The sequence below is a fragment of the Scatophagus argus genome, chromosome 20, assembly GCF_020382885.2.
Source record: "Scatophagus argus isolate fScaArg1 chromosome 20, fScaArg1.pri, whole genome shotgun sequence".
In the NCBI taxonomy this organism is placed as follows: domain Eukaryota; kingdom Metazoa; phylum Chordata; class Actinopteri; family Scatophagidae; genus Scatophagus; species Scatophagus argus.
In genome coordinates, this window is record NC_058512.1 from 2,447,501 (window position 1) to 2,559,625 (window position 112,125).

A 112,125-nucleotide genomic window follows, 5' to 3' on the forward strand; every position below is an offset into this window, starting at 1 on the left:
TAACGGAAGAAACAAGACTCATGGAAGAAATCCATCCAAAATCTGCTGAAAATTAGACGAGAAGCAGCAGAAATGACGGAGAGAGAAAGAGAGAGCAGCTCTGGTCAAGAAGCCAGAGTTTGTAAATGACTGTCGGATTTGCTGGATCACAGCAATCAGAATGACACCTGACACCTGACACCTGGCAAAGATGGCAACGGCAGTAGCCTCAAAACGCTCAAACTCCGTGTTAACTCGGGCTCAGGTGAAGGGTCGACAAGTTGTGGACTGACAAAAGCCCAGCGCTCGGCCGATATTCTTTGGGCTCGTCTGTCTCTGTTATGACAGCTTCTGTCAGATGAAGCTTCTCCTCCACGTGTTGCTCTTTCAGGGCAACCGAGTCGGGCAACAGCCGCCATCGGCTGCTGCAACAGAGTGAGAGCAGCGACCCCAGCGCCTTTCTGAAAAGTTCATCTGCACAAGAAGAGGCAAGTTAACATACAAGACTGAAATCATACAGAAAAAAATATTATACTGAGCTAAAAATGGTATAAACTTTCACCAAAAGACTAAGAGCAAAAATAAATCAGGTGCTAAGATACAACACTGCTGCAGAGCGTGTCACCTTCCCAGTTTTCAGCAGAACATACAGAACCACCCTGAACGCTGCGTTCAGACAGCATCAGTACGTCCAAGTCCACACCCTGACAACACTCAGTGAAAAGAACGGGCAAACTCTGCAACTGATGAATTCAATTTCAATTCATTTCCTAATTGGGGCCAGGTAGAGATAGAAATGATCCCAACTGCTAATATGTATTCACACACACACACACACACACACACACACACACACCCATCTTCCTCTCAGCATGGCCCGTGCAAAGCTTCCCAGACTAAATTACAAATGTTTCAGTGGATTGGAGTTGCAGGACATAATGAAGCAGTGCGGCACGCTGAGAGGTAATTACCCAGCAGCACTCCTGCCGTTCTGCAGCCCTGCGAGGTGAGAGAGAAGATGAATAGCCAAAGTACAAAACCACTGACCCCTCAAAAGTTTCATTTACCATCTCCCCCTTCCATCTCCCTCCCCCTGGTTTTGGGGAGCTTGGAAGAGGTAATCATCTAGGGACAGTTTTGGTAGGTTGATGAATGGTGTGTGTGGCTTTGGTGCTCGTATACACACACACACGCACACACACCTATTTATCTGCTCGGGCCTGAACCCAGCCGAGCAGGGCTAGAGATGCGGAGCATGCTGAGCCTTATTGAGTCACCAGGGCTAGTTGAGTGGAGAGACAGGAGGAGGAGGAGGAGGAGGAGGAGGAGGGATGGAAAGAGGACAGACTGCCTGGCTGGGAGACGTGGAGCCGATCAATTTTCCCCTCCAGCCTATCAGTCATGTCCTCTCACTCTGTCCGTTTCTGCTGATGACACACTTTCTCTGCCCATCGGCCCATTTCCAGGCCAACAGCGCAAAAAAGAAAGTCTAGGTGTGTGTGTGTGTGTTTGCCTCGAACGTGTGTGTGTGTGTCAGTCAGGAGAGAGGGAGAGCACACACCTGGGGGTCGTCCGGGGGGGGGGGGTCTCTGTCAAAGTTTCCTCTCCCTCCCCAGGAGTGGGAGTGAGGACTGAGGAGCGAGGAGGGGAAAGCAGAGCAGAGGCCCCTCAGGTGAGGCCGACTCAGCCTCCTCTCGCTCCCTGGCGTGCCAGCGGAGGTGGCAGGATCCAAAGCCTTGTCAATGCATAATGCATTAGAGGCCTCCTTCCACTGACAGCCCCCTCCGCCGCCTTCCACTCCAGCAGCCTGCCCGCTAATCAGAAACGACACATCCGAATGTCCAGACGCACACACGTGCGCACCCAAACACACACACACAGGCAGAAATTTACTAATCAAAAAGTGTATTTCCTAGAGGCCGACTCCCAAGAGAAATCCAGCTGGAAGAAATTGGAATAATTTATTAGCTTACAAGTTTTCGTTGACAGTTAGCCCGAGGCTATTTATCTCAGTAATAGGGAACGTCTCCAATGTGGCAAAATTGACCAAATCAAACAGCTTTGATCAGAAAATGAATCTGGCAAGGCTGTCTGTCTCTGGGTGTCCCATGAGACGAGCGGGGAAACAAACAAAACTGAGAGACAGAGAACAAGATGGAGACAGAGAGAGAGAGATTATTTAACCACAAGAGTGAAGGATACACTCACATTGCAAGTGGAATCTCTCGCTGTAAATTATTATTAATTCAACAAACAGGAGGTGAGGGTGGAGGGACGAGATATGTAAAATGGAGGATACTGCTGGATAAATAATGTGACAACGGCAGAACATCAAGGCAATTTGTCGAGTTTACGGTCTCTCTTCATCGAGTTTGAGGCGGCAAAAATTGTCCTGCTTTTTCATATTACAGCAACAGGATGGCTAATTCACTTTGTCAGCTACAAAAACGGCAAAACGGAAAAGACAAAGACAGAAAAAGTCCCATCGAACACTGTACACGGCGCTGCCAATGAAGCCGGATGTGGAGCCAACACTCTGTGCTCTCGTGTCCTCTGCAACAGCATCTCCAAACTCCTGCAGGGATCCGTAGACACCTCGAAGCCAAATCTGTTTCCACTCACGCACAGTACATCTCTGTCTCTCCGTCTCAGCGACAAAGACACTGAGGCGAGCTGTAAAACATGCTTTTGACATGATCCCCAGGCATGCCTCTCACTGTGAGGGACACATTCATTTGTCGGGCAGACTGACAGACAGTTCAAAGGGTCGTCAGGCTGACACCGAGAGGGGACAGTAAACACACCACAACCGTCTCAATTAGCAGCCGAGCCTTTGATTCACGGCCGTCACGCAGACGTGCCGGAGATAGGTCTCATTATGTTAAACGCATGTCAATCAAACGAGCCCCAGGGCCACAACATGGCGGAGGAGGTGGTGCTGGTCGTGGTTGCACAGAGAGATTGCCTGATGAATTACATATTTGCAGTGTTTGGAAAAGATCTGAAAAGTTTCACTCAAGCAGAGAAGAAAACTCAACTCGGAGTCGGTGCTTTGACCTCGCAGCTCAATGGAAGAAGTTTGCAGAATAACAACAAAGTCTTTCCATAAGTGGAGCGCCGCGTGGTGAAGAAACAATGATTGGATCACAGTGGGAAATTTCTCCAAAGACTGGCATTAGCATTGACCCCCATCCTCCCTACACCCCGCCCTCCTCCACCTGTTCTGCTCCGCACCTCCTCCCTCTCCTCGTCCTCTCCAATCTATCCGCCTAATGAATTTTTACCTGGCACAGACTGTTTTAAACTCCATTTGGACTTGTGCCTACAATTACCTCCTCGGAGTCTCCAAAGTAACTGCGCGCAGCCTAATTAGTATGCATTATCAATTAACAAACTTAATAGCTGGCAGATTGATTGGATCCTCTGTAGAAGGGGACGTGGTGGAGGTGGGCAGAGCTGAAGCGAAACACAAAATGAAAAATCATCTTCCTCCTGCACTCAGATTCGTGGAGATGTTCGTGTGCGCTTCCAGATGTGAGCGCTACGTTTTGTACAACGCTGGCACGTTTTTTTATGTGTTTGTCACACACATACGAGTGTAAATACACAGACTATCCATGGTGAAAATATTTAAATCCAAGTCATTTAATGAGTAATACTGCAGTATATAAAAGGTACTGCATTTTTTTTTTAAATAAAAATATTGTTAAGTAAAAGTTTTTAAAGTAAACTGACACCTGCTAGTTTTTTTATATTCTCACACTGTAGGATTGTTAAAACTGATGTGGACTTTACTGTTTTACGTAAACCACTGGGTAGTTTAATCTGAAACAGGGCTGCCCAAAGTGGGGCCCGCGGGCCAAAGTTGGCCCACCGTAAGGGTCAATTCGGCCCCCGGATGTTAGCAGAAAAAATAGTTTAAAAAACTGTTATTGCTACGTAAAAAACAGCTCTTTGAATATGTAGGAGGCCTAATTATTTTTCCTAATCTGAGCGCAGCCGAGTGACACTTTGAACAGGAAGTAAAGCAACTCATGCAAAATAAAATACAAAGATTTGTTTGCTTTTGGCCCTCCAAGACAAAACGTTTGGGTCTGTAAAATCTTAATGTGTAAACAAGTTTTCCTATCTGTCACACGTGTCCTTTCACACCATAAAGTCCAGGCCCTGCCCTGTAAATGTGAGGCAGGGCAGCAGCGAGCGCTTCCTGTAATTCAGAATTAGGAGCCTCATGAAGAAGAAAGGCGGCTGATGGTGAAAAATGGAAACCAGGACGTCCTCCCCGCGGGGCGTTAAGTGGCAGCCGTGGGAGGCGTGTTAGGCAAAAAGAACCCAATTTGTCAGGGAGATGAAAATGATAGTTTAAAGCAAGCATTCATTTTCTGGACACTGACGTCGCCATTAAAACCGCGCTGTCTGACATAAAAGTCGCTGAATGGATGGGAACGCGTGCATTTTTCACTCCTCTCCTAATTGACGCCACCTGTTTGCCATGAAACCCTCTCAGAGTCATCAGAGAAGAAGAAAACAGATCAGCCGCTGTGCCTGGAAGCCGAGAGATCCGAGCAGAACTTCTGTGTTCAAAAGTCCTCACTAAATCTTATTATCTGGACGCCGTGTGGTGATGTTATCCTGTTTGTCAGTGTTAAAGTCTGCAGCTACTTGGCAACACTCTCACAGCCTCACACTGTTTAACTGCGGCGTGCGTTATGAGGGGAAAATAATCCACCTTAATGTCGCTCTTTATCCACGGCACTAGTGCTCGAAAAACACTCATAAACGCATTACCAAAACATGTTTGACAGAGTCGTTTTAGATGCAAATTGGCCAATACGTCCTGAGCTTTAAGTGCTCCGTCCATGACGCTAAAAATTAATGCTGCATTGATTCTCCGCATGCGCGTTGCAGTGAATCCCAACAATCTCACCTGACTCCAGCAGTTTGATTAAAGAAACTCGCTTATTTACATAAATATCAATAAGAAGACATTATGACAATTACCCGCCCTATTGGCCACAAACTTTATACGCTTGAAAATATACTTTATTTTCATTAGGAGGCATGAAATGCAGTCATTAGTGCATTAATTAGGGCCACTATAAACAATTATCTGGCTTAGTTTTTCAGTTATCCTGTAATGGGTCATTGTTGCGATGGAATCAACACCACAGTGAGACTAATTTCTACACAAAGCCACTTAGGACGGCACAAAGGGCAGCCACTCCTGCAGCAAGACAATGAACAAATAGAATAATGTTTGGTCTTTTATGGGAGGGTTTTCTGTGGCAGAAATGGTGTCTCAGCACATCAGCAGTTGGGTCCAGAGGATAAAACAAAAAACAATCCATTACCCGCTGCAAACACCGCTTGTCCAGATAGTTCATAGTGCGGTAATACAGCGGCGGGAATGTGCTGTAAATGCAGGGAAGCAGCGAAATTGAGGAGTCACATGCAATGAGCGTCACCTCAGGTGTGTGTGTGTGTGTGTGTGTGTGTGTGGGGGGGGGTCCTCAGAGGGGTGGGGGGCTGGGAGGACAGATCCGAACAGCACCTCCTAGAAGACTGCAGCAACTTTGAGGCAATAAGAGCAAACTTATTTTTCATGAAAATACTGCAGTAAATGTTTAAGAGGATCGGGGCCAAAGTGCACAGACAGACGGCAGCACGACGAGGCCGAGATCGATCAGGGTGAGCAATCTGGCTGCCGATTAACTGCTTAGTTGAATTGATATCTGAGCTGAGACGACCGATCATTTTAGTCGATCACAGTTAATCAGTTCCCGAGCAAAACCTCCACCAAAACAGCCTCTGGTTTGGGCCTCTCAAACGTGACGATTTGCTGCTTTTCTTTGAGACATGTTAGTAAAGTGAATAATTTTTGTGTTTTAGACTGTTGGTCAGAGAGCGTGAAGACGTCCCTTTGCAACCTGGGAAACTGACGTGCTTTGTTTCAGTATATTTAACAGAACAAATGATTTCTTTGAGGAAATAAACCTGCAGATTAATTTACAATGAAAAGTCACCACGCTTTACTTCATTTTTGGCTGGTTTTAACTTTTATGCCCCACAGAATGGAACAAGACCTCTAACTGGAGTAAAAGAAGCAATACAACAGTGTAAAAACACTCTGTTAAGAGTGAAAGCATCTAAATCTTTATGTAATTTACAGGTCCAGAAGTCCAGCAAAAAAAAAAAATCAAAGGTAAAAGCATTTAGGCAGTAGAAAGACTCTTACTGTCTGTTATATTAATGGAATATTATTAATTTTTCATCTTGGAGTTTATGTCAAATTAGCTGGTAATGCAAAGTATTTCACAGGCCCTTCATGGGTTTTGTATTTAAGAATTTCAATCCGTAGTAGATTAAAAATCAATATTTCCCTTTGAAGAGTAGCTACTTGACTTTATATACTCAGATACCTTCCATCATTGATTAAAACAAGCATGTTTATTTGTCATGAAGCTTTAAAAAGTGCAAACAAAGAGGACCAGCCAGCCCACTGGTCCCAGTTCAGCTCTTTAACTGGTGTCCAATCGACGGGATGACTTGGTGCATTTAAAGACCAAAAATAAATATTGGAAATCGTAGAATCTGGGTTTTACTTTGAACTAAATCATGAAGGAATGTGTCAAGAGTCAAAGAGAAAGAGAGAGAAGGAGAGGGAGGGAGTGAAGGAGGGCCAGAGAGAGAGAGAGAGAGAGACAGAGAGAGAGCATGCGCGTTGAGCACGTGGTTCCTTCATCGTCAGTTTTTTTTCCCCTTCTTGCACTGATGTATATTTCGTTGTCCGCGGGCTTAATTTTGATTTATAGTCCGTCCATAAATTAGAAAAATATGTTTTAGAATTCCATCCCGCGGAAAAAGCGGGCCGTGATGTCAGGGGATTGGGTGATATTTAAGATGTCAGAAATACATATTGGATTAGTGCGCTTTGTTCCCCCGCAACAGCAGGTGTTTAATCATAGCTGATGGCTGGAGCGAAATGCGTTAGGACAGGCCAGGCACCAAAAAACTGGAGCTGCGTTCCCATTGCGATAAATCATACGGGCCCAGTGTTGTTACACCCTCCCCTCACTCTCTCCCCCTGTTCTCCCCCCTCCCTCACACACACACACACTCTCTCAGGTATGTTTACCAGCCTAGATCAGGTGCTGGCCACGCGCCCCTCACACCTTTTTACACCTGCGGGTTACATCGGTTGATCAGCGGTGTAATTGAAGCAGTAGTCCATAATCTGAGCCTGCATGGTGCGACGGCAGTAAAGCAATTACGCTCTGATATTCATTTAATTCTCACTGCTTTACATACATTTTCTCCTCCTCCTCCCTCTCCTCCTCATGGCCGTGAACGCAGCAGCAGGTCTGCCCAGATGAGCAGCTGAGAACAAACCAAACCCCACTTTGTTTCTAAGGAATCTAAATTGCATAAATTAATACAATCCATCACGCGGGACCCTGAAGACAAAACATTAACTCATTCTGGAAGTCTGATCGATTTCTTTGTTGGTATTATTGGCTGTTTTGCCGCTGATGATCATGTACAGGAGCATCGTTTTTGTTTTTATGACTCCATCTTTAAACCCATCATCATCATCATCATCACCAGGTTTGGGTCCAGCAGCGGCTGTTTTCCTCGGGATCAGATGAGAGGAGGAGGAGGAGGAGGAGGAGGAGAGGGAGACGTTTAGGAGAGCAAACATTTTCAAGGTCACCCGGTGAACTGGAACCAGCGAGAGGAGATGCATGGAGAAAAGAGTGCGTTTTGACACCAGCGCGCCGTTTGATTAAAAGGCAAAGTAATGGGTTTAAACACACGCAGCGAGAATATCGCCAGACTCTGTTGGCTTTTTTCCCCCCGCAAATTACTTAACGGTGCAGTGATGGAAATAAGGTTGTAATGTTTGGTAATGGAAAAGAAAGCCCATATATTCTTTTTTTCTGCTCTTCTTGTTTCCTGACGTACACAAAATAAATTGCCTGAGCTGATAACCACTGCGCATGAGATTTCTTTGTAGCCTATCGGCTATCCGGTGTGGGAATCGGGACATTTTCCCTCCTTTTATCGTTTTCTGCTGTTTCATTTCACATTCGTTACTCTGAACAATAACGATCAAAACGACGAGACATCAATCTTGTGATGTAACATCGCCTATAGTGAGACGAAAGGCCGGCGTGCACTTGGAAGAGGAAAAACGCGGCGGAGGAGAAGAAGGAAGGTGACGCTTGCAGTTGAGTTGGAGCCTCGTGGTTCCACCTGCAGAGCCCGCAGAGCAGAACAAAAGCAAAGCGCGCTGGAAGATGATTTAATGCAGGCTGCGTGGAGGGAAAACAAGCGCATTAGCTCCCAGAGAAAAGTGCTAATCATGCGTGCTCGCCAGCTGGGAATCCAACCTGCACGGCTCGCTGAGTACAGACCTTATCGAACATGGAAATTCAATCACCAAAGTGCGTTAAAAAGGAGGAGAATAAAGGGATGGAGGCCTCGGAGGCCGCCGCGGAGCCTGTCAGCGACGGCCGCTCTGTTTATCCAGGAAGCACCTCCTCAACGAGTCTCTTAATTCGTCTCTAATTCCGCGTGTCAGGGCCGCGTGTCCCCGCTGTCCCGCCCAGTGGCCCTTCAGTAGCCCCGTTTTCCAACTCTCCCAGCGTTACTCAGCTCAATGACACACGGCAAATTGCGTTTAATAAATTAGCTTAATGGATTCGACGATCGGTTAGCGGGCGCAGTGTTTCCTCTGGTTAAGCAAAACATTTATATCCCACAATGTCTCCCCTCTTCCTCTTCCTCTCCCCCTCTGGCATCGCGCACGTCCCCGCAGGAGCGCGAAGGCGTGCGTGAAGCGGCCCTCGAGCCAGTTATTTCATCGTGTTGATTCTCAATAAATAAATGAATGAAAGAACAAAATCATCCCTAACGGTGCTGTCTTATTTGAGCTCGTGTCCGGAAGTAAAAGCTGTCAACCTCCGCGCCTTACAACGTGCGCGTAGAGGTGATCCCAAACGCACCCCAGCCGATAAATCCCCATCATCATCATCATCATCATCACCGTCACCGTGAGCATCGTCTTCCTCTCATGTGCAGCCACGCTGACTGCACGCGGTTAAATGTCACGACGTCCCTTCCCTCCGCCTCCATCACCACAATCCTTTATGGCCTCTGCATGTTTGGTTGCGCAAAACAATCTCATCGGACGTTATTGATGTTACAGATGTTATAGTAATCAAATTATCGGCGTGTGAAGGGCCCCTCTGTCACCGCGCCGCGTGATGAATTATGGGAAAGGTCACAGCCCACCGCGGATCTGTGCAGACTCGGTGAGGTAACGCTCAGGTGAGCGCCTTCAGGGCCGGCCGGTGCCTCCCTCTCTCTCTCTCTCTCTCTCTCTCTCTCACACACACACACACACACACACACACACACGTTACTGGTTCAGGTTAAGGGCCTCGTGCACCTCCCGGGAGGAGTGTGGAGGTGAGAGGGTCATGAGCCTTTGGTGCTGAGAGAAAAGTGAGAAACGACTCCAACGTGTCTGGTGATGGTGACTGTGGTTGTCACAAACCACATGAAAAAGAAAAAAAAGCTGTGGGTTCATCCACCGCTGGAAATAGTCCCCCGACAAACAGGATGGCTAAAAGCTACAGACCCCGGCTGTTTTTATGGTTTCTTTTAAAGAATAAAAGCTGCTTGTGAACGCTGACATGTTGAGTGGGATCAGCTTCAGGGTTGGAGAGCAACAGAGCAGGAAGTCGGGAAGCTACAGGATTTTAATGGGACCTGCTGACATGGAACATCGCCAGCTTTGGTTCCTCTAAATCAGAATCCGTCAGCTGACAGATTTCTATCATCTAACTAGCATCTGAAGCTAAACAGTAATTTGAGATTCGTGTATTTTCTTAGTTTGTTCAGACTTTGGTTTCAGATTTCGACTCTGAGCACAAATACTCACTAGAGCACTAAATGTGGATTAATCCGCCTCTGAAAATAGTCCCCCAACAAATTGCTAAAACTACAGGGAACAGCTTAACACTGAATCAAAGTTTTGGTCTTTTTATGGAATTTGTTGACAATAAAAAGTGGAATCAGCAGATCATATCAACACTGACTCTCTGATGTCATTCTTTTTGATTTTTAGCTACTTCTGTTTTGCGTCTTTCCTCTGGGTGTCGCCTAAAAACGGGCCTCGTACGAACTCCACGGGGTCACTGCTGAAGACGATGAGGTGAAAGCTAACCGCCCGGTAATCGAGTCATTGGTCAAGCAAAATCATTTGCTCAGTCGAGCTTCTAAAACGTGAGGATGTTTATATTTGATATTTGATGGCTGATTAATTAGAAAAAAAATCAACAGACTGAAGGAAAACGTCGGAGAGGATGTGATGGTGATTAAACCGGACAGCAGACCACGTTTGGTCTGAGAAGCCGATCACGTGAAGTGTAACCCACTTTGGTTAAATGCTTCATTCACAGCCAGGTGCTGTCATACTTTTACTCCAGGACTGTACTTCACTTGAGTAATTTATCTAGTAGATTACTGGTTACTTTGCAGATTGTGATGAATAATACAAAACATAATAAACAAATAAATTGTGGTGAAATATGATCAATACTGATGAGACGTCGCTGATCCTTCACAACTCAGCAGCATATAAAGCAGTTAGCATCAGCCTCAACATGAACGTGATAATCCAACGCAACGCGGCTGTACTTCAGTCTACAAACAGCTATTCTGAATAACAAGTTAGTTTTGTACTTCTTGAAAGCAGTGCTTTTACTTGAACACAGTATTTCTACGCTGTGGCGCTGCTACTTTTACTGGAATCTGAGATCTGAGCTCTTCCTCTAACTTGTACTTAAACAAGCTGTGAAGTTATAATCCTGATGTTTCGACTGCTGCACGCTGTGCAGGGCCAGAAACCTTTGGAGCCACGGGATTAGCTGGGATTGGATGCTGGATTCGGAGCGGCTGCCCCTCACCTGGTCGGACTGATGGTCAGGTGTGGCAGGTTTACTCTCGCTGAAAATCCTCCTTCTGTTTCTCTCAGTCAGTCTTTCTTTATGTTTTGTCTTCAGAGGGAAAACCTGAACATAAACACATCTTAGCCAAGTGGATTCTCGGTGCTCATTGTGATGGTTACTAACGATTATGAAGTAATGATCACATCAAGTCCTTCCTAAGTGATATTTTGGGATATTTACATTTATTTCTTAATGTTTTTATTACACTTTCTATGCATTTTTTAACCTTTAATTATTATTGGGATTAAGACACTTGGTGTTTCTTCTCCTGTTTGTCCCTGCAGAGACAAATAACAGCCAGCAGTGGTTAGAACAGAAGACACGTTGTCCATTTTAAGAGAAAAGGTCCTTGAAAACCCCCTCAGACTGACATGGACACACGCATCGTCTGGAAACTCACAGATTACAGTTGACCTCCACTTGCACCAATGAAAGAAAATCAATTATTTTCAGAAATCTATATTAATCTATTCCTCTGGATCTGCCCCCTCAAACATGTGATGCTGCCGATTTAAAAGCCTGTTAATCCCTGATGTATCCATTTAAATTAAACTAATAATCTGCTGCTGCTGAAATTTCCTCTCAAATCCCATAAATTCAGCAGCAGCAGATTTCCTCGGTCTTAAAAGAAGGCAAACTGGCTGGTTTGGAGGGAAGCTGCGCTGTCACATTAATCCAGACTCAATTATGTGTCAGAGCTGCTGCTGTTCTCAGGTTGATGATAGCCTTGGGCCGCGCGCGGCGGAGAGGGCCCTAATCAGGAGAGTAAACTCCTCTATATTTCAATTTGGGAGGGCGCTCTTCCGCTCCGGGGGGCTGTGGCACCGGTGATAAATAAAACGCCCATTTACTCCCCCGCGTCCGCCCGCCACACACATCCAGGCTGCACTCGCCACCGGGCCCGTAATCATAGCCCGCATTTGGACGGTGAACATAAATCACACAATTGGAAACGCCATGATTAGAGATGCCAAAGTCCAACAAATGCAGCGTGTAACCTTGTCAGGCCCGGCGGGCTGATACCAAATCATCTTCAATGAGGAATCAAACTAAATGGAACCATCGACACTCATGCAAACATTCAGCCCCGCGCGAACTTCACATCCACGCGATCACGCCCAGATCACATGTTAACCTAACAAGATTACAGCCTCCTCTCGCCTAATCCCTCGGCATTATGACACATCTGTTCTTAACAAAGGTGACAAAGGTGGCCGCACAAGTGGGCCAGGCCTTCAAAATCCTTTCAAATGTTAACCAGCATGTTCCTGAAGCCGGCTAAAGTGTTAATAGGCTGATTGAGTCCATTTATCTAATCCCCCGGTCTCACGGCTGCCCTCAAGCCCTCCAAACCGCCAGTGGATTTGGGTGAAGTGCTGCACACGATCTCTATTCAAATATTTCCATATGACAACTGCTCACAGGACACTCCAATTAAAGGACAGTCACTTTCTATTTAAGTTGCCTCAAAGGGTCGCCGCTGTGTGCGTGGTGCAAACAAAAGGATCTTTGCAAAGCATTTAACTCCCCAAAAGTGACTCGGGTCGAGCCAGGGGCCGGGTCCGGGCCCGCCCCCCTCAGGGGGATTAGATGGTGGATCTGCGAGCAGAATTAAGGTTGCAACACTGAATTTCTCTCTGTTTCTTTTCTCTGTCTCCGCTAAAGAGGGGAGGACTGCGTGTGCGTGTTCAGCACCGTGGAAATGAGATGCGCATTTAAAACCTGAGAGCGGGGTCCACGCGCTGCCAGGAAACCTGCCCACCAACCCGCCCCGCCCCGCACCGCCAGGCGGGCCGGCCTGGGGGTTAATGAAGCAGCCTTCAGAGCAGCGGGAGGAGGAGAGGCCAGGTTTGATGCTCTCTACATCTGTGATTTCTACCAAATTCATCCACCGCCGCGCGCAGGGGAGGATTTTTAAACAGCAAATTAGCATTCAGATGAGGTGCGTCACGGCGCTGCGCCGCGGAGCGGAGCGGAGCTCGAGATGATCCACTTGTGACACGTCAGGGGAAAATACTGACGACACGGGATCTGAAGTCTGCCCAACAAACCGTCCCAATCAGGACGAAGTTATTTACAATTAACGGTTGAACTAATTTCCTCGTTGTGTTGAAGTTGTTGTGCGGGACTTTTACTTAAGTAAACCACTGAAGGTATTCAACATAAACAGAAAAACATGTTTTGTTTTTCTAAGTAAAGAGCTAAACCATTAATGGATTATCAGAAGGAAAGCTGATGAAGCGATTGATCGATTGATCGATTGATCCGCTGCTCGTCTGGTCTCTTTACGGTCAGTGAGATGTTGAGGTGGAAGCTGCAGATTTGCTGTTGAGTCTGTCGTTTCGTCTCCGACATCAGCTCGAATCCTGACCGAGCTGAGTCGAGGCCTGCAGCTCACCATCGTTACGTCATCATCATAGTCCCGCGATTGTGTGTAAGTAATCAACTGATCATTTAGTCTACAAAACAACAAACAACTGTAAAACATCAGGCTGCCAGGGCCCAAAGCGACGTCTTCAAAGCAAACTATTGATCAAAATGGTTGGAAGCTAACTGTCTTTCCATCAGCCGATCAACTAACTGATTAATCGCTGCAGCCAGATGCCAAACGGATCATCTTAGGTTCACTAAAAGAGACGTTTCTTCAGCGTTTACACAGCGTTTCTTCTCAAACCTGAAAAACACAGCAGGTGACCTGACAGCAAGGTCAGTCAATCCTTCATATCTCACAACAAAAATATTATTTTCACTGTCGATTAACCTGTTGGTGACTTCATAAACACTTGATAAATCTCATAATACACATATAATACATATATTATTATCCCAATCTCAGAATGCAGCATTTGTTGATGTGATATTTTCAAAGGTCTCAATCTGTCTGACCAACAGAAACATTCAGCTTACTGTGACATCAGAAAAGTAGAAAATATTTCCCGAATCATTTCCTGTTAATTACTTAATCGCTTCGAGTTTGTTTAAGAATTTGTGCTTGCAAACTGCAGGCTTTCCGACCACCTGCAGCCCAACATGACGTCTCCAAAATGTCTCCTTGTGTCTGTCCACCAGGCCACAGATTTTCAGCTGACTGTCACAGAAGATAAAGAACAGCAGCTACACGTCACATTTGAGAAGCTGGAAGCTCAAGTTGTTGTTTGAAGAATAACTGAAGCGATTGACCGACTATCAAAATGTCTGCCTTCCAATTTTCTCTCAATCAACTAACCGATTCATCGAGCTTCCATCAGCAAAAGTGTGGAGAGAAACGTTCAACCTGAAGTCAAAAGGCAGACGTTCCAACCTCATGAGATGATTTTTAATCAAAACTTTGTGAAGCTCAAATGTCTCATTTTGTCCAACCAACAGGCCAAAAGTCCAGTTTACTTTCCCGTGAGACAAACCGAGAAGGTAAACTCATCAAATGTTTCGGCGACCGGAAGAGTTTGAGCGTTGCTAACGGCTGCAGGAACGTGATGAGCGACAGCACACACGACAGATCCTGAACAAACGAAAGGCAGATTTCTCCAAATTCCTTGAAGGAACAATGCGTTCATTGAAAAGACACAAACACATGGAGGCACTTCTCTGATTTCCAGACTGCACTCCGGCTTTTATGCTCATTGAGAGGACGCAGGCTGATGCAGATGCAGGCGGAGAAGGCCTGGCACTTTATTGTGCGCTCGCCGTCGCTCACAGGTCTTCATTAGGAGCGTCTAGAGACTTTGGCGAGCGGCTTTTGTGTGCGTGAATCACTGCGGTTTATGTGTCTTTTGCACCACTAATATGCCACTATGTCAGACGGAGTGCGTTTTAGTGCAAGGCTTTATGGGGGCAAATTGGTGGCGAATAGGACAGCGGAGCACTTTAACAGCACTCACCTTCTCCTCACCCCTTTTAACTTATTAACTTATATTAACTCATTTTAACCTGTCAACAGCTTCTGCATGTGGGTCACAAATAAATCACAACAGTGTGGCTGCGGAAGAGTGTGTGCAGCCCGGGTGCACGGTGTGTTTACCTCTGTGTGCATGCACAAGCTTTTTAGTCACTACTAATGAAGCCATTTTGACTGCGCGATCACTTTTTAATGCACTTGAGTGTTTTTTAAAGTGCAATCAAAAGCTAATTAAAGGCTGGTGGGAGGTTTGAGCGTAAATGCTCTTTCTCCCTGTTTGTCTTTTGTGTGTGCTTTCACCACGGGACAAACATAAGCATGAGTCAATTGTTAAATGCACCTGCGAGACGGCCCTCTGCGAACTGTGTCTCTTTTTAAAAGGACACAAAAATGGATGGCAAACAATGTAATGAAAGCACGGCCTTTCAGAGAATCTGCAGTGATTAGTTTTCCCTTTGCTGTCTGAGTGACGCCGTGAAGTGGATCAGCACATAAAGCCTGGAGGCTGCAGCGTGCTGTCAGCATTTCTGTTTCCAGAAATTCACATTAAACAACACCGTGGCTGGAATGTTTGGAGCTATAAAAGGCTAATTCATGTTTAAAACACTTATCGAGCGCTCTGTTGCTTTATAAGTCAGAGCACGAAATGCAGGTGCGTTCAGTCAGCTGACAGGAAGCTCTCCGTCCTCGGCTCCTCCGGACTGCGGGTTGATAAATGTGGGACACCAAAAAGGAAAGTGAAAAATCAAATCAGCAGAGTCAAATGTGTGTGTGAGTGTGTGTGTCTAATGAGCGGCTGATTGAACATTTCAGAGGGGAAACATGTAGTCATTAGTCTCCATGCTCCAAAGAAGCATTTAAAAGAAACTTCAGCTGAAGGTAAAATAAAATAAAAAAAACCTAATTATAATATACAGGAGACACAGGAATAGCTGTGAAGCATCAATTTAAGCATAATCACCACAATTACTGTTCCCACGAGTCTGCTGGAGTATCTGTGTGGACGTCGCACCTTTTCCTCACACGTCTGCGTCTTGGGTTATTTCTTTCTTCCTTTATTTCTTAATCTAAAGTGTGCTCATCTCGTTAAGAGAACATAATTTTGTGTTGCCGGAGGATTAACTGTGTCAGCGGCTTGTGAAGTGATCAGCTACACAATCTATAATCTATTTACTGCGCCTTTAATGAGAAGTGTTGGAGGGAAATCAGCCTGCGTGCAAGAGGCGTATGTGTTTTAAAGAGCCAGTTCACCCAAAATTACAAAAATACTTATTCTTCTACTCATCTCCTGGGGTCTAACTTTATTGGATTTAGATTTGAACTTAGTCTTAAAGGTACAGTCCACCCCAAAATCAAAAACATATTTTTCCTCTCACTCACAGTGCTTTCTAGATAGTTTCAGATACTGGCTGTTGGGATGCCTCTATCCAGAGGTCATGACCTGGTTACTTAATTCACGGACCTCATAGTGAGCAGTTTCATGTAGGAACTATTTTCTTTCCTTATCACAACACAGAAGGAAGCTTACGTATTGATTTACACCTTCTCCGCTGCACTTCACTGCTTTCTGGTTTGATGCTAAACTACTTTTTGTCACCTCAGTACTCCGTGCAAAGACAGTGAAGTTGAATGTAAATTATAATAATGTCAGAAATGATAACAACAACAACAGTCTTCATGAACAAAGATCTGGGCAGTTTCTTGATTTCTGGGTTGACTGACACAGGACTCAAGTGAGAAAATATGTGTTGGTTTGGTGTGTACTTTAGGTGAACTGACCCTTTAATGTTTCATAGTGAAGAAAACACTTAATCAAATCAGCCAGGATAAAAAAATCTCTTGGCGTCTGTTGATGGTTCTTTATCATGTTTTATTACACACTATACTTATAAATGTTTTTAGTTTTCTCTGTTTATCAACTCTGCTGCTCGCAGGCTCGTCTCACCTCACGTCGATCTGGTTGGTTAGTACGAGATCACGGGACGAAGACGCCCCCCCTCGGTTTCTCCATCACGCAGAGCCGCTCAGAGCTCGTTTCTTTGTCTGGTTGTGCGACTGTAAACAGTCGATGCAAACAGCTGATGCGGTCAGCCGTTTCATCAGGAGAAAATCTAATCTCCGTGTTATGACAGGAACTAAAACTCACTAATAAAAGAGGAGAACGGCGTGGACTGACATTACTGTCTCTGCCTGTGGCTTCCTGTCAGACCGACGAGGGGCTGATCAGAGACACGACGGTTAATGAGAAGCTGCTCTCAGTGAGTAAGGTCAGACAGGCGTTTCCTCGGCTGGGATCCTCTGCTTTAACCATCCCCTCCATCCACCCTCAAACACACAGCGAGGTATAAGACTGGCTGAACAGGCCCGTCACGTCACTGTGCTGCAGCCCAGAGAGGGAGACAAATCAAGCTGTCACTGCTCAGAAATGCTGAGGGGGGAGGGAGGCAGCCCCCTGGTCTCTCATTCCCTCCCCAGAGACCATTATAGCAGGTGACAACACCTGGAGACGGATCTCACACACACAATCCGGTGCATCTCTAAGCAGGAGGATGAAAAACTCTTCCCTAAAATGTGAGTCTATTTTCACTCTGTCCCTAAACTATCACGCAGCCCCTGAAGTCCCAAAAGACATAACATAAAAAAAGAAACAGTCAGGTTGCAGTTTCCATCCACGTCTGCCCTGATAACACCTGCGGCGGCTGACAGAGAACTCTGTCGCATGGTGCAACGACAACCACCTGAGGCTCAGAATCCCAAACTGATGAGCTGGTGGTGGACTGCAAAGCTTCCAACATGGATGCTGATGCAGAGAAGCTGCAGATTCTACAACGTGGAGGCTTCAGGTTAAACCCGGCAGCACAGAAAATAAGTACAATCAGCTTGAAGGTGGACGCCTGAGATTGTGGTCACCAGTTCAGTACGTGACCCCATGTGAGAGCCGGTTCCAATCTGCCCCTCAGTTCCTGAGTTCTGCTGCGGAATAATGGACAGGAAACATCACCATGTCACAGTGAAGCTGACCTTTGACCTTTGGGATAGAAAATGTTGTCACTTCATCGTTTTATCCTGTTAGACACTCATGTGAACTTGTCATAATTCGCATATGAATTATGGACTCCAAAGATGGTTTCTGTCATTTTAAGGTTCTTCCTATCACGCTGATGTTTATGCAAGTGTTCATTTTCTGACAAGTTTGGTTTTTTATTTAGTTACTTCATACTATAAAATGAGGGTGAAACATCATGATTGACAGCTGAGAGCTGCTCCTGATTGGCTCAGATGTGTTTAAGGGGAGGGAAATCAACACCGTGGCTCCACCTCCCGATCACTACTGCACAGAATCTGGCTCCAGATGACATCACCAGAACAAGATATTTTGGCTTCACTTCTGTGCAGTGGGAGGAAGTGGAGACGCAACCACAGAATAATTCAGTCTTTTCGATGTCGTTGCTCTGCCGAGGAGATCGCAGCGGTAAAAAGAGGATGGAAAGGAGCTTCCATTATTAACATTTACATTACGGTGATTGACAGCTACTGTGTGTTCAAATGCAATATATTATAGGTTTATTAGTCTCTAAGTCGTTAAATGAACTGTTTCTGCAACTGGAAATAATAAGAGAAGTGAAAGAATCGAGGAGGTTGTTTATTCAAACATGTCCACTACTAGCTGCTCTTTTCCTCTGTTTATGCTTACATTTAATTAAAATCATGAGAATGTGGGACATTGAAAAGTGTTCTCAGATTGAGCGTGGGAGTAATGTGGGTGCTGGGCTGTCGACAGCTTCACCGTCGTCCTCTGGTTTGTTACAGGGCTCCTGATGGTGGACAGATTGACAGGGACACGTCTAATATTTCTGCTTTAATTTTACACAGGATGTTGATATATTTCTATGGGCACAACATAAACTGGTGGAGTCCACTTGAAAATTTTCTATAATCTTGAATCCAGAGGCTCAATCTTAAATAATCGTCTGATTTTAAACTTGGGAAATTGATGCTCAAGTGGGAAACCGCTACAGGATATTAAGGTTAGTGAAAACACAGAATATGCAGGCTACAATCAGGCTCTAAGTTACTGTGTCACTGTGAGCCTGTTAGCATTTAGCTCAAAGTCCCACAGAGCTGCCAGCAGGACTGCAGACTCTTGTTTAAAATCAAACAACAAAGGAAGGATTTATAACTCAAACTTATAACTTCTTTCTTATTGGCTCATTCTAATGTGACAGCTTTAGTTTCTGCACGACCTGCATGACCCAGTCAGCTCATCCCTTTGACAGAAGCACGAATATTAATGCCTCAAAATGGTGAAGCAATGAGGGCACGTGTTACATTTTCTTGTTCGTTTTTGTGAAATGTGTCTGAAAACCTTCTATGAGGCTGTGCATTTGTATGATATGTATGATGTGTGTGTGTGTCTGGCAGGCCTGACGCAGCCCGTGTGTGTGTAATGGGAACAGCTGGCTGAGGGAATGAGTACAGAGGGAGAGGTGATGGATGCGAGTGGAGCTCCTGTGACAGATGAGCTAACAGGTGTTCACCACAGCCCTCAGAGAGACGCTATTTATGATCCGGAAAAGACAGCCAGACGCAAAGCACACGCCGCCAGCGGCGGCCTGCTCAGGGCTAAAACACATCACGTACGTCCGCACAACTTCAGTCAACACAGCAGAGCTGTCTTGAGGCGGCGGCGGCTGGGCTTTGCTTTGCTAAAAGCAGCTTTACTCAACAGTCGAGCTGAGGCCCTTTCATCCATCAGCGTCCTCGTGCATCACAGGATATTAACATTACACTTCACGGTTTACAGCTAAGAACCAATCCTGTGCTATCGCTTTGTTGTGCTCTCATTACCGGTTCTTTCACTAACTCTTATCACGTTAATGCAGGTTATGGTTGTTCCTGCAGGAAGTGCAGCTTTAGTCCCACTGTGTGCCTCACATATGCTGCATTACACTGAAAAATTTCCTGCTGTTCTGCATCCAGACTCTTCTGATGAGATGAAAAAGATTTTTACTTCTAAATGGTGTTAATATTTAAAGTAAACTGAGCAATACTTCTTTTTGTAATCCTCTGTAGTACATTGTTCAAAGTACACAAAGTCGTATGTAATTTCCACACAGTGAAAAGAGACTTTGTTTCATGCAGCAGACAGAATATATTTCTGCATTCTGATTGGGTTCTGGAAATCCCTTCAGAACAGCTTTGAGTCCTGTTAAACAAGCTTCTGTTGATGGTCAGATGTATGACTCAAACGTAAGACACGAGGCAGAAAGCGCAGCTGCGGCAGCTTCTGTTAGCGCTCATTTGGCCCGACTCATTTTTTCCTGGTTTATCACGCTGAAATCACGGAATTAAAAGTCAAATTTGGGTTTGTGTTTCATTAAGTGAAGTGGAAGCCTTGCATTTACACTGATGTCTACAGTATCAGAAGGTTTTGATGTAAACGTTCCACTGCTCGCCTGCTCCTGGTTTATAGGAAGGCAGTCGATGGCGGATGGAAACGCGTGTGAGCAGGGCGAGTGACAGATTCATCAAAATCATCGTGTCATGAGTACAGGGTGTGTGGCTCAGCCTGCCAATTAGCAGCATTCATCAGTAATGATTTTGTGTTTCAGCTACGTGACCATAAATCACAGCACAGTCGACACCCGAGCCGAACCGAGAAGCCTACTTTAAAGCATGACAAAGAACCAAAGGAAGTTTATTGTTTTAATAAATTCACTTTTTTTTTTTTTATTGTTCAGCAAAAGCGAAACAGATAAAAAGACCTCGCTGATTTAAGTCTAGCGTAAACGTTTGGTTTTCTAAATACCATTTTCATGTGGAAGGCACTTTAATGAATTTGATTTGGGAACAGGGGAAAAGGCTGGAATGTGAGAGACCCGAGGCCGGTTTGGTGTCGCATCAGCTTCCAAGTGTTAATAATGGAACAACAGTGGGTCTAAATGGTGCCGGCAAATCCTCCTTTTTTTTCTCTTTTTCTTGGCGCCAAACAACAAAGTCCATGAATGCAAACACGAGGTCGCTTGGCTCGGACACAGACAGTCGGACATCAGCGCTTCAGTGGAGAATCTCAGCTTGTAGAAACACCAAATTGGCCTGCAGCGACTTCTCCCACAAAGTCTGTGCGGCTGTTTGCACATCACGCAGCCGTGAGGTAAGTGACCCGTCGGTTTGTGAAGGAGTAGTGTCGCGTTCAGATGCGACCGATAAACGAGGACCCCAGGGTGAAATTTGAAAATAAATTACCGCTTCTACGATGCCTTCTGCGAGTTTAAAAGGAGACCATCACTTTATTCAAGACCGTCACGAGGTTATTCCTGCAGCTCAGGACGATCCTGTGCTTCGCTCTTCCTTTGCTTTCCGGTTTGTTTTCTGTGAGCACTGAACTGCCTGAACTGTCCTAAGCTACAGAAATAAAATGTGTGTACTCTTTAATTAAGTGCTGTTCCCCTTTACCTTTACTAAAGGGAGGAGGAAGGAGGGAGGATGGGGGAGCGGGGGACTCTATGCCTGGGCGAGGGCTTGTTTGAGGTCTCGGAGCAACATGGACGCCACGACGCTCTTCTCTGTGTTGATGGTGAGCAGGGCGGTGCAGGACTCCTTCTGCTCCAGCGACACCAGGACCAGGGCTCCGCTGCTGACTGTCCGGCCGGCGAACCTGCAAGGTGAGTCGGAGAACTTCAGGTGAGTTGGAGAACTTCACAACAACAGGTGGCGTTAAAGGGAGAGTTCACCAAAATGTGCTCTGTTGGAACTGCTTTCCAGCAAAAGAAATAGTGCCTATAAAAACTGCTGGTCTGTCCAGAGTGACAGGAGATGTTGAGGTTCAGTTCTTTTGTGTAAACTTTCTTTCACAAAATGTAATTCACTTCCAATATTTTAGGGTGGAGGCAGATTTAAAATAATAAAATAAATAAAAACAAAACAGTCTTCTCTTGTCTCTAAAGAGCTTCCATCCACCTGTCAAACAAATTCAAAAAAATATTTTAAAAAATCTACCTGGTTGAAGAAAGAAAATGTGAAATGTGTTTTTAATAATTGCTCATCACAGGGTGGGATGATGGAGCCTGTTAGCATTTCTTGTTATTTTGAAAATAAAAACGGAGACAAATATTTCACATTTGTTTAGCAGGAATAAAACAGCAGATCTAATCGTTTGTAAACCACACCAACCCAGTGTTACTCTTTCTGGTATAATATTTGTACTCTTGAATTTCAGTATATGAAATGTTGGCTGAAATGACTGAAAGTTATTGCAGCCCCTCAGCTCGACTTTTCCAATCACGCATAAACGATTTTGTCAGCTTAGCAAAATTTCACCTTTTCAATAAAACATCAGGATGTGAAGCCAACAGTCAACGTCAGTGAACAGACACAATCCAGCAAACAGATAAAGAAATCAATGTGTCCCCAAATCACCAGTCCAGACACTTAACTCACATTTCTCCCATAAATCCTCACACCTTGTAATTACTCTAAATTAGTGAGTGAGACAAAGAAGGAAAAAGATGTGAGAGGAAATATAGAGAGCGGATCAACAGACAGTCTATTATCCCAGCTGACTGAAGAGCCATTAGGGGTGAGACACGCCCTCTCTGCCAGTCAAACACAATTTAGCCTGTTTTTATGGACTCTGGGTGTCTATAAGTGTGTGTTGGGGCCTCTGGACTGGTATGAGGGGCCCCCTCCTCATCCCACCCGCTCCCTCTGGGCCACCAGGAGAATTCTCAGTCCACTGTTTCCTTGGATACCGTCCCTGCAGACTGGGGACAAATCTGGGCACACATGGTCCCCATTGAGAGCGCTAACAAGAGGCAGACAGGGGCTATGACCCAGCGTGACCCTCTTTGAGGGGTGACAGAGGCGAGCTGAGCCCCCTCTCCTGCTCCCCTTTGGACCTCTGCATCTCTGAACCTCACGTGGCAAACTCCCAGCCATCTGCCTCCATTTAGCACTACATCCCTGCAACAAAGACCCCCTGCGGCAGCCTGCTTAGGCCTGACAAACAGCCCACAAAGAGCCCCACTTAGGCCTGACTAAAGCCTGTGAAGGGCCCCCGCAGGACGGCCTCTGGACAGGCGCTGTCACATGGAGCCCCGCAACGCGGTGCTGCGAGGCAGGAGCGGCCAGCACGTCCACCAATTAGCACGCACACGTTAAAGACGTGGACAGGAGGAGGAGGAGGGACGGGGGACATGCATACACAACGACACGGCGACGGCTTGCAAACCCAGTGTGTCTGGGTGCGTCTCTGGGGAGCTGCTAAATTACCATCAACAGAGGAGAGGGAGTTTATCAGCGAGCTCTCAGGGAGGAGACAGAGAGTCCTCCTCAGGCTTAATTAAAATATTAGCCACTTCAGCAGGAAACACAAGCCATCTCACAAATACCAACCTCTTTGCTCTGCTCTCACTTCTTTAAATAATTCAGGGGTTGCACATCAATCCAAATGACTAATTGAGGATATTCAGGAGGTTCCAACTTAAAAAAAGAAAAAAAAAAGTGTTTTTCTTGACCAATTTTCTCAGATTCTGTTGAACACGCAGCCATGAAAACATGTAAACATACATGCTCATCCGTCTCCTGCCCCCCCAGTATCAGCAGCTTCAGGTGTCTATGTGGTCCCTGTGGCTTTGCTAATGGATTTAGGATATAAATCTATCATTTACTCAGCCAGTTAACACCAGCCCGAGGCTGCTTTCATTTCGTCTCAGGAGACGCTGCTGTGGGCCTTTGTTCACGTGTGGTAATAAGAGCCAGTGAAAGAAACGAGAGTGTGTTTTGATTGCGTTTGATTTCCAAGCTTGTTTGCTTTGAATTTGCGGTCATGTGCACGTTGAGGTCCAGAGACCGGATCCTCATAACATCTAGACCTGTCTCGATGAGTGCATTTTGAGGTACTAGAAGGGAAAGATTAAAGAGCAGCGGGCTTTAAAAGGGTCATTGGTATTCTCCTGTGCTCTTCACACACCGGGCTAAACACTGGATTAATTGCAGTGTATGGAAAGAAAAGCAAAGCATAACCCCTGGACTTAGAGCAGGCGGATTGGCATCGATCGGCAGGGCTGCAGCTAAGCATCACTCTCCAATTATCTGTGATTCTCCTCAGTGCAGAGAGCCTGTGTGTGCCATCTGCCTCCCCTCCACCCTGCCGCTGCAAACACAGAGTGGGCTTCACCTTTACATTCACCCTCACGCAGGGAAGACACAGGCCGCCGACGACTCCGCAGCCAAGACTTAACCCACAGCGAGTACACGAGCGCCCCGCGTCTGCATGAACATTCGACCAGCTTTGACGCCAGTCAGGTTCCAAAGCGCGTGACGTCTGCACCACCATCAGATAAGCTGAGACCAAACGTGTAGCGGCTGCTGCTGGATGTTACTGTTCCATCACACTTCCTGGCCAGGTGGGCAAGTGGAGCAGCGTCCTTCAGCTGAGTGGTCAGTGAGGCCAGACCGCAGGCGTACGCATGTGAGCAGACTCAGAGCAGGCAGATGGCCAGAGCTATTAGCCCCAATTAGAGGCAGGAGCCCTCCACGCAGAGCTCGCTCGTACCGACAATCTGCACCTCTCGAAGGGCAGGCGGAGGCGATGGGTGGGAGAGGACAAACGGACGCCGAAGAAAAGGGACAAGAATTTAACATTCAAGGAAACCAAGTGGGCCTCAGTACAAGAGTAGCACGACACTCTTCCTGTCATCTGAACATAGATTATAAGCCACGGTGTCGGCTGGAGAAATCTGTAACGGAGAGGCCGGACGTGTAATTAGTCAGGTTATAAATGATAGCCAATTAAATTTGAAATAGGAACAAGAACTCAACGTCACAGAAGAACGAAAAATTCACACTGTTTAGAGGAACATGATTTAATTATATCAGAGTGTAAAGTAAAGAGAAAGCATAGCTTATAAATCAAGTGCAGTTTAACGTTTTTTTTTTTGTTTTTGTTTTTTGTTTTTTGGAAAATTAGGCTCTAACCAGACGGATTGGCAATGCATGCAAAATTCGATCAAATTTGCTTTCAAACGGACTGAAAAATAGAGCACATTTATTCTATTCCGCCTGTTTAGACATAAACAAGAACAGCGTTTTCTACATTTGCTTTCCTGCTTGATTTATTGCCATCCTCCTTTCCAGCAATCAATTTCTGTGTTTCAGCGGCACCCCCCCCCACACTCACACACACACACACTCACACACCTTCCCCTGTTCAGCCTCGATGCCTGTTTAGGAAAAGCAGTGCTGCACCCTGCTGATAAACAAGGGGAGTGCAGAGGAGATGAGGAGATGAGGAGCCGAGGGGCCAAGGGGCAGAGGGGAAGGCAGGCTGTTGTCTCGTTAAACAGACCCTGTGCTGCGAGTGTCCGAGCACAAGCTAAATGCATCAGGCGTCATATCAAAATCCATTATCTCTATATTAAAAGCCAAACTCTCACTCCCTGCGAGGGACGACGCTTTGTGTGATCTCGCCGGGATTAAAGGAGGTTTTCTGTTGGGGGAAGGAGGAGGAGGAGGAGGAGGAGGAGGAGGAGGAGGGGGAGGAGTCCTGGATGGAGGTCACCTCACACGTCACATTTAATGCCAGGTGACCTCCATGATCAGCTCTCAGTTGGTGTATCCCATCAGATCGATCACACTGCTCTGTGCACGTGTGTGTTATCCATTCAAACACACACACACACACTAAAATCACAGCTGATGGAAAATCAACTTGCAAAAATTAATTGAAATGAACTGAAACCTGTTTTGGATTGTTGTTGTTGTTGTTGACGTGTGAAGACACCATCTTTGACATTTTTCACTCTTTTCTGTCATACATCATAAAAATAATCAACAGATTAACCAATAATCACTTTTGTCAACTGGAAAAAAAAACAAGCAAAACAAAGAAACAAACAATAACCTGCACGAGAGAATTAACAAACTGCTTTCGGCAGTGAGTCAGCAATAAAAAGAGTGATTGTTACTGTAACTGGAGCTAATGATTGGACTGATTATGAGCGATATTTAGTCCAAAATTGTTCCAGATCGTAACAAAACAATAATTCAATCAGTTAACGGATGGAATGCTGTCGATTAAATGGGCAGATTTAGAGGAGCTTGTGTAAATCTGAACACAATCCTCCTCTTTGGGAAAACTTTTCTCAAACAAGGCTGTCAAACCTGCCCGTCATGTCTGAGGAGACAAGGACTAAATTTCGCTCTTTTTTTCCTTCTTCCTCACGTCCAACAAAGGGACAACATGGTTGAACCAGTCATTACGAGGACGCATGCGGACAATACGGAAGAGGGTGTCTTCATTATGACGGGGGGCCTGGTATCCTCTTCAGCCGTCACAGAGGCAGGAAGAGAGGGAGATTGATAGCGTGGAGTCATCCGAGCTATTGGTTATTCTGAAAGAAGCATGAGCTTATTGGACGCAGAGCTAACATTGATTTCCACTCACTCTTTCAGCTCTCTGTGCCCTTGTGCTACCGTCTCGCTCCGACTTCCTCGCTGTCCCTTACGTATCCACCGCCGCCTACATCTTCCCTCGACCCATCTACACAGAAATGATCACGAGGAGACGTGGAGAGACGCCCGCACGGCGAGAGGTAACAAAAGATGGACGGAAAGGAGACGAGCAAAGGAGGGAAGGTGGGGTGAGGGGGACAGAGCACGAGGTGCAGGGATGGAGTGAAAGACAAAGAGGAAGTGAAAAGAGAAGACAGCGGTGTGGTGGGAGAGACAGATGGGGGTGCAGCGATGAAGTGAAAGAGAGACAGAGCAGGAAACAGAGGGAGAGAGGGACGTGTAATTATCTATCAGGTGTTCGGGTGTGCGTGACAGAGGAGGAAGCTCATTAGCACACTCTGTGTACACCAATTACACAGCCAGGCTTCTCAGGGCATTCCCCTGGCGTGTGTGTGTGTGTGTGTGTGTGTGAGGATGACGGGGACACACAGACACTCGATGATACCCACAAACACACTGTTCAACTGATCTCCACGTGGAACACAGCTAACACCGACTCCAGATGTGAATTTGTATGAATGTGACATCTGAAACCTTTGTGTAGTGATGGGAGAAGAATTCAGATCTTTTTCTGAAGCAGAAGTACCAATACGGCAATTTAAAACTAATCCATTACCAGTAAAAGTCCCGTTTAAAGGAGAGATTCGGCATTTTTCTACCTGGGCTCTATAATTACATGTTTAGCTGTGTTAATAATTTGTGTTTTGGAGCTGGTCCCCTCGACTGGCTGCAACGTAATCCTTTAGACCAACCAGCAAAGTCAGGTCTGCTAAAAGTGCTTTTTTGCCGTGTCAGCTAACAGCACGAACCTTAACATACATGAGCTGAATCTGATCAAACCTTAGCAGTCTGAGGGACAATAACAGCTCAGCTATTATGCTTTGAAGATGTGAATGTTAGGGAAATTAAAACGAAAGGTCAAATTTAACACAGTTTAAGTAGATCTGGTATTAGTTTAAAGTGACTGGATGACTCAGCAGTTTCCACACGGTTACAGAGCTGTGTGTGCGCATGTGTCCGTGTGTGAATCCTGCGTTAGAAAGCCTCCTTGTGAACTGGCTGCTTTATGTGAAATCATCTGTTCTTTCTTTGTCACGTTTCCAACAGCTGGCGAGAGGCTGTTAGCATCTCTCGTTCAGTGTGAAAGGCTCTGTTCAAGGTCTCGTAGTCTTTGGCTGGTCCAGGACCAGACGTTCAAAGATTTCCACAGTAGTGATAAGAGCACAGTGGACAACAACAGGCTGCGCATCAAGTGTTAATACAAGTAAGTGTATGTAACCTCCATGAACATTCCATCTGTGGACATGTCACCTGTGGAAGTTGCTCTGGCCGGGTGAAACCACGCCCACGTTGGCCACGGACAGGACCTGCTTGCTGATGGCCTGGCTGGAGGTGTTTGCTGTTGCCATGGTGATGGTTGCAGAGGTTTCATTCATGCCCAGGAGCTTACCTGAGAGGATGCAAAAAAAGTTCAGGCGTTAGACACGGACCGGCACAAACGAAAGGCCGAATTATGTTTCGACTGTAGAGTTTCCACGTCTGAGTAAATATTTAGCAGAAAAGCAAAACACCACAGCCAAGTGTTGCACCTGGAAAATGTGTTGTATACTTTGGGACTTGGGCCCACCAGGGATTGAACAATAAGATAAAACAGATTTTGATGGAAACTAAATGCAAATAAAAGGACTTGTAGCTGGAAGCAGTGGGGACTGTTCATGTGCACTTAGTAACAAGTAAGGATTTGAAGGAAAGAATGGAGATAAATATGCACAAGTTAGGCAGAAATAAAACAGGTCTTAAAGGCAAATATAATGAAAACCTGTTGACTGAAAGAATTAATTAACTTCACTCAATGGGCATAAAGCAGCAATTTACTAGAGAGAGGGGGGTCCAGCAAAGCAACTTTTTCTACTCCGTTCAATCCGTCTGAGTGCAACGTGCACTCAGCAGAGCTCAAAACATTGCGAATGAAGATTAATTAAGGCAGGAGCAGCATTTAGCAGGCACTTAAGAGCACGCTGATGGCTTAGATATGAGTATGCTCTCAGCTCTCAATAGCCGCTACAGTATGAAACGCTGCAGGTGTGTGTGTCTGTTTTGTATGTTTGTGGAGGAAACGCCATTAAGTGCTTCATAAGAGGCGAGAAATGTGCCTTAATGATAAAAGGCGAGGAAATGTTTATTAGAGGGAGGCTGCTAGGATACATATCATCTATGAATACTGCAAACGACAGAGGAGATGATTCACTGCCAGTCAAGTTGCAGTTTCTGTCCATGTCAGGGACTGACAGAGACGATCACCCGAAACTCAGCGTCATCACAACCGATGAGCTTCAGATAAGGTCACAATCTGCCCTTCTGTCCCTTTAGACATTTGTGTGAAATTTTGTCAAAATTTTCCGGATGATTTTCCGGTCAAAAACGTGTTTTGTGAAGTCTCGGTGACCTTTGGCTAGCTTAGAATAATTTCAGCAGATGCTAATTTGTGAAAAGATTTTGGTCACTTTGGAAATCCAAAAGTTAATTCTTTCATTTGAGACCCAGCAGTCTGGAAACGTCCAGAGAAACCAGAAAAGCAAACAAATTAGTTCTTTCACTGCCACCGATTTGATTTAACACTAAATAAAAAGCAACGATATACTACACCAATAACAAACACCTCTGCCTCGATATTTTCAAGCAACAATGTCCTTGTACATATATGGTAAAAACAACTCTTCATAACATGTCGTGAGCCTTTGGATTAGTCGAATAACAATTTAAGTTTGTATTAATTGTGAATGACAACAAGCTCCGCTGTGCTTTAAGCTTCTGTTTTCTCATACTCCAAACTGGCTCACCTTGCTCCTTGCAGAAGTCCTGCTCTGTCATGGTGCTGGGCATTAAAAGCTCTCCCACAGCAGGCTGGATGGACACACTGAACTGGTCTTCCTTGGTGCTGGGGGGAGGACGACAACAGTAAACAAAGAGGATATCAAACATGAGGAGCTTAACAGGAATCTTCTGATGCCTAATTCAAACTGATCTCAACCTGATGGATGAGGATGAGTGTTTTTTTTGTGCATGTTTATGCTTTGTGTGTTTATGAAATGTTTCTCTTCTGACTGCCTCACAAATCACACTCTGTGAATGGCATTTTGGGCCAGATTGATTCCCCCATCCTGAACAGATTTTCTGATAAGGTTATTGATCGGCTGAGCAGCGGTGCCAATGGCATTCAGCGGGTTGATTTGGGCCGGGGCTGATTACTGGAGAAATAATTGTTATCCCAGTGAACCCGGATCAATTGTGGCTGATGTCTCACCTGGGAGTGCCGGCACAGAGAGGGTAGGAAAAGGAGAATTAACAAACGAGGGAGAGGGTAAGAATAAGAGAAGATGCAAATGAACGTAAGAGGAAGAGACACCTGAGGGAAAAGTGATGATGAACGTGGAGACGCACAATAAGAGAAAGAGATGTACAGCTGAGGGTCTGAGTGAGAAAGGAACAAGCTCGGCTGGATACGAGTGGATGTCAGGTTGTCTTACCACAGCTGGAAGTTGGCTGCTTGTGTTGAGTCGCTGAAGTCAATACCCATGGAAACCGTCACCGAGGCCTCTGGCTCCAGTCGCTCTGAGAACAGGAAAGAAGGGAGGAGAAAAAAAGGAAGAGTGAGTGACAAGGGCACAGTGTGCAGCCTGGAGAAGGATGGAGCAAAGGGAGGAAGAGGAGGAGGAGGAGGAGGAGGAGGAGGAGGAGCAGGAGGGGGCCAGCAGCAGAGTGGAACAGACAGACATCCACACCACTTGTGTTTTCTACTTCACAAAGCAAGGCCACAGTGTGTGAGAAATCTATCCTTCAATCTCGCTCCACACACCTCTCGCCTCGGGGAAAAAAAAAAAAAACACATGAAGGACTAGCATATTTCCAAAACAAGAGGCTTGTCAAAGAGAGCATCAGCATCGAGAGAGGCGACGTGAGGGAGACAGAAGCTGCACAGAGTTAAGTTAAAAATGTTGAAGAGAGTCTGGACAGCTGAACAAGAGGAGGAGGAGGAGGGAGCTTAAGGATGTGAAGAACACAGACAGACAGAAACATCCTCCACGCCTCCCCAGTCGGCCTGTGTTTCTCTCTCCGTGGTGCAGGGCTGTTTTGCTGTATAACTCTTTCCACGGACAGAAGAGACTCCAGAGGAAACCTCATGGACTCACTTCCAATCCAGCCTTCACAGCTCTTCTAACAGTCATTTTCTGGTTTACCTTCATGTTGTCTTTCGTTCTGTAACCTTCTCCATAGTCTTCTGCGTTGATACAAGCCAGTGACTTACATAAAGATGGCAGGCATGTCTCCACTTCCTCCCACTGTGTGAAAAGTAGGCCAAAGTGTCCTGGATCTGAGCGCTGCCATCTTGGGAAAATTTATTTGATTACTAGATTTTCAGTTTGGCTAAGCTTCTTGGTGTTTTATTTTTTTATGCAGACGTTTGAAGCATTAAAGGCAGAGAACAGGCCAGGAAATAGTTGTTAATAATTATTTAACCAGAAACGTGTTTGCTGATATAAGGACGTGCCGTTGAACATCTTTTTACATGATGGGTCTCACAAACATTCAGGTGTTGAAGAGCAGCAGGGAAACGTAAAGTACAGGCAACACACAATATTTCTTATTAAGTACAAAACCTGTCGTGTAGCATCCCTTTGTGAACACACACACAAACAATAAAGCTTTGTCTGTATTCATCCTCTGCAACTCATCCGAACCAACTCCAGCCACCCGCTCACAGTGGCCAGGCTCAATCGATCCAAATTACCCACTGTTTGGCTGCTCGAGTTCCTTCAATGCCCAATCAATCCACTGCAATCGACAGCTTTAACGTGCTCCACCGCACACCACGTCTGTCTCTGTGTGTTTGTGTGTGCATGAAGAAGAAAATCTTGAGGGAGGACCGCACTCGGTCTTGTATTATGCCGAGTGTAGCGATCATACAACAGTGAGGCAAGAAAAATGGAGATGGCGTGAGTTTGTTTGTCCTGATCGATACTAATGAACAGGGATTAGCTGAAGCAATATTGGCTGTTCTCAGGGAATGGGAACAGGGCTATTTGCTGAGCTGGCTTAAAGGTTTCTGATAACAATGATCATATTAATATCTGTCTGAGAAAACAATCATGGTATAGACGGGGATGCAGAAAGTCTGGAGATATCATGAATGACGAGGTGGATCTGAGTCCAGGCTGGAGTTTGTGTGAAGACTGACTGAAAGTTTAATAAGAAGCATTTTGATAGAAAAAGATGAGGAGATTTGGCCACATGTGGCTCATTTTTTTTAATTATGAGTGTGCAAATCTGCCAGACTTTCTTGGGAAACAAAAATCAGAAGACACCTGATTCTGATTTATGAAGAGGAAACTTTCGGACAAAGCTGGTGACTTTCTATTCTTTTGTCAAACAGCATATTCTTACGACTCAGTGTCTTTGTCATGTGAATTTTTTCTTTTAACACGTGTGGCGCTCATACTCACCGACTGTGTTAAAGCAGTGGATGTTGAGGCTCGTTGGGCTTCGGTCTCCTATGTGGATCTCCTCCAGGCTGCGGTCTGAGCTGTTGGTCAGTGTGACCTGAACAGCCACCATACTGGGCTGGTACAAACACGGCTGCCTGGGGAAATGGTACTTGGCTGCCAGACCTTTTCCTGTCATATGGTGAAGCAGCTCATAGGTTTTCACGGGGCCGAAAGATGGAGTGGTGACCTAGAAGGACATGTGGAAAAACAATGAATAAACCTCAACAACCACTGACACCGAGATGGATTTTGTCTATAAGTTTTGTGCAAACAAACAATTTTGAAAAAACTTAATAAACTACAGTATGGGCTCGATTGATGTATGAACAACTAAGCACAGCTGGAAACAAAAGCCTGAGAATGAAGATGAGAAAAACATTGCATCCCGAGAGGCATAAAGCTCTCCACATCAGCACAATATCCAGGGACGCCTTGTACATTACAGCGCAAATGGACCCGCACAAGAGGACAGATTAATGCGAGAATCTCCAGTCTTTCCATCACCTATATTCATGCAATTCACCGCGTCCAATCAGCAGGCAGAATGCTGCACTTCTGAGTCGACTGATGACGCCCCACCAACCCTCCCTTCATTAACTCTGTAGGGTAAAGAGGAGCCCATTTAAGAAATGTTCTCAATCAGCCCAGTTAGATGGAAATGGGCTGGATGCTCGGTCAAACCAGGCTGAATAAAAACAACCTCTAATGAATAGAAACACGAGTGCCTGCATGGGCCAAACCCTCCATCGGCAGGCCTTTTGAAAAGGGGCTTTTACCTTTTCAGAGGCAGGTAATTGCATTACTTTTGAGAGTTATGGAAAAGAAAAGAAGTGGATTTTTTCTTTCTCCTAAAAATTAACATCTCGTTACTTAGATGAACACTGTTCACACTTGGCGGCTTTCACTTTTTCACTTGATGGTGGCAACTGTCAGCTCCCATTAGAGAGAAAAGGTGGGTCGGCCCACACAATGCGACCTTGCACACGACTGCACTGTCAAACGGGATAATATTCACATGACGTGCGTAAACTTTAGACACGCCATTGCTGCATCTACATCAACACAAAGTAATAAAAAATATCAGAAAAGTATGACAGCTTTGAGTAGTTTCTTCAGTCTTCAACAAATGTTAAAGAGGTCAGTTTGTTTTGAGTGATGGCACTAATTCGTACAAAACATCTGGAAGGATGCAGCCTTTTCACACCCTCTAAAACACTTAGCACCTGAATGTGTTCGTGCAGCGACACATGTCATCCTGGAGTTCAGAGACTGAAAACAATGATATTTATCACCTCAAAGTGATAAAACAACTAACAAATCTAACATAAAAAAGTCATAAGAGTGACAAAGAATAACTGCCAAAAACAGTAGGAAATATCAGGCAGTTTTATATGCAAACAACAAGCAGTGGTAGAAAAACAGATCCAGTCAGTGACAAACTTCAACAACTAAGCAAACTAATTAAGCTAATTGAATGTGACTGATAATATGATATGAAGAAACGCAGTGGAGACACGCAGCCGTGATGGTGGTGTCACTGTACATTGTTTTACTGAAGCTCGACGAAGTGGCAGCGTGTTCTGACTTGGCCGAGAAATGTTCGAGACGTCCTTCGACTTGTCGGCCGGATTGTGAGGGTGAAGAATCGGTTTGACGTAGAAGACGAGTTTGAGGAGATGAGTTTTGGTGTGTTCACCTCAGAGGGTGAGACGACGCTGTACGAGTCGCTGTACTGCAGCAGCAGGATGAAGACCTCTGATAGTTAAATTATAATATCACATCCACAAGTACAGCTGGAGTTGTAGCTTCTCGTGATAGATCAATTATTGGTTATTATCAGTGTTTTCTGTTGTCTCAGTGCTGATAAAATTAAATTAAAAGTGCGCTACTTTGGCTCTGAGGCAACATCCTATTTCTGTCTGTATTTGCCTCTAAAATTAATTTGAACTGAAATATTCAACTACAAGTACCTCAAAATATGCATTACTTGAGCAAAATGTGCTTAGTTACATTCCATCACCATCATATGTATATCAATTCCAAATATTAATTATTGGTCTTGCTGATTACTAATAATCCATATCTATTCAGAAAAAAAAGCATTATCAGATGATTGTTAGTATTTATTTTGCAAAACACCTACAAATGAAGTCACTGATGAAGCTACTTCATCAGCCTTGTTGACTTATTTACTGACGTAAACATCAAAACAGGAAACACGCCTCATTTTGGACATTTTTAAACTGGTAATTTTTTCTTTTCTGTCAACAAATCCCTACATTTCCCACAATGCAACTCAGTGGCGTCTATCATGAGAGTTTCCCTGCTGGTTAAATGCCCTCATTCATGTTACTCAAAGGTCCTTGTAAGGCAGTTGAATTTGTGAATTTCCCTCCAGAGACACAGAAGACCAAACAGCACTATCCATTACAAATAAAAAGACCTTTATGTGGAATAACCATTTAATTTTAACCTATTGCTGTGCAGCCCTATGAGTCAATTTTTGCAGCAGATTGTTGATGCTTTAATCTTACGGACTAAACTTCAAATTTCTAAAAGAAAATTTACGGGTAAAAAGCCAAACTTCTTGGTCACACATACCATTTTATTGTTTAAAATCTGCATTTGATTTGCATACGCCCTGCAAATACACATATACCAATTACTCCGTTTATGGTCATTTTGGGGCACAAGATAATAACAAGGAGAGGAAATAAAAACAATACAAGTCTCTCAAAACTGTCCGATCACACCACCATCCTCCGGTCCCCTTGACAGAGCGGCAGCATCTCTTGTAAAGGAGGTCAAACAAACATTTGCCGCTGTGCCGTAACGCCGCTGCGCCCTCACAAGCGTCCGTCACGCCACCACCAGCCTGCAAATTTATTGGGCCACTTTTGCATGTGTCAGAGCAGTCGGTGTCGATAAAGCTGGCCATAATGTTTGCCACCCCATCACAGCGGAGATTTACCTCCCTGACAGACACATCTTGCTTCAAGGTCCTGTCTGTCGCCTCGCCCTGAGCGGGCGGCAGAGACAGGACACGGCTTCAAACCGCTTATTATCACCAATTTGACACAGTGGACAGTTAAAGCCTGACACGAGTGCCCACACAAGCCCCTTCACTCCATCCATTGTTGTGCTGATGCACCGCACAAGCCCGTAACACCTCAAGTGTAAATAAGAGAAGAAGAGGGACGTAACCTTGACTCCTCCGTCAGTCTCCCTTTCTGTTATTTTTTTTTTTTTTCCTTTGGCTCCCATTCTGCAGCCTGGACAGGAAGGAGGGAGGTGACAATGAGGGAGGAAGTTGATTGAGAGGCTCTATTATGCATCAACTTAAAGGAAGCTCCTGTGATGGATGACACAGACACCAGTCACCTTCAGAGCCCGGACGCCACGCTCCCAGCATCCTCTCTGGCAAATGACCTGAAAATCCCGCTGACATATTCAAAAGGGGCTAACCGGAGCTGGGTAGCCTTGTGCCGTGTGCATAAGAGGGCCAATTTAAAAGAAAGTGGTGAGTGTGGTGGGGGTACGGAGACGTATGGGCATATATTGAAAATCCATTTCTGTTTTTCAGACACCGCCTGCCTCCAGCGGCTTGGACAGGATTTCATTATGCTCTACAAGAGTTGTGAGGACTGAAGTGAGGGACATGTGTTTGACTTTAGCGCCTAATTGTTCCCCTCAGTCAGGAGATGACAATTAATTGAGGGGCGTCACAAAGACCTTGACAGCAAATTGAATTAAATAAATGTTACTACAGCCATCTAAAACTACTTTAATGTAACAAGAAGTCTCTGCCGCGCATATAGACAGAGGTTAGTTAATTTATGCCAATTTGTCAGTAAATTGGGTATTCTGAAATGATTAATTTTGAAATTTTCCATTAAAGAACATTAGCAATAAGAGAGGACTGTTATTCACAAAGTATTGTCCTTCATGTAGCTCTGCAGGTATTGTTAACAAGCTGCCAACAGTTTCTTCATTTAACAGGACATTTAATAAAACTTGGACGGCAACTAATGATAATATTCATCAGTGATTCTTTTTTCCTCGATTCATCAGTTAATCGCTTGGTCGACATTAGAAAATTGTGACTACAGGCCATCACGACTTCCCACAGTCCAAAACCAGAAGATATTAAACTTATTTTCATAGAGCACAACGATTTTTGCTTTTAAAAATTATTTTATAACCAAATTGTTGGTGCTCAATCGTCTAATCGATGAAAAACCAATCATTTAAACAGAATCAAATGCAGACAGGAATTAAAACATGAAATTTAGACACTAAACACGTTCAAAACATATACGAAACATTTAAACAAAGTGATAAAGATGTTATTACTTGGATCACTACCATCATTCAGTATTTAACTTGTGAGGGAATATTATCTTATATTAAGTTTGTAACAACGCTGGCTACCAAACGCAGAAGAAACCAGAATGTTTTCTATTGAAATAATCCCACCAGCCTGAAGAAAACCACCTTGAAGAACTCAATAACTAAAGGATAATTATGTGCATAATTTGTCTGAATACTTCCTCCATCAGCACTGCAGGAATTTGTTCACGATGGGGCGTTCGGTTTGTGTTTACAGATTTAAAATAAACCAAAAAAAACTGCTGACAGTAAAAAGCTAAGAGGTTTTCTGGGACAGACAATGGAAACATACATACAATCATCAGGATTTTACTGACCATTCGTGACCCGTGTCACCTCGGAAACCGCGAGTGACAAAAAAGGAAGCAGCTTTTCTGTCCAACGTAAAATGCCTACACACAGAGACAAAAACCTGTCCTCACACAGTCACAAAAACAAACGAACCAGAAAAGAAATGCTGCACGAGCTGCATTAAAACATTTCCTAAACTATCCACTTGCTGCTTGGTCGCCTGCACCGACCGCTTCTGTGTGGGCATTTATTCCTATTTAAGAGGCAATCTCCACAGTTTGAGTGGCAGCGGGAGGTTTGGAGGGCAGGAGCTGCTATATTCGTGGCGCTCGGGGTCCTTCTGCTGATTCATAATTAGACATGAACCCAGAGCGCCCACTACGGGGAGGTCAGGGGGGTGAGGAGGGAGATGGGGGAGGAGGAGGGGGCGAGTTGGCGCCCGCCTGATGGACACCAAATGAACAAATTATGATGGCCCCCTCTGGGCGTGATGGGGTCAAACGCCCTGCGCCCTGCCGCTGACAGTTCAATTTCCCCCCAACGCAGCCCCATTCGCCGACTGCTAATTATGAATGAAAAGTTATCAGCCTCAGCCACCTCGCCGCACACACGGACAGCGGTCGGAAGAGGTTTGGGGTGGGCCGGCGGGGCGGGTTGGGGGTTTTAAGAGGCATTTGTGAAAGCTCCTAATGTCAAAATGTTATTAGAGAGAGCGGCAGCATGCAGAAACTGGGGAGAGGAGGAGGAGACAGAAGAGGAGGTGGGTCAAAGACAGTGACCAGGGTTAATCTAAATGCCTTTGATAACCATGCAGTAATTCTCTAAAAGGGCCCGAGCGCTCAGCTGAGACAGACTCGTTGCCTCTGTGGGCAGATTGCTGAGAAATAGAAATGACACAGAGGCCAGCGTGAGTGTGAGTGTGAGAGTGTGTGTGTGTGTGTGTGTATGAGAGAGCTCATATGTAAGTGTGTGCATGTACAGGGGAGGGGCGTGTGTGAATAAAGGTGAGGTTATTTACCCTTGTCTATGAATCCCGATGCCCATCATGTATTTATGCATAGAATTGACTCTAAAATCAGATGTTGATGTGCAAAAAGTTCCCTGTTCTAATCTGCATTTCTATTCTCTATTACTCCATGGCCTTCACCTGAGGAGGAGAGAGTGACTAACAAGACTCGCGCTGCATAAACGCTGTCCTGAGAGCAGCTGTCAATCACAGTGAGTGACAGGCGGGCAGACTAAGAATACAGAGTAACTCGCCACAGAGCACATCAGCGGGGCTGGGACAGCGCAGAGGCGGCTCAGACAGCTGCATGTACACAAACAAACCACGAGAGATTAAAACAGACTGTTTTTTTTTTTTTAAAAAAAACATCTTTAATTATGTAGATGGCTTGTGTTGGTCTTAATGCTAAGCTAAGCTACTCGGCTGTAGCCTCATATTTAACCCACATATGTGAGGAGGTGGCGTTGATCTTCTCATCTAAGCAAACAAAGCATATTTCCCCAAAACATCAAATTCCAATACCGTAACTTGACTACTTCTATTTCTGTCTACCCTGTGGATGTGACACCAACTGTCCTGGAGGGATCCTTCCTCTGAGGAAGCATTTAGCAGAATATTCTCAAGAGTGTGGTAACAATGCAAAGGCTGAGCGGCTCGAAGTTAACTTGATGGAGTGGGAGGGAAAGAACTGTGTGACTCAGACCTAAAACATAAAACCAATTCCTCTCCCGATGCTTTCTTTTCCTCTTTCAGAATACTGTAGAAGTGCAACCTAATTTAGATTTAGTCCTGAAAATATTAGTTTATTAAAAGACAAAAAGACTGGCTGAATAACAGAAAAATAACAGTTTATTCATTGGTAATTTAACTCATGGTGTTTTTCAACTGCTGTTTGGATGATTTGAGTTCTTTATATTTTTTCTGACATTTTCACACATCTGACAAAACTCTCCAGAGATCAATCATAAAGCAAACCAGTGCCCAGTGAGGTAAATTAGTGACAGCAAAACACTTGGATCCCATAATAAAAGCAGGTGTCAAACATCCGTGTAAACGCTGAACATGTTAAAAATAAAGATTGGCTGATTATAAAAACAGCAGACCGGGCTCTGAAGACACAAAATAGACACAACAACAGCAGAATGAATGGTCTGGACATTTCATTCTCCCGCGGGGGGGGCAGGATGGAAAACACACAGACATGCAGGGACGCTCACACATTGAGGAGAGAAAGGAGCCGTCACACAAGGAAAGGTCAACCATCAGACATACACAACACGGAGACACGAGGGACACAACACCTGACAGAGAGAGATGGAAGGTGACAGGGAGGAGGAGCGAGACGAGAGGACTGGGTGGGACGCAGAAATAGAGTTCAAGGGCGTGGACGAGCGAAAGACAGCGAGGGTGAGGAAGACAGACTATAAGAGATACAGGAAACAGGGAGAGCAGTTGTACTGTCCTGACTGGCTATAAATATAAGAAGGCAGGAAAGGTCAATAGTTGGCGTCTGAGGCAGAAATGTTCCACAAGGGAGAGAGGCTCATTTCACCATCTCAGATGCTGCGCTGTTCCTCTGTCAGTGCCAGACAGACAGAGGAACAATTGACTCCCAACACACGGTGATAGAGGAAATGTCATCCCTGTGTGTTCCTACTGCAGACACACACACACACACACACACACACGAGTACATACTAACCTGCATGGTGGAGGAGATGTTGGAGAGAGAAAGGCCCTCGAGGTCGGACAGCAGGCTCGAAGAGACGACAGACGGCTTTGTAGCGTTAGCGGGTGCAGGAGAGACTAAATGACACAGGGAAAACAGAGACTTAAAGCTCGTTGAAGCCATGGTGGAGTAGTGACACACACAGCCAACAGGGGGCGCCAAAGTCTCAAATTGTAAATGCAAATTTAAAAAAAATCACTATAGACTATAGAAATATAGTGTGAGCAAAACTGAAAACCACAACAGACTGAAAGAGTTGAGGGCAAAGTTGGGGAAAGAAAGAAAAAGTTGTTCACTGACTGATTAACAGTGGAGACAAACTCACAGTCATCCAGATCCAGTAAGGAGACTTCCTTCTTGGACTTCACTTCCACCTGAAAAACAAGCATGACGATGAGCAACACAGAAAAACAACAACCTCAAAGCAAAAGTACTGAAACTGTGCGTCGTGCTGAAATATTTCACTTCTGCTGACGGCGCCTCTCAGGACGAGACACGCTCATCCCACAAACAAAAAAACACTGATACTCTGCATTTATACGTAGCGCCACTGGAATTTTCAGTGACCAGTCATGCAGTGTCGTGTCACAACCGATATGTGCCACCTCGTGCCACCGAGTTCGGCTTGTCAGGTGTTCACTTGTGGGAATTACAACGAATGCCTGCAGCTCGCGCCACAACAGGCCCAATAAAAAAGCATTTAAACTTACGAGCGCTTTTATCACCCTTTCTCCACACCCTCCTAACCAACCAGGGCTCCATCCACGTCACATAAAGAACCATAAAATTCCACTCTACATACTCCAGACTGAGCAGACGGGAAGGGGGAAAAAAACCAAACAACAACAACAAAACAACAGGACAGAGCGAGAGTGAAAACAAACAATAAAGTTAGAGGGCATATCTTATCAGATCTTCTCTGACTGGCGCTTGGTGGTGGTAATAGAGACGAAAACCTTGTTAGTAAATGGAGATCTGGAAGAGCGAGCGAGAGGCGTATGGAAAGAGAGGGGGAGAGAGAAAGATGCATAATTCATAGGCCGTGTCCAAATGACAAACTGTATGAAATGAGAATTTCATAGTGCAGAGAAGGAAAGGGAGGGTGAAATAATGTGACGAGCGTAACAGGTAAGAAAAGGAAGGTGAGGGCTGAGAGGGGACGAGTGAAAGACTCGAGGGGAAAAACAAATCTGATAACAGAGGAGCAAAATTATATCCCACAGAGTAAAATGCGATCTCGGCGCTCTCGCCATGTGTGTACCTGGGAACGACGACTCCCTGGGAGAACATGGTGTGTCTCCTGTTTACAGTGATGCTCCACACGCGTTTGAACATGACATGTTGTGGATATTGTGGAGTATCTCAGATCTGAGCTGAAACTACACATCACAGTATGACAAATGTGGAAGTTTCAGGTAAGGCTGAACTATCAGATGCTTGGTAGGCAACATCTGTTGTGCTTAGAACCAGATAAAGAACCAGAACTGCATGCAGTGTGCCACGCCTACCAACATCGACATAAACAGTCAGTTTGGGCTGCAGTCAACAATTATATTCACTATTGATTTCCCCGATAAATCTATACTTTAACAACAAGTAAGTAGATACCAGGAGAACACAGACTTTCCTCATGATAAATTTTATTCTGCGCTTCTCTTCTTTTCAACACAATCCAAACAGAATTATCAAATCTATACAAGAAGCTTTGGCTTGACACCATTTGATGGACAAAAGAAGCAATTTGAAGTGGATTTTCACATTAATGTGCTCTACTCTCTTCCTTCAATCCTTCATATTTTTACCACGGAAAATGTTTCAAACCGTCAAGTGTCTGAATCAATCAAAGAGCACATAATGATCATGTGCTGGAATTTAAAAACAAAAGCAGATTTCAGTGACTTATAGACTGGAAATAACCTCAGACACAATCCTAATGAAGGGAAGGCAATGAAGCATGTTGTGCTGTGGACGAGCTGCGAGTAGCTCACGCTGTCTCCTCACTGTGTGAAATTGTTCTGCTACTCAGTTAAACTTTTTGTTTATCCTACACCCAAATTAATTTCCTGAATTGACTTGAATGAATCATAATTTCACCTTGGGTTTGGACTTCACAGCGGCCTTCTTCGTCTTCTGCTCGGCTTCGGAGTCTGAATCGTCCGAGTCCGAGTCCGTCTCTGAGCTGGAGGAGCTTTCAGCCGACGAGCTGCTAGCTTGAGCTACCGGTCCATTATCGTTTTCATCTGAGTCACTGAAACACAACACAAAACACAAACACAAAACTAGAACCACAGAAGAACAGAACAGTAAGCGCCTGGTCAGCTTCTAAGTGAAACATCACCACCATTTCATCACAGGACAAAAGAACAAATAGTTTTGAAAACACCAGGAAACCTTGACAATATCTTTTCGCTCTTCTCCATCCACACTGAAAGCTGGAGCCTGTCAGAACAACAGCGATCAATCTGTTTTTGTTTGCAAAGTTAATTCACTCAAAAAGACTTTTTCCATCTTTCTCCTCTCTCTTTCGCTCGTTCTGTCCCTCTTCAATTTGTCCCGATAATGAGTGTTTACTCCGCCTGCCTGGGATTTTCAGCCGTTAAATTAATGAGGGAGAATTGTGACGGTAACTGGCTTTTTAACTTGGGCGATGATGAAAAGCCAGTATTAATTTGGCCTACAGATTTCATTTGCTGCGAACAGGAAAAAGTGATATAAATCACTGTGGGCCTGATTAGGCCCTGCCTGAAATGACTGGGCCATAATGAGGGCATTATGCTGTGTTTGTTGTGGAAGCACTGGGGTGAGCTGCTCTAATTACTGTGTGTATGTGTGTGTGCGCGTGTTTGTGTGTGTTTGAGCACTGGGGTGAGTTGCTCTAATTATACTCTCTAATGGAGAGAACAGGGTCAGCCGCCGGCCTGTCACACAGTGAAATCAGGTACACTCGCTGTGAGTTTGTGTGTCCGCAAGGAAATGGAGTAGAGTGCATAAGAAACTAAATTTGCCAGTGTGTAAAGAGAGCGTACGTGAGCATATTCAGTAGTAATGATTCAAATCTCATTCACTGGTAACACCAGGCTGCTAAATGACCAATCAAAAGTCATTATCCATTAGCCATGTAAATGTGGGTTACGCTACTGGCTGAAAATTCTCCTTGATTAGCTTGTTAATGGAACTCACACGAACGATATTCCAGCAGCTCTGCCAGCCTGGTGTGTGTGTGTGTGTGTGTGTGTGTGTGTGTGTGTGTGTGTGTGTGTGTGGAGAGAGAGAGACTGTGCATACACAGTACAGTGGGAGAGTGTGTGGCTTGCAGATTACATGTTCACTTCCATCATGAAAGCTGCTATGAGATTATGTTCTTCTCTCCTCTGTTTTCTCTCTCCCGAAGGACTCGAACATGGGGTGTGTTTCCACGCAGTCATGTATCCTGGTTATGTTGTGCACATGCGAACATCTTATCCTGGTTTCAGAAAGCTGAAGTATTCCAACAGGAAACAGGAATAGTTTGTATCTGTAACTGTAGGTTTGTAGACTTGGTTTGTTTCTGCCTGCAAACTTTGACTTAATCAATTCACAAACTGCGCTGCAAAAACATTTAAGCAAGACTTTTGACAGGTTTACAACATGTTAATCTTTTGCTCACAGGGCGTGGCAAAAGAAATAAGCTAGCCACAAAGGAGAGAGGGCGGGATCTCCATCTTCTGACCAATCAAATTGCTACAAATGTCACAGTTTGCTCGTCAACACTCTGATCTCGAGTCCTACACTCAGTTTGCTCAGGCGACCACGAAACACGGATCTGCCAGGCATCCACGACCACCAGTACGCTGACCAAAACAGACAAACTCGTGTCTGATGTAAGATTTACTTTTTTTGTTGGAGAGGTAAAAAAACAAAATATTTAGAAATACACAGCCTAATAGTGACTATAAAGAATACCAAGAGATAAACATCAGCAGATACAAGACCCTCTAAGTCTGTTTCCTTTACAACTGAAGAGTCATTATGGGAAAACCAAAATATCGTAATTATCTTAAAGCAATAAGGAAGAAATGAGAGTCTGAGCTCTGTCATATGTTGGACAAGATATCCTTGTCTGTGCATGTTTTCTCACATGGATCGGAACCGAGTTTTCCTTTATTATTGTTATTGTTAACTCATTATTCCTTAAGTATTTTCCCTTAGCTAAAGAAATGTGTGCATGCAGTGGTGTGAAATTCCATCATTTGTGCTGCTAAACATGGCTGCATTCACTGCCACTTGCCAAGTATCACTTGTCAGAAAATCAAACCCAGAAAACAAATGAAAGACAAAAATAAATTGCCGCAGAGGCTCCAGCTTGGAGTCGCAGAATTGCTCAGGCTCTACTCAGGCATAATGAAGGCATAAGCCAAAACATGTTGAAATAAACCTAATACTTTCCCCTATTTAGAGGAGTGTGCATCTAATTCTTTTTCACTCAAGCTTTTATAACCATTTCTGATGGCTCCGCGTCGTGTTTTGGGGGTGTGTTTCATCATTTTCAATCACATGCAGCTTAAAAAGATTCCTTGTCATTGCAAAGGAAATAAAAAAATCCAGCAAATATAAAAATTAAACTTCTCTACCATTTCAGATTTTTCCTGGCAAATAAACTCGATGAAGTGAAAAGGTTTGCAAGTCTGTGGAAGAAAAGATGAAACTGAACAGAAGGAAGTATCATTCCAGCAGCTGGGTTGTCACACAGATGATAAAAATGGCTGAAGTTGTGAACAGATGGGAGTTTGAGCTTATTGATGCAGCAAAGCATCGATCACATTTGTTGTCAAGTACGACTCCGGTGCCTCTCACAAATACACACCTATTTAATTAGCCAAGTGAGAAAGAGAAAAAGAGAAAGAAACAGGAAACATCTGGACACACCAAGTTCACAGGAAAGAAAAACGATGCTTTCGGAGGTGCACAGATGGGTGGGATTTCTCTGTACCTGTCAGCTGCAGCTGGCTTGTTTTTCTTCTGTGGTGCCTTATTGGTCTTTTTCTTCTTCTTCTTTTCTGATTCAGATTCACTGGAGCTCTTTTCAGATCCACTCGAACTCTTTCCAGAATCACTGGAGGTCTTTTCTGACTCCTCACTGCTTTCCTCCTCACTCTCACTGCCCGACTCTGTACAATAAAGGTATGATTTCCATGAAATCAGATCCTGTTTTTGATCACTTTTCTGGTCTGAATCTTTTCAGTAAAAGACACTTAATGCATTTACGTTACGTAATCTCTGGCAGTTTTTGTTGTTAGCGGCGGGGTCCATCGTTACTGCCCTGGTTTCAAAATGCCTGTCTCACAAAATCTAAACGCTAAAAAACTAGCTAACAAAAACATACACAACATCAAGCACAGACAGAAACAAAACATCACCACTGCTGCTGCTGCTGCTGTTGCTGCTGTCCTCGCTACCGCTGCTCTCTGATGCTTCATCTTCCTTCTCCTCGTCATCGTCCGAATAGAACTTGTCATCAGATTTGGATTTCTTGGTTTTCCCAACCAACGGCGCCCACTCTTTCACCTGGACAGGTGCAGTGGATGGAGGTGAGGTCAGCTGAATTTGACTTAGGGATGAGCGTAATGCCAAATGTTGAATGACTCTATTGTTATATCAAATAGTTTTTACATTGTAGGAGCTCAGTGGGAAGAAAATAACACAGAATACATCTCAGTCACTTTAATAACGTGCAGTGGAATTAAAAGAAGAACTAATTTACTAATTCTCAAGGGAGACAATCAGTTCAAATCCAAAATACTACAGAATGACAAACGTCTCATTGTGTCAACCGAGAAACTAAAAGTTGCGGAGCGATTAACAGTTTTGAACTCGACACATACGCAGTGCAGTTCCAATGAGGAGTGTGTGATAAAGGTGGATTCCTTACTGGTTCAATGACCTCCACGTTCCTCACAGACTGGTCGGGAGCAACAGCCGGCCAGTCCGAGAGCTCCTGGTATCCAGTAGCTTTAGTGTTGAGGCTGTGGGAGAGAGTGCCCAGCTGGAAACGGTCCCGATCTGGAAGACGACAACAGAGACATTAGAAAAAAAAAAAAAAAAAAAAACAAGTACTGCATTTAAGTGCAAATCTGAGGTTCTTGTACTGTACTTGAGTCTTTCTCTTACTGCAGTACACCTCAGGTGAAAGAACTGGACTCACTTCATTTATCCGACAGCCGCAGTTACTTTACAGATGAAGACTTTTGCATGCAAAACATACTTAGAACATACTTGTTTCAGTCTTCTTTTCATGCGAAAGTATTTCATGTTTCCAGCTTCTCAACTGTGAGGATTTGCTGCTTTTGCTTTGAATTATTTAAATAATTTTAATGTATTTGTAATATTTTGGACTGCTGGTTGGACAAAACAAACATCGCAAGTTACTATGACATCAGTTCTCACTCTTTTCAGTATTTTTGCAAAAAAATAAAAATAAATATTTAGACTGAATAATCAGCAGATTAAAATCATAGTAAAAAAAATAGCTGCACTGTTACACAAATTAGCTGTTACATTAATGCGTGAGTATTAATAATATAGCAGTAACAGTTTACATTTTACTGCATCGATTACTTTGAGTACATTTTCCTCATTATACTTACACGCTTTTCTTAAGCAACATTTTCAATGGAACACTTTGAGTATTTTTACAGTGTGGTATTAGTACTTTTACTTGAGGACCTGATTACTTCCTCCCCAACTAGAATGGGGGAGGTCACTTGAAAGAAATGTAAAATAAAAAAGAAAGGATATGAGCAAAAACAAAGAAAGTTTAATGAGTGATGGAGATATTTAGGGTTCAGCAGACAACGGAAGCTTCACTTCAGCCTGTCCTTCATGTGGCCAAACTGTCACTGTATACATTTAGAAAGCTTTAATAGAAGATCTAGACATCCTCACCCAACTCATTTGCTCTTGTCTCTCACACAGGACGATAATCAGTGTCTGTGCCTTGGGAGGTTTGCTCTAAAAACTGTGCTTTGCTAGCAAAAAAAAAAAAAGGGGGGAATAAAAGGCTTCACTTGTGAATATTAAGAATGACAGGGGTGGTTAACGCTTTCCATAAACATCCAGTAGGTGCAAGCTGCCTCTGAATTTTAATGTTGCAGGAGGCAGTTTCTGTCCCTTTTGTCGGGGAGGGAAAACAGACAGCTAAATGAGGGAGATTTTTTTTCCCCTCCGAGTGTCTGAAAAAGGTTAGCATTACCTCAATTATTTACCCATCTCATTAGTCCAAGGTAAAGGGGTCTGACCTAACTGCCCTTCAGAGAGACAGGCGCACCAGAATAATAAAACCACTGCCCGAATCAACTCTGCATATTTCTTGAAATAGAGCCACTTGACGAGAAATAGATGAATTACCAGAGAGGAATGGTATTTGATCAGACTCTTTCAACCTACTTAGAGGATTTAATATGTTTCAAAATAAGGATAATGGGTTGATATTGCAAATGTATGAAGTACCTTTGAAGGCAGACTCGAGCACTGGGGCCGGTTTGGGCGCCAGCAGAATGCGGCGAGCGTACTTGTTGAGGGCGCCGCTCTTCTCGTTGGGCACAATCAGCTGTCTTATGAAGCGCGTGCGGTCTCTGATATCGTAGTTCTGGTCATATTTGCCGAGGTTCAGGATGTACTGGGTGAGAAGTTTCGTCTGGTGTGGGGGAGAAGACACAGCACATAACCCCCTCGTAAAACCACAACTTTTAACTGTCACGACTGCTTTTGTTTGAACTAAACAAACAAGGTATAACAAATTAATCACAGAGCTTTAGAGGTGCTGGTAGATGAGAGAGATCTTCTCATCTAAACACTGGCAAGAAAGAGAATCAGCCTGTTTCCCATGATGCTGGAACATAACAACATTAACTTCACATACGACCTACTGAAGACGAAGGAATTGTTGTTAACAGCCCCTCAGGGTTTTGTCTCCGCCTCGTTCCCATATTTTCTGTTTTCAACTTGGATAAGGAAGAAAACTCTGCAGAAAGAGCGCTTGTTCTGGCATATATTAGTCACACAGGCATAAAAACAAAAATTACTACTGCAGCAAGCATTAACACCCAAATCCCTCTGTGCACTGTCTTTGTCTCTCCCTCTCGCCTTCTCTGTCCTCCCCGACACATTACGAGGAGCAGGAGGTGTAACGATGTGCTCGTTTGAGGAGGCAGCTTCTGGGCTCATAAACCCGGCTCGGAGGCCAGAATCACCCCATCTAACCGAATGGGCCTGCACACACCAAGCTCCATTATGTTACTCACAGCTCTGTATTTAAACTGAGCATTCGGCTCTGAGCTGCAGAAGTGCTCAATTACTGCAAGAAGAAGCTGCGTCTTGTGAAATATAAAAGCTTAGCAGAATCTGTTATTTCTCTTTAGTATTGCTTAACAAGCCTGTGATAATATATAAATTGAGCACCACATTGGTTCCATGTTTATGTCAATTTCTTGGCTCTGAACTGTTATTTCGTACCTGCTTGGAGTTGGTCAGGTAGAGTTTGGCTGCTAGGTTGATGGTCTGCAGCTTCACAATGTCCTCCTCCGCAGTGAAAGTCTTTGCCATCTTACGAAGAACATCAGGTGCAATTTTTGGCACCCTCTCGCAGTACTCTCCCATCAGCCACAGGATGCTGGCTCGGGCCATGGGGACCTGCACGTTTGGGCGACAAAGTCAAAGGGAAAGAGCATGAGATACTCAGACTACTGGCCAACACATCGAACAAATACAAATGGATCAACGGTGTGAATAACACAATGATGACTCATACAGTGATGTTGTCGAAGAGCTTGGCCATGTGTTTGATGATATCACTGTGCTGGGTGGGCTGAGTCTGAAGCAGCTTCTTGATCACCACCACACTCTCAGCCACCACAGTCTCTGCAAAGGCAATACAGTGAGTTGACGCAAAAAAACACAAAACCGACAGTCGCAGCATAATAAGGTAAAAACTGCACACATCTGTGGGCTGTGAAGGCATCTTACCGTCTCTGTTGGAAAGCAGCAGGACCAGACCGTTCAGACACGTGTCTGTCACCTCAGAGATGTTGGTGGCACATCTGCCAATGGCCTGAATGGTGGCCGCTGCGAACGCCTTGTCCTGGCTCTTCACATAGGTCTGAAAGAAAAGGACGGCGAAGGGAGGAAACTGTGACCTGGAAGTACAGTCTCAAAGTAGGTACTAACCCTGAACTGTAATCGTTAAGAAGCAAACCTGAAATTCCCTCAGAATAGTGGAGATGTTGGCTTCGTTGGCCAGGTTGGTCAGGATCTCCAGCTACAAAAAAAATCACAAGGGTGATGTTAACTGCGACAAACCTCCTGAAGAAATTTGAACATGTGAGTAAAATGTGTCGTTTTCCAAGCAGAAGACAGTTTTTGGCCTCACAGAAAATCGAGACAAAAACTCATCTTCTTAATGTGTGTATGCATGTGTGAAACTTGAAATTTTTCACAGATTTAAAAGGGATGATAGACAACCACAGGGTGTGAAATTATCTCTGAACATCATTTCACAAGCTCACACTCTTATTGACCCTCGCGTGCGCCCATATTGTGGTAGAGTACACACATAATGAACATAATAAACTGGTAGTCACCTTCAGGGTTTTGATGTGTGTGGCATCTGTAGATCTCACGTAGAAACTCTTCATGAAGGGCTCAAACATCCCCTGTTTGCATGAAGATAATTTGTGTTGTTAGGCAGCCCGTGTCAATGCACAACACCGTTAATGTTCTGCCGTCCACACGCAGACTCACCTTCCTCTGGATGGACATGGTGGCTACGTTCTGCAGCACAATGTACTGCACCTCTCTGTGCCAAAGAGAGAAAACAACACATTCAGATGACGGCTGGCTCAGGAGGAGGCCAACAGGGACGTGCGGCACAGCTTTTCTGCATTACCTGTGGCTTCTGAGGAGTCGAACCAGCGACTTGGTGACAATGTTGACTTCATGTTTAGGGGCCAAATGCCAGTAGAGCTGAGCGACGGCCATCACCACCTAAAACACATCAAAGAGATGGATTTAAATATCTTTTCAAACATTTTAAAGACTGGCTTCTGGGTCATCCCGCTGATTTTTCTTGCTTTTTATTCTTTAGTTGTTTTGTTCTAACGCCACATTACTTGATTTTATGTGTTTAATCATTCCAAAAGCGCTTTGTAACTTTTAAGTGCTATTACTATTAATATTGTTATTATTATTACACCCCCACCAGTTTATCACTGCACCATCTGTCTACCCAAACTAGAATCACATTCCTTCACATGCATCACCGCGGGTCCCACAAAGGCACTCGTGTAATGACTCTGTAAAGGTAATTTTTCAGCTGAGCTTTAAATAGCAGGCAGACGTGTGTCCATCGCTGCAGGCGGAATGAAAGGTTTTCAGGCGTCTATGAAGATGGAGGATGTCACTGCGTTGTCGCGAGTAAAAGACACAGCATGTCACATTTTAATCAACACTTTCATTTGGGAGCATTTTTCCTCCCGCTGCTGCACAGCGACAGAGACCTTGAGACTCCTGGGTGATGGAGATCTGCACTCACCATGTTTTTATCTTTTCTTTTTCACATTCTCGGGACGTGCACCACGGCAGGCGTGTATTCTCACGCGCTATGTGCTGTATTTGTGTAAGAAAAGAAATGTTTTTCTGCTGGAGGGTGAATCTCAAAGTGTGCGTGTACCTCCACAGAGGGCTGCAGCAGGTCTACTTTACGCGAAGCTTTTTATCTCTAAGTGAGATACAAGCAGAGGCTGCACTTAGAGACCTTGATCAATGTTTATATCTCTCACCAGGTTAGGAAAGCATTCACACTTTGCTGCACTTTTAGCAATAAATGTCAATCGTCTTCATTTCAGGTGTGTGCCGATTCTACTGCTTGACTACAGCTGCACCTGCTTGTGTCTGAGTGTCCGGCTCACTCACAGCAGTGTTTCTGCTCTGCAGCAGAGGTTTGGTGTTCCTGAGCAGCAGTCGGTGGTCTGGATCCATGATGTAGGGCTTGGCCTCCATCTGCTCTTTTTTCCCTTCAGAGTCGGAGTCATAAAACGCCTTCTCGTCATTCTCATCAACCGCACCTCCCTGAAACACAAACATCACGTCACACCACTGTATTAAAAAGATCTCCCTCAAACATCCACCAAACACCGCTGTGGATCACTGCAAACTAAACTAAAACAATTATTTTGTGGAATTTTATGTTGTTACTCCAGCTGTGGGATCTTTGGCTTGGATTACCTTTCACACTGGTAGTACATTAATGACAAAAACATTCCAATTCCAACACCTGGATATTAAGAATGAAATGTTTGTTGCTCTTCCAAAGGGAGCACTTGGATTTTTATGCTGTTGTATTATCATTTTATCAGTGGCATAAAATGGTCTTAAAATGACAACAATATCCATTATCGGAATCATTTTGGGACTACACATTGTCCAGTTAAAACTCCCTGTAGATTTCAGCTCTCAGAGTGACGAGTGCCTCCTCACCTCCTTCCAGGGACTGACGAACTGCGTCCTGGCATAGCGTGTCAGCATGGAGATGATGACCACCTGCCCCCACTCCTCCACATCCACCAGCAGGTTACACAGCTTCCTGTAGTTCTTATGGATCAGGTCAATGCGGTCTGGACACACTTCCTCAAACGCCATCACCACACTGCCGGCCACCAGCTACAGAAACAAAGGAAAGGAACCAGCTCATGAAAGAAATACTGATTTTATTTTATTTTCTTTTTAATTTCTCTCCAGTATTAACATTCGAGTTAGGGGAAGTCGTTAAGGTATGTTGTAATTTGTTTGACAAATTGCACAAACACTTTATCTCTTTGAATAGCAGTAACGTAGAGACTCCAGAGAAATAAAAAACTGACCGCAGTCAAAAAAATGTGTGATTGCCACACTTAAAAAGACACAATACCAATTTACTACTTTGATTACAATACACACAGTTCAGCCTCTCAGCATTTAGCCGATAATTAGAGGGAAAATGTTTGAACTGGCAACCCTGTGAAAGAAATCCATCAAGAGTTTCGCACATAAATTAGATTTTTTCACAAGTACAAAACGCATTTTTTTGTTCAGTTAGTGGAGAAAAGTGGATGAGGAGGATGCCGGCAGCCGAGGGAGCCAATAATGCTTTATTGGTAGAAGGAGAAAACCCATTTGGCTGTAGCGTGACCACCCTCTCCACCCTCCTCCACCCAACTGTCTGCTGGCCCGCTGACTGACTGCGAGGCTGAGTGACTGACAAGCTGGTGTATTAATATGCAAACAGCATTATCACGAGCAGGCGAGGGTGAAGAAGAAGAGAAAGGGAGCAGAATCTGGTCTTCCCAATTAAATCCTCCTGGCCCCCGGTGGCCCTGCGGGAAACCAGTGCATTTACCCATCAGCATTGTCATGAGCCTGCATTGATTGTGTGTGTGTGTATGAAATGTGTGTCTGTGCACGGCTGCTGTGCGTAGATTCTCTCAGAAATCTGGACCTTAAGTCTGCGTGACGATTAGCTTTCCTGACAATCACACATTGTGGATCAAACAACTGAATTTTATGGTGCCAAACCAGTGAGGAGTTATTTACCGAGTGACCCACACAAAGTCTTTGTATTCGTTTAGATGAATCTGGTAATTACATGATAAAACCATCTCAACGGTCTTTATCGTACATATTCTACAGTTGTCAGTGCTCTCAGCCAACAGTTTAATAGGTACACCTACAGAAACTAGTACAGTCTAATACAACGGTGTCGCAGTAAATCCTGCCTTCGTAAAGATTAGAAGGTTCTTTTTCTGTATATCTTAATAAAACAGACTTAAGATATTTTCTGAAAATACGTGGATTAATCTAACAGGAACAAACAGCAACAAGCACAAAAACTTTGAAGGTTTATCCAATATTGTTTTCAGTCATGCTTACTGTAAATGATACACAGAAACTTTCAGAATTTTGGAGCAGATATGCTGTAAATTTGCAGTTAAAATACAAATCTCTGTATCAAAGTTTAGAATAACCAGTGATGAGTAACTAAGCATCACTTACCTGTTACATTTACTTGTATTTAAGTACATTTGGGAGGCAAATATTGTACTTTTATAACTATTATAAATTATTTTACAATAGTTATAAATTAGTTTACAATAGTATTTTACAAATTCAGCCTCAACTCTGTAAACCTTTTCCACAGCAGGCATTTTGACCTCAAAGATGGCTGCGTTCCAGTCATGTGCGACAGTTTCAGGTCCCTGGTGTTGTGCAAACTAGCTTAGCGCAACGTCCAAAAGGAGCAGAACCACCATTGACTGAATATTATTAGCTGCCACAAAGTCAAAATACAGTGAAAAAAGTTTTTAGGTGTGTAGCCATTCAGGAAGTTTTGGTTTCATTTGACCAGACTATAATCTGACACTACTGCCACAAACCAAATACAAAGGAGAAAAATATCAACAGCAGGAATCCGCAAAACTTTATGCAAACTGTGCAGTATAAACAAAATCGTGTATCCAGGCTGAAGTGAGCTCGAAGCACAGCAGGGCTTTCCTGTTAATATCCCCGCCAACACATTCTATTGTAGATAAATCTACTCACAGCAGGCGATTAGAATCTATACGTTCAGCATGTATTGGTGTGTATTTTTGCACCGCTCCCCCTGGCGCTTTCCCTCGGCCTCTCCTGTCTCTGAGGCTATTACAGGCGGCACTGTTTCCGAGCATGTGGATCCTGCTGCAGGCCTTTGTGCATTCTCCACCAACTTCCCCCATTAGACACAGCTCCAAGGTAAACTACATGCACCATCAACAAAACTGACACCCCAATCTATGGAGTTCATACACCTCCTCCCCCCTCCTCCACCATATTATCTACCCCGCGTGACAAGCCGGTAATGGAAAAATCACACTAAGCAAATGGTTCTTCTAATAACAATAAATTTCCTATAAAATTATGAAGGGCCCAAACCGTTTCCTTGCATCTATTTTGCTATGAATTCTAATTAGGGTGCCAGAGAGGCAGAGAGTGCTGGGTCATCACGCCAGAGACAACGCGCGCCTTTTGATTGATGGCCCGGTGTGGGGTCGGCCTATCCTCCCTTCACTCGCTCCTCTGCTGCTCTCTTCCTCCTCCCTCCGTTTTCTCTTAAATTAATGGGCATCTCACCTAGCCCCTAATCATAGCAGCCCCCTCCTCCTCCTCCACGCTGGCGACGTCCCCTGCCCCTCCATTCTGTTCTCATTTCAATTTTGCAGAAGGTGCATGAGGAGGGAGGATGGGAGGGATCGATCATTTATCTTGTAATGGCTGGATAATAGATCCATCACGGTAAAACAGCTGCACAAACTCCTATGTTGTCTCTGTCATCAGGCCTTCCCATTTTCTCTTTAAACCATCTTGCCTATAAGCAGCACATCCCCCCCCCCCACACACACGTGTCACAGCCATTTAACCAAACAGGCACATCTGTAAAGGTAAATGTCAGGAGGCCTGGACACTACCGCAGCCTGGAACAATCACCAAACGTTTCCTTCTTCCGCAGACAGCACAGTGACATCAGCTAAATAGCATTTACCTAAATGAATTCACTTACGTGTGGTTAAAGTGATTCATTAACATCATGTATGGCAACATTGTGTTAGAAAACCAAAAGCTGCCTGCAAAGCCCATCAGCCAGAAAAGTTGAAAAAAAGGAGCCATCAGAGCGTCTTAACAGCACATATTTTGACAAGTACAGGTACAATTAATATCATTAACAATGGCTGAGTTCCATTTAGGTGAGCTAGACCTACAGTGCTGCTAGTGCACATGCTGATGGACACCTGACAGAACGGAGCCATCATTAGCGCAGTTAGCTTCATCTGTGCTTTTCCTGCAATGACAAGTTAAAATGTCTGTCATGAAAATAAAGTGAGGTTGACTGAAAGTGGTAAATATGCTAGTAGGTGTGAAACTGAAGTTAAAAATGTTTGCTGGCCTCCTGCCCAGTGCATGATAGGATCTAGTGGACTGACATAAAATTAACAAGGAACAATTCTGATAATTGGTTATTTTTATTATACACAAAAATGACAAAAATTCACTGGTTTCAGCTTCTCAAGTGTGAACATTTTAACATAACTTTATTTCTAACATCATACAGCATCCAACACAGTGAAATTTGTTCTCTGTATTTAACTGGCAGCCACCACATGACACCTGGGGACCAACTCCAGATGTCAGCCAGTGCTTTAGTCAAGGTCGCTGAGCAGAATTAGCCTAACATACATGTTTTAAAGGAAGGGGGAACCAGAGCACTGAGAGGAAGCCCACAGAATGAGCATGAAACTCCACACAGAGAGTCCCTGCTCCAGCTGGGAGTCAAACCCAGGACCTTGTTGCTGTGAGGCGGCTGTGCTTATTTCCAGTAACAACAACCAGGTGATCCCAGCCTATTATGAATCTGTAGTAATCACGCCCAAGCTAAAATACACCTCATGAGATCATCAGGGGTTGTTCTCTCAGATGTGACCGGAGAACACCAGCTTTCACAGACACTGCAGTTCTCCTCAGGACTGTTTGTAAAATCTGTTGAAGTTTACGTTTAATACTGAGCTATGTGTTCAGAATCAGAATCAGAATCAGAATTCCTTTATTAATCCCTGGAGGGAAATTCTTGCAATTCACTCTTGAAATTCACTCTCAGTAATCAAAGGTTCAACTCCAGGATATCCTTATTGTGGCAGTAATCTCAGCACAGAGAAAAAGAAATAAAAAAGCAGGAAGATTCTCCAGCATTGAGGGACTTCTAAAAGCTACATGAAAATGTCCTAACATGACAAAAAAATGCATTGTTCGATGGCTGTTAAGCATCCACTGTGTTCGTCACCATTCATCACCCACTGTGTGATGATAGTGCCCTCTCTGTCTGTCCCCCAGCCTCACACTGTGGGCTCCAACGGGGGAGAAGTCATCTGTCTTCGTTAGCGTCTGGGGCTAAATATGCTATGCATCTGGTACTGGGCTTTCCATCCCCCCCTTGGCCTAAGCTGCTTTGTTATGTTTGTATAACGACAGGTATATGCTATGAATACATAATTACAACAAACACAACACACTCTGCATTCTGTAGCCGACATCTACATATTTGAAATTGGCATTTTAACACTCTTAGCATTCGCTGTGACCTCCTCAAATTAATGTGCTGCCTACTGACTTCTAATGGGCTGCCTGCATTGTGTCTGTGACCGGCTTAAACACAGGATTTGAGAATCCAACTCATTTAGGGTCCATTCTGGGTTTAAAAAAAAAAAAAGAAAAAGAAAAAAGAGAAAGAGAAAAAGTTGGCCTTTGAGAAAATTAAGCTGACACTAGCATCAGTGCGAAAATTCCTTCCAAATGGACACTTAACAAGGAGCATCTGAAGATGTGTGGGTTTAAGTGGGTGTTAACAAACCATGGCATTGCCGAATGAGCTGTGGGATGGAGAGCTGAGAGGAGAAACGCTTGACTGGGGCGCCCTCCAGTGGTCTCCCACGTGGGTAATCTGTGATGGGCTGTACTTACTGTGCTTTTGTCTTTCAACAGTTTCTCTATCACTTCAATCAGCTGCTCTTTCTGGTCTGGATCCAGGCTGAAGACAAAAGGAGAGAGAGAGAGAGAGACTAACTGTCAACTGAGGAAGTGGCAATTATTCTTGATGGACTTACAAATTAAATTACGTCCCATCTGTGTGCTCAGAATACTGAAGGCGTCTGTGTGCTTACAGCAGTTCAGGTCAATGTTTCATCAGTCCCTGCTCCTTATATGAAAAACACTCAGAATTTAATTCCAGCAACACATTCAGATTTCAGACACTTGAGATTCAACATCACGTCATGTCATCACTGAGTGGAGCGTTCGCCACTACAGCTGCAACAAGCCGACTAATCGATCGCCAGAAAATTCATCTGCCGCTGTTTTAATAATTAATTAATTGTTTCAGCCAGTTTTCAAGCAAAATTTTCAAACACTGACTGGTCAAAGCTTCTAAACTGTGATGAGTGGCTGCTTTTTCTTGTCACATCTGAACTGAATATTTGGCACTCTGGGGACTGCTGGTCGAATAAAACAAGCAATCTGAATTGCCCCCGTTGAGCTTTGGGGAATTACAGCAGCCACCTTTCACTATGTTCTGACCCTTTCTGGACTAAATGATTCATTGAGAGAATAACTGGTGGAGTAATCACCAATGAAAATAATAGTTAGTTACAGCCCTACCACTCCAATAAAACAAATTCATCAACCATTAAATCAAATACGCATGTGATCAAGTTGAGTTTTACTACTTTGTACACCTTATGCACTCATTCATTCTTTGATAGATGCCAGTGTTAGAAAGACTCAGCTGATAAGAGCAAGAGCAGGGCAAACCCGCTTAAATCAACATTACCCAACGTTTGCCAAATTAACTTCTCAGGTTCGCCGCTCAGGAATGAGGCGGTGACAAGAGCCAGCCAAGCTAAGGAGCTCAGCCACTCACCACTGACTTCAAAACAACATCAGGTGCACAAAAGTTTACCTGTAGAGCTTCTGGATAGCGTGAGCCGACGTCTTTCTGACGTATGGGGACAGGTCAGCTGCTGACTCCTTGATGGCCAGCATCATGATGGGGACAATTATGGGGACACGGATACTGGACAAAACCCTGAGTGCACTGGCCCGGATGAACTGGTTTGGGTCCTAACATGGAAGAAAACCACAGTGTCAGTGTCCATAGGACAACACCCACACAGTGAAGAATATTTTCCAAATAATATCAGTGTTGTCTAATCCACAAAGCTTCTTGGTGACCCGATACTGAAACGTCACAGCCTTTGAGCAGAGACGGATCGAGACCAGAACACATATGTTACCTTGAGGGCCCGCTGGAAGGTGCTGATGGATAGCAAAGCCAGGTCCTGCTGCTCCTCTGCATACCTCACCAGGTACACGTATACAAGCTTCTTCAGCTGCAAGGGACAGGTAAATCAAACAGCAAGAATGTGAAAAATCTGTAAAGAGAAATGAATGCAGTACATGGAGAGAACTATGTGAAAACACAGCTTAAAAATGAAGCAGGTTTATGTGAGAGGAAGTGCTGCATGTTTTCACATCTAATAAAAGATAAAAGTCTGCAGCTATAAAAAGAAGAAAATGAACAATACTGAAAGAAACAACAGGGACAGTCGTCGCCCTGCTCAGTTCTTCTGCAGGAAATTTGAGTTTATTATTTGGTGTAGAAAGTTTTCCTGTCTTAATATCCACGAGCTGCAGACTCAGTTCAGTGTTGTTTCAGGCAGGCTGCAACATTATGCATTTTGTTCCTTTCAGAAATTGCCAGTGAATTACTTTCCTCTCCACCTTGTGTTTTGGCTTCTTCTACATTTGTGCTTTTGTCACAGGAAATCCTGTGATAATATTTGTCCCACTGCATGACAAGCTAAACCAGAGGCCAAAGGTTGCCCCTCTGCTTAGTCAAGTCAGCGACTGAGGAGTACAGAGACGATTTCTGCCTGTGAATCAATGACGGATCTGGAACAAAAAGTGAAGAACGATGATTTACTTCAGGAACTAGTTTTAATTTCATTTAAGAACCGATTTAAGGTCGAGGTCAGAGGTAAGGTTACATTTTAGGCAGGACCACCAAGAGCTTAATTAGCAATCAGCACCATGCTTTCTAATGCAGCGAGTATCGACCTGCAGCGGTGCTCCACAGTTCTCAATCATCGTTCTGGTCATTACTGTGGGAATTAGTGGCATTACTCACTATAAAAAGGAGACACCATCCATCTGCCCTCAAGGATCTGGTTTCTATGACCACAAAGCACACGAGTGATTTCATTTTGAACCGCTAAGTAGGCGACTAAAAGGGCTCTAGAACTTGTTCGGCATCAAGTAAGATTCTTGGTGTTTTGTGTGATATTAAAATAAAGTGTGGCAGTAATTACAGAAAATAAATGGCACTGATGTGACATCACGCAACACTGTCAATAACCTGCATGCTCTGGTGCTGTTTTCTAATTAGTGGAGATCAATGGCAGCTCACAGAGACGAGGAGAGGAGAGATGAGGGTGGTGAATGAGGGAAGAGGCCTTTTTTTAAGATATACTGTAGGTGAGGGAGGTGGAGAAGAGCTAGGAAAAGAAACCGAGAGAGAGAGAGAATCTCGCTCTACCTTAGCAGCTGGTGGATATGAGGTGGGAGACAGAAGACGTGACTGTGGGCTCTCTCCTCCAATTACAACCACCCACCTGCTCCCCTACCCTGCCATGAGCCGCTTCGGCTGCATGCCTTGCACACAAGCACCCGGCGGCTTCGGGCCCCCCGCTCGCATGCTGCCCCTCACGCTACCTGATTATTCTGCTGCTGCTAATCAATATTCACAGGCTCTGGCCATGGGAACCCCTCTCGAGCAGTTGCTTAGTGTTTGCTCATTCACTGGAATAGACTGTGCACATGGCTCACACATTACATGATTTGGAGGTGGTGTATTTACACGGGCTGGCAGTTTCTTATGGCGCCTTTATGCTGCTGAGCTGACTTGTGATTCTGATAAAACGCTCAAGTCTGAACTAAAAACGAAAAAAAGAATAACTTCATCCAGCCACAGCCGGTGCGGACAACGTAGACTTGCTTCTCACTAAAAGGACTGTTGCAGAATAAATTTCAATAACCTGTGAGATTCTAATGGAAAATAAGACTGAAACTGTTCTAGTTGAAGCCGAACGGTTAAAGAGCTCGTTGCATGTCTTCTCCGTCTGTCTCCTCTTGTTTCCTTGTTTCCTTCCTTCACTTTTGAGTGTCCAACAAAAAGGAAGCAAGATGGAGGACACTGGATTGACCTTCTTGTGTTAGTTGTTCTTTTGTAATCTGTAACAGTATGTGGGTAGACTTCCTCTAATATTCTTACATATTTGTCCAGTAGTGTTTATTTTATTATTAGTCCTTTTCTTAATGAATTCAGTTGTTGTTCTTGAGTAAATTTTTTATCTATTTATTTAATATCTCTTCTGTGACAATCTCTTAAATTTGTCTGGTTTACTTTGTACAAAAACTAACATTCAAAGAAAATGAATGAGTCAAACACATAAACACAAACTAAAGACAAGTTTTCAAATGTCATTAATCCATATGAGCCTGATGTTGTCCTGCATGAAAACCCATGTGTGTGTCACACGACTATAAAACTATAAGTCGATAATGATTCTCTTAAATATATTTCTCAATAAGTTCATACCTCAATGTTTTTACTCGCAACGTTCTTCACAACAGCTGGAAACAGCTCTGACGAGTTCTTCCCTTTGGCAATCAGCTGAGAACAGAAAAAAAAGTTTCATCCCAAATCAAGTCACTAGAATTAAACTCAACAGTTGCTGCTGTTAGCAAATTAAAAGCTGAATTCCCATGATGCACTCACCCCAACGATCCTCTTCATGGCCTCCAGTTTGAGCGACTCCTTGTTGCTCTCCAGCATCTCTTTGAGGTCTTCATTCCTGAGGACAGACAGCGCTGTTACACACACTTATTATTACAGAGCGCTGCTGAGATGACTTCACTAATCAGCTTCAAGAGGTAGAGCTTAACCAAAGGTGCTGTGAAATCTGTGTGTGCACAACATCTGTGTCAGCTTCACAGATTAGAGAGCAACACATGCAGGAGTCACACTGGCTCCTGTGTGCCAAACAGCTCTGCATGCTGTTCGGCCTCTAAGAGCCACAGTGAAACAGTAAACTGACCACCGGCGAGAATGCTTCACTGATACAGCATCGCAGCAATTTCTGCTAAAACTGCCCTGCACTCACATGATAAGACAATGCTCATTCCAGGGCTGATTCGAACACATGTGGTCATTGTACAGCTACACAGGTCGCTTGTTCCAGAGGCTAAACACTGAGAGAGGATGGAAAACATAATGTGGAAAGAAATGCTACCAATGCAGACAGGAATTAAACCATGATAGCCGTGAAGACACGGACTGCTGAAAATACTACTGAAAATATCTCAACAACCATCGGATGAGCTGCAGTAAAATTTTGTACTAACGCTCATGGTCTACGGGGGATAAAACCCAGTAACTTTGGTGACTCGTCTGACTTTTCATCTAGTGACGTCTTTAAGTGAAAATTTTAACCGGGGTTACAGTCCCATCAGATTCAAGTCAACTTTTAGCAAATGTTAGCACGTTAAAAAGTAGTGACCAAGGGAAACATACCTGCTGAACATCAGTGTGTTAACTCTGTCAATGTGAGCATGTTAGCATGCTTGCATTAGCATTTTGCTCAAAACACAGGCTCATGTCATCGCTGTTGACTGAACTGTCTCGATTCTATTCTTATGCTGTGATTGACCATGAGCCATCAAATGTAATGCATTTTCCATTTTATTACACTTTATGAGATACAATAATCTTATGTCACTGTTGTCCCTGAAGAGAAGTTTTATACAGTTTCTTTTAGAGGTCTTCTTTCGAAAACCAACCTGTGAGAGTCCAGCTGACTGACATTAAGAAGAAACAACAACCTGAACTAAAAAAAAAGTCGAAGTAAAAGTAAAATAAAAACCCACACAGGTTAAGTCTCTGTCAGAGTGCTATGTGGTGATCTCACTACAGTACCCGGCTTTGGGAGTCTCCTTGGGGCTACTTTTGGTGTGTGTGAGGGCCTGCTCCTCCTGGCTGAGCTCAGACTTCAGGGAGAGCTGTAAGTTCTCAGCAGACACCAGCGCCGTCCTCATGGCTCCCACCGCCTCCAAGCGCAAAGAGGATAAACCGCCATCCATAACACCGGCTCTCCCGCCCTCAGCTGTCCAAAAAACACCCGAGTCCACTCACCAACAGCCAGTACACTTGTTCTCTGTGTGTGTCTGACTGTATTTCAAAGACCTCAAGAGCGAAACAGAGCTGTGGTAATCACTTTCCTTCAGGCTGTGTGCCCTGGCTTTATTTACAACCGCTGTCTCGTCTTGTTCTTGTTCATAACTGTCAAAGCTGGGAAGAGCGGAAAAACAGCACAGGCTTCACTGGCGTTGCGTCTGTCATTCACTTCTCCCTTCCTCTTCTCTTGGGCAAAAAAAAAAGAAAAAAAAATCACAAGATGCTCCGTCAGCTCGCTAATGGCAAGTCATGCTGGTACTTGAGGGTGGTGGCGCCTGCTCACTCCCGCTGCTGTCGTCCACATTCCTTCTGAAGCTACCTGCTGAGGTCCACGCTTGTTAACTTGTTACTCCTCTCTTTACGTACATGTAAAACTTCCTCTGGGAACTGGGCTGTTTCACCTGCCTTCTGACTCTGTGTGTGTGTGTGTGTGTGTGTGTGTGTGTGTGGTCACTTCCCTCTCAGGGGGAAAAAAAAAAAAAAAAAAAAGGAGGGCCTTATCTACACTGGTGGGTAAACACCGAGCCACTTTTCATCACCTCCGCTGCACAATAATCGACTTTAGCTTGACACCACTGAGAGCACATACACTGCCAAGTTTGGCTGACAAGGCCAACAGCGCAAGCTCACGTCAAAGAAAACAGGGCCAGGCTGAATGCCAGGAAATACCCTTAAATATTACAGGATCCTGGAGGGGGCAAAACTTGAATTCCTAACTTTTCTGTGGGAGAAAATGATTGATATTTAGCAAAGAATGAGTGACTTGGGACATATTAGCATTTAAGCTGATATGGTAAACCTGTTAGCTAACAGCTGCGTACTTGAACATACAGCACATACAAAGCAACATTAGCCTTCATTTAAAAAGTGTTTCAAATATATTCTCTCCTTTTATCTGTTTTAGTCTCCTGGGGGAAATATCTGGCATGTTTTAGCTGCTAAATGCTCCACTACGTTCACAAACAAAGTGAAAAGAGGCTGCATGGCTCTCAGTCACCTCCCCAGCCTCCACGCAACAAAAAGCCGAAAGTCGGCATCACTTCTGGCTCACTATAAGCTTTTCAGCTCTTTTCCCCATCACTGTTGACATTTATCATAATATCCTTTACTCACGGTGGTTTCTCATGCATGTGTATCAAAACAAATTGATTTGCGCTGCATTAATTGAGCTCTGCATTTCGACGCGATCTTTGGGGATTTGAACAAAAAGTATTATCAGATGACAGAGTTGGACTGGTAGTGGATTTTTACAGACCAGCATGATGATAAGCAGGAAGAAGCCAATAGCTGACAAATCGGCCGATTTTCCAGTTTGTCTTTTTAACTTTATCTTAACTTTGTGCTAATCTGGTCTTGTTTCTGTTTGGCCTTTCTGTGTTGTTGTGTTGTTTTCCTGAGTATCCTGCTTTTCCTTTGTCTGTCAAAGCCCTTGGTGATATCTGTTTTTTTATAAAGTTGTTGTTGTTTTTGGACTGCAGAGATCAGTGCCTCCATGCATCTGTCAGCTACATTAGCCTACAATTACTTTGGATCTCATCATCATGTTTTCTTTTTTGACTTTAGTGAAAGAAAATCACATCCTCAGTATTTTTTTTCTTGGATGAAATGCTAAATCCATTTCGGTTTCATTACTGTCACTAATTCAAAGATCAGTGCCAATAAAACAACACAGTCCAAGTGCCAGAGGGGAGAACGACTGTGACAGTATTCCTCCATTATATCAGAAGTGTTCTGTGCGGTAAATGCACTGTACTGTATGACGCAGTTTAAATGAACGTATGACCCTGATATAAAAATAAATACTCCTTAATTTGGTTACTCACTATAACTGACAAAATAAATCTACCACAAGGTCCATTTAGAGGCTGTTCTACTTGACTCTGACAAATCACAAGCAGCTACAGCATCTGGGGGTCATCAGTGTCAATGAAATCCAGCCTTTGTAAAGGGCAGACATAAAAAGAAAATACTGTATGTTTGTTTATGTCAGAAAAGGAATAACTCATAAATCATCTTCAGTGACAGCGTGGAAAATGAATGCAGATGCAGTTTGATCAAACACGCAGGAAACCTTGGAAAATACACAAGTCCTTGTTAAAATATTTGGATTTACCACTGGAGAAGTTTGCCAAAGAGAAAGTCTGAGGCCAGCACAAGTCTGTAGTCCAGGGAAGCAGTCAGAAAAAGAATTGTAAATAATAATAAACCAAGCACATACACAATCCAGATTCACCGCAAGAAAAGGTTTTAGCGAATTCCACCACAACGAATAGACAGTGACCAATGACTACACGCACCTCAGTCCTCTTCATTCAATCTTTTGCTGAGTTTTCTGGTCAATAGAGTCTCTTAGTGGGCAGGACGTTATGAACAAATAGGCCAACATAAACTGAGCTGACAGCCATCTTCTGAAACTAAAGCTGAACATCAAGATCTTGACTTTAATGCCGTTCAAATAAAACCGTTCACACGACAAATCCATATGCCCAAAGCACTCAGCCAGAGTGAAACCGCTCCTTAGTCTCAGATAATAAATGTGTCGCATGTTTCCATGCCTGGCTAAAGCCTGGCAGAGAGACTTCAGTCAATAAGCAGAGGCCTATCAGACTACAGAGCGTTGCAGGAATGTTCCTTTGCCCCTCACATGAGACAAACATTCAGCAGTTTCAAATAACAAAAACACAACTATCGAAACAAGCTTTAATTAGCAAATATGAGGAGGACAGAGCTTGTGTGCTTCACTCATATGAGAAACAGATACGCACACAGCCTTGGCTTTTAGAATCATGTCAGGCAGACAGAAGCATCATTCATGCTGTCTTCCTGGTTCTTCAGCTTGGCTTAGAGGTAGGCAAACATATGACCTAGCCTCGTCTAACTGGGCAGCTGCGGGTCATGTGAGGCAGCTTAGAGGTTCACTTTAGCATGGTAAGTAACACTTAACCAGCTGCCAGATTACAGGAATTTTAGTAACAGCATTTATTGTTGGGATTAACACAGAAAATACATACTGAGAGCTACCTGAGAACTATCTGAGCAGCTCAAATCAACACGTGTAGAGCTGCTGTGCAGTGTCCTCTGATAACTACCCACTAAGGGAGCATTAAACCAGAGTAATTAAGCATTGAAAACTCTTATTTTACAAGGAAATTACAAAAGGCAAAGGAAGGTTATACTGATGATTGGCTGCCCTCTGGTGGCACATTTCTGGAATGACATTCAAAAACACGACCAGTGATTCAACAAGGAAATGTAGAAGCAAACCGTGATGTGATACAGTAGTATAAAACACAGTCTGTCAACCTTGGAAACTCTACTACTCTAAACTAATTTGAGTGTTAGGCCCTTTAAGACAGACTCCTGCCTCCAGTCTTGTCCAATCCTGTATTTGCTGCATTGCAATGCTCTGCAGTTCTCTTCTCATGTTTCTGTTAGGCATTTGACTACAGTATGATAAGGCACGTAGTGATGAGTCCAGTCCAACCTGCAGGCTGAAGTGTGTTATCGTTTTCATATGGTAGGCACATGTGGGCTCATTCGATGCAGGTTTAACACATAAGATAATGATAAGTGAAACAAAGAGCAGGAGGGTTTTGGTCATAGATTATTTTCAGTATTATTTGGTAGAAGTCAAATTCCAATGTTAATGTGTGAATTTAGGCAAATCTGAACTGTGGGCACTTAAATAAAGAACAAGTCACACCTTCTTGAAAAAAAAGAATGAAGCTCACTCATTAATAAAAGCACACTGGTGTAAATACTGATCAAACTCGTCTTCTTTTCCAGGCGTTGGAGACAAACTTGGCAACTTTGAACACATCAAAATTAAACCATTATTCCGGTTTTTCATGATCTGGAAAGAATATTTCAGGGATGTGTTGAGCTATTTCTTGCGGACTGTCTCCACACGCCAGAGTGGCACAGTACAAAAGAAAACTTTCACTTTATGCCTCACCAAAACCACACGACTCAGACACTCTGCATCCCAACTGAACATTTCTCAATAGAGGAAGAAAAGCAGTTCTCAGATGTGCAACTTAAGACTCTTGGCTTCAGTATAAACAAGACAAGTCGTGTGCACGTCTGTTTATAACTTTATACTACATGTTGCAGCTGCCTAAACCTCCTCACACTCGCAATTAGCGACTTTATCTCAAGGGAAAAACACTACAACACAAGGGTTAAACAGAAGAACGCGTAAGGTAACGAGACCGCCATTGAAACGCATCTAAAGCGAGAACAGGTTCGACAGTTGACAGCGCTGTAGCAAACGGCTAACGGTAAACGCCACCACCGCCTAGCTTGTTGATGATGCAGGGTCTGTCCGGCCTCTTTCAAAGTCAGCTACAGTGTACGCAAACCGTTTAAAGTTCACCATAACCGCCACACCACACCACAAACGGACAATAGGCGGAACACATGCTAAGCTAGCTTACTTTTTGAAGTCAGAGCTGAAAAGTCCAAAAGCTGCTCCGGTGCTGGAGGAGGTCGGGATACTCTCCTGACCCGCTTCCACGGCAGCCTCCGCTCCTCCTTGGTCATTGTACAAGACGCCCGTCGACATGCTTGAGTTTTATAAAGTGCCCGATAAGTAAACTTTTATTCTTCTGTTCGTCCGACTTATAAACTGCTCATAAATGTAAGGATATGCTAGTGTAACGTAGCGTATAAAGTTCCTGCAAAGCCAAACTTGTCCGAGATTTCACCCAACTTTTCACACGCAGTAGCGGAAGTGTGAGTTGGACAAGTTGGTGTCACATGACAGGGCTTCTGCGGCGGACTGCACATAGAGCTAAATTGCCTAGAAAAACCGTACTAGTCCGTACGGTGCCGGTATAGACTGGCGTCTCGTTTAGAAATTCTACATCTATGGTCGAAAGCCTTTGTGTTGCCAAGGTAACAACGGCACCGTGAACCCTGTCAGAGGGGAAGAAAGTGAACAAGAACTACGTACCAGTCAACGTTTTTTTAACGTGAAATATATTCTACGGGTAATCTGCATAGTAAATGTTTTAGTGTTGGTTGTTTTAAATGATTCGAGATTAGATTATTGTACCAAAAATATCAGATGTCCCCTCAATACTTGCTCTGATACTTGTCACTGAGGGTGAATTTTAAGAACTTTCTTAATACATATATGTTGTCGTTTTCTTCTTATTTCTCTACATCTAGGACGTGACGTTTCTCCACTTCCGCCGGGCGTCTTGTTGTATCTCATTTGATCTGCTGCTGGTGACCAATCCTCCACGTCGATACGATCTCTGGGCTCTGTCAACACTTAAGTTCACCTCCGATCGTATCTTCTCCTGCGCCTACCTCAAAGCGAGTCGTTTTTTATGAAGTAGTTCGCAAAAACTTTGGTTATAATTGTTAGTTCTGTGACACGTTTAACGGAAACGACTCGAGCCATCCTCTTAGGAGAATGTCAGATTTCGACAGCAACCCGTTCGCAGACCCGGAGTTTAACAACCCGTTCCCGGTAAGGTTAGCTATAGCTACGTTAGCCACATTAGCATTAGCTTCTGTGTTATCTGGCATCAGTAACAGGTTGGCGTTCCTCAGGTAATGGTGGTTCTGTGTTAAACAGCTGTGAGGATGCTAACAGTAATGGTAATCGCAGCCTGAAAAGACGTTGGTACACTTGCTGGGTGGTTTTGGTCAGAGTCTGCCACTCGGCGTCGTACACTAACTTTACCTGACTGGTGTGACATAACATGGAAAGTATGAGGGAGTGTTGTGTCATCTAGCTTCATGTCTCGTGTTGGTCTTCCTGGTCACACGGCAGGTGTTAGAGTAGGCTGGGTGCTTTCTCTGTAAAGGGAACATGCACATAATTCTTTTTTTGTTTTTAAGTACGTTCCTCTTTTTGTGCATGTTTAATTATTTTTGTGCATGTTAAAAGTGCAGTAATAGACTGGATTTGGAAATGGATTTCCATTCTAAGTTTGAAATTAGATTAGACCCCCATAATGGACTTTCTATACCAAACCACAGAGGATGATAATAACTCAACCTGAGGCCCAGGATTTGAGGTGATTACTCCTGCATAGATATGTTTTAAATGGGCCATTAAAACAGTGAATGACTCCCTCTCTGAAACAGAGGAGTAAATGAGGGCAGGACATACAGCAGTGCTGTGGTTGAGCATTTTTGTCACTATGCTGTCATCCTTGTGTTAAGCTTCCACTTTGACGAGCCCACTGTGATGTTTCCTTCTTTATCTCATCGTATCAGGTGTGCTGAATGTGGGCATCAGGGCAGCAACCACAAAGATTAGGAGGTTAATAATCAGTCAAACACCATTCTGATAATCGATCAGTTTTTTAAATATATTTCTGTGAGTTTTGGACTGTGTGACTTTGTCACTTTGGTATTCAGGAAGTTGTGGAGTATAGTGACAAGGTTATTTTTCAAATGTGAAATTTCTGGGACATTGTATTACTGCAGTTGTCAAAAAAGGCTGAGTAAAGTTACATGATGGGTTGTGTTAAGAAAGTTAGTTGTGGGTGATATATGATTGTCTGATTTTTTTTTTTTTTAAAACCCCTACTAAAAATCCTCAAAGATTAATAGATTTAAGTAATTAATGCTCGTCATAAGCTGCCGGAACCAAATTAAGTTTGTCTGTGTCGCAAACCAGAATTCACATTTTTAAGATGTTATCATCATTTTAGATTTATGAATGTATGAAAGGACCAGTCAGGTAATCAGTCAGTTCATTTTCTTCTGGTTGAATGAGTATAAAAAGCCATCATAAGTCATTCGCCCGTCTTCTTCTCTCAGTGTGTGGCGGTGAAAGATGCTGATGGCGTAGTTTGATCCTACAGACGCATGAGGAGGGAATTATTCATGGGGGCCACATTAACATGCTGACATGACAAGTGAGCCCCTGCTGTTCTGCCATTTTTCTGTCGTTTGCTGGCTCACGCTTGTTGGCCTGAGGAGAAATGGAGCTTTGTCTCCTCCTCTGAGCTATCTTCAATAGTTCATGAAATCATATGGTGCCGTCATGGCGACATGTGGTGCCAGGAGCCCCTCTGGCACCTTTCCTGTTAAATTTCATCACTCCCAGTCATGTATCACATTCTGTTTTGGCCTATTTCTCTGGATGTAGGCTAATTACAGAACTCACTCCCCCGTGTCAGTTAATAGAAAAGCACAGTTATCTCATTGTGTTTCCCCAGCAACCCAATCAGATGTGAAAGGTTACATGCAGAACGCGGACTCCAACTGGTTTTCATTCTGCTGACCCAGCAATGCGTTACACACCGGAGCTTCACCTCAAAGCACAGCAGCGCGAGTGTTGAAGCCTTGGACAAAATGCCATCAACGAGTGGACTCGTGCACCTGCTCATGCAGCACAAAGTCTGTTTTATTTTCAGCTAGCGAAGGACGTCGTGTGGTGCAAATCGTGTCTTGTGAGGTGACAGGAAATCCATTGCTATGAAATGATTTTTTGCACAGGTGGACCATGTGTGGTGATCATTTGATTTTTTTTTTGTGAGTGTAGATTTCAAGACGAACACTTGACACTGGGTGAATGTGCATGTGTTTGTTTGGCTGTGCAGCAGGGCGACATTAAAGTTTAAACACAACATGCCCTGAAGTATTTATGAGCCCGGTCTGGTGGCGAGTGGCAGCAGAAGAGACACTCCCAGAAAGTGAGGAGTCAGAGACAGTGAGAGGACTGGACGAGGACAGGACTGCAGCAATACGCAGACTGGATGTTGATCTTGAATGAAACTGGTGCATGACTGACAGCAGCTGATGGTAAGCTTATTCTACAAACAAAGGTGTGGTGATGTAGCCTAGCTGATGCCTGCAGGAACAGGATGTTACCTGCCAAGAAGGGGAAGATATGAGCTTTATTTTATGGTATGTGTAGTTGACTGCTTGCCACAGAGAAGCTTTCAGTTTTGGCTCCCTGCTTTACTTCACTCTGTGTGTTGAGTAACGTTGCTTGTCTTGCAAATGAAGAATGTGCTTTAAAAGGATCAGAAAGTGTTTTGGCTTTGGTTCTTGTGCTGAGCACGACGTACTAGAGAAACACAAACCTCCCTTTTTATTTCTGTCTTCAGCAGCAAGAAGCCCCCGTCCCCCACCTCTGAAACTCTTGGCTATTTATAGACATCTTCTTGTGAAAATTATTGGAATCATCCCGTCTTTGCCTCGATTGAATTACAGGCCTGTTGCATTTTGAATAAAGAGGGCTGTTTGGCCTCAATCTGGCAGAATAATGGAGGGTTTTCACACTCACACGAGTGTGAGATTTCTGCTGCCGTCCTTGGTTACAACACAAGGATGGACATGTCAGGGCTGTTGTATTCTGTCAGAATTGTCCCTAACACTTTTATCAGCTTTTCTTTGACAGTTTATCTTGTTGAACGCCTTCTCATGCGAGATCTTTTCTCTTCATCTGTTTCCTCAGGATCCATCAGTGACACAAGTACGACAGGCTGCTTCTCCGGGCTTGGAGGAGTACAATCCCTTCACAGATGCCAAACCAGTGAGTACTTTTGCAGCCAACCTGGTGGCAGTGAGTTCATACATCCAATAGGTTTGAGAAACATTAACAGGATTCAGAGGATTGATTACTTTTTAAAGCTATACGTGCTATTTCTGACTTTAACGTGAAGCAGTTTCTATGAGAATTTCATCCTCACTGACAATTAAAAATCACATCATACGTTTGGTCGTGGTTCATTATTTAGCCCTCATTCTCTCACCACATGCAGTCATGCAGTTCCACAAGATAACATGAAGAGCGTTGATCAGAGAGGTTTCAGCCTGGACGTGAGAACCTGTCGAAGGGCTTGCAACGTTGATTTGTGGGGTGGAGGGATGATAAACAGAAACAGAAATAAGAAAAATATTATTCCGCTTCAAGTCTTTTTCTCTGACTTCCTTCTGTGTTGGTTTCTTTTTTTCTTTTAAGATTTTGGATAGTTTTGCCGCTTCAGGCCTGTAAACGAGCTTCTCAGAGCTTTCAACGAGTGGTTGATTTGCTGGAAAGTTTTGTTAAAGATTATTATTATTTATTTGTTACCCAGCTGGGAGTTAAAGTCATTAGATGTCACCTGGGAGGTTACACGTCTTATTCTGCCTCTTTGTAGTCTTTGTAGTCGTTACACCACACTGTTAATGAGTCGTGATAACAGGCGATAAATGCATATGTGTGTCCCCTGTTGATGGCGCAGGCGCCCAAGACTGCAGGATCCACCGTCAACACGCAGCCCGCCATCATGAAGCCCACGGAGGAGCCTCCAGCCTACTCACAGACACAGGTATTACTGACCACAGCTGGACCTCGTGCAGACAAAGTAAGACAGTGTGTCTTACTGTCCCCAGCTTTATGCTCTTTGACTCGCAGCAGACTCTGACATGTGTGATGGTTCAGTCCGGCGTCGAAGGCAGAGATTCTGAGCGCGTGCCGAAGGCAGGAAATCCATTAACGTGACAGCTGCCTCCATGCTGAGCGCACGGACTGAAAAGTCGCCCGGCAGGAGGCCGTTCCTGTCTGTGGCTCGGCGTTCTAGAGAAATCCAGGCAGAAAGAGGAAATAACTTTTGCGTCTGGTTTGTAGGCAGCACTCCTGGGATCTCCTCCTGCTGGTGCTGCCCCTGAGGAGAATTGGATTTATTCTAAAAGCAGAAACAGAGAATTGAGCTGAAAAAACAGTCAGACACACACTCCTGTGCTTCTACACAGTGTGTTGACATCTGTTTGATTTTGTGTGTGTGTGTGTGTGTGTGTGTGTGTGTAGGAGCAGTCGCGAGGAGCTGCTGAGCTGTTGAGGAGGCAGGAGGAGCTGGAGAGGAAGGCTGCAGAACTGGACCGCCGGGAGAGAGAGATGCAGTCGCTCAGCGCTTCAGGAGGTCAGCATCAGACGCCAACATACGACTGATGACGACTGTCATGGCTGCAGAAGTTCTCAGTCCAGACACACTCGAAATGATTTCTCCCAACAGCAGGACCAGTGTGGCTTCGTGATATTTTTCCTTCTGACCAATATTTTTAAAGTGGCGGTTTTTAAGACATGGCCTGGATATTAGTAACATTATCGAACACCTTCTGAATTTAAGTTTCTGACCAAACTTTAATTGCCTCATCAAAAACTCACCAAAAGCGTCTTGGTTTGTCTTTGATCGCCTCTGGTTTGGTCGAAATGAATCCTCAGTTCACCAAGTCAGACGTGAAAACATTCCAGCTCTACACGCCATTTTCACCTGCTGCTGATGCCCGACAGCCTCTCACTTCACACCTGTGCTGTCCGCACCTGCCCGGACAGGTGACTGCAAGTCGTGATTCTGTCTTGTGTCGTTTCAGGCAGGAAAAACAACTGGCCTCCCCTCCCAGAGAATTTCCCCGTGGGTCCGTGTTTCTACCACGACATCACAGTGGACATCCCCGTGGAGTTTCAGAAGACCGTCAAGATCATGTATTACCTCTGGATGTGTGAGTGCCTGTTCTTACTCCTTACTGTGCTGGATTGTGATGAAGTGTTAGTCCCGAGGGCTGTGAACTAACCATCAGACGATGTGAGCAAAGAGTCGCACAGAACAACTGTTGACTCTTAGTCAGACACAAGCCATTTGAAGATGCCGGCTTCGGCTTTGGGAAATCATGTTTTTCCCAGTTTTCAGATTAATTCTTTTGTCTATGAAGTCAGTTAACATGCAGGCCTGCAGTCACCAAAGTAATCACCGCTGAGACCCCTTGAAGACTTTCGGTCCTAATTCAAAGACATGAAAAGGACAAGAAGGTCACTTAATGCTCTCTAAAATCACTGGTGTGCCCCCTTTTGCTGTCACAGAAAAGAAGGTTGCAGCTGTGAAATTTGTGAGGGAATCTTACATTTATGACCTCACATTTGTTCAAGGTGCTTCAAAACCACCGCATGATTCAGAGAAAATCCGACATTGTGAATGTGTAGTGTACATGGATGTTGTCTGGCTTGTCCCAGTTTGGATACGACTGAGCCAGAACAAAAGCCTCCTCCTACAAGCTTCACCCCTCGTGGTGGTAAAACAGTTAAAGTTTCCTCCTGTGATTCGGGGAATGAATGGCTTCAAGTGGCTTTCAGCGGCCACATGACGAGGGCACATGGTGCAGTCATGTGGCCTGATGCACCCGCTCGGTCAGGTGGTTGCTGCTGAACGTTGCCTGCAGATGGGCCCCCCCCCCATCCTTCACAGCTTAGTGTCTGGCAGAAGAATTTCATACTTTAGGCACCTCCCCCGCTCGCTTGTGCTCCGCCAGCCGGCAGACTCGTGTCATTTGTCACACTGGGATGTGAACTTCCCTCAGATCTACGCTCTGTTAAACCCCGCAGTCACCTTTAGGACCCCAAGAACAAATGGTAATAATGAATTCTTCACCGTGCGAGTGTGCACTCAGCTCCTGCACAGTTGAAACGTTAAGCGGCGGCGTCAGGTCACAAGACGAACAGCCGTGCTGCAGCTGAAAGCTCAGCGCAGAAACTCAGTGTCCGTGTTTTCTCGTCCCGCTCCAGTTCACACAGGGACGCTGCTCGCCAACATGGTGGGCTGCATGGCCTGGTTCATCGTGGACGCGTCACGTGGCGTGGACTTTGGCCTGTCCATCCTCTGGCTCATGCTCTTCACTCCGTGTTCGTTCGTCTGCTGGTACAGACCACTTTATGGAGCGTTCAGGTAAACGATGTGAGAGTATTCACCTCGGACGTAAAGACGCTGCACTCCATGAAATGGTGTTCATTTCCTGTTTGTGCTTCCTCATCCCGCAGGAGTGACAGCTCCTTCAGGTTCTTTGTGTTCTTCTTCGTGTACATCTGTCAGTTTGGCATCTACGTTCTGCAGTCTATCGGCATCAGAGGCTGGGGCGCCAGGTGAGAACACAGGAAGAGAGAGATTTTCAATCCTACCACTTTAAGTGTTTAAATCATATCTAGAGACATTGATTGACAGATAAATTGATGTAAATAATCTTTAGTTTGGTCTAGCGTGGTCATTTCTGACCTCCCTCCCTTCAAAACAGGATGCAAATACATAAATCAGCATTCAGGTATATTTTCAACAGCAGGATGGTGTGTGTGTGTGTGTGTGTGTGTGTGCGTGTGCGTGTGCGTGTGTGTGTGTGTGTGAGAGAGAGAGACTGAGATTTAATGGTTTTCCTGTCTGCAGCGGGTGGATCTCAGCTCTGACCGGCCTGAATCAGAGCATCCCAGTGGGTATTATAATGATCCTCATCGCTGCTCTCTTTACCTCACTGGCTGTCATGTCCCTCATCATGTTCAAAAAGGTACAGCAGACCCAGAGGAAGATTAAATGGCTTCTGTTCAAGTCCCTGCAGCTGTGTGTCATCTCATTTCACCCTCCTCGTCCTCGTTAGGTCCATGCGATGTACCGGACCACCGGCGCCAGCTTTGAGAGGGCCCAGCAGGAGTTTGCCACCGGCGTCATGTCCAACAAGACGGTCCAGGCTGCTGCTGCTAACGCCGCCTCCAAGGCGGCACAAGGAACCTTCAAGGAGCAGATCTGATTGGCTTGGTGAGCTCGCTCATCTCTCTGTCCAACCTTCACCCAGCACATCTCTGCTCGTCTGGCTTCCACTTGAGCCAGCTGTCCTGTTTGAGCACACGGAGAGCCCCCCCCTCCCCCCAGCCTTCTGACAATATCCATGTGAGGGCGGCCATGTTGTCAAACAGGACCACGACTCACTTCTGTCCTCTTCTACCTGCCCCACCAACATTGTGCACTCTCATCATGGCAGACTCTGAGAACCACTCACCTGTGCTGCACTCCGACTCCCACTGAACCAGTGTGCTCTGCTTCATGTTCTGTGTGTGTGTGTGTGTGTGTGTGTGTCTAACTTAATGACTATTTGTGTGCCTCTTTAACTGGCCTGTCTGTCCTCTGTAGACAGATCGTAATGTAGCTGAATCAAGTCTGACTTTCTGAACCTGCCCGGGCTTTTCCCGATGTCTGTCGTCTTAGAAGTTCTTTGCGTCATTGGCTTCCTGTGTGTCCTTTGAGTTATCAACCTCATCACTACTTAATGTTTTTAAATGTATTTATTATCGGACAAATGGAAGACTTTTAGTCCTCACTAGACGTCGGTTAATGCACAAGAAGCCGCCTTCTCTGATTTATTTTGCTGTTTCCTCTGAGTACGTAACTGAATGCTGCTGCCCCCTGGTGGAGTGACTTCGTATTGTCAAAGATGAATGCTGTGCATTCCAGTTCACTGCTTTGCCTTCGACTTTCTGCTTTCCTCTGAATGTGGTTTTAGAAAGTGTTTAGTCTTCCTCAAAGTGATGTGCTACTCCACATTTCATTTGTTAAGTATCAAGCACTGACCCCTGTAGACTGTTATTTATCAAATATTTACTTGGGTTCTCAAATGTCTCAAGAACCATTTGCATTATTACCAGGAAATCTGAACAGTTTCTCCCCAGAGGATGAATCCTAATGACTTGAAGGATAACTATTGTGATTTTATCTCCACAACTGTCAGACGCAGTGCCTTGACATGTGGTTTAAGTTTTCATCCATCAGCTGGTCTAAATATAAATCTTTCCAGTACTTTAGTTTAAGCTCAAAAACATCCTGATTTTTCCCCTTAAAATAAAATAGTGAACCTGGCCAACAGTAAACCCGCTTGGCCAAATAGCACGTTAGCATTTAGCCACACCCACACCTCACAGCGCTGCCGCCATAGCTGCTTTAAGAGGGACTGATCACTTCGTTTCATGTCTGCGGACTGTCGTCCTCACTGACACTCTGCCGGAGGTGTCGTGTTCAGAGGCCGCGTGCTCAGCCAGAAGAGAAGCTCCGGAAGTGCGTTGAGACGTTTCACGTTTAAATTTGTCCTCAGCAACTAAATTTGATTCCCCTTCACCTTCACCTGTCCAGTTCATACATGCAACAGCTGAGCTCAGCATCCTTTTCAGGTGAAGCCTGCTTGTCGTGAAGAGATCCGCGACTCCTGCACATACAGCTGCGTGTTTCTACAGCTGATCTGAAGGTGAAGGCGTCACTCGTCTCCGGCTGTTCGTGCGCGCCGGACACTTACCTCAGTTTTACTCAGGATGCATGACGAGGTTGAGAGTGTGTGGAATTTAGACTGGGCCTCGTTTTTTAAAACACATGTGCTGTAAATCGGTATGTTGCAATAAAAAAAGACTTAAAAAGATGACAGAAATGGCCAGTGATGCTGGTGTTGTGTATTCATCATTTTGATAAATGCGGATTGACTGTCGCTGAGCTCAGGCGGTCGGAGCCCTCAGACGTGGACCTGCTGAAATCATCCTGTCTGTTGTGTCTCATGCTGCAGACCGCGAAGCCTTTTGTGTGTACGTGTTGTGCAGGGGTGTAACTAGAGCGAAACTGGCCTCTAAGTCTTAATCCATGTGTGAGGGGACGGGGGCAGCTGTGGGTGTGGGATCCTCCTGGACCTCCTGGACATTTTTCAGCTTCTCCTGCCTTGTGTTGCCCACTTTTTCTTTCAAACAGATTCTTGCTGGCTCTGTGTGGAGCCGTGTGTGTGTGGGACAAAGCAACATGAGATTGTTCCTTGAAACAGAAGAACGAGGCCTGCAGGTGGCGCTCTTCTTTCCGACTCGATGGTAAATGTGAGACGTGAGCTCTGTGATGTTCTGTAGGTGGACTGTGGCTTCGAGTTGTGCTTCGTAATCAGCTTGGTTTGTGGTAGAAACACTGAGAATGAAATTAAAACTTTGAAAGCATCTCTGACTGTAAAACCTAATCAAATCACTGATTTAAGACGTAGTAAGAAATGTTTGTATATTTTGTACCATTTACAGGCGGTCGGCCCTTTGCTCTGAACTTTGCTGTCAGCTTAAGACGCACTCTGGTTTCGCCTTCAGTCGCATGTCGAGTAGCTTGAGTTTTGTATATTTATTGTATTAACACTGAATAAAGTTCCTCTTCTGTACGTGTTTCATGTGTGAAGTGATGCTTTGACTCAGTCTGAACCTGTTTTTTGTTTAAACGTGCCTGCACCAGCAGCTGATGACCACAGGAGGTCAGCATCAACACTGAGTTTAAACAGTATCAGTCGCTACTTTGCCCGCTACCACCAAACAACACGAGTTTTTGAATTATTCTAACCACATTTGACATATGTGTAATGATTTTGTCGGTTGGACAAAACAAAAGCTCTGAAGGAGTGACGGCATTTCTCACAGATGGATTACAAGACAATCCGTCAGTGGATTGATGGAGAGATCATCAGTAGTTTGTGAAAATGTTCATCAGCTGCAGTGATATCCAACAGTCACCTCGCTGGCAGATCTTCTCACGTTTTCATGTCTCAGTAACAAAGTGACTTGTCGAGGTTCAGCTTCGTTTCTTATGGAGGTCACTGACACTTCACTTCCAGTGCACATTGAAAAGGAGTCCATTAAGGATACTGATGCAAGACGGCAAAAGGTGTGACAAACCCTGTTGTTAGCCTGCAACAGAGGAAGAAGTACTCCTTCCACGACAGGCCAAACTGAAGGCCCCTGGCCTGAGTTTCTGCTGCACTCTTCAGACTGCATGATTTGTCATGTGCTTAATCTGGAAGTCATCAAGCACTGTGTTTAGTTTGAGCGCGCTGGTGGAGGAAGGGAGCCAGAGACCTCAGTGCAGTCCACATGGACCGAGGAACATCTGGGGAGGTTGTTTAGTGATTACACACACACACACACACACACACACACACACAGACACAGGTAGTGCACGTTCAGTGGCATTTGTTAGCTGGGGGGAAAAAGAGGTCATCTGCAGCTCGGTTCATCTTCACACAGCACAAAGTGAGTTTCAGACACACATGGCAGTGAGGAGCAGCATTTAGCAGCTAAAGAGCAAAATATTTCCTTCAGAAGGCAAGTGACCAAAACATTTAGTCATGGAGGAAGTACTCAGATCCTTCAGTTAGGTAAAAGTACCAGTAGGACAAGACAAAACTACTCAAGTAAACGTCACTCATTCAAATCCCTAAACACATAAAACAGGCGTGTCAGCAGCAACATGGTATTAAAGTATCAAAGGTTAAAGCACTCATTGTGCAGAATAATGGCTGTTAGATTGGTAGTACTGATATGCAAGCCAAGGACACAAGCCAAACAAATCATCTTATCATATCGTGTGCTTCTTTATGTCAAAGGTAAATAACTAGGTCAGCCGTCACATAAAAAAGGTACAACATTAACCTCTGAAATGCAGCGGAGTGGAAGCATAAAGCAGCACAAAACGGAAACGCTGACGTAAGGCACCGTGGACCTTCCTCTACACGTAAGGGCAGCACTTGAGGAAGCGCACTCAGTCGAATACGAGGCGCTCGCACATGAGTCGAGTTCTGCATCAGTGGAAAAACTGATCACCCGCTGGCTGGAAAACGCAGCCACCCCCACCTCGAGGGCCAAACCGAGGTCTCAGCACCAGGCTGGCTGCTCCACTTGCTGCACCAACTCCCTCCTCCCCACAGTGAATCTTTCACTGGATAAGAAGAAGAAGAAGGAAAAAAAAAATCCAAAAACCAAACTTTATTTTTTCCCTTCTCTTTATTCGTTTGGCAGAAACAAATGGGAATAAATCGGACACTATCTATGACTCGACAGACTCCCTGAAACCAGACTTTACTAATAACAGCAATTCTTCATTTGTGCGTCCTCATCGTTCGGTCCCAAGTCTTTGTGCACAGATTACAGGACGTCTGCTGAACGAGGACCAGACCCTTCACAGGCCATCCTTCAGCTTAGGCTGGGATTAAGCTCACTTCGATACGGGACAAAGAAAATGCACCACAGAGCTTCCTTCGCTTGTCCTCGTGCAGTCTGTCGGAAAAACAAATCCCGTCGATGCTTTTTGAGGCTCTGCAGACACACAAAGCATTCAGATAGCAGTACATTCTGGAAGCTTTAAAGGACATCCGCTCTGATTCTGCGAGTAGTTTATTCTGACTGAGTAGTGGTTCCCTTGCTGAGTTAACACTCACACACGTGGCAAACAGGTAACAGATCCAGGTTCGCTGGTCGTGGTCCGGTGACAGAAACACCAGTGTGACATCATCAGCCCAGCCTGGATCAAGCTGACCAATCATTCTGCCATCATTAATTATGTACAATATATATATATATATATAAAATCACACTTATTTACAGGACATGTGGCGACAGACAAAGCCTCTCTGGGCGTCCACATGGTTAACATGAATACAATAACGGACACAGCACCTCTAGTGGCAGAAAGACAAAGACACACACTGAGAAAAAACTTGGCACTTGTAGATTTCTCCCACGTGAACAGAAAACAGAGACAAAACGGAGTTAGTTTTAGTGGTAAACAACGCTGGGGCCTCCATTTCACAGGCCAGAAGGGCAGGTGTGGCTTGTTATTGGCCTGTTTCTCTTCTTCTTTTTCCCCCACAAGTACAAAAGTATCTGGGCCTCAGAGGAGGCAGATCAGGCTTTTTCCCTCCTCGATCTCCTCCTGGACCTTGTCGCTGGAGGTGGCGATCTCGGCCTGTGCAGAGAAGACAGCGCAGATGAAGGTGAGCACGGTGCCGCCCATGGCAGTGTAGAAGGCCCAGCCCATGGAGCAGAGCCCGGCCCGGTACGGAGCCGCGTCGGGACCGCAGTACAGCTGGACCTTGTCCGAACCCCAGCCAGCAGGGTACAACATCAGACCCAGGATCAGAAACAGACCTGCGAGAAGGGAGACAGAGAGAGGGAATCTTAACTGATGGTAGTATCTTTCATTAACACCTCAACCAATAAAAACAGCCACCAGACCCGTCTAACATGACCAAATTTAATGTGAGGCCAATCTTGCTGTGAAGCATTTTTCAGTTAAAACCCCTGCAATAAATCAAAAGTGCTCACTGAGTTCCCGAGTTCTGTGACTGCCGACCTTCTCTGGTAAGAAAACACTTCCTGCCAAAGTGCCATCACAGCATCCAAAGCATCCCATCAGGACGACAAAAAATGTTACACCAGGCAGAAACGATTTCCTGCTAACGAACTGAAGATAATCACAGCAAGACCACCAGGAAAGAGAGACCCAAACCTGAATCTTGACACACATGGCTGTCAGGTCAGTGCACAACAGAAAGTGGAGAACAACAGGAAAAGGTAGCCTGCCCCAGTCACTGGCTGACCCTCCGGCGTCTCAGGGGAAGGATGGGGGTCACTTCCTGTCGTACGGTGACCCACTTCTACTGCTGTGCTGACTTGGCTTGTAGTGCTCGAGACTGGACGAGACAGAGGCCTTCAAAAACTGTAACAGAGACTGGTCTCAAAGATACTTTTTGAAGATCTCGGTCTCGTCTTGGAATCGACTGCATCCTCATCTCAAACAGGACTCTGGATTTTATTTCAAGACCAGTCAAGACCACAACTGTGGGGATATCTTGGTCCTGGTCTTGGCCTTGGTCTCAGTGTCTCTGTCTGGATACACTCGTCTTGGTCACGACTAAAACACTGACACACACGCAGCTCTTCTTATTGGTGCATCTGATTATACTAAAAACAACCTTCATTCTTCATTAATGTCATGAGGTTTTCATCCTCTGCTCTGCACTTCCTCCAGACGATCGGTCAGTTGACCAGACGAGGGGCCTGCCACCAATCAGAGCTCAGGAGGAAACATTTACAATAATACAATTACAGATAATAAATGAACCCCACACACACAGCTCTTCTCCAACGAGCAGGTCTCGCCGCTTTGCTTCATAATAATAAAAAAAAGGCGGAGGTGAACTGTCTCACGCTCCTTTCATTCTCTCCTAATCTCTCTCGCTCTCTCTCTCTCTCAGCTTCCTCTCTAACTCCTGCCATTCTCTCGCTCTTAAAGCACCCAATATCGTATTAAACAAGGAAATGAAAACTAGGTCATAAATTCTTTCCACATGTTGCCGCATTGCCCTGACGTCCAGACCAGCTCCAGTGATGGATTGAAGGTATGGTTTCAATTCCCAACCCCACCCCTCCTAAGACCCCCCCTCCACACACAGGCCGGACCTCCTAACCTAATATCCCACTGCACTCCACCCTCCCAGCCTCACTTTTCCCTCCGCACTGCTTCGTGTCTCTGTTAACTTCCAGACTGTCAATTCTCCACCATCAATCCATTTCTGATCGCTGCCTGCCTGCCACCAACACCACCCCTCCTCTGTAACCTCTGCTCCCACAGCCTCCACCCTGTAATACAGCACAGCAGGCCTGCACTCTGCTCCAAGAACTCTGGCCACACTTCTCCTTTCCAGGAAAAAAGAAAAGGAGGAGCTGGGTCCACCTCTGGGATTCACGTGAAGTGAAAATAAAGAGAAGAGACAGCAAGAGGGCGAAAGGATACACAAGCAATCTGTTAGTTATTTTCTCTCTTAATCGATTATTGTTTGGTCTGGTGAGCCGTGACCGGTTCAAGGTGATGTCTTCAAATCCAACCAACAGGGCAAAAGATATTTAATCAACCATAAAGAGGAGAGAAACAGTAAATGTTCACAATTCCATATCTGGAGCCATTAAATATTAGAGATTTTTGCATTAAAAAACTGATCAATTCCTAATAAACGACTGATCAATGAATTGACTTATCTTTACAGCTCTAATTTCCCTCTTGATTTGACTCCATCGCGTTGTATTCTGAACAAGTCCTCTGATTTGATCTTAAATTAATCCTTCAGTTAATCCTTCTTTCATTATGATTTTAAGCTTCAGTTTTTGTTGAAACGGGCAAAACTGTAAACAGGTTGCACACCTTCGTGATACGGCCTTTATATGTTTACAGTAATTACATGCTGCTGCTTCCCAAGTAAAGCAGTAATGATTTATTGCACACAGAAAAACTAAAAATATATGAATGATTAATGCTGCAGCGGATTGGTTGGTAGGAATCCAAACAGGAATCCCCTTTTTTATCTGCTCCACTCATCACACAGTAATGCTGCCTTAATTCCTGTAAAACTCTGTTGTGTTTCCTTCACTTCCAGCCGGGAGCTGAGTCACGGTCAACAGTTAAACCTGTGACGAGGTCTGTGACTCACGGCTGGAGGAAAAGTTTACGACAGGTAATAAAGGCATTCGACACCGTACGCACCACAATTGGAGACAGTTTTATGGCTGACTTTGTTTGGGGTCTTGTCTCTAATCCTTTTGCGACTGAAGTCCGACCTGAATGACGCTGAGCGAGGAAGGCGTTTCAACAAACGTACAGAGAATTCACTCACATGTAGTCTTAATGAAATCTTTCGGGGCCCTCCAACTGCACGCCTGCAGTCAGTTTACCCGATTGACCCTCAACAGAAGAGCGTCTGTTTCAGCCATTCAGTTACAGAAAGGGAAGGGAATGGATTTACCTTCAGTCTGAGCTCAAACTGACCGTCAGGGTAATGGCATCTGAGAAACTGCGGTCCAAAGTGTGTCACAGGGGACAAAAGAGTCTAAAAAAGTCCAAGTGACATCAGTGCATGTGAAGATTAGGTTGACGGGCTTTGGAGCTACTCCAGAGCAATGACGTGACCATCTCTGGCACCACAATCTTCCCATCTGAGGTCAATCACTTCCCCAAACATCTGCAGTCTGGCTTCAGTTTTCTTATTACCGGACGGTCGGCACGAACAGTGGAAAGAGTGATTGGTAGAAAGTCGGTGTGGTAGTGCTGGTGGTGGATATCAGTGAGAGTGAAATCATTCCCAGGCCTCACGACAGGACAGCAGTCAAACTGAAGACTCTCATGCGCACTAAGTGACTGACTGATCTTGGAAGGATGACAGAGAAGCATGAGCCGTGACACTGGTAGATGTCAGATAGAAGGTTAGCTGGGTCTTATCTCTTCCTGTGGTCGAAGTGAGTGAAAGGTTATCGGCCCTTCGCTCCACAGACATGAAGGAAACCCTCCCGCCTCCTCGGCTGTTTGAAGCTCCCCTCGCCCCCTTTCCTCTTCCGCATCCTCATCCTCTCCACAATGAGGAGACTCAGCGGTGCATTTCCCCACTTTCTTTACCTTAGCCATGTGTCGTGGTCTTCATCTGGTTTTGAAATGTTTACACACTCCAGAAATAACAATAGCATAACATTTAAGTGCTGTTTCAACAGCACTTCTGATAACTTTACTGTACCATAACGCGAGGGCTCACTGGCTTTATTCTCTCCTTTATTTCCATGCCTTCATGTGGTGTTGAGTTTTAGCCTGGGACAGCCTGTAGCTTTAGCTGCAGCCTTTTAGCATAATATTATTTTATATTAGCACTGCAAGTGCAATTTCAGACACCTTTACAACCTTTTTTTCCCCTCTAAATCAGTCAGTTGGAGAACACTTAAATCAGTTTTCAGAATCTCACATAGTCAGCATTACTTAGCTAGCTAGCTGTAGCTTGTAAACACTGCAAGCAACATTTGTCATTTTAGATTACAAAACCGATGGTCCTCAGCTAGTATGTACTTTCAGATGCCTGAAGAAAAGAGGTAACAAAATCTATTACGGCCTAAATAATAACAAATTCACATTAAGCTATTTCAGTGCAGAGAGCCTTCCAGTAGCCGCTCACGCTTCACTGTGGACTCCTCTAAGGTCAGCAGGCCTGCACGGAGTCGGGTTTACGGCTTGGCATGTCCTTCACCACGGACCCACCTTTTTTCTGTTTGGGCCTGCAAATAAACAACTGTGGGGGAGGACAGCCATAATCACCAGAGAGCTGAGAGCTATAGTCTGTGAAAATAAAGAGGAGGTTCAGTGAGAATGATCTCAAGGCCTCCTCCCTTCCACAGTTCACCACAGTGAGTCAAAGTGGCCTGAGATTTGGTCTCAGACGCACCAGCGTGGACGCGGGATACACGCCCTCCTCACACAAGCAGAGATACGCATGCGTGTTCAACTTTGGGCCAATCGAGCGCCAGACGGACTGCAGCTGACTGGGCAGAAAGTAAATATTTGGGTGGCAGTTGCTCCGAGTGACAGCTTTGAGGGTGGAAACAAGCCACAATGTGTTTTAAACTTCTGACTGCCTGGCTTCACAGAAGGCTCCACGAGAATTAAACACATCACTCTCGCTGTGGGCGCTGTGGCGCTCGTAATGAGTGCGTTCAGCTCAAACTTTTCATTTACCTTGATGAACGGTGGACGCCACAGGCATGAGGAGAAACAATAAAGTTTAGATGAACTGAGTTGGCTTTAAGGTTCTTCGTCTGTTCTCTTTCGATCAGTACAGTCACATATTTCACATCAGGGAGTTATGAGAAACCGTCTCAAAAGCAACAAATACACCGACATTGACATTGTTCTAGCTCTGACCAGGAGGTGTGGCACACCCGTATGTGGGACTAAAGGCCAGGTTATGTTAGATAAGAACTAGTTCACATGAGGCGTTTCTCAACAACATCGGAAATGAAGTGTTTAGAGACACCATAATCATTTAAACACGGGGATGATGGTTCATATTTTCAGATGCTCACAGAGCTGCACGCTGCTGTACGCATGGAAAGTGACCAAAAAAATGGGGTAAAGAAATAATAAAAGAGAGCTAGACAGAGAAGAACAAACATCGCCCGGCGCCAAGCCTTTTTAAATGTTACAGAAATGATCAGAGGTAGCTCACCAATTCAGACAACAGTGGGAGAGAAGGATGTGTCTGAAGACGTTTGATCATCTGACAAGCAGCTCTGATGAAGCACACTGGCGCCTTGTTCAACGACACAAATCTGAGACTGTTTAAGACCTCTGAAGAAGAGCCACACTGGGATTGAAATACACTTTTTCCAATCTAAAAAAACCCTGAAATCTGAAGAAAGAGCTCTTGGCAAGCAGTCATCGCTCTTTAAAGTGAAAAAAATAAATAAATAAGTATGTGTGCACATCTCACCAGCGATCCCTTGCAGCAGTCCACACACGTTGAAGATGCTCTTCTTCATGATGCTCTGGAAGCACATGGTGAACACTGAGATGAACGCCACAGCGCACAGCAGCAGGATTCCTGCCGCTAGGAAGATGGACGTAGCCTGCCAGAACCCGCTGGCGATCTCCCCAAAGTGTATGGCGTACGGTCCGCACAGTATTCCACGCTGCAGGTGGGGCAGTTTTATACAGCGGCCGTAGATGCCCAAAGTGGGCCTGTAGGCCTCTCCAGCTGCGGTGGCCCCATGGGGGCCGAAGACGGCATCGGGGGTGCGGGGGAATCCCACCAGCCAGTCAGTGCTCATGAAGGCAATGAGCTCTCCGAACGCGGCCACAATGCTCAGCAGAGTCCACAGCATGGAGCGGCAGGTGACAATGACATGGCACATGCTGACGGCGGCTGGAGTCTCCGATCTGTTCAGATGTCAACACCGCTGAGAGGCAAAAAGGTGACGCGTGGGTCGGAGAGCTGAGGCTGTGATCCCTCTCCGGCAGAGATGCGAGAACGAGTGAACACTTGACAGGAAGGAGTAGGTGACACAACAGGGTTCGGGTCAATGATTCACAGTCTGCTGCCTCGGTCTTTCTCTTCACTTCTGATCCTCGGCCGGTGTCGTTTCAGCACAGCTATTGCTCCTCCTTGAACTCACCCTCCTTCTGTCGGCTCGGTCTTCAGACTCTTATTCGGTCTGGTTTTTGGTGTCTACATTGTATTGTAGTTGTGATCCCTGAGCCAGCCAGCTGGCGTCACATCAGACACACCTAAGAAATAAAACAGAGAGAGAGAGAGAGAACAGCAGGGTTAGTGCTTTAATTGCATGTGTAAAATGTAATTGCGTGTATAAAAGAAGCTAAGATGATCAGTAATCTTTGAGGAAGTGCAGCTCTCCTGTTTCATATCTGGAAGAGGAGAAGTGTGGAGAATGAGGAAAGTGTGGGGGGGGGGAGGGAGGCCTCTGGTGTAGATCTTCAGGAGAGGCTCTAATGAGTTGTGTAGGGACGCGTTCATTTGAAGTGGGCCTCTTCTGTTTTCACTGTGTTTATGTTTGAGGATTTGCGATCAGCACTCTCATCGTGTTCTCTACTCCCTGTAGATGTGCATGACTGAGACTGTAAAGATGAAAACTGGAATAACATTATGCATGTCTGCCCTGGTGTGTGTGTGTGTGTGTGTGTGTGTGCATGTGTGCGTGTGTGTGTGTGTGTGTGTGTGTGTGCATGTGTGCGTGTGTGTGTGTAGGCTGGGGAGGAGGAGATGGGAAGGTTAAAAGAGACGTGGAAACAACGGAATGAGAAGCGGATGCAGACGGAGAGAAAAACAAGCCGGAGGCCTCTCATAGGACAGCCCACACAGCAGACCTGGGGTCAGCCAGATGATAACACAACGGCTGTCCGGCTGTCACATGACTGCTGATAACCTCGGTGACATCAACCCTGCTGCACTGCTGAATCAGTGACACGACAAGCAGGAAGTGTCAGTTCATAAAAATGTCACATCTGCCAACAAGCGCTTCTTTACATAAAAACATAAAGAAAGTGTCAAGTGTCTTCAGGTAGAAATGAAAGGAAAAAGGTGCTGGATAAAAAGTTTGAAAGGTTTGCAAGCGATGGTGGGAAAAAGCTCATACTTAGCTTATGCCAAACTGGGCTAACGCTCAGTGAATAAATGCATTTCACAAAACTATTCCTTAAAGGGGGGGCTTAGTTGTCCTTCCTGAATGTCCTCTCAATGAGCAATGAGTCTTTTTCTGCTGAAACTGTAAAAACATTTCCTATAAAAGGTCCAGTCCCTGACGTAGGTGTTATACTCTGTTATAAACTGGCCTGTTTCGCTAATACAATAATTACATCAGAGTTATGGGCCTCATTTTCACACTTCATGAGGGTTTTTCTTAAATCAAGTGAGTCGCCTGGTGTGACGCCTTGTCCTCACACAGAAAAAACAGACGACACAACACAGTAGCAACGTGCCGATCTAAAGGATCTCCTTAAACACTTAATTCTATTAAAGTTATGAAAAGCTTGATCTGATTTGATCTGTGAGAAACATAAACAAATCTGAGCCGAACATAAATTAAAACACAGGGGTTGAAATGCCAGAGAAGATTACAAGATGCTTGTGCTGTCCAGGCCTTTGGGCTTATGTTATAAATACAGCTCAGAGCCAAAGCTGACAGTTGTTTCTTTTCTTTTCTGTCCTGGTTTCCCTGCTGTCTCTGGGGAGTCTGTTAGTCATTCACCAGTCAGTGTTTGGCAGGGCAGCACTGGGCTGCTGTTGACACGCGCGCTGCCCGCACCGCGAGGTTTCCATCGCTCGGGCCCCCGATGTGCCCTGACAGCGAGGGTCGCAGGAGCCACGGCCGGCCTTTGTGGTCACATCCCAACGAGTGAGACCCAATGTGTGTGTGTGTGTGTGCGTGTGAGTGAGTCAGAGAGTTACACAAACTTTGATCTTTGTCATCCTGTAGAGATATCAACAACAGTTCTGCCTTTTTTCCCCCTCCTTCTTCTTTTCCAGAGGAGAAAATGACCCAGATCTGTGGTCTCTTGCAGGGTGGTGTGTGTGTGTGTGTGTGTGTGTGTGTGTGTGTGTTTGGACTGTGTAAAACAGATGAGATCATAAGAACAGGCACAGACAGCCGCCTCTGTGGACTTGGACCAAAATTAATTTTATGAATCACAAGTGTTCTCATTGCCTCACCATGAACAGATGCAGGAACAGATGCAGACACACAAGCGCTAGCTGAACTTTTTGACCCCCCCCAAAGAAAAAGACCGTTGAGGTTCAAGACGGGGCATGGGGCTGGGTCCAGGACCTCCTTTGATGAGACTGATGTTTGACGTTTTAAGACAAACGGGCAGCTGAAGATTTAAGGTCAAACATTTGCTGGCCAGTTGCGAAGACTAATTCCTCACTGACAGGAATATTGTTGGAAAACACTTTGGAAACAAAACAATTTGAACCAGCTGGGGGGGGGGGGGGGTGTTGTACGGATCTCTAAAGACCAGCACACATAACCTTTGACCTCGCTAGGCTGCACTGTGTTTGCATCACGTGCCTGTTGGTTACACGGTACCTACAAGTGGGTCTAAATTGGTCTAAAGCTGCCTTGAATGTGGGTTAGTGGATCTAAAACAAGTCTGGTTCTATTAATGTACCTGGTATTTGTCACATCAGCATACACCCAGACGTCTGCTCGCTGTTCCCAGACAGACACATTCGAGCAGTTATCAGGAACAGAAGTTTCCCAAGATAGAGTCAAGTTATGGTAGTCTGATATGTGAGGCTAGAGGTGGATTTATGATGTCTTTTATACTCCCTGAGTAACCAGGGGGGGAGACCCAGGATTATTTGAGGCTCGGTTTACATGCACAGAAGAGTTAACAGCCCTCAGACTGCACCCACCACCCTGGTGACCCTCAACACTAATCCCCATGTGTTTCCACACTCTTACAAGACTCCCTGCCATCTGACATATGCTCGCCAAAAAGTGACTTAGGAGGGACTTTCTTCACAGTTGGACCTCAGTTTAATTAATAAATCAAAATGAGACTGATGACTAATGATCAGTAGTCTGTTAAAGATGTCTGATGGGTCACAAAGGAACATTAAATTTTATTTACAGTCATGCCAGTTGCATTGTGAAGCCATACATTTTATGCCAAATTTCATGGCAGCCCATCGGATGGTTGTGGAGCCCATTAATGCAAAACTCTCAAAGTGGCTCTGGAGGAAAAGTCATTAGGCTTCAGTCTCATTAGACCACGAATATCAGTGACAAATTTAATGTTAACCAATCAAATGATTAAAATACAGAAATCTCTCCATCATGAGGTCACTACAGGAAAGGTCAAGGGATCAAAAATTTTCAGTGTGGACCAAAGCGGTGGATTAACCCACCAACTGCCCAACATCCTCGTCCCTACAGCTAAGCTGCTACACACAACTCCTGTTCAAAGTGTCCACTCAGCCTTTCTCTTATCACAGCAACATAAACAGCAGGAAACGCCTTTCTATGCTGCCACTGACAGGAAACAATCTACATATCTATGGACACCCCGTGAGCAGAGTAACACGTCGCCATGGAGAGCGTTTGTTTAGAGCTGGATGAGGGCTGCAGGGAGAGTTTACGAAGGTCTACATGCTGAGAGGGCAACTTTTACAATTACAATCATCTGGCCTGTGATGTAAATCAATCAAATTCAGCAAAAGTTCAGCTTCCCTTCCAGGCATCTGTCTGATTTTGTGTGATTTCATAGCTCTTGTGAAGGCGTTAGAGGAATAGGTCTTGGTCTTGTCATTAGGAAAATTGCAGGCTTTAACAGTAATAATAGCAGTGAATAACAAAGCAGTTCATTGTCAGGTTTTCCACAGCAAAGGAGCCAGAGTTTCCTAACACTTCTGCACATCTGCTCAGCATCCTTCAGCTGTGTGACGCTGCAGCGAGGTTTGATTCAGACCTAAAACATAACACTTATATCCCATTACATCAGCCAGAAACCCAGCTGACAGTTTGTGTGAGCGATCGCCGACCCAAGGAGCCCCCTCAGCGGATTAGAAAGAGAAACTAAAGCAGGACAGTGAAGAAAGTGAAACAATAGTCCAACCTGTGTCCATCGGTCTGTGGACAGTCCAGCTCTCCAGGAGATGTGGCTTCTCTGCCCTGACTCTCCTCCTCTGCTCACACACTTTAATGTCTCTCAGCTCAGACTCCAGGACCCTCCCCACGTCCCTCCTCCCTGGACCGCCACATCTCTTCTTATTGGCTAAGGCTGCAGCCACACTTCTTGAGAGAGTCCACATGGTGGCCATATTTCAGTGCTGAATCTGGGTTAAAATAACAAGAGCTGGAGCTGCAGAGGGTCCCACTCTCTCTCTCTGTTGGTCTCAGTTTCTCTCACCTCCTCGCTCTGTTTTCATTGCTCTCCTTTTAATCAACCAAAGCCGACTTTTTATTATCAGCCTGACTGCATTTTCACTTCCCTTACAAAACAAGTAAACATTAAGTACACACAATTAAGTATGCTTCTGTGAATACGTACAGAAGTGTTAATATGCTGTTGGATAAACTATTGGTATACTTGCCTGCGGTTTGGTTTAGTTCTTTTTCAAACTAAAAACCTTTTAGTTCGTGTAAGCGTTCTTCTGCTGTTGTTATTCTGTAAGCTGCACCATTAAAGTGATGAACACGTTAATGCATAAATAATTATACTCAATGATATACCACTAACATTAGAACACTGTATGATAGTATTCTGCATAATGAGCACTCTTACTTTTTGTACTTCAAGTATATTTTGATCCTAATACTTGCTACACTGGTCATATTGCACAACAATGTGTGGACAGTATCCATCTAAAACCTCTGCTATATAGTCTTTATTTACAAGAACACTGTAAGTTACTGTTATGATTCAGTTTGTAAGTTTAGACACAAAGCTTATCTATAACCAACACATAAAGCACATCGCACACGCAGATCATGTCGTAACCTTTTCAGTCGCTAACAAATATCTGATTGACAGATTAGATAGCTGCCTGAACGCCCAGTTAACTGCTTGATAGAGCAGATGGTTCGCTGTCTGACTAATGGATTACCTTTCTGGCTGATGGGAGCAAAGTGTCCCAGGATTGCTTACAACAGCACTGGGTGCATTCAGCCAACACTGCAGTCAGCTACAGCGTTTGTCTGACTTTTGTGTTCACTCACACAGGGGAGACAAATTAGTTCCATATGAAGACGGAAAAAGGGGCCGACTCAAACAGGAAGAGAAGCCTGATAGGCCAGGCACTTGAATACAGAGTGGAAAGCCTGAGGAAGAGGCCTTTCTTATCAGTTTGAATGGAAGTTAGGCCATAGCAGTGCAAAAATAGTTCTTGTCAACCCAGATGCATATATCCTGAACATAATAAAACCTCTCCCTGACCCATTTCCAATAAATGCTGGTGACGCATCCTCGCCCTGTGGTTGTGAACTGGATGAGAAGAAGTTAATAGGCCATTTAAAGCCACACAAAGTCTCCTCAAATGTCTAGAATTTCACAAAAATGCCTTCTCTCAACAAAACAACTGTTGGTTCACTAAACTCCATCCCGTTAGACACTGTTGTCATGACTGTCAAGGTTTTTCCCCCCCTCACACAATGCATCGAGTGTGTGTATTGAGTAGTAGTCACATTAATTGACCCTTGATTTCAGGTGCAGGTAGACAAAAGTAGACTTCCCATTTCTTGCCTGCAACCGAAATTTTGCTGGCAAGAAAATGACAGCTGTCAGCAGATTTCATATGCTGGCAATAGCGGGCTAATTAAGCTAGCTGAGCTGGCTGAAAACATCGACTCTGGCTGACTTTATAATATTTCCAGTCAATTCGTTTTAAAAAGAGAAATATTTTAAATTGGGTCTCAGATATCCAATTCAATTAAAAAAACTAACAGCTAACAGCTGTTAGCAATTCAAAAAACTGACGTTAGCAGGTCCCGGGCCAAAACTGGTCCAATATATCAGTTGTCAATCCACATAGAGGATATAAATAAAGAAAGAGCATTATTCTTGTATTGCAGTGTACACCTAATTAGTGTGATCAGACAAAATTTATGATGAGAAATTTAAGATGAGACTGTGTTTATTTCCATCCAACCTCTTCGGCAGCTCTTAGCTTAGCCTACATATTTGATTGTATTTTCAAACAGTATGTTTTTACTTTCACAAGAAAAAAACTCTTCTGGGATGAGGACTAAATGTGTTTGGCAAACGTGATGCTGTCTCTGCTAAAGCTGCAGGAGTGTAAACTTCCCCTAATTCAATAAAGAGCGGGACAGAGATGCTAACGTTAGCCTAAACTCTTATAGCAGCATCTGGGCCAACGAGCATCACTGATGCAACATGTAAGCAGTTCACAGTTTAATCCATTTTTTTCCTCTTTCTATTTTGTTTTTTGGAAAGGCAATAACGCCGCCCAAATTTTCAGACAGTTCCACCATGTCGAGAAATCCAAACCTGCTAAGCTACTATCAGGGTTCAGGGAAATACCTCAGTCAACTACACTTTCAGTTTATGCTCTCAGCCAACTTTCCTGTGAGCGAACCTCATCCTCATATATCATGTTTTCGATTTGGAGACACAGATACGGATCAGACAGAGACGGACCTCATATTGTCTTACAGACTAACAGAAAGACAGCAGTGCTGCCTGAAGGCGGCCAGAGAGATTTCTGTTGGCAGCCTCGGCAGCTCAGACACAGCACAGACCCTCACATCAAAGACCGGAGGATCAGAAGACCCTCGGCGGTCGTAACTGTGGCAGCACATCAGTGCACCAGACACATGCCAGGCTAAATCATCACTCATACATGTTCAACAAAGCACCCAGTCTGACTGTTGGCTTGCTGGTAATTCATCTTTCCTTGTCACACTCTGATCAATAGCATCTCGACTTAAGGAAAGCTGACAAGTGTGACGCAAAGCAGGGAAAAACCTGCAGATAACAGGTTTGGCAAAGGAAATCCACTTGACAGTTCAGCTAAAATGGTGAAGGTATTTGCGGCCTGAACGTGAAAATTTTGTTGTTTTCTTACTTTGGTTTCAAACGGCTCCTTTCAATAACAATATGCAATCATTTTTTGGTTAACCTCCTGAATTAAAGGCTGAAATCTTATACAAAATTCTGGCTGTTTAGCTTGAGTGAAATGATTAATTTATTATCAAAGTAGGTGCACAGTTAGTTTCCTTTTAATCAACACTTTTCAACCAGTTACTGCTTGGAAGTGTCTTCCAGGAGCCTTAAAGTATCTATCATTTTGCCTTTGAATTGCTGTATCATACTGTATAAAGGAATTCAGCCAAGAAGCAGAAACCCACACCAGGTACATCAGCATTAACCTGGAGAGGAGTTGTACAGTTGGGATAGAGTAAATCCAGCGCTGACAGTAAAAGCCTGATTTCTGATAATGTAAAACAACAATGCAAACAGAAATGTTTCTGTGTCTGTACACCCCTGACCTGGATATTCAGGAGTAACAAAGCCTTAGTTTGATAAAGAAGGCAAGACGGAGTCAGGAAGGAACTCATTTCATACTACAGAAACCAAATGCTTGATTTTGGCTCGTGTCGCGATTCGCGGATGTGTCTCAGATATCTCGGTGAAGTTTTCATCTCCACGTGTTTCCAATCTGGGCTGCGCCTGTACATGTTATGTCACTGCCGCATCGAGCCACCCTGAAGAGGCTACGCAGGGTTCACTTTTAAAAGGGGAAAGAGATGGAGACGACAGACAGATGGACTGATGGAATATTTGGATCTGACGAGAGCTTACGGACTTTCCAGCTGAGGCAAACCGTAATGACAGCTCACTGCGTGGTGAAATCAGATGTGGATCACTTGGCAACCTCCCCTAAGTGTAAAACAAATGTCTGGAAAAGAGGAATATCTGAAAACATACCTGATGGTGGAAACTTTCAAATATGTCACACATTTCTCATCACCCAACAAGAAAAGCTGAATAACAGTGCAGTGTGAAAGCAGATGTGGAGTGACAAATGGATGATGGGGAGTCATATACATGCGCTTCTCTGTGCAATCAGAGAAGTCTGAGCTCGGTTTGAATCCCACAGAGGGAGCAGCTACAACCATCTGGCCACTTCAAGGCCCCAGCAGCGAAAGGCCCATCAACAGGCACATGGAGGCACATGTTTAACATCTCACTCAGCCTGGGTGAGGCTGGCAGGGTTTTTGTTACTTGTACTTTGAGATTTACAAAAGAATACACACAAGAACTTTGCCTGAATAAGATAAAGAACAAAGAATACGTCAAAAAGAGCACAAGTAAAAACTTTTAGGTCAGCGTCAAACATGTATTAAGGTTGGATACCCTGCCCAAGCCTGTACCATCTCCTTTCATGATTTTAACACTGAACTTTTGCTGAAAGGGACACATTTCATTGTTAAGCTGCATAAAATCTTCTCTGCTACAGCTCATCTTCACTGACAAGCCCAACATGACATCTGACACACTATACTCAGGACACTTTGTTTTAATACGACAGCTGAGGTCAAGAGACAGATACATTTCTCCAGCGAGGCCACTCCACATCATTTTTATCCATTATGCTCTTGTCAGCGGTGGTTGTAGTTCAGCGTATCTTAGTGTGGGAGAGTTACTTCTGCGGCATATTTGCTAATTTATGAACTTTCTGGGGAGTACCGCTGGAGCATAAACACACGGATGTGTTGAAGGTGAGGAAATCCCAACACTGAGCTCCGGGCGAAGCGAGACGGGAGCGTGGGAAAGGGAGACGGAGGGAAAAGGAATAATGGTGGAGAGACCTGAGTGTTGAACGGCTTGTGGTCAGCGGGGAGCACACCTGTGAGAGGTGTGGAGCTAAGATGTTGGCCACAGAGGACTTATAACACCTCCGACTGAGGGGAAAAGGTGGCTGAACTGTGGAGAAACAAGCAGCCAGGGGGGAAAAGAAAACAAATTCATTTATCCCAAGAGTCTTTTTTAGTCCAAACACTTGCATAGAACATAATAAAAACACAGCATTGCAGTGTACACATGAACACATGTGGACCTGGGCACACAAAACATGCAAACCTCCATTTGATCTCAGTGTGAGTGGTCAACTGTTCCCCCCCTGGAAACATCTGTTTATACAATCTGAGTGTCAGTCTGGTTTGGTAGGGGAGGTGCAGCAGGAGTCACTGCAGTAGGAGTGACGGGGTTATTTTTCAGCTGTGCCTCTGAGGAGGAAGGCGGAGGTCAACAAACTCTCATCTTCTCATATTGACCATAACAGCCCTCGCATGGCGAGCCCATGCCACAAGGGTTAAGAGGGTGGTGGAAAACAAAGACCATCTGACATATCACAGTCTGGCCTCAAAGTGGGTGGCCAGGCGGACTGCCACAGACGGGGATGGTTTCACTGGATAGCCATCTTGTGAAAAGATTGTTTTGTGCTGTTTGCTCTGACTCGGTCTGTATGGCATCTCTGAGCAGCTACATATCAGCACTCGTGCCGTTTGAACTGAAGATTAAAGAGGCTGAGGAACAGCACCAAAACAGAGATAACCAACCATCCATCACAATCGCACAGCGCTCTCAGAGAGCGATAACAGAGCAACAATCACTACTGTTTGCTGCGTGGAAACCAAAACAGAATACATGGTTTCTTTCTGACCCTACAAACACTCCAGGGGGGTGGAGGTTTAAAGCAAAACATTTCGTCTGTCTTATAAGCATAATTAATCAAAGTAGTAGTGCATTTTTCATTATATTGGCCACTTACAACAAACACAGTAAATCTCAAGCTGTGCTTTGTGTTTAGCACTAATTAGCATATTTAGCATGTTAACATGCTAAACTACGACTGTGAACAAGGTAATCATTATTTCTGTGAGCATGTTAGCATTTAGCTCAAAGCCTGAAAGTACAGCCTGACGGGAGCTGCTACTGTGGCTTTTAAGTCATATTAAGAAACACATTAAGGTGTCCAGACAGCCCTCTGACTATAAATGTCATATTATTCATGTTGCCAGCGAATATCAGCTCCAAGAGTTTTTTTTATTGAAGCAATAGCTTAAAAACTACACGTTTTTGCTGTCTGTCTTCATACACATAATTAACATAAGCACCAAAAAATTTAAATATTCAACTTGATGAAAAGTCACTGCACACCTCCCCAGTCCTTCACCGGGCAGTGAAGGACTGGGGAGCCCTGAGCAGCCCCAGCACTTCTCCACAGTTTCCCACTGTTAAGAGTTTGGGGCCCTCAGGCACTAACACTGTCTCCATTATGCTTAACCACTTCCAGCCCCACCTTAGCCCTGCACACAGCCCCGGGGACCATAAACACAGAGGGTCTAAGCAGAAAAGTCCTACCACTTCAAATCCCCAGGCTTCTGTTTTCCAGTCCAGGCTCAGGAAATCAGTCCCTCTGCTGAGCTGGGTGGATGGTATTTGGCCCTCTTCTCTGGGGGGGGTTAAAAAGCATTGTTCTCACTGTGTTTTGTGCTTGGGATGAGTGCAGTTTAATCCCAACTTCCCTGTGGCTCTGACACAAACTCTCCTGCAAACTGAGACCTCGCTGGCTGCTTTATCCAAACGCCCCTGGGGGCAGAGCCATCGCTGTTGTGGGGCACTCCAAGCTAAAACCCGACACCCTGCTCTCGCTGAGAAACGTTGGCGGGAGACCCTCTTGAGTTTCGGATAATAAAAGTATCATGTGATATTACGCCCGCTCTCAGGCTCTTGGCAAATTACATTAACGGCATGCGTAGGAGGCGAGGAGATGAGGGATGGAGACAAATGAAGGGTAAAAACGAGAGGCCGAGGACGAGGCGGAGAGGTGGGAAGCTGAAAAATGAAGACGTGTGCCGCCATTGTCACACTGGTTTCGGGGGAGTAAAGTGAGAAGCGCTTTCACTTGAGGACAAAGAGATGAGTGTTGAAGAGTCATGCTTTTCCTCCCCCCAAAAATACCTGTCCATGTCAGATTAAGACAAAACACTGGACACCCCTGGGGTATCCTGCAGACACAACAGGAACAAGGTCTGAATTAGAACTGACATGGCAGGTTATACAAAAGCAGTCACGTGTCAAATTTCCGGAATAAATGACAAACTTCCTGGTAAGAAATAAGAGTGTGTTTTAACTTTATAGATTTAATTCAAAGATAAAACCTCAGCCTGTTGCCACCGATGTGTCCAATAGAGAGAATAAGGACAAAGGAGGCCCAGTCAAAAACAAATGAGATAACAGGAAGCGGAGAGCTGACATGAAGTCTCCCTGACAAACGATTATACTGTTTATTATCTTAGAGGGGGCTTTCCACTCTGAAATGACCTTCACAGGTGGTCCCAGCTCATTATCTCTCAACCGGTTGTTTTCCTCCATATTGGAAAAACACGGTCACCCTCCGACACCCCCGACTTCCCACTACATCCAGATAAATACACCAGACAGAATTCAAGAGCCACCGTGACAGACAATGAAAACACAACATGAACTTGAAGATGCCGTTTCAATTTAAAGGAAGACGATTCACAGGGTAGCAGTGGGACTGGAAAACACACACTCAATTTCCAGTTTACGGTGCAGCCTATAAAATGAAAGAAAACCCTCACGAGGGAAGTATTGATCAGGTGGTGCAGATCAATGGTGTCTTAGACTACATCAGACTTTAGAAGGTGTGCCTAATAAACTGGCAACTGAGTGTACATTACAAGAGAGAATTAGATTTGTTTTGTTTGTCTTTGCTTTTTTGGGAACTACTGGATAATTTTACCTTCACAGGTTTTATGATATTATTTATTAATGAATCTGAGAAGGAAAAATGACCCCTTGGCAAACTGTTAACAACTTATGAAACTTGTGACAAGAGGTTGTAATTTCACAGCTTAGTTCTTAAAGAGACAAAAGGGGGTGAGTTAACACCTACATGAAGCTGCTTCCAACAAGGTCTTTGGATCATCTTGCGTAACTGTTTCATGATTTTAGGACAGAGACGTTGCTGTTGAGTTTTTCAAATGCTATTATTTCTCTCATACTCAAAAGAACAAACATGTTGAGGTACTCTATGCTTCGGAGTTTAATGCTCCATAGTTCTCTACACATCAGGACTGTTTGCATGTGGATTGATCAGATGTGGTTGACAGTCGGCTGACAACAAAAGCAAACAAATCACTTGTGTGTTTTCAACTGAGCCTTGCAAGAGAAACCTGCCGTCAAATGACCAAAAACGTTCTAAGTTGTGTTCATGCGGGAAGCAAACCGCTCACAATGAGAAGCTGACTGAGAACAGAAGGTTTTCAGGGCCTTCAAAGGGGTCATGTTAGATAACACCTGGCCGGAACAATAGGAGCCATGGGAACAGCTTGTATTTCCACCAATAACAGACAGGTGCCAGGAACCCCAATAATATCAGAAGAAGAAAAGCAGGAAACCACATTTCTGTTTGTTTTGTTAGTCTACACAACTCCAGAGGAAAAGCTCAACACTAGAGTCACACGTCAGTGGACTAAAGAGTATAAATGATAGCAAAGAACAAATAAACACACATGGAAAAGCACCAACCTCTTGCATTGGACGCAGAGACGAGTCTTCCCTTAAATCCAGATGATGTAAGTGTCCTCTCAGAACCTGCAGAGACAGCAGAGACAACACAACGATGAGTCCAAATCACAAAACCACACCATCTCCAGAGTGCAACAGTTCAGCCGCAGTTGGCTCCACAACTAAACGAGCATCTCTTTCTCTTCGCTCGCTGGTATTTTCCACCTGGAGAAATCGTTAAACTGTTTCACATGTTCGTAAAAACGGAGCAGAAAAAATGAGAGACGCTGATGTCTGCATCCCTCATCTGACATTACGTGGGTCCCTGTGGCAAAGTTGCATAATGATTAGCACAACAAAACATATTGTGTGTGTGTGTGTATTACATAAGCCAGCTGAGGCTTAGTCCGATAACTAAGCCCCGAAAGGTGAAATCTCTTGTAAATTTTAATACCACATACTAATTTTAACTTCTGAAGACAACACAGACACGCTGACATTTAAGTCCAGCTGGGTAATGATGACCTTTAAACTTTAACTTTCAGTGCTTTATCTCATGTAAAAGAGCTAAAAGAGTGAGTGATAACATTGCTCTGAGTCTGCTCGATGTTTAATAGGCGAGTGTTTTGCCTAAACAGCTTTAGCATAAGCATTAGCATATTAAAACATCCATGTCGCAAGAAGGCAAACCTTCCTCCTGAACCAACTCCATAGGACCACTGACACAGCGGCAGATTCAGGTGACTCCACCCTCTTCATACGAACAGCACACATACGTCAGGCTGCGGTTAATTAGCTAATGGCCGTCTATTTTCCCTTTCAGTCTGCACTGTGGAGGCTTTATTAATTGATTCTGTCCTGACAGAGCAGCACTCAGCTCAGTTAACAGTCAGCTCAATAGTCTGACTAAGCAGTAGTCACAACACTAACAGGACTGCAGGGTTTTCCGCTGATAAAGCGTAACCGTGGATATCAAGCAGATTCAACTGGTTGCTCCTCACCTGACACAGACAGGTATATCTTGAAAGGAAGCTAAAGGCAGAGTTTGTACAGACAGATGAATGACGTGTGAGAACTTTTGACTGACAATACACTTCATCTATCAGTGGACGCCTGCGTGAGATCATGAGAGTGTAGTTTCAACACACACACACACACACACACAGAGTGTAAAAAGTAATCCACAGAGTAATGAGTTTGAAAGGATTCTGATTTGATTCATGTCAAGTCACTGCGCCTGAAACGCCCACAGTAAAAATAGCTCACCTGCCCAGCAGGAAGGTCCCGGAGTCTGTGGAAACACCAACTGTGTACTTTGTTTTATGTGCAATGTGATAAGGAAATATAACCAAATGACCAAATAAGGCACATTCAACGCTGGCATCAGGTTGATGAACAGTGGAAAAACAAGCAGCATTTTGCTACAGAAACCCTGGAATAAGCTTGAAATAATACACCATTCTGACAAAACCTTCACTGGGCTCACAAAAGTAATAAACAGCAACCACAGAGCAGGCCTCTAAGTCAATGCTCTCTCACTGAATAAAATTTTCACATTTACCTACAAGACTTGAAACTGACAACAAACAGCGATTGCTTTTAAGCCATTTTGCATGACGCTCAGATGAAGGTGAAAGAGACATGTTATAACTTTACACTCCTGGCTCTGGCCTCTTTTTCTCACTTTTTCTCACACTTTCATCTGATAGAAGGCAGATGAAAATCTCAATTTTACACCTAAGTTCCATGTAATTCATCATAACAGCGATAAGGGCAGGAACAACATAGCTGTAACCTGTGAACGAAGAGGAAGACCAGAGCAGCAGCACAGCATATTCTCCCGCTCACCATCAGCAGATTGATGTTTTGTCCTCCACAGTGTAAATTCCCCTCGAGCCTTTTCCAATTACAGAAGTGGGTGCACAAATTGAAGGGATTTTCCTTACAGTCCAACCCTCACACGCACTAAACCTGGGAACAGCTCTTGGTTAAGGCCATGTAACATGCTGGTGTTTGGAGCTGAGCTGTTGAACCCTTCCCCAGCTGGGGGCAGCCCATTATGTGGGGTCTGGGGGATGTCTGCAGGCATGTTCACTGCAGCCAGGTCCACCACAAAAGGGTCTTTCTTATAGCATTTAAGGGCTTTGGGAACAGGGGAGTTGGATGGAAAAGGAAGTATGTGGGTTGTCAAGATTTAAATGAATTGTTTAACGTTTGGGAGGCGCACTTATTCGCATTCGAGCTGAGAGCTCGATGAGAAGATGGATGCCAATCTCAAAACTTCTCTGGTTGCTCACATTACAATAAAGTGAATATTTTCGGACTTGGGACTGTTAGTTTAATGACACTGCATGTGCTTTAGAAGTCTGTGATAGATATTTTTCTCTATTATATGCTTTGTTGATTTGCGTCCTTGCATCATGCCAGGCGTTTAAGACACAGAGTTGTTTAAATATAATCAAGGTGACAGTGCGTGTCATTTGGTCACCTGTTGTTATAGAATCCAGGAGAGTCTCATCATGTCTGTAAACATTTTTGAGAACAGATTTTCATCAGCAACAATGAAGACAACAACTCCCATGATCCCATGCTACTCATGTCTTTTGATTTAATTCAGAGACCCCTAGTGGCAGAAGCTACATACACACAGTGTTTGGGTGTTTTGCGAGCTGCACATGAAGAGGCTAACAAATTGTGAACTAATCCAAATTAAAGCTTGACTATCCAAGGCTGCGACACAGCATGCACAAATACAGCACATGGCACAGAGGGAAGAGAAAACGAATCAGGCGCATCCTCCATTGTCATCTGCATTTGCTTAACATTCATTCCTCCTATCCTCCATTCTTCCCTTCGCTCTTTGGGCAGTAATGAGAGGCATATGAGGCTGAGTTGAGAGCCTTCTCATTAAAATAACCAGATCAGGAGCCCCATCCCCCGGGCTAACGTACACAACACAGGTGTTAGGAAGCAGCCAGTAACACTAATAGCTGTAATGCACTGCTTCTGCAAAGTGTCCAACAATGAGTCCTGAACAAATGCTGTGAGAATACCAAAGCCTTGCAAAACACACACAGATACCAGACACAGAGACAGAAAGGTGCACCTCAACACACCTGCCGGGTCTGAACGGTCAAATACAACATGTTAACCTTAAGTGTGCAGGGACAGTACAAACTGAACAGTTGTTAACCATGCAGAAACATCTGTTTCTGGGGCCAACAGAAACACAATACAAACTGTAAGAGTAAACTGAGTTATATAAGCCGCCTATCTTAAGACTGTGACTGAATAGGCATTGCAGCTGCTGTCTGTTCATACAATACAAAACAGTAGTGACCAACAATGACCTCATAATTGTGCTCAGCAGCCTGTGTGTGTGTGTCACTGGAACATTTTTATAAGACTAGAAAACCATTGCTGCATCAGCACCACAGAAACCACTCAGTGGCAGCACAGTGGATTCAGTATCATACATGTGGGACGATATTTTACAGTACTGGTAAATTAAAAACAAGTGGCATTTGATAATGATACTTGTCTTTTTGTCTTGTAAAATGTGTGGAATGTGCAAAAAATGGCTGGGACATAAAAAGCATAAATACAAGCAATTATTGTTCTGGAGAATAATAAGCATTGTCTGTTCCTGCTCAGCTGGGCAGCTGTATTACATTTACCACACATTATTTTAGGAGCCAGCACTGAGACAGAGGGGCTTTGAAAGCCTTGCCAGGAGCTCTTCAAAGAGAGGAGGAAAAGCTGTCGGGTTTCTGGTGCCTGTGCAGCTTCCGCTTTGGGTTTGGGTGCGAGTTTGGCCTGTTGATAGCAACTGAGAGAGGAACGACGATGTTTCACAGCCACAATAAGCCACGTAAAGACTGGTTTATGTTCTTTCCTCCATTCTGCATTGCCATTTCAATTTCTTCTTTAAGCACAGAAACACAGGACTCTCCTGGATGATGTAACAATCCTCAAGGTCCATGTAATGGCCACCAGATACAATTCAATTATTTAAACTTTCTTGTTTTTTGTTTTAGAGAAGATATGTTTAGTTCAAGTTTAAATGCTTTACCTTTAGCTGTAGCCAGCTAGCTAACTAAGCTAACGTTTCCACTGTGTGCTGGTTGAAAGTGCTTGCACTGACTTACTTTTCAATGTTGCAAGCCATCTTGTTTTAAGCAAGCACCCTGCAATAAGTCTCTTGAATATTCACATTATGACCACATACATGATACTGCACTAAAAGACTGAGGCAAACGCTACATGGGCCAACAAGTCAGCATCCCCACCAAATGATGATCCATTTGGAACACATGAAATTAAGATTACTAGTCTTCAATTGCTGTGCTACTTGCTCGTATGTTTCACTTTTAACAGGCTTGTTAGGATGAGTATTAACTGATGGGTTTGGAAAACATACTATCTTGGGAATGTTGGCCAGGGTTTCTGGAGTGTAACCTTGCTAAAATCCAACAAAGAGCAGAATGGCAAAAGCTGCTAACGTTAGCTTAACCTTAGCAGCTCTTGCTACACTTACAGCATCCAGAACACACTTCCAGACAGTAGGAGAACACAACACAGAGGAAGTGCTAGATGTGAACTGGGCTTTCTTTAACCCCACAAACTCATACAACTTAGTAAGCTATTGTAGGTAGTAAGCTAGCTGTATGTACGAGGGAGGGGTTTGGAAAACGGTCAATTAACACATTTAAGTGTCAGACTCAACTGAAAAAACAAAAATTATGAAATTTAATTAAAAATGAAGTGCTTTAAGGTTAAAAATAAATAAATAAAAAGACCAGACATGGTATCAAAGAGGAAGAAGAAATTACTTACATGTAACGATGGGTTACTGCAAGTTGTAAGCTAGTTAGCCGCACACGCTAACTGTAATGACGTTCAGACGCCGGTCAGTTAAAGTGCTGTTATTCACTTCAGATGTGTTCTTTAAAATAATTATCTGTTCATGAAAATCGATCCGCAGTGACATCATGCCACTTCAGTCAGGCTCCATCTCCTCATTTTGCCCCTAATTCCCTTTGACACAAACACACACACGCCCACATCCACAAAAACAAAACAAAAAAACACTTAACACAGCAGCACAAGCCATTAGAAAAGGACTCGGCCTGTAAAGTAAAAACACAAGGTGTGCTTTGCTCCCTCAGGCCCTCGCTGATTGCACACTCTGCACTAATGCAATGATTATCCACACTCGATCCAATTTCCTCTTTTTCGTGTGTGTGTTTCTACATGCATGCATGTGATATGTGTGTGTGCGTCCTGCCTGTAAACCACCCACAGCACACAGAGATGACATCACCTTGCAGTGCTTATTCTCTTAGCTCAGTGTGAAACCCAACAGATGGTCGCCAAGCTGGTTTACAATTCTTATTAAAGCACTTTTAAAAAGGATAAAACACCCGATATCTAATCAAAGAGGAAGAAGAGATAAAAAATAATCACTTTTAGCTGACTTTTAGTCTTCTTTGTTCAGATGTGGTGAAGTCATCACTGTCATCTCCCTTCATGATAAAAGACAGGTGTATTACATGCTCTTTAATGTGGATTGGAGGGTAATTTCTCTGGATTGGATGCGATCCAAGTCTCTCCCAGACATGTTGACAGACATAATGAGCAAAGGGGTTTCACGTGAGTTCATACACACACACACACACACACAAAATTACTGCCCTCCTTTCAGGACTGTATATATGCTGCAACCTCGCTAATGTTCGCCAAATTGTGTTACTGTGTCTCAAAGACAAATTGGCACCATCTTCCTCGTCTCTGCCTCTGAACCTGTGAACTTGCAGTGATAAAGATTCCCACTCAGAGTCACAGGCTACTGGCCCCCAGGAATCTAATAGCTCTGCAGTAACGAGACTATAACGGCTTCTTTAATGTGCCTAACCACCCTGAGAGGAGGAGAAGTGTTTACACAATTGAGAGCATGACTGCCATTAAACCTTCTCAACTGAACTACATCACACTACAGCTGATGCACTTCAAAGCTTTCAATTCATACATTTTTTCAGGTCACCCAGACTCTAAAAAAAAACCCCCACATTTTCTCATTTGCCTCCTGTGGTATGTGTGGATGCAGATGGTTTGAGATTACAACCTGATGACTGGCACCAGTCTAACCTGCCCCACCTAATTGAAAGAAATAAATAAATCAGTAATTTGACCAGACAGGAACAAGTCCTTCTAAGTACACCATGTCACCTTGTCAGGTCTCTCTAATATGTGACACCAGGCGTAAAAAATGTCATCTTAAAGAGCGGCCGGTCAAAGGAAGAAAACGCCTTGTTTTAAAATCTCATTTTGACTGAGGGTCTGCAAAGGAAATTTTATGCAGATGGACAGAATAATGGATGGAGGTCAGAGGCAGCTGTTAAAAGAGGTGCCCCCTCACAGTGAACGATCTCTGGAGCAGTTATGGGGTTGTCAAAGGGAAGTCACGACGCTGGTGGAGGGATGGGAGGAGGAGGAGGAGGAGGAGGAGGAGGAGGAGGCGGCCTCAAAGGCAGCTCCAGACGCCTGTCCCTGGGAGATGGATCACAGATGTCTGACCCGGGGCCGCTCCAGTTAATTGTGAAACAAAAGACTTACCTTCTCTTTCTCTCTCTCTCTGTCTGTCTCTCACTTTCTTTGCTCTCTTCCTTTTAATGTCTTCTTTCTCTTTTCTCTCTGAAACTTGTTTTGCTTTATGCCTGCTCTCTGTCTCCCCACACTGTTATTACATCGCTCCATGATTCACTTTCCTTGTGCCTGTGTTTACTTTCCCCCTCCACTCGGTGAGCGACACAGTAATCTCGGCTCTCTTCAGATGGCAAATACCACTTATAGCTGTTGAAGGCCGCCCCAAAATGACAACAGCAAACAAAGAAATGCCTCATTCCCTGCATTCTTGTTTTTCTCCTCCACGGCAAATATGTTTATAAAGGTTCTGGACAAGTCAAAGCAAAGGTCAATTAAATAGAGACATTTGGAAAGAAAAATGAAACAGCTGACATTTACTTTTGATCAAAAATAGAAAAAGTCTGATTGCAGCAGACAACTAGAGTGAGCTATTGTCACAAAGATCCTTTTCTGGCAAAATCTGTTCAATTCAGACACTGGAGAGGTTGAGTGAACCCATGTGGAGTTGGTGAAACTGTGTCGGTGTTTATTTAACCGGAGCGATGTCGCTGCTGATCATACCTGAGATCATATCAAACAGGGTGCATCTGTCGACAAGCCTCATGGCTGGGAACACTAGCCTGGCAAATTAAATTTAATTTAGTCTGTTCATATCAGCTTAATGGCTGCAGCTTTGATGTGTATTGTCTAATCTTGTTTGGCTGAGAGTCAAGCTCGATTCTGTCTTTTATGTGGTATAAAATCTCCCAGTTTAACTGCAAAACGATGGGGGAAATGATCTTGAAACAGGCCAGTTTTTTGCACTGACGCTTGTGTGCGTCTGTGTGGTCCCACAGGTGTCGTAACATTATCCCATCTCAGTCTAGTGGAGTAAGTCACACTCACCTGGAGAGTCCTCACACTGCAAATCAAATCACAGCTGCACAGATCATCAGACAGACCTCTGCTCGGTGACCGGAGCCTCCCTGTCACAGATTGGCGGAGACGTTCAGTCAGAGTTTCCTGTAGTTTTACACCAAATTTTACATTGAAGACCCACAATTTCTTCACTAAAACCCTTTCCAGTGTCGTCAAAATAAATGCAGAAAATGCAGAAGGATTATTTCAGGAAATACTGGACAAGTAAAACACCATCTCAAGCAAGCAACAGGTGTCAGCACTGGTAGCATTACTTTTTAAACAACATCCAAATCAACGAAGCACTTAATAAAGAATTACAAAGAAACTCATGGTAAATCAGCACCATCTTCATTAAATGCAGGAGAGAGAGACAGGAACGGCAGCAGCTACAAAAGGGGGAAAATGGCCAACTACTGTGAATACAGTTAGTAACGTGAGCAGGATTAGGTCAAACCAGTGACCTGCCTCATATTCAGCATGAGTCACTCACTTAAAAACTGGGCCTGCCAAGGTATGATGCTGAGAAAGACAGAGAGAGAGCGTCAGAGCCAGCGGTCCTGCTGCTGAGCTCTGACTACCAGGGTACAGCGGTGATAATGACCGGTGACAGCCTGCCAGTCCAAACCAAAATAGGGTTTCCATGGTGCCGCTGAAACCAGGACCCAAACACAGGAAATCAGGCCTCTGGTTGTGAGATCGGCTGTAGGATTTCTCAGTAAAAGCGAGTGAAAGTGAAAACCTGAGCAGTAAGGCTGAGGCAGTTGGAGCTGTACTCAATATGAAACTACAGCAAACTGATCGACATTCCCCACCGAATGATGACAATGATCAGCTCAGAAAATGTGCTGCTTGTCTCCTTCTCACGTCACTGTGAACTGTATTTGGTTTTTAACTGCTTGTTGGACAAAATAAAAAGAAAGCCACAAATTTAAAAGGAATCAACAATTTGATTGGAGAAATGAGCTGCGATCTTTGTTTCAATGGGTAATAAATTCACAGACCCCGTCTCTTTGTAGTTATTGTTTTATTTCTCTGGCTTGAACTGGGAACCAACTGGAACATGAAATCACATCACGACTTTCAGCGCTGACACAAACACAGTGTCGCGTAATCTCCTTCATGCAGCTTAAAGCCTTTTCCATGACCTAAGCCAAACTGAACATATGATACTGCCTTATCGCACATTACACACATGCCGCCTGTGGTGCCCAGTCGTAACCTTTCATCATTAGCATACAGCTGTGAGCCGGAGACCCCGAGTGACTCCAGTCTCGACTTAATCAATATTCAAACGTGTCTGACACAAGATCAGCTGGTCAAAAAGACGGAGAGGAAAAACAGGAGACGCAAACTGAAGTGAATGCTGAACACAACAGGCAGAGTTTAATGAGCCTGCAGTTGCTTAGGGACTAGATAAAGTGCTGGAGGCCATGCAGCTGCAAAACCCACCATCCGTCTGCCGTGCATTCCCCCGAGACTGACCCCCAGCTCACCACAAAGGAACAAAACCCACTGCAGATTCTTTCTCCTCATTTCACCCGACAGGAGGGTCCTGCCCTCCCCCTCGCTGCCCTCCACAAGTCATTCACTTCTTTGGATGTCTTTCTCTCTAGGGGAGGGTATGTTCCACACAAGCTCTCCACTCAGACTTCAGCTGAACGAAGGGACAAGTGTAGGGTGAGGGCTTTGTTACTGTGAGTGGCCCCACCCTTCTGGTTTCCCAGCAGACAGCAGGCTATAGAGGATAGATGTACCACCAGGAGAGCCGTGGGAGGGGGGGCGCCAAGCTCAGGGTGCGTCAGTTAGTACTGAGAAAACAGAGTGACCAAGAGAGAGAAGGATAGCAGGGGAGAGAAGAGAGAGAGAGAGAGAGAGAGAGAGAGAGAAGGGTGATTAGCTCTGTGCTGCCTAATCTAATCAGCGTGCATGACTGCCCAGCAGCGGAGGGAGCAACCAAGTTTGGTCGAGTATCATTCAGAAAAGGAGGCCTGGGACCAGGAGGACTCATGGGAAAGGTCGCCACGTGAAGGATGCTCACATTTCACACACACATGACATGGTTTTGCACTCTTGTGTATCCGAATGAGGACGAAATGCAACCAATCAAAATGTTACCAAAATCAGCGTCATGACCTTCAGTCACATTGATATGTCCAATACGGTCAATACGGTTCCTGCATACAGTCTGCCACCTGCTCCTGCTCCGTCATTAGTGAGCACTTGTTTGTGAACTAGTGAACGTCCCAAGGCGTTCAGCAGTGGAGAATCTCTGCCAACAAAGCCTCCTGGACGCCCTTCTCCTGCTCTGTATGTGCAGACTGTGACCCAGACTTTTCCAGTGCCGGTGAAACAACCCATCTCTGAGGCGGCTCTATGAAAAAGAAACAAACTCGGACACACGGCTGCTTTTAATTCACTCAGAAAAACTCCTTTTAGAAGCCCGGAATGGAAAACCTTCTAACGTAATGTGACCCAGTTTAGATTTGTATGAATTTTAAGACTGTCTTCCTCGCATTACGTCAATTTTACAGCCAAATAAACAATCTTTAGGGGAATGAGACACGTATAAAAACCCCATCTGTGATGTGTTTCATTAGGGCACTTCCTGGATGCTCCTGTTGAAAGTTTTATTGACCTTGCTCATTGAGAGCCAAATGAATAATGTGGGCTGATATAATGACAAACAAAAAATCACCGATTGTCAAAAACAGATGTTGCTGGGAAAGTGAATGTCCTAACTCCATGCACAAGTGCAAGAGTTGCAGCAGTCTAAACCAGCCTTGTTATCGGGGGCCATCTACACCGGAGGAGATCCACGGCAAGGCTTTGCTGTAACAAGCTGTATTCCAGATGTTAGTCCCAGCCGGCCGGAGTCATCTGATTTAACCTCTGACACGGGAGCAGCCGTTCATTTAGCAGATTTCACACTCTAGTCATGGTGACACTAAGATCCTGGATTTGGTTTCAAGCACACACTGATAGTGCCCAGGTCTGATTTCCGTCAACAGACCATTTGGTGATTTTTATACTCATAGTGAAGTGTTTATTTAGGATCCAAAAGTGTGGAGAAGATGTAGATCAAATCCTCCACTGAAAATAGCACTCCATTCCAGGAGAAACACACTGACCAGTCTCATAAACTGCAGCCAGCATCCTGGATTAATGACAAAAGCGCAGCCATCAAAGCTGAGGAAAGCATGAAAGAAGATGTTGTGGTCTGAATGAATGGGTTAGCAGTTAAGATTTTGTTGTATTTTCTGTAAAGTATCACCGACTGCATCGTCTGCACCAGGCAAAAAGGAGGCTGGTAATATTTTTTCCATGCTTTGAAAGTTAAAGGACAGGCAGGAAAAAAAACATACGATTTCCAAAGCATCTGCGCTGCCAGGCTGCCAAGGAGAGAGAAAACGCATGTATTTTTGCTTTTCTTGTGGTCCAAATGGAGTAAAGGAGCCTTCTGCAGGGTCATGATGTATGAACCCCAGGCTTTCTTTAATGGGCCAAACGCAGAGCCCTGAGGGACCACGTGCACTGGCACAGAAGCTCAGACCACTTTGATGCTAGTCACTCATTCACTGATGACTTAAGCATCATTAAACATCTGAGGATCAGTTGCGTGCCCTTAAAAACAAAGAAATTACAAATAAATGGCTCAAGCTAATTACAGAATATCGACTCACGATGGAGACCACACGGCGGCTGCACTGTTGCAACTTAGCAGCTGTGAGTGACAACATTACAGTGAGTTACCATGCAAAATTACAATGAAAAAACAAAAAGAAAACAAACAACAAAAGCTGCACTGACAACTATAGTGTTAATCTATTAGCAGAGGGAGCCAAGTCCACGTGGAAAAAGACAGCTTACACGGCTCTGATCTTTCCTACCACAATCAGTGACTGCGGTTTGGAGCAGAAACACTGCATGAACACTGCGTCTATTAAAACTCTGCAAGGAGAACAAGCGAAACAGGGCTTTCCTTATGCAAAATACATGACTCCACTGTGGCCCATACACTTCTAATATAAAAGCGGTCTCGGCTCCCGGGGGCCCTTTCTCTTTCCCACGCAAACACGGCTTCACAGGTGGGACCTCAGGTTCTCAGGTTTACTGCTGAAACACAACACGCAAACAAGACGAGAATCTGCGTCGCACTTTGTCAAGACCCCCGACAGACTTTCTCTTGAAGTTACAATAGCAGAGCAACCTTAGACCTTCAGTATGGCCACTGACACACAAAGATGCAGTGCCAGGATCAGGTTTTTGGGGTTAATGATGCTTCTGAAAGGGCTTTGTGGAGCCGAGAAGATCAGCTCGTTAAGTCATTTGCCTACTGAGAGAAAATCTGAGTCATTAAACACAAAGTTATGACTTATCTCACTATAAACTAAATATATATCAGACAAAACAATACTTTAGTGGACATTATCCTGAGCTTTGGAAATTAAGACGAGACTTTTTCTGAGAGCTTTTCAGAAACTATTCTGAGCTTCTGTCATTTTTGAATAAATAATCCAAAAATTGTCTTGTTCGCGCCTCTCAAGTGTGAGAACTGCTCTCCCTTGTCTTAACATTAAAGTAAATTGACTGTTTTTGAATTTCTGACTTGACTTGATGACATGCATCAAACTCTGAACGCCAGATTTCCGTTCTAACGTTTACCCATTTGGTTACACCATGTGCAAAGTCATCCGGTTAAGTTTAATCAAAGACAGAAGAGACACGGGGACAAATTCAAACGGTAGTAACGGCCAGACTGACTGATGAGGGTCAACCCTGGACCACATCGGGCTCATCTGTGCTGCACTGCCTGGCAAAGCATCAGTCTGCTCGGCTTTGCTGCCACGAGTTTCCAGCCCTGAGACAAAATACCAGAAACACAAACGTGGGGGGAAACTCGGGTGAAAGTCACGATATCTGAGTCTCCGACGAAGGCTTCTTTCACAGACGAATAGTCCCTCCAGTGCTGCCATGGGAAAGCAGTCAGAAAAGAGAGGATTTTCTCTTCAGGCGCAGCTACTTACGTGTAACTGCTGGCTGTGCGATTTTCGAGCGACGCCTCTGAAGTTGGAGGATCTTTGGGTTGTCCTCTCTGAAGTCTGTGCGGGTTTAGATGGTCGGATTTGGTCCTGGCCTTACTTTATTTTGATGTTTTTGTTCCTTCCTCACTGTCTCCTCTTCATCCTCCACGTTTTCTCCGGAACCACAGAAGAATGAATGGCTCCGTCCTCCCCTGGCCGGACACACTGCCGTTGGGATGGGAGTGACTGCGCCGTCAGTTCCCTCCCCCCTCCGCCAATCACTGCTGCTCGTACTGGACTCAGCAGAATAAATTATTTATTACATGTCAAATGCTTTGCGTGAAGAGGCTGTGAAGTGAGCAAAACCAAAAGCTGCACCGCGTCAGTCACATTGAAGTGCGGGAGATCTGATTGGTTCCCATGCAGACATCATTAAAAACCAACGCTGGAAAGTAAGCCTTGGTACTTGTACTTTACTTGAGTGTTAATTATGCCACTTTACACTTCTGCTTCAGCGCATGTCAGAGGGAAATGCTGCACTCTTTAACTGCACTCAAAGGTAGTATTTGTAATGTATATGAAGGGGGGGGGCACGTCCACCAATATTCAAATATACAAAAAAATAAAAAAAATATTCAAATATACTCAAAACGTCCCTGCAACATGTTGGAAACCATCCGAAATAATCACCATCGACAAGTCATTTCATTTGATAAGTGATAGCTAATAGCAACTATTATGACATCATATAAGTGAATTTTTTAAATTAAAAAGTCTTCTCTGGTTTCAGTTTTTCAGCCATGAGGACTTCCTGTTTTTCTTTGCCTTCAGTGAACGTTGACTACAGACGTCACCCCCTTCAGACAATTTATAAACCAAACAATCAGTGAATTAAGAACACAATCAGCTGATTAATTAACAGTTGTTGCTGGCTGGCACTGTACTATTTTCATCCAAAGCAAATTCAGTCAAAGTCCTACTTCCTCTTTAAGTTAATGAAGTAATTCGGTGATTGTGTTTGAACGTTGTGTCGTCTCTCTGGAGCAGTTGTCGTCCCAGCGTCTCTGATTACCTCTCATGCTGTAAAGACAAGCCATTCACACAGTATTACACGAACATTTGGATAGTCTCCATGTCACATTCTCTCCAAATCTGTGTCTTAACCTTCACTGGGAGGCTAACAGCTGAGCCACAGACTCAAAGCCAACACCAGTGGCTGCAGATTGCTCACATTCTGAAGGCTCCATCTATTCAGGTCCAGCATGTCAGGCTATATGCTGCACAGCACACTTAGCATTATCTCCAGCCATGAGTCTCTGCAGGCACCATCTCCCGATCCCAGTCCCAAGTCTTGTCTTGTTCACAGAGGACGCTGTGAGGATGTGCACTCGGCCCATTGGAAGAACAGGAACAGTGAAAAACCAAAACTTTTGTGCGTTCATGTGTGCTTTGCACGACAGTGAATGAGCATGAATGGACTATTTTGAGACTGTTGTGACTAGGAAGGGAACAACTGGTGCCAGGACCTCGCTGCCCTCTTATTTGTGCTCCTTGGTCAGTCAAATGAGACTTGAATGGAGTGAAAACACAAGGGAAGTCCCATGACTTGGTCTGGGAGTTTCTGGCTAAACAACTCTGCTGTTATTTTCAATGAAAACAGCCCTGATGTTGTCAGTGCTCTTCCTGTCTCAAACTGACTTTCAGTTTGACCTTCAGAATGAAAGCACACAATCATTCATGTTATGATCCTAAAATACACGACTGAACGAGCTTCAAGGTTAGCTTCCCTATCTGACATCTGAACGGACTTTAAATTTTTGAGGTTTTGAGTGAAATGTCTCGACTGTTCAATAAAATGCCATGAAGGTTGGAGGACATTCATGTTCCCCTTCGGGATGTACTGTATGGCTGCTGTGTCAGTTTAGTGCCAGTTAGCAAATGTTTGCATACTAACAGTCTATGCTAAGCTGTGTTAGCATTTAGCTCATAACAGCCAGTGTCGCTGAGTGTTTCCTGTAGTTTGGCTCCTTTGCATGGAACAGCTAATGTCAAAGGACACAAATGTGAAGCCATTTTTAATGCATTAACTAACTAAGGATTTAATCTGACGTGTTATGAAAATGAGATCTGTTATGAATTATGAGATCTTCTAAAGCTTTTCTGTCTGTGATCACTCCTCAAAGTGATGAGATACTTTAGGAACAAGTGAAACGAGGAACAGAAACACAAAAAGTGTCATGATTTGTTGACAGTTCAAGTGTCCAGTCTCATTGTGCCCCCTTCATCTGTGGTGGTCTGCCTGCACCACGAAGGCCTGTTGGGGACTTTTGGTTTTGTTGTTAGGTGTGATGAGCTGCCGGATTTCCCCCCTTCTTCGAGGCTCAAGGTTCAACACAT

General features: G+C 44.5%; 3 protein-coding genes across 12 annotated transcripts; 1 reads left to right on the forward strand and 2 right to left on the reverse strand.

The window, feature by feature from the left end:
- Positions 1-20,582: 20,582 nt before the first annotated feature.
- On the reverse strand, positions 20,583-65,970 carry ap3b1a (adaptor related protein complex 3 subunit beta 1a). Its single transcript, XM_046374358.1, has 27 exons — positions 65,675-65,970; positions 59,784-59,859; positions 59,604-59,678; positions 57,241-57,336; positions 56,907-57,067; positions 55,913-55,979; positions 50,870-51,052; positions 50,306-50,461; positions 49,281-49,378; positions 49,136-49,190; positions 48,976-49,047; positions 48,591-48,653; positions 48,362-48,494; positions 48,147-48,256; positions 47,852-48,028; positions 46,847-47,033; positions 45,270-45,400; positions 44,758-44,905; positions 44,331-44,508; positions 41,456-41,609; positions 39,687-39,735; positions 39,335-39,438; positions 31,905-32,133; positions 29,931-30,015; positions 29,244-29,341; positions 27,715-27,853; positions 20,583-21,547 (listed from the first exon to the last, which is right to left on the reverse strand). Exons 1-27 carry the CDS (start codon positions 65,800-65,802, stop codon positions 21,394-21,396), a joined length of 3,306 nt encoding a protein of 1,101 aa, XP_046230314.1. The 5' UTR covers positions 65,803-65,970; the 3' UTR covers positions 20,583-21,393.
- A 168-nt stretch (positions 65,971-66,138) lies between these two features.
- Positions 66,139-76,172, forward strand: LOC124051236 (secretory carrier-associated membrane protein 1-like). Of its 7 annotated transcripts, none has more exons than XM_046374360.1 (10): positions 66,139-66,241; positions 66,411-66,717; positions 69,667-69,774; positions 70,436-70,522; positions 71,002-71,113; positions 71,565-71,693; positions 72,751-72,910; positions 73,003-73,104; positions 73,400-73,517; positions 73,608-76,172. In XM_046374360.1, the coding sequence occupies exons 2-10, from the start codon at positions 66,661-66,663 to the stop codon at positions 73,755-73,757; spliced, it is 1,023 nt and encodes a 340-aa protein (XP_046230316.1). In that variant the 5' UTR covers positions 66,139-66,241; positions 66,411-66,660; the 3' UTR covers positions 73,758-76,172. The 7 variants fall into 7 exon arrangements, with proteins under 7 accessions (XP_046230316.1, XP_046230315.1, XP_046230317.1 ...); XM_046374359.1 differs by having other exon boundaries at positions 66,139-66,229; XM_046374361.1 differs by having other exon boundaries at positions 66,139-66,229; positions 69,667-69,744; positions 70,427-70,522.
- Positions 76,173-77,765: 1,593 nt separating this feature from the next.
- On the reverse strand, positions 77,766-109,988 carry lhfpl2a (LHFPL tetraspan subfamily member 2a). 4 transcript variants are annotated; one of them, XM_046375429.1, is made up of 4 exons: positions 109,732-109,988; positions 97,184-97,249; positions 84,081-84,874; positions 77,766-78,927 (listed from the first exon to the last, which is right to left on the reverse strand). In XM_046375429.1, exons 3-4 carry the CDS (start codon positions 84,499-84,501, stop codon positions 78,671-78,673), a joined length of 678 nt encoding a protein of 225 aa, XP_046231385.1. In that variant the 5' UTR covers positions 84,502-84,874; positions 97,184-97,249; positions 109,732-109,988; the 3' UTR covers positions 77,766-78,670. The 4 variants fall into 4 exon arrangements, with proteins under 4 accessions (XP_046231385.1, XP_046231384.1, XP_046231386.1 ...); XM_046375428.1 differs by lacking the exon at positions 109,732-109,988 and adding an exon at positions 101,999-102,454; XM_046375430.1 differs by lacking the exon at positions 109,732-109,988 and adding an exon at positions 101,700-101,775.
- Between the last annotated feature and the right edge of the window lie 2,137 nt (positions 109,989-112,125).

What these genes read in the sequence shown, in the direction of transcription:
- ap3b1a (XM_046374358.1), bottom strand. Translation starts at nt 65,802, where the DNA reads ATGTCGACGGGCGTCTTGTACAATGACCAAGGAGGAGCGGAGGCTGCC. An exon ending in TTCAGCTCTGACTTCAAAAA is followed by an intron (nt 59,860 to 65,674) that starts GTAAGCTAGCTT and finishes GTCTGTCCTCAG; the next exon opens with GAATGAAGACCTCAAAGAGA. An exon ending in CCTTCCAGCGGGCCCTCAAG is followed by an intron (nt 57,068 to 57,240) that starts GTAACATATGTG and finishes CTTCCATGTTAG; the next exon opens with GACCCAAACCAGTTCATCCG.
- LOC124051236 (XM_046374360.1), top strand. Translation starts at nt 66,661, where the DNA reads ATGTCAGATTTCGACAGCAACCCGTTCGCAGACCCGGAGTTTAACAAC. An exon ending in CAGCCTACTCACAGACACAG is followed by an intron (nt 70,523 to 71,001) that starts GTATTACTGACC and finishes GTGTGTGTGTAG; the next exon opens with GAGCAGTCGCGAGGAGCTGC. An exon ending in GTCGCTCAGCGCTTCAGGAG is followed by an intron (nt 71,114 to 71,564) that starts GTCAGCATCAGA and finishes GTGTCGTTTCAG; the next exon opens with GCAGGAAAAACAACTGGCCT.
- lhfpl2a (XM_046375429.1), bottom strand. Translation starts at nt 84,501, where the DNA reads ATGTGCCATGTCATTGTCACCTGCCGCTCCATGCTGTGGACTCTGCTG. An exon ending in ACTGCTGCAAGGGATCGCTG is followed by an intron (nt 78,928 to 84,080) that starts GTGAGATGTGCA and finishes CCCTTCTCGCAG; the next exon opens with GTCTGTTTCTGATCCTGGGT.